This window comes from Mus musculus, chromosome 12 (assembly GCF_000001635.26).
Source record: "Mus musculus strain C57BL/6J chromosome 12, GRCm38.p6 C57BL/6J".
In the NCBI taxonomy this organism is placed as follows: Eukaryota; Metazoa; Chordata; class Mammalia; order Rodentia; family Muridae; genus Mus; species Mus musculus.
Genome location: NC_000078.6, coordinates 85,388,963 through 85,532,824, shown reverse-complemented (window position 1 = coordinate 85,532,824; position 143,862 = coordinate 85,388,963). Strand labels below are relative to the sequence as shown.

The window sequence follows — 143,862 nt, the reverse complement described above, 5'->3', positions numbered from 1 at the left end:
CCCTTGCCAACAACTTAAGAGGAAACAAGATCCCAAAAGGCCCCCAACTGTCTGGTCATGTGACCTTCTTGGCTCTGCTACAAGAACGTCCTGTTCTTCTTGAAGTGATGTTTCTATTGAGGAAGTCACCATGTCATATGTGGGACAGGAAAAACATCTATTTCAAGTCCCAACGTAATCGCTCTGAGTTAGCGCAGTCTTTTCAAGAACTGCCTGGACAGCAGAGAAAGACCAGTTCTGAGGGAAAGGATGGAAGCCTGGATTGTTAAGTGAGGGAAGGCCAACTGCAGGGAAGAGGAGCAAGGGTTGTCGTTCTGATTCTCCGGGTAAAACATTTCTGGCTAGCCATGAAGGGTTGAGAGCATCCATCATACAACCCCCAAACCATGGTGTGGAGACGTTGGCACACACCCAGCAGACAGGGAAGGGGAATATCCCTACACCCAGCACAGCTGGGTCCTGCTGGACCTGGAGCATCTCCCAGAGGCCAATGTGTTGAAGGTCTGGTCCCCAGCTCATGGCACTATTGGGAAGTTCTGGAAGCATTATGATATGGATCACCAGATCCATAAGTGGATGTCAGATGAATTGGGGTGTACCCTAGAGGGGGACTGTGAGAGCTATGAAGGTCTCACCACAGCTGACTGGCTTTCCCAGAGTTCAAAGACGTGTAATAAGCATCAGTTTCATATTTCCTTCTCGAATTCCAGAAAGCAGACACCAAGCTTACCATTCCCATATCACTTGGGTTGACCACTAGAAACAAGGGTTGATCTTGAAGGCTCATGGACTCTCACACTGACATAAGAGAACAGGAGTTGGGGGATGAGCTGGGGGAGGGTGTTGGAGATCATCTGTAGTCTGGAAAGATGGCTCAGCAGTTAAGAGCACTTGCTGCTCTTGCAGAGGCCTGGGCTTCAGTTCCCAACGCACCCATGGAGGGGGACAATTGTCTCTAACTCCAGTTTCAGGGAGGGAATCTGATGCCCTCTTCTGGCCTCCATGAGCACTGCATGTATGAATTAAAATGCTCATACACATAAAATAAATAGAAATAAATCTTTGGAAAACAATAGGTCACCTGTGTTCTCAGACCCATGCTGTTTGGTTGGGCTTCCTAGCATGTTGGAGGTGTTTGGCTTGTAAAATTCTTGGGTAAGTGGGTTTATTTTATTCAGAGACTGTTTACACATCTCTGTAGTTTCATTTTCCTCAAGAACTATTTGAGTCTTAAGGAACTAGAACGACCTGCGTCTAGTTTTCACTTCTCACTAATCAATCAACCAATCAATTAGTGTTCTGTATTAGCCTGGTAAAGGAACAGACAGGGGCTGGAGAGATAGCTCATAGATTAAGAGCACTGGCTGCTCTTCCTGAGGTCCTGAGTTCAATTCCCAGCAAACACATGGTGGCTCACAACCCTCCATAATGAGATCTGATGCCCTCTTCTGGCATGCAGGTGTACATACAGATAGAGCACTTGTAAACTTTTAAAACGGAAAAGAAAAAAAAAAGAAAAAGACAGGTAGATGATAAGAGTTACTATAAGCCTGTCTAACCTGGAGCCTACCACTAATTACCCTGGAGCTCTCCAAGCAGTTTCTCCATTACCATACAAAGTCAGTGGAAAGCAATACTCCTTCCAAAAGTCCCAGGGGAGACCTTGTCTTGAGCATCTAAATTAGCGATGGCAGATGTTGCCATGCCTGATACTATTTTGCACTCTTGACAAGCATCACTTTCACATACACCGCTGACCCTCAGAGGTGCCCCAGGACTGCACTCCAGTGTCTACCAGCAACCACCTGGGCCTGCCTCATAGGAAGAAGTCAGCTCATGGTCTAAGTCTAAGTGCATGGTGGCCTCTGATAGTTTTGTCACGTGAACCTCAATCTAGAAACCTTCATGGTACTTTCTATAACCTTCAGTGAGTAATGGAATCCCAGGATTACAGATTGCAGGCGTGCTTTAGGAACTATCCAGTTTAATTTAAAAGAAGCCAAGAGCATCTGATGCTGCGGGTGGGGCTTCTTAGTTACTTGACTCACGGCTTCAACAAAAGACTCAAAAGAAAGCAACCTTAAGGGTGCCAAAGGCTTATTTGGGCTCATGACTCCAGACAATGCAGTTCACTGAGGTAAGGAAGGAATGTTAGTGAGAGCAAGAGGTGGCTAGTCACCTTACATCTTCACCCAGAAAAGACAGCGACAAATTCTAACGCTAATCCATTTTCTCCCTAGAATTCAGTCCATGACCTGAGTCCAGGGAGTGGTGCTGTCCTCTTTAAAGTGAATCTAAATTCTATCAACTTCACAAGTCAACCATCCAGAGTAACTATTACTTGGAGAAACTAAGGCCCAGAGAAGTTAAGAAACTTGCCCAGGGCCGGAGCACCAGCTGATGCATGAGCGGTCTCTCACACCCGTGTGCTACTCCAAAGGCAGCAGAGAACTTTTACAGGAAGTCGCTCCCAAGAGCCTGCATCCACTCCTTCGGTAAGTAGTAATAGAATTCTGTTGTGTTCTATGAACTGTGCTGGAGACTATAAAAACAGTAACTAGGAAGAAAGCAAAGAAAGAAAAGTTTCGATCCCTTCTTTATATCAAACAGGAAAATGTAAGAGTGTCCATGTCCTGAGGAGGGCAGGTAGTATAGCCTCGGTGTTTTAGGTACTCTGTGGATGACCAGAGAAATCATCAGGATGCTACTAAAACTGTTGAATCAACTTCAACATGTTTTTCCTGGAGATCTGAGTCCCTCTGCTCGTCCCCATAATCCACATAGTACGGTGAGAAGGACACAGATGTGAGAACATGAACTTGCCCTGAGTCTGTCTCCTTGAACCAGCTAGTTCATCTGGGGCAACTTACATCTCTCTAGGTCTCGGTTTCCCCATCACTAAGGGAAATGGGTAGAGGCAGGAGATCGCTAATCTTCCTGCCTAGCAACACATAGCAATTCTGCTAGACCAAAGCAAAGACAGGCTACCCAACCGTGCTTCACCTTCCCTTCTAACCAGATATTCTATGAAGCATCTGCCTCTGCAACCAGAACAACCAAAAGAACAAAAAAAAAAAAAAAAAAAAAAATCTCAGGAAAGATACTATGGTCTAGTAAACCTAAAACCCTCTACTTACCTCTGATCATACCTGCAATTGATCATGTGACCAGAACCAACCAGTTCAATTTCCACGTGTCCTGCTGGCTTCTCCCATCACAGAGGAAGCTGGATACTGAAATGCTTCGAAAAGATGAAGATGTTCCAGTCATGAAGGGGAAAAGGAATTACTAAAATAAATTGTAGATAACAGGTAGGTTTCTTCTGTCCAAGGAGGGGGAAGCTCAAACAAGTCTTGTAGGGCTCTGACCAGAGTCAGAGTGGTCAGAATGAATTATATATACGTGTCTGTGTATGTGTGTATGTATGTATGTATGTATGTATGTATGTATGTATGTATGTATACATATATATGCAGATAGAAAGACACAAATACAGACGTGCTTATATATGGGGTGACATCTAGGCATATATTTCTTATCTCCTTCCTGTGGAAGGCTCTAGAAGCAATTTCACAAGCAGCAAGGAACACTCTCAGGACCCTGAAACTTGTTTCAAAATGCCATTCTTGGAGCCAAAGAAAAGGCTCAGGAGTTAAGAGCACTTACTGCCCTTGCAGAGGACCCAGGTTTGGCTCCCAGCACACAATAGCCTATAATGATCTGTAACTCCAGTTCCAGGGAAATCTGACTCCTTCTGGTCTCTAAGGGCAACTGCACACACATGGTGCACATACATATGTGCAGGCAAAACACTCAAACAAACAAGCAAATCTTAAAAACAAAATGAAAACATTTAAACTATTGTCCAGTCAAAGAAGCCAGGGCTCCTTTGAGAAAGGACCAGTTCTAAAGTCAAAGTGGGGAGATGGCATGATGAGCCTGGAGCTTCTCAGTGTGCTAGCGAGAGAGGAGATGGCAGGAGAAACGTGGGCCAATCCAAAACATAAGAACTGGGGAAGGCATCAAGGCTGGGACAGTTTGTTCAACAAAATAGCAGATGTGTTAGATGATAGTTCAAAGAATAAAATAAGTGTCTAACAACAAATAACGTGAATAAACTATCAATGGGAGAAAGGAATAGTGAGAATTGGTTAACCAAAAATAAGGATGTATGAAGAAAACTTATGGAAACCCACTTCTTTATAAGCTATTAAAATACATAACTTTATGAGGAGTTTGAGCAGATATCCAGCATGAGTGGATGGTCTTGCTCCCAGAAGACTTGGGTCATGAAATAAAGTTCTCAGTGCTGGGCACAGAAAACCTCTGTAAGCCTCTCGAGGCACATGAGTGGTCAGGTCCCACCCCTAGGCCCTCCAATCAATCATCAGGTTCCACCCAAAGAACATTCTAACTGTCCTAATGGCTGGACACAGCCCCTGCCCTACAGAGTAAAAAGCCCAGGCTCTGGACCTGAACTCCCATCAATCCCCACCCTGGAAATCTCCACCTTGTCCCCCAAGAAATCCTATAACAGTTCTCTGCTGTTTCTCACCCAACCAGAGGCAGCCGCCTTCCTAGGGTTTCCCCTCCCAATAAATCTCTTGTGTGAGGTTTGTTGTCTGCTGTGACTTTATGGTCTTCCTTGGCTCCTGACTGCCAGGATACCCTTTCATCCAAGCTGTAACCCTTACACTATTCCTATGATCTTGGTCAGGGAGGTTCCATAGGTCCCTAAGGCAACACAGATTATGTCCATTGCTCTGTCTCCCACAATATTTACATGGTAAATTACCCTACTGATAAGGACGTTACACACTTTGGTTTCAGGAAATGAAGGCATCAGTCTGCGAGTTTCCTATCTGCTGTTTCACTTTAATGGTGCCAGAGGGTGGTCTTCAGATCACTGAGGGAGAAAAGACTTCAGTGATCTTACCCAGGACTGTGCCCTGAATGCTCTAATACTGAACTGTTGGGTAAAACGTACCTACCAGTGCAATCGTGACACGGTTTTTGTAGGGGAGAGCAACCACTGATTGGGCTGAGGCCAGCTCCACAAGAGGAAATTCATGCCTGGTGCTGTTAATCAAGTCAAAAGCTCAGGTCTGGGGAGGCCATAGACCATAAGGGAGAGGGACCTACTAAGGTTTTGCTGGTTATACTGTCAAGTTGGCTTCTAACTGTTTATGTTTGGACACATAGAATTTATGCTGCATTCAACCTTGATCAGAGAAGGTTTCTTTTCATAATAAGCGGTGGTTAATGCAGAGACTCAAAGTGCTAAGGACAGGGGACTGTGAGTGTTCAGCCCTAAATGAGACACACACACACACACACACACGCACACACACACACGCACACGCGCACACACACACGCACACGCGCACACACACACGCACATGCACGCACGCACGCACGCGCACACACACACACACACACACACACACACACACACACACAGCTCCAGGAATAGCAGGATAGGATGGAAGAGCGGAGGTGGGGAGGAATACTGTGAGATTGTGTCTTCTGGACATAACCTGGCCTTTGCATTTATGGGCTCTCAGCAGCTGTGATTCTCACGCATGATCAAGTCAGTAAAAATTCCAGCGTGGATACGGGGTGAGTCACAGGCTCCAGCACAGCTAAAGAACTGCTATGCGTTCATGATTGGGGGGGGGGGACAGAAAGTCATTTTTCTTTCTGGGGATGTGGACGCTTGTGGGTCGCTCCTACTCAGTGGCTGATCTCACACCCATGCACTTGGGAACAGCATTAATTGAACTCAGTGTGTTATTTTTAAAAAGAAGGCAAGGAGGAGATATGGTTTGGAGGCGGGGGGTGGGGGGGTGGTATAGGGGAAGGCTGTTGGGGAGAGAAGGACCATGGGGGATGGATATAACCAAATTCATTATACATATGTATGGCATTCTTGAAGAGCAAATGAAAATTATTGTTTTGTTTTTAAAGAAAAGTCAAATAAAATTACAGACAAGAGATATATTTTCTTTATAGACAGCTTCAAATTCCATCTGTAAAATCTCTTCGGAGATAGGGCTTCCCTTTCTTCATGCTGAATGTGACCCAGGCTTAAGTGGATCTCTAAATTTGAGGCCAGTCCACTCTACAGGTGAGTTCCAGGACAGCCAAGGCTACATAGAGAAACTTTGTCTCATAAGCAACAACAAAATGAACAGAAAAAAACCCAAGTGTAGTCTAGGGTCTGGTTAAGGACACTTGCCACATTCACCAGCTTTCCTGGGGTGGTCTCATTACAAGGAGAAAACAGTTTATTTCAGTGCCTGGTTTCAGCCCAAGATAGGTGAGCCCTATTGCTTTGAGACTGTGTAGTCAAGGCAGCCTATTATGGCAGAATTGTGTGACAAGAGTCACTTCATGCTAGGAAGCAGAAAAAGAGAAAGAGGAGCAGGCTGTGGTTCCCCAACACCCTTCAAAAACATACCCAGGACCCTAAAAACTATTAGGTTCCACCTCCCAGTAGCACCCCATGATTGTAACAGTCCTCCTGCTTCTGCTTCCTAAGTGTTGAGACTGCGGGTGAGTCGCCATGTCTGGATTTGCTTATTTTCCCACGGAAAGGTGGAAGGAGAGAACCAGCCCCACAGAGCTGTCCACTGACTTCCTCATGCATGTACACACACACACACACACACACACACACACACATACACGTACACGTACACATACACGTACACACACACACATACACACACATGTGTACACACATACACACTTATATACACATACATACACAACATACATACACATGCACACACATATACACATACATACAAATACACACATACACACATATGCACATATATACACATACATATACATACATACACATATACATGCACATACATACATACACACACATACACACTCATATACATATATACATACACATACACACACATATACACATACACACATACATACACACATTCATACACACACATATATACACATACATACACAAACATACATGCACACATATATACACATACACACATTCACACACATACATACAAATACACACATATACACATACATGTATACACATACATATACATACATACATGCACACACACACACATATACATGCACATACACATACACACATACTTGGGGGTGAAGTGTCTCTTAGAAACAGTTACAGACAGGCTGGGAATCAAACCTGGGTCCCGACTGCCAGGATACCTTCCCATCCAAGCTGTAACTCTTACAGCCTCCCTGTGAGACTGTGTGCCAGTCCTAACTAAACACTTTCCTTTATAAGAGTTGCTGGGGCCATAATGTCTCTTTATGTTGTGTCTGGCCAGCAGATCACAGCCTGGGTTCTAGCCTGGAAAGGCATTTTGGAAACCTGGAAGAGAAAAGGGGCTAGGTGACGAGAGAAAATGATGGAGCTAAGACAGGCATTCTGATCAAAGCTCAATTTTACTGTTGCGACACTCAGTTATGAAGGAAGGTGGAGGGGCCCGATTCCCACCAAATAATCTCGGAGTCCAGTATCAGGGTGACCACGTGTATGGCTCCAAACAGCAAAGCAGCAGGTTCCAGCAGTGGGCGTGGCAGAACGATTGAGCGGGAAGCTCCACCCCTGAGCAAGCAGGTTTCAGGCTGGGGGAGGGGAGAATACATCTTTATAGCAATAGAGCATTGACTGAGACAACCACTAGCAATAAAAAAGTGAGACTAAGACTCTAGACCACTGACTTCAGAATGCTTGACACTGGACCAAGTGTGCCACTGTATAACACAAATCCAAGAGGCTTGGACAATAGCAGTGACAGTGGAAGCAAGAACATGAGCCATTTAACAAGGCCTGAACAGGGCATTTGCAATATCCTGTCGGCATTACCAGGTGATCCCAGGAAATCACCTCACCCGCCCCACCCTATCCTCACCTCTGAGCAAAGGCATTCTCCTGGGCGTCCTCTCTCCAAAGAGACTTACAATAAGATAGAATCTCTTCTCAGTGAGACGCTCCTTCTCCCACATGCATGCCGGGCAGGGGGTGATGCCAAGAGACCACAGGATGGTTGCTTCCTTCAACAATATCTGCTTTGTGTGAAGGGGGTAAGATGCCAAGTCAGTGCTGGAGAAACTGCCAGCTGCCTAGCACTGGGAGGCCCCGAGTCTGGGGGATTTCAGAATTGGGCCACAGGAAGAAAGAGAACACTATCACGTGATCTCTGCCATCTCCTGGGGTCATTGTCAGTCAAACAATGGTGGGACTCTGTCCTTTCTGCTTCACAGATGTCACAATAATTCTGGTGACATCACAGACAAGTCCTACAGAGAGGACAACTTTACAAACCGAGCACCCTCTGGTTTTCCAAGGCAACCACATTTTCTTCTTTTTAAAAATTCTCAAATATTTCTTTGCACGGTGAATGTGAGCACGTTACAGTACCTATATGAAGGTCAGAAGGTGACCCACAGAGCCAATTCTCTCTTCCAGTCACTTGGGTTCAAGGGATCAAATTCAGATCCTCAGGGCTTGGTGTCAAGTGTCATTACCCAGCAAAGCACATTCCAGGCTCCGAGAGAAACAAACCTTCAGAGAAGCAAACTCCTGGGTTTAGTAATTGGGTTTTGATCAAGACATTTTTAGAACTCTGTCCGCCACCTGCTAAACAGCTTGCCCACTGTAAATTGATCTTTCCTTGGAGGTTGAATGTCACCTTAGAGAGCACTGTCTGTGCACGTGCTGAAAAAAAAAAAAAAAAAAAACGAAGCCAGGACCACAGGAGTGAATTCAGCACTTGGGATGTTTTTGCTGAGTGGATAGTGATGTCAGCGACCGCCCTGAAATGTGCCTTCTTTAGAGAAACCCTGACATCAGCAAGACTTCCCTCTGGAAAGTGCAGTGTGTGTTCCCTTTTCTTCCCAACTCCAGCCCCAGAAGCTATGTGACCTCGGCCAAGTGTTGTCATCTCTGGGTTGCTGTGATTTCGTTCTTCATCTGAAACTGGGAATTACCCTGTGTGTTCTGAATTAGACGGTGTGTGTTTAGGAACCACCTTTCATGCTTAGGACACTACTTGGAACCGTGTTTGGTGTCTAAGTGTGTGGTGGCTGTGGACGAAGTCCCTGTAAGGAGTTAAGGCTACCTCCTTTGACTGCAAGCTCGCCAACTGGCTAAGGCTTGGTAACCTTGGTAACCACGCCAATGACCTCATCCCCAGGTCTCACTTGGCCACCAGTCATTATGTCCCTTCTAATCAACCAAGCAAGCCTCAGCCTCTGTCTTTTCTAGTAAGAAAAAAGGAAGAGCTCGTTCCCTGGGTCAGATCTCTCACTGGGCCCTCTCAGACCCCTTGCGATCCATGCTACCACATGTGGGAAGGAAGCACTCTGCAAGCTTGCATTCCCAGCTTTGTCAGACACTTTGGACTGAAGGTTAAGTGAAAAAAAAAAAAATAATAACTGTCACAGTTGAAGAGACAAATGTCAACTCTACCCACGGCAAGCCTGCTCCACCCAGATCAGAGAGCTTGTCTGAGAAGGAACAGTGAGATACTGGGAGGAAACTCCACACTTCCTCAACAACTTGGGGGGTCTGTGGCCCCTGGGGGAGGTCAGGGAGTCTGCTGCTACACCCCTGTCTCTATTTTCCTCTAAAGCCTGGAATAGATGCTTCCTGTCCTCAATGTTCTTCTCCCTGTGGGTGACATCGCCCCCAGCTTGCCAACTTGGAGGAAGTCAGAGGACACTAAAGTCACCATGGCCCAAGCCTTGGCCAATCTGCCCCACCTCTAGCTCCACAAACAATCCCTGTGTATTCATGAAAACCTGGTGACCCTTCTACCCCACTCCATCTCCTCAGAGACCCCTCCCACATCTGGTGCTGCTCTTCCATCCGCGGGAAACAGGAAGGCCAGTTTCGATCTGCTATGGGGTGTTGAGGTATCCTTGGTACCAGGCCTGGAAGGGAGGGACATCGCCAGTCACTTGGTGACCTCTCCAGCTGCTTCCTCTGCCCTTTCTTTGGCAGAGTACCAGTCTGGAGCTTTCTGGAATCTGAGTCTTTTCTGCCAAGGCCTGGGAAGAGGCTGTCCTAAGCACACTGGTAGAGCCTGCCCCTCTGCAGACAATTAGCCCAATGTCCTTAGGTCTGTGGTGCGCTCATTCCATACATTGTGCATACCTGCCCCTAGCTGCCCTCGTCAATGGAGTAACTGAGTGAACAGACTGAAGAAGATGTTAAGTGCCTGTGAGAAAGCCTCTCTCCAGGAGTCTGGTGAGTGGGACATGGCGCCTGGTAGCTACCTGTTCTGCTAGGATGTTCTGTGATCGTTTAGTTCAGCTTAGCCTTTTTCATCTTTCTTCCTTGATACCAGCCCCTCTCCCTGCCTCCATTCCTGCTTCATCCCTTCTCCCACTTTCTGTCCTTTGGATGAAACTTCCTATACATCAAGGGTACTCAGTAGAGCAGAGGGGAAACACACACACATACACACACACAAGCACACATGCATACATACACGCATACACACACATACATGTACACACATACACATTCACACACATACATACATACATGTACACACATACACATTCACACACACATACATACATATACACACATACATACACACACACACACACACACACACACACACACACACACACCTGTTTCTCCCAGTCCCACAAGTTGTTTCCTCCCACAACTCTGCATGACCCTAATGAGTGGTGTGTCAAAATGTTTTAGGGGTCAACGCTAAGTGGGAGCTTGGCAGGCAGGCTAGTGAAGAGCAGTCCATGTGGAAAGCACAGAACATCAGAAGGACACAGATGTGAGAGCCACTTTGGCCTGGCTCCTAATCCACTCTGGCTTGTGCAGTGTCCTTGGCTAAAAGACTCAGATCTGAACTAACCCAAATGTCCATGTTTCCTTCCTGAAATGCTTGCACGGTTAAGGGATTTTTCTGGATTTGCCAAACACATCCCTGGGGATTTCAAAATACTGCCCTTTGAGTTGGTGCTCATTTGGTGCACATCTATTAGGGAAAGGTGACACAACAATGTCAGGAATTTGCTTCAGAACAGGGTAGACAGCCAGTAGGCAGATGGGGCCCAGGCAGGAAATAATGGCCCTGAGTGACACTGCTTGTGACTAGGAAGGGACATCCAAGTTCTTTCCACTCCTCTATGTTTTTCCCCTCACAAAATGCAAACTTCAAAGTGATGCTCAGGCTATCAGCATGCGGGAAATAAAGTCACCAACAAAGACTGGCAGACTGAATAGCTGTTGAGTCTGGGTGATGGTCACACACGAGTTGGCTCTTTATTCGCCATCTTTTTACTATGTTTAAAAGCTATCATAATGTTTAAAATATGTAAAGTTTTAGGGCTGGCAAGATGGCTCAGCAGCCTGAGAGCCTGACTTCAATCTTGGAGCACACATGGTGGATGGAGAGAACCAGATCCTGCAAGACGTCCTCTGACCTCTACACATGCGCTGTACTCCCACGGGCCTGTGCGTGCATGCGTGAACAGACAAACCAGTGTATGTAAGAAGAACAATGGCCCAGTGCTGTGCACACGACACATGTGGCTCTGGGGCCAGCATGTGCTAAGGAGCTGCTTGTGGTCAGATCTTGCCTCTCACTGATGGGCACACAGAGATAGATGCTCTGGGAAGCAGGCTTCCCTGGCTAGGCAAGGCTGCTTCACACCTCTGTGCCTTCACATGCTCTGCCCTCCACATGGGCCGCCTTGCTCTGGCCCACCTGCAGGATTCTCTCTGCACTTTGATCCTTTCTGAGTGTGTGACCAATGGGGTCATGCTGCTCACCTTGAATTCCAGTTCATGCCTCACCCTACAGCACAGCAGACAGATACACACACACACTCGGGGAGCATGCCTCACCCTTCAGCACAGCAGACCCCCCTGGGGAGCATGCCTCATCCTACAACACAGCAGACCCCGCCCCTGAAGAGCATGCCTCACCCTACAACACAGGCTTTGCAACATTGTGACTTCAAATCCCACCAACTCGTGGTTTATGGTGCAAACAGTATCAGCCCCCCCCCCCCCCCCCCCGCTGTTCTTCTTTAAGGGCTTCAGTCCCTTACTCCCAATGTCCTCTGGACTTCTTTCTCTCTCTGTTGATGCCTGAAATTGAGTAAGTCCCCAACTGATCACATTGTCTTTTCCCTAAATTGATTTCTCCAATGCTTGAATAGATGAATAGATCCCTCCTCTAGTTGCTCAGCCCCCACAATATGTACCCTACCCCCCACTTCTCTCTCCCCTCCGAGTCCTTCACAGATCCTGGAGACAGCCAACCCTTTCATTTCACAGCCCAGACGTACTCAGGGTACCCTGACCTCCCAACTAATGAATTTATTTGTGTATGTATTTGTTTGTTTCTGCTTCTTCTTTTTCCATTTTCATGTATGTGGTGTGCACATATGTAGACGTATATGTGTGTGCCATGCACATGTATGTGTGTACAGGTGCATGTGGAGGCTCATTGTTGATGCTGAAAATAATCCTCAGTTACTCTTCTACCTCGTTCAATGCGGCAGGATTGATCAATCAAACCCAGAGTTCTCCGATATGGCTAGCCTAAAGAGCGAGTTTGCTTTGGAAATCACCTATCTCTGCCTTGGTCTGCTTTAGAACATTTAGCATTGACATGGGCTTCAAAGATCGGAACTCTGGTCCTCACACTAGCATAGCCTACCTGCTGGGCCATCGCCACAGTCCCTACTGGTCTGTCCCCTAATCTTGCTCACCTATCTCTACCCCCCAAAAAGAACCTCATCTTTCTAAGCTGGACCTTCTATCATGTCAAAGGAAGAACTTTCACTTCCTTCTCAAACTCCTTAGCATTTGAGGCGGCTTCCCAGGTTCAATGCAACTGGCCTCAGCCTGACTTGACCCCCTATAATTTCTCTGTTAAACCATCCCACATCCCAATATACACACAGTAAATTCTAGCCTCTTAAAGCTACTAGTAGTTTCCCCACATGCCTCAGTCTTTCTGTGTGGCACAGACAGTATGACTCACCGAATACCATGTGTGACCCAGGAATCATTGCTAGCGTGGATCACTGAGTCACCCAGGGAAGACAGTTGTGTGCTGAACTCACATCAGATTTCAGAGGGATAGGAAGCAAGCTTTTCTCAAATTGAACTACCGAGACACTGAGAGCCTGTGGTTCCCTCTTCGCTGGTGTCACTGGTGTTTGGTTTTGTGAGAAATGGTCTCACTCTGTAGCCCACGCTGGCCTCATACAGCAATCCTTCCCCAGTACCCTCAATTCTGGGACTGCAGCTGTGCACCAAGCATTCTGCCATTCCCTATGGCTGCATCAGGACCAAGCCTGGCCTTGCTAGATTTCACTCTACACCCTGCTCCTGTAAGACCCCCGAAGCTGGGCCTCCGCTCAAGTCCCGAGATTAGTTGGCCAACACCCCAACGTCCCGAGAGATAACCACACCTGATGCAAACTGCAAGAGGTTTTATTATCAGCTAGCTGAGGACGAACCCCTCGAGCCTTTCAGGGCAGGGGAGTTCGACCCTGAGGGAGCGGTGACAGTAGGGGGCTTTTAACAGGTAGCTGAGGAATGGGAGGAGTTGGGAGGAGAGTTGGGAGGAGTTGGGAGGAGTTGGAAGGAGTTGGGAGGAGTTGGAAGGAGTTGGGAGGAGTTGGGAGGAGTTGGGAAAAAAGTTGGCTACAGCTCCTTTCTGGCGAGGGGAGAGTGAGCTGCAGCCTCCTCTCCAGTGTCTATCTCCATGTCCTTGTAGGTCTTCCTACAATTATCTCATCTCTAGCTGTAAGGCACAGAAACAAAAAGGCTTTTTGCTGGCTATAGAGAACAAAGAGCTTCTTTCTGGCTGTATTTTTAGAGATCAGGGAAAACAAGTTTGGGGAATGTCCAGGGGCTTTACCTTCCAGGGAGAAATGCTCTAAGTCGGGGTCCCACACTCCCTACCTAGACACCATGTGTTTGTCTAGTGGGCTTCAGTGTGAGTTCTTCCTAAGAACATCCTTACCTATCGGCTTCAAGAGGCTAGAATTTACTGTGTGTTTTGGGATGTGGGATACCTCGACAGCCTGACACAGGATGGATGGGCTGGAGGCCAACCTGGGCCACATAACAAGTTCCAGGCCAGCCTGGGCTACATGATAAACTATCTCAAACAAACAAACACACAAACAAAACTAGTGAAAGAAGGAAAGAAAGAAAAGATATTCAATTTTAGGTCCACAGATTAGCATACTAACTCCTACACTCTCCTGGACACTGAAGGCTTGCTGTTTTTACTTGGATTCAATCTTTAATCCCTCTGAGGGTGCTATAAAAATAACGGAAGAGTTGGGAGAGTATTAAGTTCCTCTTTCAAATGACTTATCCTCAGCCAGGGAAGTTGAAAAATGTGCAGACATGTCCTTTCCTCTACCCCTTCCCTCCCTTTGAGGTTTCATCTCCACTACCTGTTGTCATCTCAACATCTCCTCTTAACTCGGCACTAAACCAGCAGTTAAGTCACCAAGGCCATAGCTGTCTCACAAAGCCACAGTGGAATCAGGTAGCTAGAAGGGCTCAGGGGTGGGAGCTGCAGGGCCCCACTCTGTCACTGTCAGAAGCCTGCGGCGGCAGGCAGGCCCCTCAGCTTCTCCATTTGTGATTTGCAGTGAAGCCAGGAGCTCCAGTCTCTGAAGATTCAGGCAGAACAATGCAATTTTCTGTAAGTGTTACAGCGCAGGCTGGGCAAAACCCTGGGAAATCAGAGGAGAGACAATAAAAAACAAAAAACAAAAAACCGACAACAAAAAAAATTAACACAATTCAAGGCAGCTATGATCTATCAAGCACAACTCAAATATAAATCTCTAATATATATATATATATATGTGTGTGTGTGTGTGTGTGTGTGTATGTATATATATGTGTATATATGTATATATATATATGTATGTATATATATATATATATATATATATCCTGTCCCAGGTGGAACCTTTAGGAATCTGGACTTTGTGGGAAAACTGAAAATAACAATTAAGATCTGAGCATGGTGGAACAGGCTTGTAATCGTGAGTCCCAGGCCAGCCTGAGCTACTTGAGGCGCTGGCTGTAAACTAATCAGTGAAGACAATGCAGAGCAGGTGCTGTGTTACCCAGGCTAAAGGGGAGCCTTAAGAATGTTGCAATCTCGAGACTTTCGAAGAGACCACATGTGATACCAGCCTTGGGAAGTTGGCTGGCTCTGTGGTACATTCTACAGCCATCGCTGCTCAGAGTCCTTACAAGCCACACCGCACGAGGTCAGTTGAGAGCCGCCAACTATCCTGCCGAAGATGGCAGAGCCGCCAAACGGCAGAGCCAGAACATAAACTCAACTTTCACGTCAGAGCCTTGTTCTAGATGACCTCATTCAGACTAGCCCGTGACCTGCATTGCTTACTGTATGACTGAGACCCCCAAACCAGCGTTCACGCATGTTGGTTTCAGTCTTGTACTCTCTCCCAAGGTGGAGACCCGGGAAGGTGCGTGCTCGGTGAGGTTAATAGACCTTGATACAAGTGAGGCAGGACACTGTGGGGAGGTTCCTAATTGCACCATAATTCAATTTCACCCAAGTCATTTGTGTGTTCTCATTTTCCTTCATTGTTGGCTTTTATGTCTCACCAAAACGACATGAGAGATGCACATGTGAGTGTTTTAGGACTAGGACACATTTTGAGGTTAATTATCTCTGGAAGCTGGATGGAGAAGCTGTCTTCCATAAAGCTCTGATGACCAAGATCATGAGCACTGTCAGTCCTAGGTTGGCTGTGTCCACCACATTGTTGATAGCTAAGTCTCTCTCTCTCTCTCTCTTTCTCTCTCTCTCTCTCTCTCTCTCCCTCTCTCCCTCCCTCCCTCCCTCTCCCTCTCTTTCTCCTCTCTCTTTTTTTCTTTTTGTTTTTTTTTGTTGTTGTTGTTGGTTTTTTTTGGTTTGTTGGTTGGTTGGTTTGGTTTAGTTTAATTTGGTTTGGTTTGGTTTTTCCAGACAGGGTTTCTCTCTGTAGCCCTGCCTGTCCTGGAACTCACTCTGTACACCAGGCTGGCCTCAAACTCAAAGAGATCCACCTGCCTCTACCTCCTGAGTGCTGGGATTAAAGTCATGTGCAGCCACTACCAATTGCTAAGTCTTTTTAGGCACGGTTTTTGTGGCTTTATTTTTTCCAATTGGCATTAACATTTTTCAGTGCATTTTAAACACTTTCGTGTCCCAGACAGTCTTAACCCTTCTCTACAAACCCCATTTTCTAGAGGTAAATGTCGAGGGTGACAGAGGCTAGGTTCCTTGCTCTGGAGTCAAGGTCCTACAGAACTATTCAATTGCACAGACAGGTTTCCTGTGTCCAAGACAAAAACATAGTGCACTGTGTTCTTGCGGAAGTACAAAATAGGTGTGTCTATCTCATGGAGTATCTTCGTGACACAGCCCTTCTGAGTCTCAACTGTCTTACCTGTACAGCATGGTAATGGGACAGTGCCTAGGGGTGACAGTGCCTAGGGGTGACATCAGACATGTAGCAGCATCCCTGGCATCTTCCAAGCACTTGACAAGACACTTACCAGCAATGACAATATGGATTCATTGTCTACCCCTTACCATGCTAAGTGCTGTACAAAGGGCAACTGGCTGCCACTCAAAGCCAAGCCCAGAGAGGACTTAGAGCCGTCCTGCATCCTGGCCACCGCTTGGCATGACATAGGCACTCTTACCCTGCTAAGTGCTGTGGGACCACATCTCTTCTCCAGTTTCTGTTCTCTTTCCCCTTTTACATAAGGTGACAGTTGCCTTTAATCACCAGTGTGACACACTGGGAAGAGAATCTTAAGGAGGAATTTTCTAGATCAGATTGGCTTGTGGCATGTCAAGGGGCCCGGTACTATCTTGATTATCTTAATTGGTGTGGAAAAAGACCCAGCTTAAAGGCGGGCAGGACTGTCCTCGGGTTTTGGTCCTGACTTGTATGTGATCTGAGTGGTAGGTATGTAAGCATTAGCGTTCTCTCTGCGCTTGACTGTGGATGTCAATTATTTTATGCACAGCACTTAGCATGGTCTTGGAGGCAGGAAGATGATGATGATGACGACGACGACGACGATGATGACAAAATAATTTTTTAAGAGTTCAGGACTAATCTGGACTACAGAGTAAGACCCTGGCATACACATCCCAAAGTCTCTGAGGGCTGGAGAGATGGCTCAGGATTTAACAACCATGCACTGCTCTTGCAGAGGACCTGAGTTCAGTTTCCAGCACCAACAAGGAGACCTGATATCCCTGGTTTCCTTGGGCATCAGCATACAGTGTATCTATGTGCACATGTGTGCACACATGCATTTACACACACACACACAACTAAGATAAATAAATAAAATATATATGTATTTCACTGGAGGTACAATTCATTTCTGAATGGGAGGACAGCTCTTTCTGGAGGAAACGATAAGTGTTCAAAACTCTTTAGAAGGTACATTGGCTTAATAGCCCCAAGGGAGAGAGAAAATAGCTATTTCCTGGCAGAGCCAAGTAAATGCAGCTGACTTCACCGACAGCTGCTGTGACCCCTGACTCTAGAATCAGGACATTACGGTTCAGAAGCAAAGACTTTGCAAGCAACTAACAGCTCTGCTGGTCACCTGCAAAGGACAACTGGCTGCCACTCAAAGCCAAGCCCAGAGAGGACTTAAAGCCGGCCTGCATCCTGGTCACCGCTTGGCCATGACATGGGCACCCTTCTTGGTGGAGGACCTCACACTATGAAGCAGCAGTGAGTGTCCAAATAAGTAAACAAACAAACAAACAAACAAACAAACAAACAAATAGGATGGAGAGCCACAGAGGAAGATCTTCTGCTCTGCTCTGCTCTGCTCTGGCCTCTGCTCAGGCACCACATACACCCTACCTACACCGCCACCACCCCCAATGACAGCAACAAGAAAGCAGCCAGCAGAGCAGCAGGAAGCGGGCAAAGCTGGACGGGGCAAACAAGGAGGGTGCTGAGTGCCCACTGTGCCCTCCCCAAGGACTTTCTCACCCAGGCCTCTGCCACAGACCGTCCTCTGATCTGCCTCAAAGGGTTTATAGTCTGACCCTGTACCGGGCTGCATCCCCGCTCCTGGGTTCCTGAGTGTTCAACACCCTGGGTTTTCCTTATAACCTGTTGTCTACAGAACCCTCTGGCTGTGGATAGCACAGAACACTTGGTGGTTCCGCTGGAGGCTTTCCAGGGAAGAAACCTTGAAGTGCATGGTCAGGGGAGAGGCCTGGGTGCTCCCCCGGAATCCAGGTGAGGAGCTGGAGAAAGGAAATGAATGAGAGACCGGAGAGGCAGGGCCTGTGCAATGAAGCCCGCCTCCCTCAAGCCAAAGTAAAAGCCACATCAGAAAGAGACCAGCCATGTGAAGAATTCGTTTTCTAGTGAAGAAGGCCAATAAGGAGGCCTAGGACTGTGCTGGTGCTAATGAACACACAGGCCCGGAGCTGAGAGCGCAGACTGGGGCTTTCCTGAGGCTGAAAAGGTTCATTCCCTAGAGCCTTTGGTAGGAGAAGGTTGAGGCAGGGAGGCCCTGCTGCAGCAGAGACACAAGGCAGGACCTGTTCTACACAGACTGTTGGGCCTCTCTGCTGCATTTCCCAAGGTGTGAGGACCCATCAAGGAAGCTGTGGCCTGACTGGGTGCTCTAGTGAGACTGTCTCTTGGGAGGCCTTCAGCACCTGTCTGTCCCTAACACTGACTCCAGCCTTTAGGGTCAACAGCCCAACCAGGCATTTCTTCCAGCTGCAGAATGTCCTCTCACAGGACCCTGGGAGTCCACCCTGCGGTGACACAGCTGGCTTCAGTCGTGACTAACCCAGGTTTGAGACCAGACTTTCCATAATGGGGCAAACCTCAGAAAAAGTCCATTGCTTCTGCAGGGGCTTTCTTTGCCCATCTGCAGTTGGCTCATCCTGAGGTCACAGAGGGCTCACCTTCCTCTTCCCCATTTTCTAAGGCCCTTTGTTCCTATGGGAAAGGCCCAGAGCCTGGCTCTTAGTCACCAAGCTGTTCTATCCTGGGCGCCTGCACATCTGCTTCCTAGGGGCTGGAGATGCAAGGCCTGTCTCTACACATCCCCATATCCAGAGCCATGGGCCACAGGGGACAGACAAGAAAACCAACTTTTCTAATTTGCAACACAGCCTGCCCCACAATACAGATAAGTACAGGATCCTCTGGGGGCCTGGAGATTGGGACTTCTATCAAGCCTGGGTGAATCGGGAAAAGTTATCCCAAGATAGTGGAAGGTGATCAAGAATTAGGCCCTGCAAGTAATAACATGCCAGTCTACTTGAAAATCTGGGACAAAATTTTCAGACAGGAGATGGCTCAGTCAATTTATCCTGAAGACATGAGGGCCTGAGTTCAATTCCCAAGACTCACATTTAAAAAAACAAAAACAAGCATGGAGATACAAGCGGGATTGCTGAGGCTTGGCTGGCTCTCAGACTAGCTAAAAATGGCCAGCTCTGGGTTCAGGAAGATGCTCTGTCTCAAGAGAATAAAGTAGAGAATGACAGATCAGAGTGACACCTGGCATTTCTGTACCCTGATGAAAGGCCAGGTCACAGAGCTTACTTGGTGATGATATTTCAACAGCTCTGACACCCGTGTCCTCTCCAGATAGAAAGCATAGTTCAAGACCCAGCAATCCCCTTTCCCCACCTCTGCAAAAGTGAAACCATCTAAACAGAGGGAGCTTCAGGCTGGACCACGGGCACACAGCGTGAGCAAATGATCTGGTCCATTTGTGACTACAGCATAACCTAACCTGTTCCTGACTGAGTTACCAGCATGGCTCAAACAGGGGCTGATTCAGGGAAGATCGAGGAGCTAGCCTGTGCCTCTACTTAAGCTCAGTTCCCTGCCATTCTTCCTTCGGATCTCAGAGTACCACAGAGGCTGTTGTCAAGTGTGTTTCTAGAAGCACGTCTCTACCTTTTAATAGTGCTGTGACCTTGGGAAGTTCAGTTGATCCATTTTAGGCTAATTTAACTAGTTTGAAATTGAAAATAATAAAGAGCAGTATTATTTCCTAACAGGGATGGATAAATAAATAAATACCATCTTTGGACCACCTGTTCCCACCCTTGGGCTAAAATGCAAGGTCTTCCCCACTTGAAACCCAGGCTTACTGAATCAGAGCTGTTATACAAGGGCCCAGAAATCCGCACTTCTAGAAAAATCTCCAGATACGTCCTTTCCATGGGACATTAAGCTACTCTCACAAGGTTTTAATTGACAGGCGAATTTCCATTTAAAAAAAAAAAAACCCCACCCTCAGTCTTTAGAGACTGGCCTTGTCTGAGGTCAAGGATCATTGTCCACCAGGTGACACTTAGCCATTACCCCTCAGATAAAAGCCTGAGGCTTATCAGCCCAGCAGACGTAGAGATTCAGTAACTGTGTAATATGCAGGACTCCAGCAGCTATCACCACAGCCAGCCCAGGTCAGGTACCGAACTGAGAGCCTTTGGCAGTATATCCATCCACACATGGTGCCTGCCGGGGGCTGGTGAGCTTTACCCAGGAGATGGCTGCAAAACCAGGCCTGGATGATGCCTCCTGAGTATATAGCTATCAAAAGCCTCACTGAAGCAAAGATGCTAAACCACATGTGTAGCTGCACCCTCTAGTCTCCTCTTAACTCATGCCTCTGTCTTCGGGCTCTTCAGGAACCTTCTCTGGGTTCACACAGAGGGTCCCAGTGACTTCCTACCCACGAGAGAAGATCTGTTCTTCTTGCTGTGGTTCTCAGACACTTATACTGTTCCTTTGCAAGTCAGTTTGCCTTTCTGGTCCTTTGCTGATGTGCCCCCAATCTGCTTAGTTCTCTCTTCTCTCCAGAAGTCACCTAGTGGGTTACAGCTAATTGAGCCTCATGGCAACCCTCTGTACAACACAGGCTATTGCCAAGGCTATTGGATGCTCTGCATGAACTGACAGCAAGGCCTTACTGCTGAAGACAACACCTACACACCTTGCTGAGAGTGGGAACTCTGAGCTGATGTCTGTCTAAAGCCTTAGCCTGCAGGCTAATGTCCATGGTCCTGGGAGATACTCACAGAGATTGAGGTGACATCCACAGGACTCGCATGGGTCTGGACCAGATGGGGTCCCAGCACGAAGAAGTGGACTTAGCCCCATCCCTAGCCCAGAAGCTCTTCTTACTCGATAACCATTCATAAATGAAAAACTAGCTCTCTCCAGTGACGTCTCCCCGGAAATGCAAACCACTCTAAGAGCAGGTCCATGCCCAGCAGTAGATGGTCAGCACAAAATGAGCTCCATGGCATCTTTGGAGATTCTTTGTCTCATAATGTTTGCCTGTGCATTTTGTTGTTGTTGTTGTTTTGTTGTTGTTGTTTTTCAAGATGGGGTTTCTCTGTGAAGCCCTGGCTATCCTAGTACACTCTCTGTAGACAAGGCTGGCCTCAAACTCAGAAATCCGCCTGCTTCTGGATTAAAGGTGTACACCACCACTGGCCAGCTTGGGTGTTTTTGGGTTTGTTTGTTTGTTTGTTTGTTTAATTATACTGTTCCTTTGCATATATGGCTTCTGGTTTTGTGTTTTTATAGAATTCCTGTGAGAAACAATGTGTGTTTGTACATCTATATGTGTTTCTCGTGCTTTCTCTTTGAATCTCTTCTGTTTATTTGTTATGACCTATTCCACTTGTTTGGTTTTGTTTTATCTTTTTATTTTTTTTAGATGCCTCTGATTTCTAATAAGAGACAGAAAATATGTGAATTCAGATAGGAGGGGAACTCATAATCAGAATATATTAGATGGAAAATCTATTTTCAATAAAATAAAAATAGAAAGAAAAAAAACTAAAGAACTCACTTGGGAGAGGACTTGAGGCCAAGGCCCAGTAGCAGGTGCTGAGCAGATCCCACCACATGGAATCTGAAACAAAGTTTGGAGCATACCCCTTCTTCCTCCAGGGAGTCCAACTCTGCGGTGAATCAGACTGAATGTGTCACGGCTGAGCCTCTTCCTGGTCAGGCTTTGTCACTTGTCACTTGGCCTGTCCTGGTTCTCTCACTTCCTCACAGCCTTCCTCCAGGGAGAAGTCCCCAGGAGTCACCTGTGGGAAAATCCCTGCCTTCTTGGGGTTTTGTTCAGGAAGCTGGAACCAAGACATTCTAGAAATTACCTGGAGGGAATTGACTCCAACTGTAATTCATGCTGGTGAGCTACACAAACTCATCCTTGCATTATGCCAGACATAGAACCGCACTCTCCAGGAAGCAGGACTCAGATCTGAGAGTCAGTCTGTCCAGTCCCATATGTCCATAATGCTATGGAAGGTGTTACTTGGTGCCTTATCCTGTCTTAGTTAGGGTTTCATTGCTGTGAGCAGACACCATGACCACGACAACTCTTATAAAGGAAACCATTTCATTGAGGCTCGCTTACAGTTTGGAGATTTAATCCATTATTGTCATGGCCTCTGAGACCTCAAAGCCCACCTCCAGTGACACAACTTCCTCCAACAAAGCCACACCCATTCTAACAAGGCCACACCTCCAAATAGTGCCACTCCCTGTGAGCCTATGGGGCCATTTTCATTCAAAGCACCACACTTGGGAATGTGGCTTATCTCCTATGCCAGTAGTAAGAGTTGGGACAGTGTCTTTTATTTTACTTAACAACCCCACACTCAGAGAGACAGAGGTAGGGAGGATAGAAGAGATGAGAGAGAGAGAAACAGAGAGAGAGAGAGAGAGAGAGAGAGAGAGAGAGAGAGAGAGAGCATGAGAACCCACTAGTAAAGTCTATAGGGCTCCTCACCTGCAGCAAAACAGGATTAAAAAGCAAGCAGCTGGGGGCTGGAGAGATGGCTCAGGGGTTAAGAGCGCTGACTCCTCTTCCGAAGGTCCTGAGTTCAAATCCCAGCAACCACATGGTGGCTGACAACCACCCATAATGAGATCTGATGCCCTCTTCTGATGTATCTGAAGACAGCTATAATAATAAATAAGTTTTTTAAAAATGCAATGTAAAGTCCTTTAAAAAATAAAATAAAATAAAGCAAGCTGCCAAGGGGGAAGTCCCGGAAGGTCATATTGCCCTCAAACGGCCAAAAGGAGATGCTAAGATGTGGACTGATCATAGTCCTGCTACTGCTGAGCTCAGAATGAGTAAGCTGGGGAATCGGTTTTTTGAATGGAAAAGAGTGTGGCTTTTGATAAATAAAGGTTGGCAGAACCTAGATGGAAGAGAGGAGGAGAGAACCAGGCAGGACAGATGCATGGACAGAGAAGGGAGGTAGAGCAAAGAGAGCCACATGGAGGGACACAGCAACAGAGAACAGATTAATTTAGGTGGGCTAGCTGAGAGACCACTCCAGCAAAAAAGCCAACAGCCTTAAACTACATAGAGATCTCCACATCTTTGTTGTTAAACCATAAGTGGGACTCCAAAATCCTCCAGAATATCTGGTGCACTAACGTGGGGCCTGACCCCAGCTAAGGCATGAGTTCCAGGTTAAAGACACAAGTTCCAGACATGAAAATCCAGGCACAAGAGCATGGAGCGGAGACCTCAGTTAGAGCTGGAGAAGCTGAAATCCCACATCTCAGAGTCAATAATGTATGCTCAGAGCAGACAATCCCCAGAGAACAGAGTTTAGGAAAGCTTAAGTGTAGCAAAAGATATTACGTTTGGAAACAGTAGAAGAAAAATAAGTAGAAGCGTTTTGTAAATATGCATAGATTCTGAAGAAAGGAAAGAAACTGAGTATAGAAGGTCATAGAAAGAAATATTAAGTTCCATATAATAAAGTGAACTCCCCAAAGGAGGAAGAGAGTTAGCAAAATTAAAAATATATATATATTTCCATGTTAAAAGATGGAAAACACTATAGCAGAAGGTACCTGAACCCCATATAGTTTTGTTTTAGTTATTATCATTGAGCTAGTTATAAAAGATGTGCCCTCCCTAAGAAAGATCAAAAGAAAACAGATGTAGATAAGGAGAGGAGTGAATGGCAGAATGCTAAGTTACCACAGGGGGCTGGAGAGATGGCTCAGCGGTTAAGAGCACTGGCTGCTCTTCCAGAGGTCCTGAGTTCAATTCCCAGCAACCACATGGTGGATCCCAAACATCTGTAATGAGATCTGACGCCCTCTTCTGGTATATCTGAAATAGCTATAGTGTTCTCATATATATATAAGATAATTCTGTAATCAACAACAACAAGTGGTAGAACAGGAATTAGAGGCTCTTTTAAATCAGAATAATTTTCTCAAGCCAGGAAAGAGGAATTCCATCTAAAGCCTGTGGCGCCACCTTATGACGAGGTTGCAGGATGGCAGCCCAAACCTGTTAGAAAACCTACCTACAATTCCTGCCAGGTCAGAGAAACTCATAAGGTTATGATGAGTTTGGATGGCAACCCACAGAGATGCTAGATTGGAGGAGATTTAAAGAGGTAATGATAACCTATGACATGCACTCATCCTATGTGAAATAAGTGCTAAATGACTGAACCAGGCAAAACTGTATAGTTCCAAAAGATTGGAAAGATTTAATGACAGCTCTATTGGAATCTGGCCCTCAGCTAGAGTGGTGGACCTGGTGGAGAAAGAAGGTTTCAGCTATGGAGCAATGTAATAGAACTAAAGGTATTAATATTGTCAGAGATCAGTTGCTAGGTCAAGGTGAATAGGCTGAGCTTTGAATGCAGATTCTGATTGGTGATGCCACCTTAGTCCAAGGTCATACAGTAGCTTTAAATGCTTGGGATAAACGTGAACAACAGGGAAATTGATCTGAATCATTTACCAAGATGGCCCAGGGCTCAGATGAATCTTTTGGTGATCTTAACAAAAATTAACTTCCATTGTAAATAGAGCAAAATCAGATCCAGATGCAAGAGAGGTACTAACTGAGTCTTTAGATTTGAAATGCTAATATTGGATATAGAAGGCCATTAAACCATTAAAGGCCAGATCTGCTCCGATTTATGAATGGATTGAAACTACTGTGGATATTGGATTCAATGCTTACAACACTGCTATGATTGGACGACAGGCAATTGCTAAAACATGAGAGCTCAAAATGTCCAGTGCTTTGGCTGTGGAAGACTAAAATGTTTCCTAAAGGATTGTAGACAAACAGCTCCTAAGAACGACAATTTCTGTAATGATAATCCAGAGAGAAAGCATCCTAGAAGATATAAGAGATATGGAAAGAGATTCATAGAGCTTATGTATGTATGTAGATTATCCAGAGATATATGAGGCAATTCCTTACAGCTGGAAGACTGCGTAAGGGTTGTTGTTCAGACCCCTATAGAAAACATAAGCCATTCATTGCCAGTCAGCCAAGAGCCTGTTCCAGAGAACAACTAAAATAATGTAATGCCTGATAAGACAGACAGCACTGCTCTTAGCTTAACCACTCTGATGGATAGAACAAGAGATTTTAAAGGTACCAGGAAACAAATATTTTGGGAAACTGCTATAAACAATCAGAGACCAAAGCTGAAATTACAGTTAGATAGAATTGAGATCGAAGGCCTAGTGGATCCTGGGGCAGACACAATAACAACTTCACAAGATTCTTGGAATCCAATTTGACCACTTTGGAAGGTATCTACCCAGTGCCTAGGAACTGGAACATTGTCTCAGGTAAAACAGAGTCTAAAATGGATTAAATATATAGGACCAGAATGTCAGATAGGAAGAGTAAGGCCAATATGGCATATATAGCCATACATTTATAGGGAAGAGATCTATTATAACAGTAAAAGTACAGATTAACATTCCTTCAACTTCAGGAACAAGCCATAAAATAGGAGATGCTCCTGATAAAGATACTGAAAATGTTATTTAAAAAAAAAAAAAAAAAAACAACAACAACAATTACAGATCATCCAGGCCACCACAGGCAGGACACAGCAAATGTTGGCTCTCTAAATTTATAAGGAGGCCACTGCCCATAGAATACCAACTGCCCTACCATTAAAGTAGCAGCATGATCACCCACAATCACAACAGTTAAATCCTGGGAGGGGAAGCAAGACGGGATGGCCAGGAGCTAAGTGACCTCAGGCTACAGTGAGCATGGTTAGAATTGACTCTCAGGAGGCAGCTTTGGTGAAACAGCTCCCTTTAATGGAGGTAACAAAGGTTATTTAATCTTTTTAAGGGTGAGTATGGGCTATCAGGGTGAATGTAACCTCACTGACCAGGGCCAGGGTGCTGGGAATGCCTCATTAGCATTCTACTGGACATGACCTTATAAGGGGAGAGGAAGTTTAACCTGGATACTGAGCTACTAGACCTCCTCTTGGGGGCAAAGATGGAAACTAAGGGCTATGTGCCCCTAGACATGCAGACCTGGTAGTGAAGGGGAGGGGTCCTACTCCTGCTGACCTCAGGATGAGGTTTCTGGATATTTCTCAACCCTACTCTTTCTCCAGGCCACCCCCCACCCCATCCCATGGCTTCCCAGCCCTACAAAGTAGCAAACCTGTTTGAGTAGAGCAGTGGTCCTTAACTAAGGAAAAGTTTCAGGCCCTAGACAGCTTGTCTAAGTGGTGGTCGCAAGTGAACCGTTCAACTAGGGCAGCTGGAGGCTCAACATATAGACCAACCCACCAGCCCTTGGAATACCTACTTTTATACTTTAAAAGATATCTTTAAAATAAAGAATGCTAACTGATCTAAGAACTACCAATAAGGCAATTCAGCCTATGGGCGGGCTCCTTACAACCTACAGTCCCTTCGACTTCATTGTTACCTAAGGCATGGCCTATTATAGTGATTCATTTAAGAGACTGATTTTTTTTTTCAATACCCTTGCAGAAACAAGGAGGAAAAAGTTTGCTTTCACAAACAAGAGAGGAAAGTTTGCTCTCACTATGCCCACATTTAACCATAGACAGCTGACAAAAGGCCTCAATGGAAAATCTTGCCACATTGCGTCAATATTTTGTACAGCAGCTATTGTAAATAAATCATAAACATTTTTCATAATCTATACTTTATCTTTTTTTTCTTTCTTTTATTGGTTTTTCAAGACAGGGTTTCTCTGTGTAGCCCTGGTTGTCCTGGAACTCACTCTGCAGACTAGGCTGACCTCAAACTCAGAAATCCTCCTGCCTCTGCCTCCCAAGTGCTGGGATTAAAGATATATGCCATCACTGCTCGGCTATACTTTATCATTATATGGATAATATATTGATGGATGATTCTGATACAGATACCTCAGAAAAAAAAGGTTGTTGAAATACAAAGAATTTTGCCTCAGTGGAGATTACAAATTGAGGGAATGCCATTAATTAAATACATCTACAAAAAATTCAACCACAAAAAATACAGATCAAAAGAGATCAGTCACAAACTCTTAATGATTTGCAAAAATTGCTGGGAGACACTAATTGGTTACAACCCATTATTGGATTAACTACTCAAAAGTTAAGTAATTTATTTCAAACTTTACAGGGTGATTCAGACTTAAATAGTCCAAGGAAATCATCAGCTGAGGCTGGGAGAGAACTGGCTCTGGTGGAAAAGAGGTTACAGGAGGCTCACACATGTGAGGTTACAGGAGGCTCACACATGTGAGGTTACAGGAAGCTCACACATGTGAGGTTACAGGAGATGCACACATGTGAGGTTGCAGGAGGCTCACACATGTGAGGTTACAGGAGAAGCACACATGTGAGGTCACAGGAGACTCACACATGTGAGGTTACAGGAGGCTCACATGTGAGGTTACAGGAGGCTCACACATGTGAGGTTACAGGAGGTTCACACATGTGAGGTTACAGGAGGTTCACACATGTGAGGTTACAGGAGGCTCACACATGTGAGGTTACAGGAGAAGCACACATGTGAGGTTGCAAGAGAAGCACACATGTGAGGTTACAGGAGACTCACACATGTGAGGTTACAGGAGGCTCACACATGTGAAGTTACAGGAGGCTCACACATGTGAGGTTACAGGAGGCTCACACATGTGAGGTTACAGGAGAAGCACACATGTGAGGTTACAGGAGAAGCACACATGTGAGGTTACAGGAGGCTCACACATGTGAGGTTACAGGAGGCTCACACATGTGAGTCATTTGTGTCCTAAGCTTGGCTGGATTTTAGTTATTTACCTTCTATTCAGGGGAATTCTTTTGCAGAGAGAAGATAATATATTCAAAGGGATAGTTTTAGCACACAGAGAAAAAAAAAAACCCTATATAGAAACGTTTCCAATTTGATTATGAAAGGAAGAATAAGACTTTGTCAACTAATAGGAACAGATCCAGCAGAGACTATAATGCCTTATACTAATGCTGAAATTACTTCATTGTGGGTAATCAATAAAGATTGGCAAAGAGCTTTCAATAATTTTTTGGAATACATAAACAATAAATACCCCCAAAGCAAAGGACTTCAGTTTATACAAAGAACTACTTGGATTCTTCCTTGTGCAGTAAGAGGAACATTAGTTTCTAAAGCTCCTACCTTTTATATAGATTCCAGTTAATCAGGAATGGCAGGTTATAAGTCTGAAAATACAAGTAAAGTAATTTAAAGTCCATATGCTTCCATTCAAATGTCAGAGCTATCTGCTATTCTCATGGTTTTATTAGATTTTCTAGAATCTCTTAATATAGTTACTGAGTCTCAATATTCAGAAAGAGTTGTGCTTGCATTAAAAAAATGGCTAAACTTATTCCAGATGATTCAGAATTAACTTTGTTATTTATAATCAAGCTTCATTGCATGCTGGAAATAATAGTATAGTTACCCAAACAAATGAAATTTGGCAGGTGGATGTGTTTTGTTTTACAGAGTTCAGAAAATTAATGTATGTACAGCATACAGTTGATCTCTTTCAGGATTCCAAAAGCTTTCTGCCTTGAGTTTTGAAAAGGCTGACTCTATAATAGCACATTTACTACAAATGATGGCTGTCGTGGGGATACCTTTACAAATTAAAACTGGTAATTCTCTGGCACATGTATCCAGTAAAATGAAATGATGTTTTATGTACTGTAACATAAAACTTGTTACAGGTATACCTTACAGTCCAAAAGGTCAAACAATTACAGAAAGATCTAACCACACTTTAAAAGAGATGTTTATAAAACAGAAAGGTGGTATGAGATCTCCCAAAGATTACACAGCTTTCAGAAAAACAACACGTGACACAACTGAGTTGTTAAAGAAACCAGAAATCTTCCCTTTGCTTGTGATCTTGTTACTTGGTACTGGTACAGTTACTTACAGGAATCAGCCTATTGGCCTTCTTTATATGTTTTCAAAGTTAAGCAGAAAGCAAGTAACTAGAAACAAGCAAAGTGTGTCTATTTCAATAGACCGTATATAGATACATGGTCCTCAAACACTGCAGACATCTTCAGACTATGACATCTAAAATGTTCAATAAAAGGCTTTTTGTGACAGAGAGACACGTCAGCTCCTGACAGCACCCCTAACCTCCTCTGAAGATGATGATGGGCACAGAAGAACCTCTACCTGGGGTTTGCTTCAAATGTGGCAAAGCTGGCCCCTGGGCCTTTTACCTTGTCTGCTGATAGCATGCGATCCAAACTGTGGACAAGCAGGAGACAGGGAAGTTGATTGTCCCACTTTGCCTAGACAAGGCATATCAATCCCCCCCCTCCAAGTTCCTGCTTCACAGGAAAGTTGGTCAAATCTTCTGGGCCCACTAATACAGAAGGACCTTGGGTGACTGTCCAGGTAGCTCTGTCATTTTTATAGACTTGGAAGCTGCTGGTCTTCACTTCCTGATTACGCAAGTAAAATTTATCCTCCTTGGGTCTCTGGCGGGGTTGAAGACTAGACTAGGTATAGTCTTACCAGTTTATCAGGAGCAACCAAGACTTAAGCTTCCTTCTCTGTTATCTTCACTTGTAAAATTCAGGCCACAGGCCTCACTCTCCTAGCGCTGTATCTAGTGCTGCATGTCTGCCTTACAGTTTCCCCTGTTACTAGATTCAGAAGAGAGAAACTCACAAAAGAGGCGTAAAGTTTATAAAGGTTGAATGACATAAAAGCTTAAGTTGTTAAAGATCTAAGAAAGTATTTTAGGGTCTAAAAAGATTGTCTTAGTTGGGGTTTTACTGCTGTGAACAGACACCATGACCAAGGCAACTCTCACAAAGAACAACATTTAATTGGGGCTGGCTTACAGGTCCAGAGGTTCAGTCCATTAGCATCAAAGTGGGAACATAGCAGCATCTAGGTGGGCATGGTGCAGAAGGATCTGAGAGTTCTACGTCTTCATCTGAAGGCTGCTAGCAGAATACTCCCTTCCAGGCAGCTAGGGCTGGGGTAGGTAAAGCCCACACCCACAGTGACACACCTACTTCAACAGAGCCACACCTCCTAATAGTGTGACTCCCTGGACCAAGCATATACAAACCATCACAAAGATGTTTCAGGGTTGGTAACTACAAGTTGTAAACGTTGGAGGATATGAAAGCTTAATGTTTGTGATGGTTTGTATATGCTTGGCCCAGGGAGTGGCACTATTAGGAGGTGTGGCCTTGTTGGAGTAGGTGTGTCATTGTGGGCATGTACCCTCACCATAGCTACCTGGGAAACCAGTATTCTGCTAATAGCCTTCAGATAAAGACATAGAACGTACAGCTACTCCTTTGGTGGTGTTTCTATGAAGTCATGACAAACAATGACCAGCAAAAATGGCAAGGCGAACCAATACCACACAGCATCATCAGCAAAGACCAGCAGCAGCAAAGCCCAACCATGACCAGCAAAGAATGGTAAGGCATATCAATACCACACTGCATCGTCCACTGTTGGTTGGACTATATACCCTTTCCAAACATCACATGTTCTCTCAAGCGTCCACTCTGGCAAAACATCACATGCCCTTTTTCCAGGCAGCTTCCAAAAAAACACTACATGTTTGTTCTCCACAAAACATCCTCTCGTAAGACAGTTTCCAGAAAAGCAGCACATGACACCATTGAGTCTCCAAAGTAACCAGAAATTTCCACTTCGGAGTCCCTTCAATAATTCATCAAAAGGAGAATCTGGCTATTCTCAGGGCATGAGGAGAGGAGGCAGGAGAACTGAGCAGCCACTACTTCACCCATGCCTCCCTTGGCACTTCACTCCCCTCCTAAGGGTCCCTCCATCTTGTCCTCACTCCCATTTACCTCCATCCTGCAGGAGTCTGGGGACATGTGTGGCACTGGATCCTTGAGAAACAAAGAGTACCATGAAGAATGTCATCTCACTGACAGGGATATAGGCCCAAGCTGGGGACTGATGTATATAAGATAATCAGATTTCTAATGCTAATTGGATTACCCTCTTTGCACAGTCTTGCCATGCCTTCTGGGAACCATACTAGCCTACTGTCTGCCTCTGTTCACACCCTCTCTTCCCACCCCACACTGCACCATTTTCTTCACAGACCATCTTTCTTTCTGGACTTGGATTGTTTATATTGATTTCCTTGTTTTCCACACTAGAACAAAAAACACTTTGTAAGAATGTCTACTTTATCTCATTCATCACTGAGATAAAACAGCCAGCCACTTAAAAGGTGCTCAGTAAACATAGATGGGATGAATGGCCAGCACCATGTGTTGCTATAGTAACTTACTCAGTCTCCTCCACCTTGCATGGCATGACTAAAGACTGCCTTCTGTCATGCTCACCTTTAATGTGGCAAGCCCTAGAAAGACAACCAGAGAAAGACAAGGAGAATATCCTCCTACCAGAGGAACTTAGACTGTCCTGGTGACAGAACTTCTGACCCGTTCATGCTACTGCTATCAGACTGTGTCTAACAGCACAATTCCACAGACTGGGGTGGTTGCTATTGGTTGGTTGGTTGGTTGGTTGGTTGGTTGGTTGGTTGGTTGGTTTTAAGGAAAAAGAGCTTTGTTTTCATAGTTCTGACCTAAGGCCTGGGGGTCTCATTGAGTGATGACATGTTGAGCTGTCAAAGTCCTGAGACAGCACAGGGCATCAAACGTTGAGAGCTGGAGAGCTGGGTGTATACATGAACACATCCTCTGCTCTCCCTCCCTATGACACTACTGGAATTCAACCATGGGGGGGGGGCGCTCTTTTCTAATCACCTTCAAAGGCCCTGCCTCTAATTAAACACTATCTTCAGACCAAGACCCCACTGTGAACTGCGTTCTGACACCTGAAATGTAGAGGGTTACACAAACACCTCCAAGTCACAGTGTTGGTGTCTCTTAAGCAGCCCTTCATTGTTTTGCTGTATTTTCTTATGTTCTAGAAATCAAAGCCTACGCATGTCACCTGAAGGCTAAACCACTGAGCTACACGCCCAGCCCTTGTGGCCCCCAGTTTTAATTGAGGCAAACCAATGAAGCTATTTTGTCTACACATACTTCACAAACATGAAACATACGATATTCACAAACCCTTTTAGTTCTTTTTTTCAAAGATGTAAGCATTTGAGTGCTTCGCCTGAATGTAGGTCTACAGATCACATGCTGGTGGTGCCTAGATAAGCCAGAAGAGGGTGTCAGGACCCCTGGGACTAGAGTTATACATGGCTGTGAAACATGTACAAGTGTTCAGTTCTGGGAATTGGATGCAGGTTTTTTGTGTGTGAGGCCAGTGCTTTTAACAGCTAAGCCGTCTCTCCAGCTCTGAGTTCTTTTTTAAAAATCATATTTTTGTTGTGTATGCATGGGCCACAGCATGGGTATGTGTGGAGGTCAGGGGTAAACTTTGGGTATTTGTTCTCCCCTTCCACGGTGGGTTCTGAGTTTCAAACTTGGGTTGCTAAGGTTGTACAATAATTGCTTTTACCATGGGACCAGCTCCCTGGTTCGGGGGCGGGGGGGGGGGGGGCGGGGCAGCTCCCTGGTTCTCTTGTCTGCTCTTAATAATCACCAAATGTATCAAGATTACATGGCTCACCCTGGCTTGTGCTGGCTGAAGGAGTGCAGATTGTCTTAGCCAGCACAGCATCACACTGTTACCAGGTTCTCAGACCACAAAATGAGATACAAACATGTATCATTTTTCCCAGCGTGATTGCTGAATCACAGTGGGATGCCTGCAACACAAAGGATGGAAAGAAATAGAAGGCCACAGGATTAGAAACCATTCTGGCCAGGGACAGTGGCACATCCCTGTCATCCCAGTAATTACAAAACTGAGACAGGAGGATGGTGAAGTCCAGACCAGCCTGGGCTATAGAATGAGACCCTATCTCTAAAACAAGCAGACAGAAATAGGTGGGGCAAGGATGCAATGGGCTTGTCCTAAACAATATAACAAATTTACAGAAGGAGGAGGGGGGAAGAAGAGGAGGAGGTGGGGGAGGAGGAGAGGAGGGAAGAGGGAGAGAAAGCGGGAGCTGGGGAGATGATGGAGTTAGTAAAGTGCTTGCCACAGGAGCGTGAGGACCTAAACTCGGATCCCAGGGATCCAAGTAAAAGTCCAGTGCTGTGTCTCATGTCTACAACCCTCATCTGGAGATGCAAAGGAAGGCAGGTCCCTGGAGCACACTGGCAGACAGTTTAGACAAAGAGTTAAAAGTTTGGTGAGGGCGGGGCAGTGGCACATGACTGCTCTTGATTGACAGTCTGCAGGGACCGGAAAGCAGGTGTCGTGTTTGTCCTAAAGTAACCTTTCCCCCACAGATATGAATACTCAAAAGATCATTCGACAAATTTGTGATCATCGTCATAATAAAAATATATATACCATAGCCTCATATATATATATATATATATATATATATACTGGTGGCTCATGACCTAGCACTTGGGGCTGAGGCAGGGGAGTGATAAGTCTAAGGTCAGCCTCTACTACATATAGTATCCCAGGTCAGCCCAGGCTAGATAGAGAAGCCTTGTCTCAAATAACTACAGACAGACAGACAGACTCCTGAAGGGCATAAGGTATCCTGCATTCTTTTTTTTTTTAAAGATTTATTTATTTATTATATGTAAGTACACTGTAGCTGTCTTCAGACACTCCAGAAGAGGGAGTCAGATCTCGTTACAGATGGTTGTGAACCACCATGTGGTTGCTGGGATTTGAACTCTGTTACAGATGGTTGTGAACCACCATGTGGTTGCTGGGATTTGAACTCTGGACCTTCGGAAGAGCAGTTGGGTGCTCTTACCCACTGAGCCATCTCTCCAGCCCGGTATCCTGCATTCTACCGCAGAGATTCTAAAGTCCACTCTTTCTCTCCCCTATTGGTGTGTGTGTACAGTTGTTTTAGTTGTCTTAAAAAATTATTGTGACCCCATATGCATGCACCTGTATATACACACCCCAAACACACACACACACACACACACACACACACACACACACACACACACACACACACACACACACACACACACTTCTGTGATTCTTTTGCCCAGAAAGCCAACACAGCCGTGAATCCTCTCTCCTCGGAAGGCCTTCCAGCTTCTCCACACCCCTCCTTGGTGCTGTAGCTGCTACGGGCTCTCCTGCCAGGGTCTCCCTCAACCTCCAACCCCTAGGCTTCCTGCCAGCTCCTGTGTGAAGAAGGTGCACTCTCTGAAAGTGGCAAAGCCCTCCCTGTGGTTTCTATTACTTAAAGAAACCCAGTCTCCCCTGGGCACCAGCGCTGCCTTCCTCCTGGGGTTCCCCCAACTGGCTCAGCTGTCCACTGGTAAATGAACAAACTATCTCCAGGCAACAGCCTGGCCTACAGCCGGTGACTGGTGACGCCACGCCTGATGTTCCCCTCAGCCTCACCCAAGTCTGTTTGGGCTCAGCTGTCTGCAAGGTTTTCTTTTGCTTGTCAGTTTGGGAGAGATCTTTTGCTGATTGGCTGTGGTGGGGATGGGGTGGGGCGCTGAGGTCAGAAGCCCTGAATTCAGGGAAGGCAGCTATCTCCCTGCCTGGAATTTTTTTGGCTCCCTGGAGATTTCCCCAGCATGGTAATAATATCTCCAAGAGCCAGTGTGATGACACATGGTAACCCCTCGGGCAAAGTGGAAGCCACAAAGCCAGTGGGGCATCAAATAATTCACTAATGCTCTGACCCTATGCTCAGCTCCAATCCAGAATCCTACTTACTATTAAGCTGAGTGAGCTTCAAGGATGCCACAGACATGACTAAAGGCCAGCCTGCTGTTTAATGAAACTAAAGAAGCATTTCAGAAGTTGGCGAAGGGAATGAGAGATACCAAAGGCTGCAAGAGAAGAATAAGGAAGGGGTGGTGAACTCTGGCCAACAGGAACTGCGTGAGAGCAAAGAGCAGGAAGTTCCGGTGTGTGTGGTTGCATAGGACAGAGACTGTAGGGAACGGTGGTATTGTGGGAATGGGGATGTAGCTCAGTGATAGAGCACTTGCTTCACATGTACAAAATCCTGGGTTCTCTCCTCGGTACCATAAATAAATAATAAATAAGTAAATGAAAATTATAGCAAAAATAAGAATGTATGATATATTTCAAAAGGCTAAAAGAACCTTGAAGATATGGGCGGGGGGGGGGGGGGACGGAGACGGAGTTCGAGACAGGGTTTCTCTGTGTAGCCCTGGCTGTCCTGGAACTCACTCTGTAGACCAGGCTGGCCTGGAACAAGTGCTGGGATTAAAGGCATGCGCCACCACTGCCTGGCAACCTTGAAGGTTTTTAACATAAAGAAACAATCAGTGGACCTGGCTGGACAGCTCAGCAGGTGAGGGTGCTTGCCACCAAGTCTGACAACCCAAGTTCGAGGCCCAGAACCCACACAGTGGAAGGATGGACGGTTCTCAATGCACAAGGCAGATAGCAGAGTTCGGGTCAATCCTTGTCTCGCTGAAGAGCGCCCTCTGCTGGTAGTATCTCCCCGGTTAGTTTGTAAAGGGATTTGTAGACTTATGGTTGGCTGCTCCCCATTACAGGCACTCTGAGGGACCTGGCCCTAGAATGACTACCTGAATAGACACATGTTCCCCCACTAATGCTAAGTTGACAGCCATTTGAGCATCAAATGCATCAAGGAGAGCTATAAACTATCTACTGAAGAATTAGGGCAAGATTGCCTAGCTCAAGGAAATGAAGACTCCCCCCCCCCAAAAAACACTGGCTTAAGCCAAAACCCCACACCCTGGCCCTGACCCTGGCCCTCTGCTTCCGGTCTTGAGTCCCTCCCCTTGGGGTATCTCCTGGTCTCCTAGACAAGCTGATGTCATCCACACATACAAACCTTATAATTCCCAAGGCCTTTCCCCAATGAGTCATCTCTGCCGTTACCCTCTCTTCAAAACCTTCTCCCTGTCTCCCCCTCCTCCCCAAGACAGGCCAGCCTCCCTGGCTACCCAGCAGTCAGTCCTCATTCGAAGACCACGGGTCCAAGTCTCTGATCGGCCACCTACCAGTTGTGTGGTGTAAGGAAAGAGACATTACCGTCATCTCACGGAGATCTGGGTGTTCTGCACTTCACAGAACACGTGGGGAGCATGGGACATATAGAATACCTCCAGCCCACTTAGGTCTTGGTTGCTTACCTGACAGAATGTGGGCAGGCCAACAAGGCAGACTGTACTCAATGCATTGAGAGCATCTTGGAAGTGTCACAGACGAGCATAGCCAGTGGAAAGAGTGAGGGATTTTTCAGGAAATGTTTACAATTGTTTTTATTTATTTTAAAAATCACAAGGATAAAAAAAAAAAAACTTTGGGGCTGGAGAGATGGCTCAGCAGTTAAGAGCACTGACTGCTCTTCCAAAGGTCCTGAGTTCAAATTCCAGCAACCACATGGAGATCCAAAATGAGATCTGACGTCCTCTTCTGGTGTGTCTGAAGACAGCTACAGTGTACTAATATAATAATAGATAAATAATAATAAATAAATCTTAAAAAAGCAAACAAACAAACTTTGCCAGGCGGTGGTGGTGGTGGCATACGCCTTTAATCCCAGCACTTGGGAGGCAGATGCAGGTGGATTTCTGAGTTTGAGGCCAGCCTGGTCTACAAAGTGAGTTCCAGAACAGCCAGGGCTATACTGGGAAACCCTGTCTCAAAAGAACAAAAAGAAAAATCTTTAGCATAGGGCTGGCAAGATGGCTCAGTAGGTACATTTGTTAAACAAGCCCTGTGGCCTGCTTTCCATGTCTGGATGCATGTATAGAGGGGAGAAGAGAACCTACTCCACAAATGTCCCCACAGGCATGCATACCCATACACTAATAACAACAGTAGTAATGATAATAATGAATTTTAAGAAAAAACCTATTTCATGTGTAGTATTAACATTTTCCTCTTTATAGCAATGCAGACATAGACTATAAATTCAACGGTCAAATGCTTTTTAACAAGAGTGAAAGAACAGTCTTACGTTGCCCTCACTGGGGAGAGAATCCTCTAGGTTCTGCTATGCCGAAAATATAGAAATTGGGTCAATAACTCAACCCTGTGCTCTCAGAATTCCGTAAGGAGTTAATATGCTTTTTTAAAAAAATTCTATCTTTTAAAAGTGAAAGTCTTTCTAACAATTGACTCTAGCAAGACGGGATATCCACAGGCAAAAAGACAAGGCTGGCCCTTTCTCTAACACTATTCTAGAGTTAGTTCAAAATGGAGTTCTGAATGCAACACAGTGGAAACGTGTTTATCATTGGGAGGCCCTGGATTCAAGTCCCAGTACCAAAAGTTTTTTTAAAAAAAAATCACAAAAGAACAAAGACTTAAGCTTGAGACCTAAAACTATATTAGAAGCAAACATAAGGCAAAAGTTGGCATTGGGCCCCGCACGGTGGTACACGCCTTTAGTCCCCAGCACCCAGGAAGCAGCTTTGTGAGTTCAAGGCCAGCCTGGTCTACATAGTGAGTTCCAGGCCAGTCAAGGCTACAAAGAGAGACCTACATAGAATTAACCTAGGATATAGTGTTAGAGGAAGGTCCAACTTTGTTTCTGTCTTAAAAACAAAAAGACAGGGTCTGGAGAGATGGCTCAGTGGTTAAGAGCACTGACTGCTCTTCCAGTGGTCCTGAGTTCAATTCCCAGCAACCACATGGTGGCTCACAACCATCTGTAATGGGATCCAATGCCCTCTTCTGGTGTGTCTGAAGACAGCGACAGTGTACTCACATACATTAAATGATTAAGTAAATATTTTTTAAAAAACAAAACAAAAAGCAAAAAGACATTCTTAGGATGCGTGTGTTGCTCACTGGTAGAATGTTTGCCAGGTACATGCAAGGTCCTGGGTTTGAGCCCCATCATTAAAGAAGGGGAAAATTGTCAACAAAATAAGATAATAACAAACAGAATGAGAGAAAATATTTGAAAATCACATATGTATCTGTCAAAGGATTAATATCCAAAATATATAAAGAACTAATTAAAAATAAAGAACCAGCCAGGTGGTGGTGGTGCATACCCGTGGAACAAGTGGACCATGTCACCAGACAGAAGAACCGGTAAGGTTAAGACAGCCTAAACCTGGGACATCTCAGAATTAAGAACAGTAGGCGTGAGGGCAGCTCCCTCCCTGCCAGATCTGGAACCTGCCAGATCTGGAACCTGATCTGGAACACATAACCACGACACCCTACTGAGAGGACCATAACACCCTAGCATGCAAACCTGGGGTTCTCCATGCTAGTGAGGTGTCTAGCTCAACCCTGAGTGTTTAGCCAATGAGCTTCCCTTCCTGGCCATCCCTTCCTGCAAACATCTTTCATCCCTGGTTCACCCCAAGTAAGATGCATGCATTCACACTCACCATCAAATAAGACAGTCTGGGCAAGCAAAGACTGTCTCCTTCACCAGGGACCGCCACTGGGGGCAGGGGAGGAAGGCCTTCATCACAAATAGCTACACCTAAATCTCCCAGAGAAGGCCTTCTCTCTCCTAGCCCTTCTGTACTCTCCGCAATCACTCAGAACCAACCAGAATTCAGCCCTAATCCCAGGCTCCAGGCTCAGCCATCCCCTTCCTGCCCATCGGGCAGGGAAAGCGCAAACCCTCAGACCCTCATTTCCAACTCTCCTCTGTCCCCAGAGGAGACACAGGACGCCAGGAACCACAACCCTGACCCAGCTGTCTCTTTCTCATCCGGTGAAGCCTCCCCTGAACAGAGCCCGCAGCGCTCCAGCACCCCAGAGACAAAGCAGATGCGCAGCCCGACACACACACTCGATTCCAGCACTTGGGAGGCAGAAGCAAGAGAATCTCTGAATCCAAGGGCAGCCTGCTCTACAGAGTGAGTTCCATGATAGCCTAGGCTACACAGAGAAACCTTGTCTCAAAACCCAGGGAAAGGAGGGGGCGGGGAGAGAGAGAGAGAGAGAGAGAGAGAGAGAGAGAGAGAGAGAGAGAGAGCCAAAACCCATAAATCCAGTTCAAAAATTAGGGGGTGGAGAGAAGCAAAGAAGGCTAGGGGTGTAATTCAACAATTACACTTGCCGAGCTTGTGCAAGACTCTGAGTTTTAATGTTCAGCCCCACAAAAGCAAAACAAAAGAAAGGAAAAACACCCCCAAAACACTAATAAACAATGAAAAAAAGTGCAAAGAACTGAATGGAGAAGTCTCCAATGAAAGCTCATGAAAAAGAGCTCAAGGTCACCACTAGGCACCAAGGCCACCTTAACCCATCAAAATGTTCTTGACAAGTTTACTGAGGCCCTAAAGAGGGGACCCTGCAGCAGCTCTGGAAAGCTGTGTGGCCATTCCTCAGAAAAACATAAAAACAATATGTGATGCAGAAATTCTACTTTTTACTTTTTTGTTTTGTTTTTCGAGACAGGGTTTCTCTGTGTAGCCCTGGCTGGCTGTCCTGGAATTTACTTTGTAGACCAGGCTGGCCTGGAACTCAGAAATCCGCCTGCCTCTGCCTCCCGAGTGCTGGGATTAAAGGCATGCACCACCACTGCCCAGCTTAGAGATTCTACTTCTGAACATATACTCAAACGATCTGAGGCAGATCACCTGGCAACGTATCTATCTGCACCCGGGTTAAATATCAACAACATTCACAAAGGGGGAAAAAAAAAAAAGAAGCAACCCGGAGTGTCCATCAACAATAGAAATAAGATGGTGAATACTATTTGTGTGGCTTACCATGACTTTTTAATTGGGGGGGGGGGGGTGTGAAGGGGACAACTACAGAAACGAGGAAGTCATAACGCATTCCTGACTTGAAAATTTTCCAACCTTAAAAGGGAGTACGCAGCGCAAAACAGCAGAGCCTGCTGGAAAAAAAAGGCTCCGTAGCTGAGGGTAGCGTCCAGCCCCAGGATCCTTCTGTTCCAGCAATTCCTCTCCTGAAGTCAGAGGTCCTCAACAGGGTGAGTGAGTTCCTCACAGTGAATGTGCTTGCTCCTCAGCCTTTAGCAAAAGAGCCCCCACACACACACACACTCCCACCCTCCCCCCAACCCCCAGCCCACAAGAATTTTGTCCTTGTCATATCCCAAAATTACCAGAAGGGGGCGCAGCGACTCAATATTAAGGTGGAAATCACAGCACCGCAGCGTAAGCAGCGGGAGAAAGACCTGGAACTGGTTAAGTAGAGCCCACAGCTCCCTGCTCCAATCAGCTCCTTAGTCAGTCAGTCATCCGTCAAGTTAGAATCGAAGCGTTTCCGCAGAAGGGTAGGGGGCATTTTACAGGTCTCAAATGAACTGGTTTGTTCTCCTTCCTTAAACGCCCACTGGGAGCCTGCAACACACCAACAGTGAACAAAAACAGATCCCACCCTCAGCCCCAAAACACACACACACACACACACACACACACACACCATGCTTAGCACCTGAAGACGATGTTAAACAACACTTCAGTGCGCCTCGGTTTTGCCTGTGTCCCATCTTGGGGTCAGATGCAGAATTCTGCATTGAGGCCTCGATGTTTTGGTGGTTTGGGGGGGGGGGGGTGATGGGTTTTTGTTTCTTTTGTTTTTTCTTACCTAACTCAGGCTAGTTTCAAACTTATCTTGTAGTTTGAAGGAGCCTTGAACTTGTGATCCTCTTCCTGCCTCCACCTCTCCAGTTCTGGGATTTCAGACATGTGTCTGTGCCAACAGACCTGCTTGTGTACAGAGTTCGGTTCAAGCCCCCCATCACTAGAAGAAAAAGCCAAGCTAAAGCCAAAAAGAAAGAAAGAAAGAAAAAAAGAAAGAAAGAAAGAAAGAAAGAAAGAAAGAAAGAAAGAAAGAAAGAAAGAGGGAGGGAGGGAGGGAGGGAGGGAGGGACAGAGGGAGAGAGAGAGAGAGAGAGAGAGAGAGAGAGAGAGAGAGAGAGAGAGAGAGAGAGAGAGAAAGGCAGGCAGACACATCACTCTGGGCTGAGGTGGTACACACCATTAATCCCAGCACTCAGGAGGCAGAGGCAGGGAGATATCTGAGTTCCAGACCAGCCTGGTCTACAGACTGAGCTCTAGGACAGCCAAGGCTACAACAGAGAAACCCAATTTCAAAAAACAAAACAAAACACTCAAGTAGTCATTGGAAAGTTAGAGTGAAAACTGTTGACAAAGAATTACAATCATTTTTAACTTTCTGTATATATTCACTATCTGAATTTTCAAAGGGTGTGGTTTTTTTTTTTTTTTTTTTTTTTTGGAAAGAAAGGGCAAGGCAAATTATGCTGTCCTCTATCTTAAAAAAAAAAATCTGCTCTGCTTGATAACATTTTAAAATATCTTCTAAGCATTGCGTGCTCACCAGAAACAACCAAAAAACCAGCCATGAAGAACAGACCAGTGAAGAGAAGAAAAAGACCAGCATTTCCCCTCCAGTGCACAACCAGTATCTGCACCCTCACGGCCTTGAAAGCTGGCTGTGTTGGTTTGTTCGTTTTGATTTTGTGGGGCTTGCTTGCTTGCTTGTCTCCTTCCCACAAAGCTGCTTTGGGGCTTGCTGAAGCCATCCAGCGTCCACCCTGTAGCTGTCACTAGAAATTGGAAGGAGATTTCCAGGTTCCTCTGTGCTCCCCAAACAGCAGCTCCAAAGACGAGTTTGCTTAGCCTCAAACTGTGTCTGGGATCCCCAAAGAATAGCTTGCTTAACGGGAGACCCCTGGCCTTTTTCGGGTTTACCAGACACCCCAGTGTGTTACAGGGGGCAAGAGCTGTCAAGAGTGGGGGGGGTCCATTTTATGATTCCCGATTCATTGTAATTGCAACACTCTAGCACTATATGGTTTTGCAACCGGCTTCCTTCTTCAGAAAGAACTGACAGAAAGACCCAGTCATTTGCATAGCCCAGTTAGTACTTTTCCGTGCATGTAGCTGAAGGGAATTGAGCTGAATGTGGCTCCCACAACTCTCCTTCCCCCACCTCTCTTATAATAGCTGGCAATCAATCCCTGGGTGCCCTCAGTGAAGGCTTGGAATGGCAGCTCTGGGGAGCTGTGCGGGCAGGTTCCTAGCTTACTAGGCCCAAGAGTCCCCCTCCTGGGCCAAGATGTCCCTGGGCCATTCCCACACACAGGCAACAACAATAAGGCTGCCAAGGCCCACCCAGCACACACCCTTAGATGCCGAAGCCCCCCTCCCTCCATGGAAGGAGGGTAGAAGAACCTATGGGTCTTGGCACCCAGCCTCACTAGGTCCACACCCTCAGTTTAGCCCTGCAGCTGAATAGTTCCTAGAGCGAAGAGGCTCACACCTCGTGAGGCCCCATCATTTCTGGTTACTTGAGAAATGACAAATGCTCATGGCCCAGCCCAGTCTTCCCTCACTTCTTCCCACCCCCCAAAAGCTGCTGAGCCTGTCTCATTCTGAGTCCATGAGTCCTGTCTTCCTTAAAACTTGTAGGATTTTTGGAACCCTGTTCATCTTTACAGGGCTTCCCCCTCATTCCTAATGATAATGCCTGACTTTATGCTCCTGAGTCTTTGGAGGCAGATATAATTAGGCCTACCTCACACAGGAGAAACCGATGAGTCTAGGACTTGGAGAGACCTGCTGAAGGTCAACAACTATGGACAGACCGGAGATAACCTAGACCTTGAGGGAACCCAGAAAGGGTGGTGCTGAAGGAAAGCCAGAAGCTGGGACCTTCATTCATATCACCTAGTGCCCTGTAGTGTCTAGTGCGTTTATAAACGACAGCTCAGCTTGCACCCTGGCACAGCCGTGAGTTGGGCAGGTATTTATGTAGAAGAAAACTGGGACAGCAGAGTAAGCCAGCCAAGGCCTCACAGCAAAGGAGTCTGGACTTGAAGCTAGCTCTAAAGCCTGTGCTGTCTCTCCAACCCCCAGCTGCAGAGGACCCCTGTTTTGTGCTTCCTCCTTTCCTGGTTGGCACCCTCCTCCTCGTTCTTCTGAGGCTACTGCAAGCTTCCAGCTTCCTCCTCTCACTCTGGGTGGTGTTTCTCTTGTGAAACTATGCATTGTGCAAAGCCACCTTTGATTAGATCACCCTCTACACCCCACCACCACCACCACCACCACCAAGAACTAAGAGTTCTAGAAGGCTTATCTATGCGAAGGTCCACAGTGTGTCTGTAGAAATGACCAGTCAGTAAGGAGTGACTTATTGGAGGACCTTTTTGGTCCCCAGTCCTATGGAGGGCCCTATGGGGGTGGAGGGAGTCTATAAACACAAAAGACAATATTTGACCACCACCCCCAAGGAAACAGTGAAGAAGCCAGCATATACACTCTGAGAAGTAGTTCATATCCCTATTCCCAGCCCCACGTGATGGTATGTACCCATGCTCTCAACACTCAAGAGACTGACACAGGAGGATCATGAATTGAAAGCCAGTGTGCACTACATACACAGACTCAGTCTCTAAAAATAAAGGTTCATTGAATTAATGAATGAACAAATGGATGAAAGAAAAGGAAGGGGGCTGGTCAAATAGCCCCATAGAGGACAGTGGCCTGAATTCCATCCCATTCATAAAGATGGACCAGGAAGGGCCTGGAGAGATGGCTCAGTGGTTAAGAGCACTGGCTGCTCTTCCAGAGGTCAAGGGTTTGATTCCCAACTCACAACTATCTATACCTGTATGGGATCCATTTTCCTCTTCTGGAGTGTAGACAAACATGCAGATAAAACCCATATACACAATATAAATAGATAAACCTTTTTTAAAAAAAATAGATGGGGGGAAGCAAGAGGGAGAAAGAGAAGAGGGGAAAAAGAAAAAAAAAGAAATAAAGTTAATAACTACTTCTTTTTTTAAAAAAAATAAATGGAAGAAGAGAACTATCCCCACACAGTTGTTGTTTGACCCCCTAGTGTGCACTGTGGCACACACAACCTCACAGGTACACACACCACACAGATGCATACCAAAACAACAAATTACATTTTTTAAAAGGGAGCCTATAATTACTATGTGTGTCTCTCTCAGTGCAGCTAAATTATACAAAAGGGGGGAGAGAGAGAGAGAGAGAGAGAGAGAGAGAGAGAGAGAGAGAGAGAGAGAGAGAGAGAGAGAAACTTATCTCAAAGATGGGACTTGAAATCTGGTTGGAAAGAGAAGAGGCAGTAGGTCTTGAAAAGCAGCCCTGGCAAGAAAAATGACAAAACTGTTTCCCTACATCCACATGAAACAAGTGCTCAGAAACAAGCCACAGAGAGAAAACAGCTAGAGTTATTTGGTGTTTTATTTTGGTTTTGGTTTCATCTGCCAGATTGGCTCTTCCCATCAAGAGTGGGCCTCAATATGGCTCAATAGGGAGAGGGGCTTGCCGCCAAGCATGACAAACTGGGTTTGCTCCCAGACGGGTTGGAGGAGGAGAAACCACGCTCACACTTTTGTCCTCCTCACAGCAAACTCTTGCGAGCCCCCTCATCACTATGATGATGTCTGTGGAACTGGGGGAGGAGGAGGGCACACTTGGCTCCCACAACCACCAGGTGGCAGAGATGCTGTTCTGAGGCTACCGCTCCAAGAACAGTCAGAGGAAAGAGGACGGTTCCCAGACCACTCCTCACATCAGCCAGAGGTGAGGAGGCGCCAGTCAACCAGGAGGCACCAATCATCTCTGCGGGAGCTGTCCTCGCAGCCAGCCTGGATGTTAGAGAAAAGCAGTTGTGAGAAGAATCTGGGTGAAGCTGTAAAGGAATATTGAAAGATGCGTCCCTGCAGCCAGGCTCCTAAGAAGGAAGAAACCTTCGAAGCATCAGGAAGGGTTGGTCCTGTAGGTTGCTCACCAGCTGCAGTCTGGGCAGTCTGCCTATGGCTTGGGGTTGAATGGTAACAAAAGCTAGTCTATCTAACTCGAGTTTCAGCACAGCCTGACTACAGTTCTGACCCTTCCCCGGGACCAAGCTCCAGCCGTCCTAAAGAGGAATGCTAGTGGCTTTAAGGAGTAAACACTCTCATCCCGTTCTGTTGTTGGGTTGTGACAGTGGGCATCGTTGGATACTTAAATGTAATATTAAGCCCAACTATGCATAGCTAAGCCGAGAAATTCGGTCACCAGAGCTCAGGTTTAGGCACACCTCGATACCCTCTAAGGGGAGAGGAGGACACAATTTGATGCCAGAAATCCGACTTTTATCTATTTCTACCTAACTGTTCAAGCTTGATTGGGAAAGCCAACTTCTACAAGCTTTAGTGTCCTTGTTTATGAAATAACAAGTTTAATTTCTGAAGTCCCTTTCAGTTTTGAAATTCTAGAAAAAAAAATCCCACACTTCTATAGCCAAAGGGACTGGGGAACGTGGGCGACCAACAGAAGAGGATAGTGGAGTGTATTGGCGTTAGGGGGGAGATCAGCCTCATAAAGAATTAGCCCCACACATCTCGTTAATTGCTACGGAGTACCCAGCGGTAGTCACTGCGGCACTGCCCTCCCCATCCCCGCCCCCACGGCTCTGCTGCACACACCCACGGCTCCTTAGAGACTTCTGGAATCTCGATAGATTCCTTTACATCCGCATGTTTATTGCCCTTTACATCCGCAAATCGCTTTACATCAGCAACCCTGCCGCGCGATTATTAATCATCGCAATATTCCCTCCGCCTGTAAAAGGAATTGCGGGATCGGACTTATGAAGGTGAAACCCGTCTCGGATCCATTCATTCAGCAGTTAACTAAAGTTAATTAAGCGTCTAAAATGAGCAAGCCCCAGGAGACGCACAGATACAAGTAGTGCAGGCATAAGAACTGCGGGGGTCTTCAAGAACTTCACCTACTTTGCAATTATGTCACCAAGAGGGGGGTCAGTTAGAGGGTGATGGAAGACCTCGCTAAATAGATGACAGGGTTGAAAAAAATTAAAAAGGCCCCAGCCAGAAAAAAAAAAAAGTGGCCTTCCCAAGGTCACTTATGTCCCAAGGGAAAACGCAGACCACCCACCCCCCGAACTTGTGTCCTTAAAGCTATTCACTGCGCCAAAGACGAGAATCTGAAATCAAGTGTATCAAAGAGAGGGAGGGTTAGACCGGGATTGTTTCCAGGATTTCCGGGCACAGAAAGCGAAAATCGTGATCCCGGATCGTCCACCGGGAACAGAGGAGCCAGGCCCTAAGCTTTGACTGCAGCCTCCACTAGCCCAGTGATGCTGGCGACCCGAGCCCCCGCCCGCCTCCGCAGGGTCGGGGTAGGAGGAGGGGTGCACAGCCCATGGCTCCTCGGGTCGGTGCGGGGGCGGAGCCGGGCAGGGGGCGGGGCGCCGCGGGAGTCCGGCTCCCAACCCCTCCCTGCCCGCGGCGCCTTTCCAAATATGGGCAGAACGGAAGCGGCGGGCAGACGTCACGGCGCCGGGTGGGGGCCGCTGACGGGAGGCGCTGACGGCGCCTACGTGTCACCGTGGAAACCAAACAGTAAATAGAGGACTGGCCGGCTCCTGGTGCTGTCTGCAGGAGCGAGCTGACCTGGAGCAAAGGGCCGGAAGCTGGGAAGGGTTAGGTGACACCTTGGCCTTGGCAGAGCAGGGTGAGGGCATCGGGAGAGTGCGGAGAGGGAGGGTGCAGGGACGCCGAGACCCCTGGGAGGAGCTTGGGAAGCCGGCAGAGAGGAGCTTTTCTACCCATCGAAGCTTTCTTCGGCTTGCAAGGTTGTAGAGGACTTGGTTTTCCTTACCAGCCGCTGAGCATGCAGTCGTTGGGGACACTTTACCCTGGGCTCAGATTCCAGGGCCGCCACTCCAGGTGGATAATGAAGTACAGGCCACAGTCTTCCTGTGCCCTAGACTATCATCTATAAAGTAAGCATAATAGCGAGGCCTACCTTAGAGGGTACCTGTGACTATTTTGTATATATATGACGTAGTCTCGCGTATCTCATGTGGATCAGGCCTTCACTATGTAGCTGAGAAAAGGGCCTTTCGCTTCTGATCCATTTGCTTCCTTTTCCCAAGTGGTGACATGACAGGTAACGAATCACCACCATACCCTGTACAAGCAAACCGCCCTGGCGCTCAGACCCAGCACTTCTTTAATGTTAGGCGAGCATTCTAGCCACAAAAGCACAGCCCCAGCCCTGCGACTATTTTTAATAAAAATCTATATTAATTTTTATGTATGTGTCTGTGCACGTTTGTACAGATGTGCCAGATGTAGGTAGATGCTGAGAACCAGGTTCAGGTCAGCTGCAACAACAGCGTACACATTCACTGCTGGGCCATCTCAACAGCCCCTACCCCCCAAAAAGACATTAAAAGTTGTATAGTTTAGAGCAGTGTTTAGCACGCTGTGAGCCCAAGTTAGTGCTGCTGACTGCCTATCCCTTGGAAGCAGGCAAGTAGCTTAATTGTACCATGACTATATCATACATCCAGTGTCATGTTTTCCTGATTGTCCTTCAGTTTCAAAGCAAACAATTTTAGAGAAATCTCCCATTTTAAAGAACACACTAGGAAGGTAACATATAATAAAAATACTAAACGTGTTCACCACAATGCATTTGCCAGGAAGCATGACAAAATGTTACATCGCTTCACAAGAATGTGTAAACACACACCAGCACACAGGTGCTCAGACACAGTGACAGAGCTAACTGAAGAGACTCAAGTTCAGTTTGCCTTTCACAGTCACTGTGTTATATCAGTTGGCTTTTGCCTGTTTTTTTTTTTTTCCAGAAAGGGTTTGAACCATTCATGCTGATCTCAAACTAGCTCTACAGCCAAAGGTAGCCTTGAACTACCTTTCAGAGGTGACCTTCCTATACCCACTCCTCAATTTGGGGGTTACGGGTATGGGACACCATAACTAGATACTTTCTGTCAAATCTGTTTGGGGGATAGGGCACATGGTAGCACTCAGGAGGTAGAGGCAGTAGGATCTCTATAGTTCAAGGCCAGTCTGGTCTGCTACCAATTTCCAGACCAGCCAAGATTAAATGATAAGACCCTTTGTCAACAAACAAACAAAATTGGTTTAAAGGGGCCAGCAAGATAGTTCAGCTGGGGGCTCAATGGTCAAGAACACACTGCTCTTCTGAAGGTCCTGAGTTCAAGTCCCAGCATCCACATGACAGCTCAGGCTTGTCTGATGCCACCTTCTGCTGGGCAGATGGACATGCAGACAAAGTACCTATATACGTAAATAATACATCTTTATTTTTTTTTAGGATGATGACTGCTCAGCCAGTAAAGCTCTTGTAGATCAATGCTGGTGACTTGAGTTTGGTCCCTTAGAAGCCATGTAGAAATGGAAAAAGAAGACTGACTCCCAAAAGTTGCCCTCCATATCACCATGACACAAGTGTGTGTGCGCACACACACACACACACACATACACACACACAAAATAAAAATAAATAAATAGATAAATAAATAAATAAATAAATGGGAAATACAGAGATCTGCCTGTTTCAGCCACAAGAATGCATGTATTTGCCTGCTTGTTTATTGACATTGTGTGTATGGAGCAGTCAGAGGACGAGCCGTACAGTTACTTTTTCCTCTCTATCCTGTGGGTCTTTGGGATGGATCTCAGGTTGTCAGGTTTGGCAGCAGCACTTTGCTTGCTGTGCTCTCTCTCCAGCTCCGGCTTAAGAGATACTTTAATCCCACCACCCCTGATGGGCATAAAGATCATCTCAGAGGAGCAGATCATATACCTAGAGTCAAATTCTAATGATCCGGTAATGTGGTTAAGCAATTGGGGCTCTTTAGATTCACAAAGTGTGTATTCAAATCTCAGGTCTGCTACTTATCAGCTGTGGGCCCTTGGCCAAGACACTTACTGTTTCCTGGGCCATGCTCCATTCCTATGAAATGAAGGCACTAACAGCTGTCTCGTTGAACTGTTGTGTTGACAAGACCAAATGAGGCAACCATTTGACAACATGATAATGATTGTGTGCCTATCAAGTGCCAGTTGTGAGAGGCACACTGATTAGTAGAGCAATCCCTGACCCTGAACTTCCTCTACAGTATAGAGCAGATCCTGGCACGAACAGGTTCATGTGAAACCTTACCCCAGGGCCACAGGTTCTGTGCCAACCTTGTGCTCTGAATAAACCCCATCAACTCTTTCCATTTTCTACTAGGTTACTGGGACTAACCTCCATCTCCCCCTAGATGGATCCTCTAGGCATTGCAAGCTAACATGTTCCACACGAAGCTAATCCACATCCCCGAAACCCATGCTTCTTTCTATGGACACCAAGTCCCTGGGGGAGCCATAAGCCTCACTGTGTGTCAAGCTCGGTAAACCTAGCAATGGGCATAGATTCCTCCCTCTCCATCAAAACCCACATCTACCCTGTCACCAAGCCTGGGACGTCTTCCTCCTAATTACCACTTGTTCCTCTCCATTCCTGCCACCACTGCTGTAACTAAGTCTTCAAACAGACTGATCTAAATTAAATACCAGGCTCGGAGCAATCTGGCCACAGTTATCTATTCTTGCCCTACCTTTAACTTCCTTCACTTTTGATGCTTCGATATTGATGTAAATGTTAGATTCCCCACCCTCCCCTCTGCTTACCTCCAACTGGTTATCCTATATAATGCAATCCCTATGTGCTTCTCTGACTGACCGTCATCTCCCAAAAGGCATAATAACAGCCAACTATTCTACCATATTTTTCACACTTAGGAGCTGTAATACTGATTTGCTTCTCTGAGTGCCCATAGCAGTCTCAATAGCCACCCACAATTACCATCTCCATTTTACCACTGAGGAAGCTGAGTACAGACTGCTTGATTTGCCTAAGGTCGAGGAGCCAGGATTCAGAACTAAGTCTATATTCTGGAACACTTTGCAATATTGGATCCAGACTACGTTATCACATTGTCTTGATAAATTTACCTGTCATATGATCGGTTAACCCAGTTAATTTCTCCCCTAAATAAACATGGCAAGTAGACCCTGGGCCACTAACAGTCAGGATAAAGTTGCTTTTTGTCCCAGGCCTTTTAAACTAGGTCCTTTCCACACAGGCCTCCTGCTAATATTTGTTCATTTCATAGTGTTATGGAGCCAACCCAGGGCCTCACACAGGCTAGCAAGCCCAATACCACTACATCCCTGTAGCCTCTGGGCCTGGTTCTAGAACAAAGAGTTTCTAACATAACCAACAATTAGACACCTGTGGGTCCCCAGACTTCTAATCATTTGCTTTAACCAAACCCAAACACCAGGGCTGAAAGTTAGGGATTGTGGGGGAAAGCTAATGACCAGACTAGGCAGCCTGCTTGGGACAGTAGCCAGAACACTTTCTACTTTCGTCCTCTTGAGTAACAGGACAATGTGTTTTGGACAAAGGAAATGCATTTCAGCTTAGTCCATGAGTGGGTCTGTGGAACCATTGAAATGGATTGTATTGCAACTAAACTGGTTTAGATTTCTGTTGCTTTTTCCTGCTTGCAAAGACAAGGGAAACCTACCCAACTGGCTCCTTCCAGAGACCAAAGTCATTCACCAGCATCTAGTACATCTTATCTACAGCAGGTGTGGACCTTCTCTTGGCTAACGATAGTGATATGGATAATGGGAACTAGGTAACCCTTACTCTTCCTTCCATTCTAATGCAGACTAAATTAAAGGTTGCACACTGAATGAACTCAAAACAGACTTGTATTAGACTCTGAGTGTTTTGTACCAAGGTGAATACATTTTGATTATTTGTTTGTCTTGTTTAAAAACAAAGCAAAAACAAACAAAACAGGGTCTTACTCTGTAGCCCAGGCTGGCTTAGAATTCACTCTGTAGACTATGCTATCCTCAAATTCATGGCAACGTTCTTGCTTTAGTCTCCCCAGTGTTGGAACTGTAGGTGTGAATAGCCATCCTTAGAGCAACATGAATTTCTTTAAAACGAGTGTGGGTGCACAAATGTCAGGGGTCAGAGGACAACTCTGTGGCATCGATTCTTTCCTTCCACCTTCACAGGATCTCCAGGGATGGACTCGGGTCATCAGGCTCCCTCGTCTACTGAGACGTCTGGAGAGCTTGCCGTTTGTTGTTGCTTACATTTTATTTATTTTACTTTTCACTTAGATGTATGTGTATGCATGAGTGAGTGATGGAGCCCACCAAAGCCAGGGATGTTGGCTCTCCCTCCCCCATAGCAGGAGTGGTAGGCAGTTATAAGCCACTCATCATGGATTCTAGGAACTGAATTTGGGTCCTCTGGAGGAATGGCAGGTGCTAACAGCTGAGCTACCTCTCCAGCCTGGAGTTTGTATTTAATAAAGGGCCATGGTCTTCTACCCTTGGAGACATCTTTGAGGTTAATATTCCCTTCTAAGGTCTGGCTCTCTTACGACACTTTCATAATTGTCATCTGTGTTCATTCATTCATCTATTTGCACTCAGTCAACAACCCTGAGAGACACGGTTGTGATCAAGATACAAAAGATCATTGTTCTCATGGGACGAGACATTTATTATTTTAAGTGAAAGAAAACCAAGATTGGATGTCGCAGCTAGCGAGAAATGAATGCTATGAGATCCAATCAGGAAAACGTCATTCAGGGAGTGTGCCCAGAAGACACCCTAGATAGAGTGGCCAGGGAAGGTGTCTAGAAGGAGACTTGCTTTGAGCTGGGACCTGGATGTCTTTGCCAGTTTGGGCAAAGAGGCCCAGGTAGAGGCTTATCAGCACAATACAAACAAACAAACAAACAAACACCCTCTTCAAGGAATGAGTACTAGATGTGTGCAGAATGCAAGGGAGTCCCATGCCCTGTGTGTTTATGGGGACTTGAGGGCACCAGAAGAATCAAGGGTCAACTTCTTAATGTTAACAGAAAGCCAGCACGATTTAAAGCATGAGCACTGTTCAGCATTCAGATGTCACTCTATCCAGATGCCACTCTATCCAGATGCCACTCTATCCAGATGCCACTCTATCCAGATGCCACTCTATCCAGATGCCACTCTATCCCTTGCCCTCCGAGGGACTGCTTCAGAGGAAACGTGTGCACAGTTTAAAGGTTGCTTTTGCTTTTGTTTCTTCTTTTACTTCAGACACATTGAAACTTGGGATCATTTGCTTAAGGTAACCATCTTAGCGTTTTTACTGTGCCTGAGACTAATTAAACAGAACATGATTGGTTTAAATAGAGCACAAAGTACTCCTCTCTAGTTTTGATAATCGCATGAGCTCTAGGGGTATGCAAAGGTGTTGGGAGCCTGTTATCCACTGTTCTGCAAAGATGAGTATTTTTTCTTCTAGTATCTGAAATTAATTTCAGTCATTGCACAGTCAGTCATTCGCTTTGCTGAAATGGCAGATGGAACCCAGGGGAGGCAATGAAGGAATTCCAGGAATGAAGGACAGAAGTGGCCTGTGTGTCTGCAGCCAGAGGTAAAAGATGTAACATTCCTATTGCCTAACATCGGAAAGGGGGACTGGAACAGAAACTACAGAACATACACAGACCAGTTTCTGATCGTAGAAAGAGTTTGGAACTTATTCATTCACCCACTGAGCAAAATGTTTGTTAATCCTGTACTATAGCTCTGAACTGGGTCTTAGAGTCCATTGGCGGGTCAGGCTTGACATGGTCCCTAAGGGAAATGGTCCCTGGTCTTTAGCCCTTTCTGTTGTATGGTCAGGACTTGTATCAATGTTAGTGACGCTGAAGCCAGGCAGGTAATTGTTCCCCTGAAACTAGTTTGAGGCTTTGTCTTCTGAGAAGGGATGGAAGTGTCCCCAAAAGAAAGGTGACATTCCTAGTGCCAGTCTTCCTCAGGAATTTTTAAATCCAGAGTCCCTGGTAAGGGGGGATTTGGAAGGAGTCCTTTGGCCAGACAGGGAAGATACTCTAGACCACGGAAGTAGCTGGCAGGGAGCTCAGAAGGTGTTAGTCCTTCGGGGGAATCCCAGGAACTTGGAGAAACCTTTCAGAGATTCTGTCTTCCTAGAGTTTCAGTGTTTGCCTGTGGATGGACCATGGCCTGGGCTGTGGTGACCTGGAGAAAGGCTTTGTGTCAGACCTGTCAAAGAAAAGGGGATGCTCTTCTTCCACAGCTAGTTTACAACTGCCAGGGCCATTAGGGAGGCCCCCGGGAGTGGGGGGAGGGGCAAGCTGCTTTCCTTGCTGTTCTTTCCAATCTGGAACATTCCTCTCAGCTCATTACCACCACACATTTAAAAGAGCTCACCGAGTCCTTGTAAATGTTACATTAATTCTAAAGGTTTTTGGGTTTTGGTTTTTTTTTGTTTTTTTTTTACATTTCATTTAATTTATATAGGATCTCACAGTGTAGCCCAGAACTCAAGCCTCTCTCCTCAGCTCTGGGATTATTGGTGTACCAACAAGGCCTCTCCATAACTCAGGACTGGCCAAAGCAGTGTGTGCAAGTGGAATGTGCTGTAAAGAACGTTCTAGAGAGACTTGGGTAAATTGCTTGGAAGTGTCAATCACTGTGGTAGGAGCAGGTAGATCATAGGTTAACAGCTCACGTGTAATGGAACTGTCGTTTGAAATTGAAACACAGCTCGACAGAGTACGAGGCCCACTGTGACCACAGCGTGATTGTCATTACCACTAATGACCTGAAGGCTCCCCTTCCACCCAGCATGCGTGGAAACAGTCTATGGTTTTTAGGTACCAGAGAGCAAGGGTAGGGAGTGGCTCATTTTTCTTTCCTTTTGGTTTGCATGTAAGCAAGAGAGAGAGCAGCAGTCATTACCTGAGGTGTCCCAGGCAAAGGTCATGTTCTTCTTTGAGATGATAAACTTTCTAAGCTAAGCTCACCCGAAGTCTTCTGACCCTTCCCTACTGAGCTATTATGTAACTTCTTATTTACAGACTGGTTGATCAGCCATTATTTATGCTGCTCAAGATAATTTAAATGTCCATTCCTTTTCCCCTACTGTACTGTGAATTACACCCAAGTGTTAAAGTAGCTTCGGAAGTTGGGATTTGTTTTTCATGGTGGCACAGGATAATAGATAGCCTGCTCTCTTTGGAGAATAAAAAGGGTTGACTAAATGAACATATGTTTGAGTAAGGAACCGAATGACGGTGCATACCTGTAAAGCCAGCACTTGGGAGATATAAACAGAAAGATCAGGAATACAGGGCCAGCCTCAGCTACATAGCAAGTTTGAGGTCAGACTAGGCTAAGTTAGACCCATCTTAAAAGTAAACAAACAATTGAAAATTTGTTTGCGTGCATGTGCGCGCACTCGTGTGTGTGTGTGTGTGTGTGTGTGTGTGTGTGTGTGTGTGTTTTAACCAAGGGAAACCTTTTAAGGCTAAGGTGTGGAAGGTAGTTCAGGAGGGCTAGGAAGACGGATGAGCAGTTAAAAGCAGTTGTTAGACTTGCAGAGAGCCCAGATTTAGATTCCTGGTGCTTGCTTGGGTAGCTGCCATTGTCTCAGAACTCCAGTCCCACAGGATCCCTTGCCCTCTTCTGGCCTCTATGGACACTGCATATGCACCTGGTGCATAGACACACATGCCAGCGAAACACCCTTACACAGAAAATAGAAATAAATACATCTTTAAAGGGGGAGGGGGACTGGCAAGATTGGCTGCTTGGTGGGTCTAGGTGCCTGCTAACCTGAGTTCAATTCCCAAAGGTCGTGTTCTTGAGAAAAAGTCTGGAAGTTGTCCCATGACCTCAAGTGCATGACCTCAAGTACATGAATGCCCTCCCCACATAAATAAATACATATTTTAGTTATATATATATATGTGTGTGTATATATATATATATATATATATATATATACTTTTTTTTTAAAGAGGCAGTTCAGCCTAATAATGGACAGGAGGGGGAAGTGGCGATCTGGTTTGCAGTGTGGAAGGTCGCTTATTTCAACTCTTCTTCAGTTCACAAAACAACAACAACAAAAAAGTTTGTGTAGAGCTAGGCTCTGTTCAAAGGATTCCTTTCCCATGAAAATCACTAAGGCGAAGATAAGCATGCAGAAAAGCACATCCTTGCACAAGCTGTTACAGGCAGCCTTCAGCCCCAAGGCAGGCAATGCAATATGAACACACATCTCTGTAAAATACCCTGAACTAGCGTGTCCTCTGAGTGATAAGGGGACAGAGGGCGTGTTCCCCTCCAGGACCCACCCATCTTGACAAACTGGTCTCCTCAGAGGCCTTCCTGAAACCATACAAAACTGAGAATAAAGAGAGCAAGAAGGTGGTCGCATTCAACTTAAATGCTTTTATTGACAATGTCTTGGAACAATAAGCAAACAATGCTTAAAATTTTTCATTCAAATTCACTTTCCACATGTCGAAAGACCTCAGGGTAGAAAAAAATAAAATAAAAATATAAATATCTGAGAATCCATCTTAATAAATAAATTGAAAACACAATAAAAACGTTTTCATGGAAAACTGTTAATGTCAGAACATTCAGACCACCTCGACAATGCATGATCAGTAACATGACAATGAACATTGACGCTGAAGGACTACAGTACATGGATATAGCTATTGATTTCTATCTACTGGAAAATAAAGTCCTATCTTTTCTTAGTTTAATATTGGTCGTTTCTAATTGGAACACGCTATTGCCAGGAACACAGTAGGTATTGTTAAAATCAGCTGCACTAGATACAATCCAGCACCAGGTTAATTCCAATAATGAACCCAACAGATTAGTTAGTGCTATGAGAAAACTAAGGAGAAAGAGAAAAGAGACACAGACCAGGCCTTGACTCACATGCTCTACTAACTACCAGCTCTCAGGTGTCACTAGGAACAACACACTCCATGCGGTTTTTTGTTTTGTTTTGTTTTGTTTTTGCTACATCTCTGGAAGAGGTGAGGACTGGAGGCCAGATGTGGATGCTTGCAAGTCCTTGAGGCCCACAGCCTGGTGTGTTTCACGAACAGGTAAGGTCCTCCCTAGGTCGACGGGAACCTTCGAGGGAAGACGTGTTTCTCCTCTCTGTAATGCACCAGCTCGGGCAGTGGCACGTCTGGATGCCGGCTGCCTTGCCTTCTCTGACTGCTCACAGGGCCAGCAGCGTGGGTGAGCTCAGGGAGTCGGAGGAGGGCTCGTTGCTGCTGCTGCCCTTTCGGTGGGCAGCGGCACAGCTTGGGAAGGAGTCAGCTTCAGGGTAGGTGAAGACAAAGGAAGACGTGTAAGTAGTGCAGCCCGGAGTACAGGTGACCACGGGAGTACACAGGGGCTCCAGCTCTGTGACCATGGGCCCCATCCCCAAGGAATTGCTGTGCAGAGGCTCCCAGTCTGCTGCATAGAAGGAACCGGACAGGTCCACATCTGGCACAGAGCGGGAGGTCTCTGAGCCACTGGGCCTAGATGATGCCGGAAACAAGAAGTCATCAAAGGGTTCTGCCTTCAGCTCCACGTTGCTGATGCTCTTGACTGGCTCCAAGGATGGCTTGGGCTCAGGGTCGTTGAGAAGGGGCAGGGTGAAGGCCTCCTCAGACTCTGGGGTGGAAGCCTCAGGCAGACCTCCAGTCAAATCCAGGGAGGCCACAGACATCTCCTCTGGGAAGCCAAGGTCATCGGGGATCTTGCAGGCAGGTCGGTGGGCTGCCAAAATAAACTCCAGTTTTTCCTTCTCTTTCAGCAGATTGGCAATCTCAGTCTGCAACGCAGACTTCTCATCTTCAAGTTGATCTGTCTCCTGCATAGGGAGAGATATAAGAAAGCATAAGACACGGGCATGCTCAAGGACCCTGCGCCCATAGTCCCAAGCTCCAACTTTAATAAAGTTTCAGGAGCAGCAGCTGGTTCAACCTACCGCTTGGAGTGTATCTGTCAGCTCCCTCCTCCGATTCCGGCACTTGGCTGCAGCCATCTTATTCCGTTCCCTTCGGATTCTCCGTTTCTCTTCCTCTTCAGGAGATAGCTATAGAAGAAAAGGACCAACATTCAGTTAAGGTTGTCTAGTGTCACCTCCATTCAGTCACCCCAGTGAAACTGGCTCCTACAGCACCCGCACCTCTCGGTGAAGCAGTTTTTCTAACCTGCAGTTGGCAGGCAGAGTGTGATTTGCATTTAAAGTGAGATCTTTAGCAGGGGAACAAAGAAGCTCCCCGGCTAGAGAATGAAGTAGGAAGCTGTCAGGGAAACTGTCTAGAGTTTGTCTTGGGTCCAACTGTCAAAATCTGACAAGGGAGGGAAAGGGCTAGCAGCCACAGCTCCTGGTCAGGAAGTGCAGTCAGTAGCGTCCCTTCTCTGTTGTGTGGTCTGTGCGTCAGTCTCCGCCCCCCCCCCCCCCCCCAGCCCACAAAGGTCCAGAATCGCTGCTCACCTGCTCTACTTTGCCCCTTCTGCCGATGCTCTGCGCTCTGCCTCCTGACACGGTCTTCACCATTCCCGCTCTGGCGTAAGCCCCAGCAGACTGGGTGGGGAGTCCGTAAGGATGGGGCGCTCTGGTCTGCGATGGGGCCACGGAGGAGACCAGAGTGGGCTGCACCAGCCACTGCAGGTCTGGGCTGGTGGAGATGGCTGTCACCGTGGGGATAAAGTTGGCACTAGAGACGGACAGATCTGCGCAAAAGTCCTGAAACAAAACAAAAAGAGGAAAGCGGAGGTGAGCGAGGAGGTTCCAGACACAGGTGGAGCAAGTGGCCCTAGTGTCGCATGAAGCAGGGAGAGAGAAGCATTCCGGTCAGAGACTGCTTATGTCTTCCTGTATGCACCTCATCGGAGATAAAAGCTCTCCCAATATCCTCCCTTGAATTCCGCAGCGCAGCCTTTCTCCTCCATCCTACTGCTGCGTTCCCGTTATCCCTTCGGCATCACTCGCTCGAAAGGGGGTTTGTTATAAATATCCCTGACGTCTGCGCTGACGCAGGCGCTGCTCCGGAGTCTCCAGAATGAACTCGCTTTTTATCAATGAAACTGCCTTACACACCCGCCCGCAGCACCCTCCTCCCTCCTCCCTCCTCCCTGCTCCAGGCTGCCCCGGGAGGGGGGATTGCCGCGGTTTGCCGCCTCCCAAACTCTAGTTAGCGACTCTTTGCTCGAGACTTGTTGGCCCCGGCTGATCTCAGAAACAAGTCGGCCGAGAGAAGAATGCAGGCAGGCCACTCAGAATAAACCTGCCGCGCGGGAAGGGGTCACTAAGTCTTACTATGACAAGTGTGCACGCGCTCAGACAAGTCCTGGGTTCCCAGGCTAAGGCTGCTCTGACCGCGCCAGTCTCCCTCCAGAGCGAAAAAGGAAGACCCCCCCGCCCCTGCGAGTCACACCCCAGTGTCTCCTCCACGGCGACCCTCAGCGCGGACCTGGCGGCTACACAAAGCCAAACTCACCTGTGTGTTGACAGGAGAGCCCATGCTGGAGAAGGAGTCGGCTGGGGAATGGTAGTAGGAAAGGCTGTCCCCGGCCGGGGAGGCGCTACTGCAGCGGGAGGATGACGCCTCGTAGTCGGCGTTGAAACCCGAGAACATCATGGTCGAAGTTTGGGGAAAGCCCGGCAAGGGGTCCAGGGGTAGACACTGGTGGGAGCTGCAGAGCAGAGCTGGGTGGGAGCGCGGTCACTGCTCGTTCGCGGAACCGCCGGCTCTATCCAGTCTTCTCAGTTGCTCGCTGCAGTCGCGGTTGGAGTAGTAGGCGCCTCAGCTGGCGCCTTTATAGAAGCGCTGTGAATGGATGGACTTCCTACGTCACTGGGCGGAACTGGAAGGGGGGGGAAGCGCGCCCCAAGGCCCTCTGCGGGCGCTCTGTCGTCAACTCTACGCCCCAGGCTTTCAACCCCCGTCTTGGCATACATCTTTCACCTATGAGTGTTCACATTTGGGATCTTAGGGGGTCTCCTAGACCTTCCGCGTGTAGGATTTCGGAGATGGTCCCCCCCCCAGAACAACAGGGACCGGCCGTGGAAACCTGCTGACGCAGATGTCCTAATATGGACATCCTGTGTAAAGGAGGGAGGGATTGACGGGAACAGCTCGCCGGCTGCAGCCAACTCTGAGGGTGCAGCGCAGGGGGGGAACCGGGGCCGCGGCCGGGGGAGGGGAGGCGGGAAAGGCAGAGAAGGCGAGCGAACATTCGCACCTGATTCAATGTGGACCCGGTTCCCAGGGTCAAGGGATGAGACCCGGGTCATTGTCCAGCAATCTGGAACTTTTTTTTTTTTTTTGAGTCTCTGGTATTAGGAGAAGCAAGTACGCAGCCTTAAAGGCTCGAAGCCTCTGTTCCTAAAGGAAAGCTTGCCCACATCAGCCCCCCATCCCAAATCAGTGCAGAGAAGAAAAAGGGGGGGTCAGCTTCTCAGCCCCTCTCTCCAGCTCCTTGCCTGGAGAAACTTTAGGACTGAGGTTGGAAGCAGCAAGTGAAGGATTGTAAATAAGTGTACAATAACCTGATTTAACTACAGTACTGGGTTCATTCATAAATTCGTGTTTTAAAGGACGGCAGCACCTACTCCCCGACCCTTAGCCACTTAGAGCTATCAAGGCGACAGTCCCCGTTGACACTGACGGATAAACATTGTGCAAAACCACCCTACAAGTATGCCTGAAGGGGTCGTATGTTTAGTTTTGAGCTGAGACCAGAGGGCGAGTCGGGGCAGGGGGGGAGCTCAGAATTACAAAGTGAGGTGAGCTCGGGGGGGGGGGGGGAGGAGAAAGCAAGTCGGTGCTGGGGAGATGGGGGTCTGAATACGTGCAGCCTGGAAACTGCGCTTACAAGGAACCCGCCTGCAGCGGGTGATTTTCCAGATCGGACTTGGGAAGGGGGGTGGGGGCGCAGAGGGGACGGGAAGAAAGGTTCCCAGCTGTGCCGAGATTTTGGCGTCTGGGACCTGAGAACAGCTTTGAGTCTTGGAAGATGGAACTTTGAAGAGGTCAGGTGCTTCAGTGTAGAACAAACACACCCCTACTTGCCCTCGGCCTCCTGTCCTTCCGCAGAGGACAAGCCGGGTTAGACTGACTGGGCCGGTCACCTCTGGGATAGGAAACCGCAGATCCTCGCAGAACTCATGTGTCCCCCTCGTCTCCATTCTGAGGGTCCCAAGGGTCAAGCCAAACGGTGGGCATTCCAAGACGGACTAGAGAGGATTAGGACAGCGGATGGATCTTTAGGGGCGCAAGGGGTGCAGAACCACAAACCTGCCTCGGGCCGCCGCACCCGGGAGCTAGGCGATCTTTCTATAGATAGTAACAGCGAAGCGGCTGTTTACAGCAACACAGCGCCGCCAGGGCCGTCTCCAGGCGACGGAGCGGCCGGGCGCACGGTCCGCCCATCCAGGCCACCCGCCCTCCCTGCTCCCTAGGAACCTCTGCCTCCCTGGCCAGGCTGCGTCCGCTCCCGCCGACTGACATCACCCTCGGGTTCGGGGGGCTGATCCCGGCTGGCTCCTGCCTCTGCGTTAGCCTCCATTCTTAGAGATCCAAACCCAGCGGGAGCGGGGAGGGCAGGGAGGCGGGGATTCGTGGAAATAGGCCACTTGCTATTTTTGCATTCCCTGTCACAGGCAGAGGTGAAAACAGAATTTCATCATTGTATGTCATTAGTTTATGTTGGTGGGAATTTAGGCCCCCCTTTTTTTTCTCACTCGGAAGAGGGGGGAGGGAAAGAGAACAACACGATATAGAAACACAGGCTTCGTGTAGCTGCTCAATCCTGAAGGGATTTCGTGGCCTGCAGCTCGTCTGTCATGTGCTCCCACCGTTCTTTACTGTGAAAGGGAGAGACAGAAAAATTATGCAGACGTCTTCCCTCTTGTTAATTTCGACAAAGTAGGTCAACCTTTGAGTTCCTGGGTCTGTCTGGCCTTGCCTTCCACTCATAACTGCGTCTCAGGGACTCTTAGAGAAAAACTGCAGAGATTTGATTTATTTCCTTTTCAGGTTTGAAGCAGCTCTGGCCAACACCTCAAAGATGTGTCAAGATTTTATATCCAGGATTTATCTCATACATCACTTACTTTGGCAGTAAAAAAAGAGAGGTCTTTGGATGATCCTTCCTCCTCCAAAGAGTTCCCCCCCCCCCTTCTTGGCAACATTATGGCCAGAGAGTTGAACATCTAATACATCTGTCCTCTGAAAAGGACAAGCCAGAGACTGGAGAGATGGTTCAGTGGTTAAGAACACTGGCTGCGCAGCCAGGCGTGGTGGCGAACACCTTTAATCCCAGCACTTGGGAGGCAGAGGCAAGTGGATTTCTGAGTTCGAGCCCAGCCTGGTCTACAGAATGAGTTCTAGGACAGCCAGGGCTATACAGAGAAACCCTGTCTCGAAAAAAAACAAAAACAAAAAAAGAGAGAGTATTACGGGGCTGCAGTAAGCGGCTTGACAGATCTAAGGATGGAGTAGCAAGGGGGCACAGTGAGGGTTCAAGACAGGACTCAGGAGAAGTGACTGCAATATAGAGTGGGGCCTAGATCATCTGTCCTCTGGATAAGACCAGGACTGAAAAGGGTCAGCGCATCATATAGGGTCCAAGCCCACTACTCAGACCCTCCTGTGTCCTCCTGCACGAGTGATCATCTGACAAGACACTCTTACATCTCAGTCTGTTCATAGCACCCATTCATTAGTATAAACATCACATCTTTTTTTTTTCTTTCAGAGACAGGGTTTCTCTGTGTAGCTCTGGCTGTCCTGGAACTCACTTTGTAGACCAGGCTGGCCTCGAACTCAGAAATCTGCCTGCCTCTGCCTCCCAAGTGCTGGGATTAAAGGCATGAGCCACCACCGCCTGGGTAAACAACACATCTTAAGAGACAGGGCAGACTTGGGGGTATGGCTCAGTGGTACAGTGACCCCTGATGTACACAAGGCCCTGAGTTAATCCCACCACTACAAAACCTGAGAGCAAGCAGAAAGAAGAAATGATGCCGGGTGTGTTGGCACAGGTATTTATAGCAGTGTTCATCACAGCAGCCAGAACATAGAAACAGTCACATCCATCAACAGAAACATTGATTTTTAAAATATGGTGTACACGTACAGTGAAATAGCGTTTCAGTCTTTTTTTTTTTTTTTTTTAATGCTGGGCACAAAAATGTTTCCTTTTCTTTCTCTTTTTTTTTAATTAGGTATTTTCCTCAATTACATTTCCAATGCTATCCCAAAAGTCCCCCGCATTTCAGTCTTTTTAAAAAATAGAGAAAAATCTGTCATTTGTGGTGTATGGAGGAACCTACAACATATCACGCTGGGTGTAATAAGCCAGACACCAAAAGACATGTAGCACGTGACCGCACTTACATTTGAATTCGCAGTGCGGAACTCTTGGGAGTAGAGAGAAGAAAACAGGTGACCAGTTGCCAGAAGGAGAGAAAGTTGGTAGACAAAGACACAGTTAGGCTGGAAGGGTAGGTTGTGGTCTTCTATTAAATAGCTCACACATACATGCACACACTGCACACACATGCACACATGCATACATGTACACACATGCACACATGTACACACATGCACACATGCACAAGCATACACATTTTCACGTTTGTAGACCGGCCCTCACATCAGGCCAACATTCACAATGTAGCTGAGTATGACCTTGATCTCCTGACCTCTGACCTCCACCTCCCAGGTGCTAGGATTTCAGGTACATTGCCACTAAACCTGGCTAGTAACAGATATCTCAAAATTTCGATAAACAGAAGAAAGGATTTCCGATACTTTTATCCACAAAGAAATTAGAAGCACTCGAGATGGTAAGGATGCTAATTACTCTGTTTTGATCATTACAAAATAGATAAATGTATTAAAAGACCCCCCTAAATCTGTACAATGATCTGCCAATTAAAAATAAAGTTTTTTTTTAAAATGGAGCTCACACAATGTAGCCTAATAATAAAGACAATTCATCGCCTGCATGTGAAATTATCTTTGCCATTTGCAAAGGTCAGAGCAACGTTGAGACAGGTGTGTGTCCTCCAAATTGCCTAGTGCTTGCCCCAGTAAGGCAGGGATTCTGTGACTTGGACAAGCCTGAGCATGAAGCAGCACAACTTTGGCAACAAATGCTTATCTGTGTGCTGAGTTCCTCTCCCTGGAAATCAAGAGCCAAAAGGCTACAGAATCTCCAGTCTGATTTTAGCCCCAATTAAAAACAGATTCAAAGTGGGTATAGTAGCTCCTGCCTGTAGCCCCAGTACTCAGCGAGCTGAGGAAGGAGGACTGCTTCGGATCTGGGCTACACAGGGAGTTCCAGGCCAGCCTTGGTTACAACGTGAGACTGGCCTTGACTTATAAAAGCAAAATGAAAAGAAACGGCCAAACCAAAAACAGAAGCTGGGGCGCTGGGCATGGCATCCCATCCCTGCAATGCGTGTGCTTAGTTGTGGATGTAGGAGAATCAAAAGTTTAAAGTCACTCTTGGCTATACAGGGAATGTGGGGTTATCTTGAGCTAAAGGAAGAAATGAAAGGAAGGAAGGAAGAGAGAGAGGCGAAAAGGAGGAAGATAGGAAACATTTTTTTCCCAGCAGTTTTTTCTTGGCCCATGCGTGCTCTACTGATTTCGCTCTGTTGCGTGGTGGGATGGTAGAGAAACCTGACCAGCGTCAAGGCGGTCGGTGACTTTTTGAAGTTGAGTGTGCATTGTTTAGCCTGTGTTATTGCAACATTAAGTGAAAGGCTGCCCGTCTGCACCGCCTACGTAAGTGCTGCCGCACATGCCTTGTCCCCAGCATGCAGAAGCAGTTATTTATTTAGGGAAGTGTGGTCTAGTGGTGAAGGGCTGTGGTCGGAGCACGAGACCAGTAGTCAGGAAGATGTGCACACCAGAATCAACTCTCTTAGTGACTTGGGAAAGCCTTTTTTTTTTCACTTCTTTGGTCATTTTTATGCTTCCCCACCTCCTTTTTGAGACAAGGCTAAGTTCAGACTCTATCTCAAAAAGCCAAAGGACAAGGGAGAAGGACAAGACTTAACGTTCTTGGGTATGAATAGTCAAAAACTGGGAAAGATAAAATACGTAACACGCTTGAGCTATCCTTCAGCTGTTGCAGTCTAGGTGGTGTAACATGCAGTAGTTCATGGTGGGTGGGAGATCAGAGGACCAGCCTCCGGCTGCTATGCTACCCCACGAGAAGGGCCACAGTGCCCACACACAGACAGCGCATAGTCTACAATGACAGTAACTGTTGAAAGTATTCTAAATGTGTCCGTTCTAAATGTCTGGATTTGACAAGAAGTATCTCACATGCTCTGCGAGACTCACACGATTGTGAGCCCAACACAGGGTCTTAGTGGGATCAAGGCTCATCATCGTATGCCTCTGCTTGTGAACAGAGCCCAAGTTGTCCTTATTTAGAAGAGCACAGGCACAGATTTACCACTAGCACCACCCCACGCACCCGCCACCACCGCGACTAATTAGTGCAAGTGATTTAGCCTCTTTGGGAAGAATTCTGTTTTCATTCAGAGCAACTCTTGGCTTTCTGACAAGAGATGATGCTTCAGTAGGAACCCCATCCTGCTGCTAATGCAAGCACTTAAACAAGGCTGTGTAATGCCAGAAGCAGATCCATCTGGAGCTGAGGAAACGGGACAGCTCGGGTGCTGAAGACCAACTCACTTCAGCCCAGGCTCGCCATGTTATCCACCACCAGCGGCAGAATCCCACGCCCGTCTGTCTGCCATGCCGAGCCACGCTTCGGAAACAAGAACACACCGTCAGACAACAAGGGAGGTCTTCTTTGGATTCTCAGCTGCTCAAGTGTCCTGAGCTGACCTTGTGTGGCTCTCTGGTCAGCTTAGCTGCTGGTATTCCAAAGGAGCCTCACATACGTCACCAAACCTATAGGACAGCAACACACCCTGAGAAACCTCAACTGCAGGGCTCCCATCCAACGAGAAAAATCTCACCATCAGCATGGGCAGGGCCAAGGGCGGCTAGAAAGGGCTGGCACATGACGTGCTTCAAAGCATTGAGACATCTTATCCATCGTCTTACTTAACAGAAGCTGAAAGAGGCATTGATCACTGTAGTGCCAAAGACATCCTCTCCCGCTGGGAAACTCCAACGCACTCTTTGGGGATGAGGGGTGACTCTGCTCCCTGACCTGTCCATCAGAGCTTCAGCTTACATGTGGCAATTTTTTTTTTCATCTTAGTCTTTGATTTATGTCTTGTAAGAAAACTTCCAGCGGTAGCTTACTGCCAGCTGGGGTCTCACGTTCTTTTGCTGCCCTGTTTACCTGCAGTGTTAAAGAGTTAGAGATCACTGGTGAGATTCTAAAAGGGACTGGCCTAAGAATTTCATCCTCGAGGCTGGAGATGGAGGTGGGGGGTGGGGTGGTTCCTCACTTGCCTAGAGTACAAAAGGCCATGGGTTCAAGACCTAACGTCAGAACCAATTTGTATCTTTGGATTTTGGGCTACTCTGGGTATGGAGTCATCAGTTAAGACAGGGCAAGTAGAGACAGATCTTCCACCAGCAGATTCCGCTTCCCCATTTAAGGGTGAATTAAATCAGGACTCTGAACAGACCTGCTGTCCAACCCAACGCACCCTGCTTAAAATTTGGTTTTTAAAAAGCAAACATACAAGCAAAATGCCACTCTTCCTGGAGTCTTTACATCCTCTCTGCCCAGCCCTTGGCCAGCCTTTGACCTTAGCTTGTAGCACTTGCCCTTCTGACACTCCAGCCATGCTGCTGTGGGTTTTTTTTTTTCCTTTCCTGAATGCCCCCAACTGGTTCTGTTGCTGGACCATCCATCTCCTTGCTTCCTTTTGCCTCCCAGACACTGAGCTGTTGACTCTTCCTCTAACAATGCTCAAATGTCACCTTCTCCAGGAAGCCCTCCTCCAGTGTTGCACTCCTCGACTTCTGTCACTTTCTCTCATGTCCCTTGGGTTTCCTTTTCCTGAGCGTTTAGCACTAAGATGCTGACACCGTCCGTTTGTCCATACACTTTTTCACTGTCTTCGCCAAGTAGACCCTAAGCTCCCCAAGACTGTGGGGGAGCTTACCTGGTTTTCTGAGTATCAGCCCTCACTAGGCATTTGGTGACGGCTTGTGAAATGGAAGGATGTTAGACAGAAGGCTAGTGGGCCTTTAACTAAGAAAACAGCATGGATTTCCTTATTTGAAACTGTTGTTTGGTTTTGGGGGACAAGGTTTTACTGGTTAGTTCAGGTTGGTCTCAAACTCATGGTGATCCTCCTGCCTCTGCCTCTTAAATGCTGGAATTAGTACAAAGAGTTGTAATGGGCATTACCTTTTACCACAACCCTCCTCAGCAAAACCAAGACCCTGGTTAGCATATTCATGATCAATGTAGTTCAAAGACTTATCCACTCAAGGCATACACACACCTGTTCTTAGAACTGTACATACCCAGCATCCCTGTGCTCTTGATGTTTCTAGCATCCCGTCCACAGAAAGGAAGATCTGGGGTACTTTCATTTTAAAGCCATAACCACGCCACCCATGAATAATCAGTGAAACCTAGCATACCTGGGAACCTTATAACACACACATGTGCGCACACACACACACACACACACACACACACACACACACGGGGCAGGGTTGTCTTGGGTTATAGCCCAGGTTCACAAATTTAATTGTAACTCTGTAAGTAACATTTAAGAAAATATTGGCGCATTAAAAAATGTAACAAACGTTTAAATTTGAAAGTATTCCTCAGGCATACCAGGCGACATTTGTAATCCCAGCACCAGGGAGGAGGAAACAAGAGGATTGGGAGTTTGAGGCCAGCCTGGGATAATAGCAAGACTCCGGCAACAGAGGCATGGTAAAACCAGGCACAGTGGTACATACCTTTTAATACTAGTGCTCTGGAGGCAAAGGCAGACAGATCTCTGTGAGTTCAAGGCCAGCCTGGTCTACATAGGGAGACCTTGTTTCAAGACAACAACAACAACAAAATTTACACAGGCTGGACCTGCTGGTGCTATAATCCCAGCTACCCAGAAGTCTGAGACAGAAGCAGCATAAGGTGAAGGCAGCAGAGTGAGGCCCCATCCCAACGTAAAAAATGAACAGGACTTGGAGTGCAGCTCAGTGGTCAAGCATTAGCTTAGCATGGGCAAAGCCCTGGGTTTAATCTCCAGTACAGCAGAAACATAAAAAAAAATAAACTTTGATTACCCTAATACTAAAATGACTAGTTATCTCTCCCCAGTAATTCAAAATAAAGACAATGTTGAACTGAGAAAGTATTTTTACTTTTTTAAAAAGTGAATTTACAAAACTGTAACCATAGCACATAAGATTTGGAGTCAAGAAGATTAGAAGTTTAAGGCTACCCTGGACTATATATATCCAGTTCAAAAACAGTCTGGGATATGTGAAACCCTATTCAAATACACACACACACACACACACACACACACACACACACACACACACTTTACAGTATGCTGAGATCGTGCCAGGACATTGAGTTCCCCAGAGGAGGAAGGAGAGTTGCTTCCCCAGTACCAGGAACAGCACCTAACACAAAAAGGACCCACGTGTCTCTTGTTTCTGGGTGAATAGCCCTATCCCCTGCTCCAGCTACTGACTTCTAGGAGCAATTTGGCTATGACTTAGCACACTCAAGGGGGACTGACTGTACATCGACTTGTTTGAACTACACAGAATAAAATCCACACATCAGAATCACTGAGGCCCCAGATGTATCAGGTACATCAGCTCCGTGGGGCTGGGCTGCTCTCTGCTGCTGCTGTAAACACCACCTTGTGCTCCTGCCTGGTTCACATATGTGTACCACAAAGGCATGGCCCTTCTAGCCCTCTTTCCAGACCCATCAGGTGGTTTGGAATAAGTCCTGGGATACATGCCCAGGGGCAGTCTGTGGGTTAACGGTCTTTGCTTTTGCTGCAGATAGGATATGTGTGTTTGTGTCTAGTGCCTGACATCCAAGTCAAGTTCATTTGAACGCTGGGCTTCATCTGGCAGATGGCTGTCTGAATTTAGAACTTGGACAGGAGATAAGCAGATAAGCAAGGGGTTGGGAAATCGTCTGGAGGACAGAAAAGAATAGAATAGGAAATGAATAATAAAAACCCTGATGTTCACCTCACTTTCTCCACATCGGTCCACCGAAACAGCTCACCAAAAGATCATTGTGAGCCATGCCGGCCAGTAATTCTCAGGGTCTAAGCCATTTTCCTGGGACAACTACCTCTCCTATTCCTCCTCCTCCCCCTCTTCCTGTTTTGCTCTGTTTTCAGTGTTTCTAAGTCAGGGTCTCTCTATGTAGCCATGGCTAACCTGTTACTCACTTACATAACCTCGGGTGGTTTTGAACTCCTGGAAATCCTCCTGTCTCAGCTCTCTGCATGCTGGAACTATAGGCATGCACCGCTATGCCTGGCTCTTTCTAACTCATTTATGGCTCACACAGTAAAGTGACTATATGAAGAAGTGAAGGGTTTCACATTAAATGTCTTAGTCTGTGTGTTTAGATAGAGGCAGCTCTGGGGCATTTATATCCCACATCTAGCTTGAGATAATTTAGTTGTATTTTTATCAGATGACCCTGTTTTGTTTTCTATTTCCCAGTGGTTTCAAAATTCCCTGCAGGGAAGAAAGGGGTTTTCACGTCCTTCAAAATATCATTTCCTTGTATATGAGCCAGAAGGTACTGAGACAGGGCGGGCCTCTGCAGTTAATCCTTCCTTAATTCAAATTGTGCAGACTCTAGTGTCCTCTTTGCCGTCATTTAACACCTTTGGTGAGCACCTACTATGTGTAGATTGCTGGAATCCATAGTCAGTAGGCAAGCTTCCTAAGATAAGGCTTATTGCCTGATAAAGAATAAACGAGAAACAAAAACACAAAACAAAACAAAAATCAGATAAAAGTAAATACGAGGGTGCTAATGACATCTCATCAGTGAGTAAAGGTGCTTGTCACTCAAACCTGACTACCCGAATTTGATCCCTGGAACCTAACGTGTGAAAGAAGAGAATTGATCCTACAAGGATAACTGTCTGGCTTTCCATTTGTCTCTGTCTCTCTGTCTGTCTCTCTCTGTGTCTATGTCTGTGTCTGTGTGTGTCTCTCTCTCTCTGACACATACCTGGGGAAAGACTTTTTTTTTAACGTAATGCTGAGATTAATTAAATATGGAAGACTATATTGTGTTGTAACTGTGTAGCTGTTCTGGGAAGGGTAGAGGGAGGTGACAGGCATGAAGTGAACGACTAGGAAGAACTAGCCCCAGCCCCAGGTATGGCGGTGCAGACTGCAATGTGTCTCAGGAAAGAGAGCAGGGCTGCTGTGAACTGGAGGTTAGACTTAAGAGATTCCATCAACAGGAAGAAAGAAAGAAGGAGAAGGAGAGGAAGAGAGAGAGAACAAGAGGGAAAGAGGAAGGAAGGGAGATAGATAGGATAACCCCTCACCTTTACCCTACCAAGCTACCCCTACCCTACCAAGCTGCCGCGGGACACCCCGCCTCTGCTGTCTGCTGACTCCCTTTCCTAGCCCTTAAATGCCAACTTTCTGGATCCAGGCTACCAAATTTGGAAAATTCCCAGCTCCTTCCTCGCTTCATTTCCTCCCTAGCTGCCCCTCCACTTCAAACAGGATACAGATAGTTTCATTTCCTTCTCCTGCTAACACGGGGGCCGTTTGGATCCTTCTCCTAGGTGGCATCACACTTGCTGTGGTGATGGTATGGTGGCTGGTGGGGTCTTTCTCTGTTGCTGAGAGGGTCGTCAAAACAATGAAGTCAGGCTGAGGTCTCCCAGGGCTGTTTTTACAGGAATGTGGAAACAGTCACATTCCGTTTCACCCTTTGTTGGAAAGCTATTGACAACAATCAATGTTCACTTAGAATTTGTGCTGTCAAACAGCAGAACCAAGCTTTCTCACCCAGGGCACAACGTCCCTGAATTCTTACTGAGGTTTGATGGAGTGTGTGTTGGGGGTGGGAGGGTGGGGTTTCTTAGGAAGTCATTGCAAATATCTGCTTCTCGAATTCTTTGTTATTTTGACTGCACTGAAGGCCTTTCCACAAGCCACTATCAAATCCACCCATCTTCAGTTCCTGTAAATATTATGTCTTCACTGTGCTATGCGAACTATTTCACGGCTGGAATATGAACCCGAGGAGGAAAGCTTGCTAATGGGAATGACATAAGCAAAGCATTAAAAGTGCAAAGAGAGAGAAGTCGGTAGCAAAGGGCTAGGAGGATGAGCGTTGGGCGAAGACGGGAGCCCCAGCCCCAGATGGATTAGCCAAACCACACTCTATTATTTAAATCCAGCTACAAATGTATGCTGACACATTCCTGGGGGCACACGGGTGACTTTCATTACAGCAAGGACAAGAAGTGGTGTTCAGTTCCCAGAGAGGTCGTTTCTATCACAGCGAGTACTGATGGTTCCAGGCAGTGGAGACCCTGGGAAGCCGAGGTCGAGGCAGCCGCGGCTGTCCTGTCTGCTGTCCTGTCCGTGAGTAAGTCCCCGGAAGAGGAAGATTCCAGGCAGCTGCTTCCGTGCAAGGAGCTGAGGCCTGAATTCAGCGCAAGCGCAAGGCTGGAATGTATAATGCAGTCCCTGTCTTTGGGCACACCAAATGTGAGGACAGTTGGGCTAAGGCCTAGAGAGTTAATATTCGCTGCTAGTGCTGTGTTACTCCCGCCCCCTCCTCCATCCCCTTGTCTAGATGTCAGACTTCAAGCATCATCTCCACGCATACTCCATGAGTACCCAGGCTGAGTTCCAGAGCTTTTTAGAATTCCTCATTTTGTCCGAGGTTTTCCACTGGTTGTACTCATATACCACTTATCTTCATACATACATACATACATGCATGCATGCATGCATACATACATACATACATGCATGCATACATGCATACATGTGAAGGGATCAGCCTAAAACCTACAGCATAAGCTCTATGAAGAGAACTTTGTAGAGTGGAGGTAGTTTGTACAAGGGACTGAACTCAGGGTCTTTGGACGGCTGGGCAAATGCTCTGAACCATGGAGATACACTCACTCCCAGTCCTGTCTTCCCTTTTTATTTTGAGAGATGGTGTCACCAAGTTGCCCCTTGAAATTAGCCTTGAAATCACTCTGAAGTCCGGGATGAATTTGGAGTCCTCCTCCTGCCTCAGTCTTCCAAGTAGATGAGATTATATATAGGTCTGAGTCTCCAGGCCTGGCTGATCACTGTTTTTGTGTACAGGTGTACCCTGAAACACTTCGAGAGGCCAGGCTCTAGGAACTAGTCATTGTTTTGTGTGTGTGTGTGTGTGTGTGTGTGTGTGTGTGTGTGTGTGTGTGTTGTCTACTGCCCAACTCCAGAAAGGCAGGCACACTCCATTGGGGTTTCACTCATCACGAACTCTCTCCAGCCTGATACAGCAGCTGCCACATAATGGCTACTCAGAAATACTTTTTCGGGGCCTGAAGAGATGGCTCAGCAGTTAAGAGCACTTGCTGCTTTTTCCAGAGTATATGAGGTCCCCAACACCCACATTAGGAGGATCACAACAGCCTGTAACCCCAGCTTCAGGGGATCCAACACCCTCTTCTGGTCTCCTTGGGCACCTGTATATACATGGCACACACACACACAGGTACAAAAATAAACATTTTGGAAACTCTTTGAGTCGGTGGAAATGCTATTCATGAGCTTGTGATCACTGAACGCTTGCTCTGAGCACATGGTACGACAGTTCTCCGGATTATTTTACTCAGTTCAGTGATGGGCTTCGTTAGCCGTGTTGTTTGGGCTGCTCAACGTGTTCAATCATTTTGTTGGCTAAGACAAAAATCAATGTGAAACCCACCGTGGCTCAAACTCAGTCATCCTACCTGAGCCTCTGGAGCCCTGGCATTGCAGGCTCGTATCACCACCCTTCGCTCAGGTCCATCCCTGGCTTGTTTTTTTTTTTAGTACTGATGTTATAATTGCCAAACCCACAGCAGATAATTGGTCTAAACAGTCTCCTCTTCTCCCGGTTGTAGTGGAAGAAGTGCCCTTGTGACCTAAGAGAATTTGTTTCCCTTAGGTGCCTACCAGGGAGAGTCTGATAAGAGAAAGTCAGGCTCATGGGCCTTAATTATATTTACATTACAGAGAGCTAAATTATAGCCTCGTCTTCTAGATACACTTAGCAACACCTATAATAACACATATTTATAATTATGCATGTTTATTTACAAAGAAATTGGTCTAATATCAAAAAGATAAGCTCCACACAGAGATTTTTGTAGGGTTTAGTTTGCGTGTTTGTTTTAGGGCACCTGGGATTGACTCCAGGGCCTCTTACACGCCAGACAAGCACTCCATAGAGTTATATCTATCTTCGTGTGTGTGTGTGTGTGTGTGTGTGTGTGTGTGTGTGTGTGTGTTGGGGGGCATGGTGTTTTGTTTTGTTTTGTTTTTCTGGTTTCAGTGAGTTCATATGCAATCACAGACCCTGTAAAATGCTTCCACTTCTAAGAAAGAAAACTAGAAGCAGGGAAACTGGGCTGAGCTTTCTCAAGGTGCTGGTTAAACTGGCTCTGCCGGTATCTGTGCTCTGTCCTGGGACACTAGGTAGAAGACAGGCTTGTTCCCTATTCTGGGAGCTCTGCCCGTTCCTGTTGTTTAGCTTCATCAGATCTGGCTAAGCCACACATAGTACAATCAGTTATCCCACCTCCCAGAGGTTAGACCCTCAGATCCGTCTGCCCCCACAGTGGAAATAACTCCAAGAGAATCAGTCACAATATTGCGTTCTTGTGCTGTGAGACATGGAGAGATCAACACTCCTCTTCTCACCCTAACTACGGAGCCCACCACAGACCAGAGTATGGGGACCACCCAAGTCCAGCTTGGTGAGCCAGTGAGTTGTGTTGGGGTTATTTACAGGAATATAGGTGAGAGGTTACTCGCAGGAGCAGCAATGACTCAAAGACAGCTGCATCACCAAAGCCCACCCCAGCACAGGTGACAGGTCACAGAAGCTGGGAACCTGCACTGCGTAGCCTGCAGGCAGCTCAGCAGGTTTGAGAGTGTCCTTTTCAAGTGGAGATGACTGGTTTCGGTTTCTTCCCAGCAACTGGTCAGGGAGACCAGTTTGCTTGCTTGCTTGTTTGTTTGTTTGTTTTTCAAGACAGGGTTTCTCTGTGTAGCCCTGACTGTCCCCGAAATTTGCTCCATAGACCAGGGTGGCCTTGAACTTTGCCTGCCTCTGGGGTGCTGGGATTAATGCATATGCCACCAACACCTGGCTTCTCAGAGTGTTGTTTGTTGTTGTTGTTTGTTTGTTTATTTGTTTGCAGCTTTTCTCCTTTCAGCCTCTTCTTTGCAGCTCAGTTTGTCTTTTTGGAAGTTCTCTTCCACTAGTCTCAGAGGGACTTGCACTTTTATCACTTCCTCTGGCAGGGAGGGGCCTGGTGACTCTGGTGAGTTTCAGGGACTTCCTGAAGCTATTTCTAGTTGTTCAGTTTTCTGCTTAAGGAGCCTCTGTGCAGGAAGCAATGTTTCGCTTTTGGAGGAAACTGCATCCTGATGACAGGAAACTGTCCTAGTAGGGCTATTGGTGATCCAAAGATTCTAGTACATGAAAGGGATTGGGTTTGTTTAGGGGATAGAGTCTCACTGTGCAGCCCAGGCTGGCCACAAACTCACAGAGGTCCTACTGCCTCACCCTGCCCGAGCTGGGATTGAAGGTACACTCCAAGAAGTAGTTTGGCCCTCTTCATTTGTTTGTTTGTTTGTTTGTTTATTACTTTTGAAACAGGGTCTCACACTGTTGCCTGGAGTCAGCCATCCTAGGCCTCTTGGCCTCCCCAGGGCTGGGACTCCAGGTATGAACCACCATGGGAGGCCATACAGTTCTCGAGTTGAACTTTTCACTTCTCTTTGCTTCTCATCTTTGTGAGCCCCATGGACACCAGAGTCAAACAGTCAGGAGAAAGATGGGAAAGTAAGGTTGGAGCGGGAGTGTTCACGGAGCAGCGTACGTTCTACTTTGAAGAGTTGTTCTTTAATATTATTTAACTGTTTTCGTCCTTATATACAGGGTCTCATATATCCCAGAATGGCCTCAAACTCACCACGTAACGTAGGATGACCTGACATTTCTGATCTTACTTCTCATCTCTTGAATGCTAGGATTATCGGTGTGCACCACCCCGTCCAGTTTATGCAGTACTGCTAGGGCTCCGTGCATGCTATGCAGTCCACACCTTCTACCAAATGAGTTACATGCCTAGACCCTAGCCTTGAACATTTACAAAATATTTTAAACTTGAAAATTATCCTGCTTCATGGTTTCAACCACCCCCATAAGAATTACTAGGGGGACTCATCAGGTCCGAGGGACATGTGGGGCTGACAGTGACGAATCTACTTTTATATCTGAGAAAAGTCATCACTGAAAAGCACCAGCAGTGGGGTCTCTTTCCATCCTGGCTGCAATGCGGAAGAGGTTCAAGGTACACGCATGTTTCAGGTCAGGCAGGTCATGCTTCCCAGGGTCTCACGCTGACCTTGGACAAAACCTTTACTCTGGAAACCTGGCGGGGAGAGGCTCCATTCAGCACTGGGACAGAGAGGTGTTGTGGGAGAGCGAGCCCAATCATAACAGCCAGCACTTGGTACTTCCACAGTGCTAACAAAGAATCACTCCATCTATACAGCCCTCCTCAGTCAAAGCAAACACAGGGGGTGCCCACATCCCATGGTACAGAGCAGGAAATACACCGGGGAAATTAATTGTCCTGTGGTTTAAGAAAGTCAGCAGCATGGAAGGTCACCACAGTCCTTTTGTTGAATTGAAAAAGGAAAGAAAACTCAGCAATTGGGGGTTGGAGAGATGGCTCAGTAGTTAAGAGTGAGTGCTGCCCTTGCAGAGGACCCTCCACGCACATCTGCATAGACTCACACACACACACACACACACACACACACACACACACACACACACACAGACACACAATACCAAAACCCAAAGCTTACAATGAAAAGGTAGCACAACCAAAATGCAGAGTAGGAAGAGAAAGAGTTTATGTTAGTGTGTGTCTGTGCGTGTGTGTGTGTCTGTGTGTGTGCTCGCGCATGAGCACATACTCTTACAATACCATTAAGCTGTAATCAACGGAGGACGTGCTGAAATGGAGACTCTTTGGGCCACATATGCCCATGTCATGTTTGGATCTAACAAAAAGAGGACTCAGGCGTAGAAGCTTGACTATAATGAATGACCTTGGAAAGGGTCGTAAATCTGCTTCCTGCGCTCGAGTTAAATCTAGGCACTCAGAGACCACGTGCCACCACCCTCCTCCCCCAGGTTCTCATCTAACATGGAGAACACCCTCACCACTTCCACCTCTTCAGGTCATCTTTAGTATGCAGTGTAAATTCCACCCCATGACTCCCCCCCTTGGCATAACCCAGATATTTTGTCTCTTAGAAACCACAGCATTCTGTATTCCTGGAAATGTAGAAAGGAGCAATAGCATTAGAAAGCAATGGATGATGGTCGAGAAACGATCTTATCTCAGACTTTCAAATACCCGCTGGCAGAGTCAAGACAGGAGGGAGACTTGCCGGGCTCTCTAATACATTTACTGGGTAAATAGTAAACGCTTGCAGTTCCTGACTTAATCAGAATGAAGTTCATTAGGATAAAGAGCTGTGCCCTTTAGTCCTCTTTGCATTAAGCAAGTTCCTAATTTCATTTCATTTCACTCACATCTCTGAAGGGAATTACAGGCTGTAAGGCAGGCCAAGAAGGGGGCAAAGGGAAATTAGCAAAGATATTCACCAGGGCAGATGAAAGGGAGAGGAGGTGGTGGGTTCCCATTAGAGCCAAGGGACTGATGCTCCCTGACCATCCCAAGACTAGGCCAGCCATTTAACTTCTTGTTTTTAACTTTGTACTGTGTCAGTCTCTCTCCCTGGGTTTTGAAAACATGTTATCAGGTCATCGAAACCTTTTATGAAACATCTCAGACTTGTATGTGCACGAGCTGGTGAGTGCAGTCTATCTGACTCTGGAACTGAAGATTTTAAGGCTTTTTTTTTTTTTTAATAGCAGGATTTGCCTGAAAGCCCCGAGGAGAGATTGTTATCTCTAGACAGATGCTAACTTGGTTTCACTGATGGAAGTCCAGGGTAAAGTTAAAACTGCTTCCAGTTTTAACGAAGCTGGGAATGTGTGGCTCTGGTAGCATGCTCACCTAATATGCCCAAGGCCCTGGACCTTGGCTTCAATGCTCAACTGAGGGAGGCAGGTAGAAAAGTTTCTGTGGATTATGTCTTGGAATGTTAACTCCATCGGTATGGTAGTATTATTTATCAAATATCTGGCATTTTAATATGTAAAAAGTGACTGTGTAGCTCTTTCTTCAGTTTGGTTTTAGTTCATTTGGAGAAATCAAGGGTACATCACTACATCCCACCCCATTTGCCACTGCAGGCTGCTACCAGACAGAGAGAAAAATAATAAAAGTCCTTAACCCGAAGTATCCACCCAAGGTCATTTGGAATTTTTTTTGATGTACGCCGGCTAGAAGAAATCTGGGCATCTCGGTGGGAAATGTGGGTAAATGATGTCATTGCACAGAATTAGGACCAGACGGAGGAAATGGAGCCAGATCCTGCAGGGGGTAGCACTGAATCCAGGAATTGGGTATGAACGGCTCCGACTGCTTTTGAGAGCATGAAAAGCATTAACTGGGAAGCCAACCCATTTCTAGGACTTGGCTGAGAAGATAATGGCATTGCTGAGCGGAGATGCGGGCTGGGAGCCGACGTCCTGACACTAAAATACCGAGCTGTAACAGACACTGAGAACGAGGAGCAAGACTCCCACAGGAGACTTGGTGTGACTATGGAGCGATGTCATCTGTGGGGCTATAATCAGTAGGAGCAGAGCTGCACGTTGAGCACGTTTTCTCCTGGATCTGGTTCTTGGCGAGGGATCCAGACCGCAGCCTCCAAGATCTGTTACAGAAATAAACAGCTGGGAGACAACAACCAAAACAGCAACACGGGCAGAGCGGGCGGGAGCCGAAGCTCCGCCCCTGCTAGCCTCCGACCAATCAGAAGCCTGTTGCCGGGGTCCTGTGTTGGGCAGCCTGACGTTCCCATAGAGACCAAAGAACATTACACACTAAACACTGGGGGCGTTGACGTCTATGCGTTTTAGCCATGGAGACGACAGAGCAAACGTCATCCCTCCCTCCTCCTCCTCCTCCTCGCCTCCCCGCCCTCCCTCTGCGCCAGGGGCGGAGGAGCGTCGCCATCACGTGTTGTCAGCTGGGCTGGAGGTCTGGTGGGCGGGGCCTGTTGTCATGACTGCCGAGGCTGCTGTTGTTGTTTGGAGCTGTAATTAGAAAGTGCTGAGGCGGCAGTGGAGCCAGAACAGATTCTGGAACAGTGTCTACCGCCCCCGGGCCAGCGAGGGTTCCCCAGCCCTGGGAAATCCAGGACACCCCCTAGGCTGTCCCAGCACGCCTCAGCCTCATGTCCTGAGCCAAGATCTGTCTGTGAGCCTGGGACTCCAGACTGAGGCCAAACCTAGACCACTCCCTCCACCCTCAGTGGACCATAACTGTCTGGGTGACCTCCCTAACCACTTCTCCTCAGACAGTAGACCACAGAACAGCCACTAACCAAACTACCTTGCCCAGGAGGCTAAAATCAAACCCAGCTTAGAGAACTCCCACTGTTGGAATTAACCCCAGAGTCAAGGAAAATCAGGAGAGGAAAAGTTTAAATTTTGCCTTTCGTATAGCAGAACTCGAGGCATTCATTCCGTGGAACTCTGGTTGAAGGCCTGGGGGAAGGGATGCCTAAATGACCCCCCTTGAAGGGAGAGGACACTCAGAAGTCCCCGAGAACTGTGATTTGCAAAGTCGAGAGAGTCCTGAAATGTTTAGTTCAACAACTGAAGCTGAATTCTGTCTTAAGGAGACAAGCCAGCTAAACATGAGGAGTGTTTGTACTCTTGCTCTCTTCTTTTCCCTTGACCCAGCTCTGGAAACAGTTGCAGAAAGATTGAAGCAACAAAGAACAGAAAGAAACAGAGTCGACCCTCTTAAGGCAACCCCCAAACAGAACGCAAGTTCTGGGTGATAAGACATGGCTGAAGTGCTCAGGACTATACATAATCACCATCTTGATTTAAATTTGGGTGCCTTATGGGGCCGGGGAGTCAGAAGATTACTCACTTGCATTCAAAGCAATCGTTGTAGGGCATTGGGTGCGCGCGCCTGGAATCCCAGCGTGTAAACGGAGCAGGCACATTTCCCAGTCCAAAGATCCCTGGCCATACAGCAAGACTCAAACTCAAAACAGCACCCAAAATGTAAGCAGATGGGTGAGTATAAGAGAGTGTGCTTTAGAGACTGAAGGCATAAAGAAGGAATTCGAGGAAAATGAGTGGCTTCGGAAATGGCCTGGTATTCTTCGGTTCCTCTGCCAACACATATCCCTACGCCTTCTCCATCTTTGACCTATCAGCACCTCAGGGTTTCCTGTTACCCCGCAATAGCCCTTCACTGAGCGTCCGATAGACGTTTAAGCACCTAGCCACAAAGGGAGCTCACCCCCCATCCTCACCATGCAGTGGACAGTGCTGCTTCCCATCCTCTTGCTCCATCCTCTGACCCACCTCTTTCTCACTTCCTTGGCACCCTTCTCTAGACAGCTCTCTTTCCCTTCCCTTCCCTCCCTACTCTATTGCTCTCTCCAGGTCTCTATTCATCAACCAGCACTCTCTAAACCTTTGTCCTATCTTCCCATCTCCAAGAACATTTTTTTAAAAAAGGTCTCTGCTTTTAATTCAACACGGCAGCATTTTGGAACTCTTGTCCCGCTCCAAACAGAGGGAACGTATAGTGAATGGAACAAACGTCCTCTTACACATAAACCCCCAGACAATACCAAGATACAGCCAGGTGAGGGCTGTTTCTTACAGGAGTCTAGGTCAGGCAGCAACTGCCCATTCTGTCATTCTCAGGGACGCGATGGTCATTTCTACTTTATCCAGCCAGGGATCAGGCTAGACCGACCTCCCTGAGCATCATTTGCCGCCTTGCCTTCCTAGAACATAAGGCAGAAGCAAGACAGAATGGCAAGTTCAGGTCTGTGGAAAGGCCTGGCTTGGAGGTAGATTTGATTGAGTTTCTTGTTCCGTGTGAGAAAGAACACATGAGAATCCCCTGTAGGCAACAACAACAACAAAAACATCTTGCAATCCTTATTATTATCATCGCAAGAAAATCGTGGCTAGGTTAGAATAACAGTTTCCAGCTGGGCAGTAGTTGCGCACGCCTTTAATCCCAGCACTTGGGAGGCAGAGGCAGACAGATTTCTGAGTTCCAGGTCAGCCTGGTCTAGAGAGCAAGTTCCAGGATAGCCAGAGGTACACAGAGAAACTCTGTCTCGAAAAACAAAACCAAAACCAAAACCAACCAAACAAAAAAGAATAATAGTTTCCCGAAAGATTATCTCTCAAAAGCTCTCCTCTAATTCTTCATGCTAAGCAAAACACCAACAAGAAGAGAGAAGATATAGCTATAGGATAGTGTATTCTGTTGTCACATTGTATCCCTCTGACTTTGCTGAGGAGACCCTTTGTTGTCTGCTTTGACAGTGGAAGAAACTGAGGTTCAGGTAGTTAAGCAGCATGCCAAGGATGCAGTATTTGCAAAGAATCAGGCTGCTGGCCTGATGTTCTTTTTCAGACCCTTTGCCCATCCCCCACCCTGACCACGTAGTGGCCAGTGCTCCCTCCCAGATCATTCCTTCTCTACCTGCGTTCCTCCCCACCGGGAAGTTCTAATCACCTGCCCAAACTTACTAAAATGAACCGGGGTGGAGGGGTGGAGGGGTGGAGGGGTGGAGGGGTGGAGGGGTGGAGGGGTGGAGGGGTGGAGGGGTGGAGGGGTGGAGGGGTGGAGGGGTGGGGTGGGCGTTTGAAGATCGTTTGTGAGATTTGCTAGGCTGTCTGGAAAAGGTGCTGACATCAGGAAGTAAGAAGGAGGATCCATCCCTGCCTCTTGGGACTAACCTACATTTCCTCCTTGGCTCAGGATCCAAGAAAGCAAAGAGAGACATGCCCCAGAGCACACAGCAGAAAGGCTCGGGCAGGCGGTTTGAGGAGTCTGACCTGCTCTGGGCTAGGGAGGGCACTACCCGAGTTCAGAGCTACCCGGAGTACACTACTCTCATTTATCTGAAGCTGTCATTTAGGACCGGCCCCTCCTCCTTCTCCTCATGCCTGACCCTGCAAATACGCACGTCCAGCACAGCTGCCTCCCAACCTTGGATGCCTTTAGGATTTGAATGTGTTTGAAGAGCTCTCTCCTTGACAAACTGTATTTGTCACGTGGGTCTGGCGGGAAGGGCATTTCCTAGTGATCTGGGACTTGGAGGAAGAGGAGACCCTTCGCCCTCCCCGCCTTGGCAAGCAGCCCCTTGAGCAAGGCATGTAGGTGGCAATAAGTACAGACAAACTGCGGGGTTTCTTGCTGGGCAGGAATGCCCAAGGGCCACACCTTCTTCAGCCCTCAGAGCCCTTCTCATGTCTGGACCTGTGATGGGGGTGGCGGTGCCAGGGAGTGGGTTGTCCGGTGTCTGGCTCCAACAACCGGTTTACTGTGATGATTCTATTTGTGTTCCCAGTGTTCTGTTTGACTTGGTAGCGGGGCGGAGTGGGGAGGGGAGGGGGGGCAGCAGGTTCACTCCAGTTTGTACTGGGTGGTTCCTGCAGCCACACCCAGGCATTAAAGCAGGTCCAGGCCCCGGCGCTGGGGATGCCTTTCCTGAGGGCCCTCGTGTGCAAACGCAAGGTGTGGGAAGTATTTCCTTTTGCTGGCTTAGCTAGGCGTGGCTGGCACTTCACCTATTCCTGTATTACTAACATCACTCAGATTCAGGCCAAAGGGCAGACCTACCAGAGTCATGACACCCTGAGATCCGGTCGGGATTGGGGATGGGTGGTCAAACTCATCTGGGCTAGATTATCGTATATTATTACCCAGAGGCACCTTAATCCTTGCTTCTAAAATAACAAAAAAATGCAAAAGCAAACAAACAAAAAAAAACCCAAAGCCAAAAACAAACAACGACTACAAAAAACTCCATATAGTGACACATTTGTTTTTTTTTTTGTTTTTTTGTTTTTGTTTTTTGTTTTTGTTTGTTTGTTTGTGGCTTTTTCGAGACAGGGTTTCTCTGTATAGCCCTGGCTGTCCTGGAACTCACACTGTAGACCAGGCTGGCCTCGAACTCAGAAATCCATCTGCTTCTGCCTCCTGAGTGCTGGGATTAAAGGCATGTGCCTCCACCGCCCAGCAATAGTGACACATTTGTAATCAAATAGTGGGAAGGGAGGAAGCTGAGGCAGGAGGATTATCACAAGTTCAAGACCAGACTGGGCTACATGAGATGATGTCTCAAAAATCAAAGTAGAAAAATTAATTAATTAATTAATTAATTAAAGTCAAGTCAAATAAAACAAAAAATTTAATATCTGACATTTGTGCTCTGTTTGGGGGGACGGTTGTCCCCTGAGAAGTGTGGGGTTTGCATATATTCCTTTCAGACAAGGTAAAGGCATTCAAAGAAAGCAGCCTTCGGGGTCAATCAGACTAAGGATTTCCCTCCTTCTTTGTGAGTGGCTCTGTCTAGAAGGGAAATCTCCGGCCTATGGGGAAACAACAGCTAGACCTTACACTACCATAGTCCAGGCAACTGTTCCTTTGTTTGCTGCTGTTGCTATGTGTCTGGGTTTTGGATTTTAAAGACAGGGTTTCTAGCCTAGGCTGGCTCCAAACTCATTATGTAGCCAAAAATGTTGAAGTTTTGTTCTGTCTCCCAAGTGTATCTATCTTTCAGACGTGGACCACTATTCCCATCTAATCAGGCAGGATTGTAGACATTTTTATAAAAATTCACCGATAGCCCAAGACTAAAGAGGTGAGTAGGTGAATACTGTTATTATCATCATCACATTATATAGATGAGAGATGGAGGCAGAGAAGTCAAGAAAATTGCCAAATATGACACACTTCTATGCGGCCATAGCAGTCTTGGACAGACGCTGTCTGGTCCAGGATCCATGGTTTACCTGTAGTGTTCCTGCAGGGCCATATTGTGCTAGGGTAGCTACATTGATCCATATATTATTTCCCACCCCATTATACCCACAAGTCATTTCTCTGGCTCCTACGTCAATTTTGGAAAGAACCTTTTTACTGTGAGCCCTGGAGTAGCCTTTCTAAAATGCAAGAATTTCCTGGCTGAAGGTGACAGTCCCCGACCCCAGGTAAACAAAAGGACCTTCGGAAGGGCATCAGCTCAAATGAGCTTCTCACCCGTGTCACCGACAGGAACAAAGCCCACACAATGACACCTAGGCCTGTCATGAATGAGCATTTTGCCCAAGAGGTGGGTGTGTAATTCCCAGGGGCTCCTTGACACGCTAGGGACTGGCAGAGCCAGGGTGATGTTACCTGGTGTAACCCAGCATGTTGAGCTGGCAAGACTGCAGAGAGCCCTTCCCTGAAGAAAGTAGCCCCGACTCAGACGCCTGAGTGATGAAACCACTTCCTTTCCAAGAGTGTCTGGCAGGGCTACAGGCTTTGTTCCTGAGGTCACTCCCTACCTGGATGTGATAATATGTGTTGTGGGCTTGAGACAGTTAGAATCTTCTCAAAGAGAGACCAAGGTAGGTAATTACATCACTTACATTAACCAAACCTGTGGAGTCCTTCAGGTGGCTGATGTAGATTCAAAGACTTAATTCTTAAGTAATCTATGAGGCATGTTTGCTTAAAATCCCATTTGACTGGGGAAGAAGTAAGAGACTGAGAATCTAACCTTCCCAAGTCAATACAAGCAAGGGCAAAGTCCAAACTCACTTTGACTTCCTGGAGTATACTCAATTTCCCTCAGAGTCAAGGAAGATGATGTGGAACCAAGGGAGCGTCTGCCAACATTTCTATACCACATGAGGATTCAAGGCCTCAAAGGCCAGTTAACTGGGGATCCTTGGGACCCATGCCTGCAGAGTGCCATCTCATAGGCCACTTTAGAAGTTCATGGGTTAGAGGTGACTCCAGTAACCCCACAGTCTGCTATGAGTCTCAGAATGGCTTGGAGCTTCACTGACTCAACAGAATGAAAGAAGGTTGGAAACAGAGAGCTGGTATATTAAGTAGGCAATCTTATCTCTGGGCATTTGTCTGGACATCGTGTCCATCTGGACTTCAATTCTGTTCTATAGCTGGGCAAGTTCCTTTCAATACTAAAGACTATGACCTTACCTTTCTTCTTTATCACCCATTCCTTCCCTGTCCCCCATCATGACCAAGTCTTACTGTATATATCTGGCTATACTGGAACTTCTTGTGTGGACCAGGCTGGCTTTTAACTCACTGAAATCCTCCTGCCTCGTTCTCCTTTCTATTTTTTATCCTAGACTTCTCCTCTCACCCCCTGGGTTTAAATCCTGCTCAAAGAACTAGAGACGTAACAACCCACCACCACAGTACTGGAGCCTGATCTCTGTGGAGTACCCACCTCTATACCCATTAACACCGAAAAGAAGGCACTATGGTATAATGGTCAGTGCTGTCAAGTTGACAGAATCTAGAACCACTATGAAACAAGAATTTGTGGGAGATTATCTTAATTGTGTTAATTAATGTAGGAAGACTCAGTTCAATTGTGGGTGAGACCGTCCCTTAAACTCTAAAGAAGCAAAGGGCAATGAATACATTATTTATAAACAGTTAATTTTCTAAATTTTCGTTACTTTGTGCCTAGTTACCTCATTTATAAGATTAGAAGATCTATGTATCTTGATCTCTTTCTTGTTACTATGATTAAAAAAAAAAAAAAACTACTCTTCCCAAAGCAAATTAAGGGAGGAATAGTTTATTTTGGCTCATAGTACAAGGCTGTAGTCCTTCATGGTAGGGGAAGTTAGGAAGACTGGAACTTAAGACAGGTGATGAATTACACTTCATCTGCAATCAGATCTGGAGAAATGGGTCAGTGGTTAAGAGTACTGGCTGCCCTTCCAGTGGACCCGGGTTCAATGCCCAGCTCATGGCTGTCCAATTGCAGGGAATCTGACATTTCATCTATAATCAAGAAGCAGTGGACAATGAATGTAGGTATTCAGCTGGTTCTCTCTCTCTCTCTCTCTCTCTCTCTCTCTCTCTCTCTCTCTCTCTCTCTCTCTCTCTCTCTCTCTCTGTGTTTCTTTTTCTCTCTTTTGTTCAGTCCAGGACCCCAGACATAAGGAATGGCCTCACCCACTACTAAATGTGTCTTCCTACATTAATTAACACAATCAAGAATATCTCCCACAGATGCCTGCTTCAAAGTAGTTCTAGATTCTGTCAAGTTGACAAACTAACCAGTACACCATAGTGTCTCCTTTTGGGGGCTAATAGGTATAGAGGTGGGGGTGCAAGTACTCCACAAAGATCAGGTACCAGTACTGTGGTGGTGGGTGTCACATCTATGGTTCTGTCTTGATTATGCTAAGATGAGCTATCACCTACTGGACTAGTGTTCCTAGTCACTGTGCCATGTCCTGTCTTCATCTCTTTAGTCCTTTCCGCAGAGACCTAGCAACAAACACCCTTAGAACTGCACAGTGGACTCATTCGACTAGATGAGGGGGTCTTGAGAAATTCCTCAAGGCCAGTTTTCCTGATAATTTTAATATGTCAATTTGGGGAGGCAGCCAAAGTTGTTCATTTGTAACAGCTGCTGAGAAATCATGTCAACACCTTGGGATAGATTCTCTCTGTTGGGCACAGAGGTTAGGCTGAAAGTCATGAAACCTAAAATAATTATTGGGCAACAGCACGGTAGGGATTACAGGCACAAAATAAACAACCTTTTAAAAATCCACATGCCTTGGCTGCCTTCCCTCCCTCTAGCCATCCTCACCTCCTTTTCTTAGATTGTCCTCTCAGCCTGACGGTTGAGCACATCTTCGTAGATTTAACTGCCCTCACTTGTAACCTAGGGTAATTCAAACCCACGTGTGTACTAAATATAAGTTGATGATGATCCAGGCTGGGACAGAAAGGGAGCGACATCACAGGGTGAGTCCCTACCACAAAGGAGGGTCAAGGTGAAAGGCTGTTTTATCTCAAATCTGAACAGAGGAGTAGATTTCCTGTGAAGTCAGATGAGAAAAAGAGGAAAGAAGAAAACACACATACATACACACACACACACACACACACACACAAAACCACCTTTTGACTCCATTGCATGAAGTAATTTACAGCGGGTCCTGCCCCGTGGGAGAACTTCAAACACCTAAGCAGTGTATTTGTGGTTTGCTTGTGCTATCCGATTCTGGGGTTGACACATGTTGCTTTTAGTTCATGGCTACAGTTTCCAATCCTCTGGGCTCTTACGTTATGGTTTCTGGTTTCGCTGTGGTCACACACATCTCTCCGCTGTTCTAGTGGAACAGTGAGCTGCAGGGATACCCCCACAGACAGACCAAGGAGGATGGGCACAACTCTATGTCATTTTGTTGATTCTGCCCACCTCATGGGTTGAGAAACCAAGGCTTACTACAAGTAAAATATATGAATTAGGGTCACATGGGTAGGAAGGTGCAGAGCCTGGCTTCTCATGTGACTGCTACAACAGGGGCTCCTTTGCCAAATTATGCAGTACCATATATACCACACACTTTCTTCTTTCTACACCCTCTTTGAGCTCTGATTTGCCCCCTTCCTGCTACATCCCTACCTCCGATATTATTTGTGCTCTTCCCATCTGTTGCACACATGTGGGTATGGGCATGACAATACACACACACACACACACACACACACACACACACACACACAATTTCACTGTTTTGGTGCTCCAATCTAGAATAGTCAGTCCAACATCCTTATGAAAAAAGAGATTATTTTTTTGAAGCATGGTCTCAAGTGCCCCCAGGCTGATCTCAAACTTACCAAGTAGCTAACAGTGTCCTTGAATTCCTGACTCTCTTGCTCCACCTCCTAAGTTCTGGAACTAAAGTCTTGTGGCACTATGTCTGGAAAAACCACTCTGGATTTTGTCTGGACCACTGACCTTGGTTCTTATTGGTCAGCATCTTGTACTGTGGGCTTTACTGACTGTATAGACTGCCTTCTAACTAAGCAACAAGCCTTAGGAGTCAAGGCTACTCTGCATTCCTCTTTGTGTCCCTCTAGCCTCAGCCTAGAATCAGGCACACAGTAGGTGCTAATTAAAAGTCTGATTAGGGCAGGAGAGAAGGCTCAGCAGTCAAGAGCACTTGCTTTAGGGTTAGGGCTAGGATTAGGGCAAGAGTTAGGGTTAGGATTAGGGTAAGGGTTAGGCATAGGTGTAAGGTTAGGGTTAGAGTTAAAGTCAGGGTTAGGGTTTGCTGTTCTTGCGGAGGACTCAAGTTCAATTCCCAGAACTTATATAGAGCAGCTCACACCTTGCTGTAATTCCAGCTCCAGTGGATCTTATGCCCTCCTTCAGCCTCTAAGATCACTCCATGATTGTAGTGCTCATACGCATATATGAATATATATGCATATATGAATAGTCAGATGCATATACATGCACATGACAGATGCACATAAGAATTTATATAAACAACTTCAAGAGATATATGCCAAACATGTACTCTACACAGGCTGTTTTCGGCAAGCAGGACTCATTCTTAGCCCAGGTACCCTGTCTTGGAACCCTTTTGGAAATGCCTTCTCGATAAATAGGTGATCCATGAGAATTTAATGAATGGAAGAATGAGCCACCACCTCGGTCATTTGAGAGTTTGGTGCTCTAGTCTCTTTCATTGCTGTGACAGCGCACTCTGACAGCAAGCATCTTGTTGAAGAAAAGGTTTCTTTCATTGAACACTTCCAGGCCATCACTGAGGCAACTCCAGTCGGGAACCTGGAGGCAAGATCCAAAGAGAAATGTGGCTTGCCTGTTGAATCATACCTGACAGCTTCATTTTACAGCCCAGGAACACATACATGGACAGGAAGTGGCATTGTTCACAGTGAGCTGGATCCTCTGGAAATCAATCAACAATCAAGAGAGGTCTCCTTTCCCCCCCCCCCCCCTCCACCGCCCAGACAGCCCCAGATTTAGCCAATCTGATTTAGCCAATTCTTCGATGATTGAGGTTCTCCTGTCTGATGACTCTAGCTGGGTCAAGCTGACAGTTAAAGCTAAGTAGGACAGTTGGGCAAATTATAACAGCACCTCCAAGATGCCTCTGTTCCCTCATGCATACAGCAGAAGTGCTTCTTAGAGAGGTTGTGCTAGAACTCACAACAGTCCCTGAAATGGGATAGGTACCGCAACTACCACTGTCCCCATCAGTACATTGTAAACCTTCGTGGGAAATGATCCCAGCATCTCAGAAACGGAGAGGAGATGGCCACAAGTCTGATGGGCGTAGTGAGGTGGAAAATTGCTGCCTGAGCGGATGAAAACATCGACGGCCCCCCTCCCCCGCCCCGCCTCCACCCTTCCTCCTACTGCTATTTGCTGGGGTTTAGGTTTTGTTTTGTACTTGCTTGTGGCCAACTTGGAACCCCCATGGTGTCTCCCTTTGGAACCCTAAGAACAGTTGCTGCAGGGGCCCCGCTTTTCCTTTCTTTATTAAGAAAAGGAAACAGGAAATTGAATGTAAAAACCCTCCAACTGTTAGAGTCACACAGAAGTTGTGAATGTAACCACACCCCCGCCAGGAAATGAAAGTACAGTTGTCACCGTGATGTTCCTTGCCTTTCGTCGCCCACTTGGTGTTTTTCAGATTTGAGTTAGATAGTGGAGATGAAAGGGCTGAACTTTGGGCAGGAGGGCTATCACTGGGCCATTGCGGACTGGAGCACTGATTTGATATGCTATAAAAAGAGAAGTATCAACACAGTTCTTTCAGATGTCACCTACTGGAGGGAAGAGGGGACATGGCAGATTCTGACCTGTTAATATGTGTGTTTGTTTTGGCCCATGTAGCATGTTTTTAAATCCCTCGGCGTTTAAAAACAGAGGCTGTAAGCACGTTCATGCAAAGACTTGGAGTCCGGATTCACGCATGGGCCTTGTGGGGGGAAAAGCAGCTGCCCAGCAGCGATGTGGGGGCGGGGCGGGGCTAATGCAGGGATCTATTCCTTTGTGCTATCTGCCTGAAGTCAAGGGGTGTTTGCAATTTCAGGCTTTTATCACGTGTGAGGGAAAGGCAGACACAAAGCTGCTATTCCCCAGGACAGAGATGGAAGCCTTTGACACCCCAAGTCTGTATACTCCATCCTTGGTTTTGGCTTATCCAATGTGGTTCCTCTGATTCTAAGTGATTGGTCTGCTACCCTAAAGACAACTATGTATTTTCCTAGCCTGAGCATAATGAAAACTATGGCATTTTCTTTGTTGTTGTTGTTTAAATTTGATCTATCTATCTATCTATCTATCTATCTATCTATCTATCTATCTATTGTGTGTGTGTATGTGTGTGTATGCATGTGAAGGTCAGAGGACAACAATAATTGGTTCTTTCCTTACACTATGTAAGTCCTAGGAATAAACTCTGGATGTCAGGCTTGGTGACAGTGAGCCATGTTGCTGGCCCTTGTTCGGTTCCTTACATTTTTCTAGATTCTTTTATTTTATGTGTATGAGCGTTTAGCCTGCATGTACATACACACCCACACACATGTACACACATACACCCCACATGTGTGCTTCATGCCTACAGTTGTCAGAAAAAGACTTTGAATCTCCTGGAGGTAGAGCTACAGATCAGTGTGAATCTCCATGTGATGTGGGTGATGGATATTGAAACTGGGTCTTCTGCAAGAAGGACAAACGCTCTTAACCACCAAGCCATCTCTCCAGGGACTCATTTGGTTATGTTGATATAACAGTCATGCTATGTAGCCCAGGTTGACCTTGAATTCTTCACCCTCTTGGGTGCTGGGATTATGGGTATTTGTCACCATGTTTGGCTGTATTAGACCTCTTGCTTTGTCATCTAACACTCATTCCTGCTTCTTCTGCAACTGGACTCCAGTTATCTTTCAGGCAATCACCCACTTTTGTCTTAGTCTCTGCAGTACATCAAGGTGACTATATGGCCTGCCTCCCCAGTAGATATACAACAAAGGTATGACCAATCAGATCCTTGCTCAATTTTCCAACCATAGTGATTGGTTCAGATATGGGCACATGACCGTGGTGAGTCCTACTGATACCTTGCGTGGAGAGAAGAGGTTCTTACCCTAGCCTAGAATAGAGGAGGCAGTGATGTTCTTACACTAGCCTAGAACCTGGAGCATGGAGCCTTAGAGTTGCCATGGGTCACCTAACAGGAGGAGGCTGAGAGTTACTCCAGCTTGCCAAGGAGATTTGCTGAGAGAGAAGGACAGGCCCTGGATCTCCTTGAAGCAGCCAGGCCTGGACAATTCAGTTCTATGAGGGGCTTCTTAGAGAAACTAGGCTGACCCTTTCTTTGTAAGTCTCCTACCTGAAGTCACCCTGGGAAGCAAACGTGGCGGAAGCAGGAGACAGGACACTTGGGTACTCCCCGACGACCCATTTAATTTCAACCAAGGCCTCCGGAGAGCAAAAAGACCTCTATGTTCTTTTTCCTTTCTTTTTTAATTATATAATTCATTCCTATTTTAATTGCAATAATAAAAAAAAAATAAAATCACACAAACAAAAAAGGTAGTGTTCCCCTCTTTCCCCTCCAAGCCACTCTCTAGAGATTTGCTATGTAAACGATGGTTACTATTGTAACTATGGTTACTAATAATGTTGTTTTAAAAATTACCACTTCTGCAAAAATAAAAACTTGGCACTTACATTTACCTACTGGGTCCTAACTCCATCCTAAGGACCTGTCATTTCTCATTTGGGCTTTGTTGTGGCTCACACTGACTATTTGAGGTCCACACAGAAAGAACGCATGGCATAGAAAGGGTTAAGTTGCAACTCTAACAGAAATGAAATCATCTGACTTCAGAGCCCAGGTTCCTTCCCTGTCACTTAGCTCCAGTGGATGGTGAGACACTTAGCCGAAGATGCCCGTTTGTGCATATTTAACTAAACCACCGTGGGCCGATGTTACACATTCTGTTCACAGTTATCTCTCATCTGACCATCATCTTTGTCATCACCTCATATCACTTTCTAGATGAGACAGTCAAGCTCTTGGATGGCAAAGTGGTACACGCCTCAAGGAGGCAGAGGTGGGGGGAAGACCAAGAGTTCAATGCTAGCTTTAGCTACATATCAAGTTGGAAGTAGGTCTGGGTTACATGAGACCCTGTTGCGGTCTCCTACCTCCACTTCACTCCCCGGTCACTGAGGAAAAAGCAAAAACAAAAACAGAAACTAACCTCAAGTTGTTGTCTGCAAAACATCTGTAGGCAAGGTGGTTTGCAGGGATGACACCCCAGTAAGTTAGTGACCAATCGATCCCAAGACATGTAGAAAACAATAGCATCCTCAGAGGATGAAGGGACAGTGGGTGGCATTAGCCTCAGAGTATCGCTAAGCTTCAAGCCCGTTTGGTCGTTGGTTGAGGGTACCTGCCCTCACCGCTCCAGACATGTTGGGGAGGGACTATGTATCAGGCCCATTTTTATTTCCGGAGCCTAGTATGGCTTGCCAGGCTCGGGCTAAGTGCTCAAGGCACATTAACTGAGTGAACACATTAAGGGAGCACTTGTTGACTACTCAAGGGCAGGGCATCCAGTAGTGAGACTCATCCCAGTGCTGTGTGGAGAGGCTGTGAAGCTTTGCGGGTGACACGGCTGACCTGGATTCATAAGCGTTCATCCCCAGTGATGTCATGCTGACGTTCATACACAGGATTTCCACACATCTGCTCTCATCTGCCACACTGGGGTGGAACCCACACCCTGCGCAGCACCAATAGTCAGGGTTTTTTTTGTCATCGTTGTGGTTGTTGTTTTGTTGTTTATATGTTTATTGGTTACATCCAGGGCAGTACAGAGTGATGGTTGCTGATTTGGGATCCGATTTTGGGATCTGGAGCCAGTCTGTCTTTGTTCAGATCCTAGCTTTGTCATTCACAAAATCTGTGGCCTTAGGCATGTTATTTAACTTCGCAGTGGGTTCAGGGCGTGTTTGCCCAGCAGTTAAAGGGGGATGCTTACCTACTTGGGGGGGGTATGCGGTAAAGGTGTGAGGCTTGCATGAGGTGACCGGTATAAGACATTCAGCAGAACAGGTAGAAAGCCAACGGGTACCCTGACTGTAAAGAGCCCAGTTGTTTGACCCTTTAAAGATGGATCAGATAACAAGGTCACTCACACCTTTAATCCCAGCACTTCCAAAGCAGAGGCATGCAGATTCTGTGAGTTTGAGCTAGCCTGGTCTACATTCTAGGCTAGCTGATGCTACACAGTAAGACACTGTCCTAAAAAAAAAAATCTCTTTCTTTTGGGCCTGGCGCCAGCATGATGGGCAAGTGTCGTGGTCTCTGAACTGCCCGGAAGCTCTGCAGTCACCGACAGGACCAGAAGTAGCATGATAAGCAGTACAAGAAAGCCCACTTGGGCACAGCCCTGAAGGCCAATCCGTTTGGGGGTGCCTCTCATGCAAAGGGAATTGTGCTGGAAAAAGTAGGGGTTGAGGCCAAACAGCCAAATTCTGCCATCAGGAAGTGTGTCAGGGTGCAGCTCATTAAGAACGGCAAGAAGATCACAACGTTCATACCCAATGATGGAACTTCATTGAGGAAAATGACGAAGTTCTGGTTGCTAGATTTGGTCGAAAAGGTCATGCTGTAGGTGATATTCCTGGAGTCCTCTTTAAGGTGGTTAAAGTAGCCAATATTTCCCAATGTTTTGGCTCTATACAAAGGCAAGAAAGAAAGGCCAAGATCATAAAGTTTAACAATGGAAACACGGTAATAAATTTTCATATTCTGAAAAAAAAATCAAGATCAGATTGCTCAGTGTGGGGGCACAGACCTTTAAAATCCCAGAGTCTGAGGTAGGAGGATCAGTAATTCAAGGCCATTGTTGGATACATAGCAAATTTGAAGACAACTACCTGAGATTCTCTCCCCCCAACCCCACAAACCAAAATAAACACACAAATTAAAAAGAAAGTCTTTAAATGACAACACAGGATCCTATCCTGGTTTTTGCCCATTGTGCCCCGAAAAGCCAGTTAACTGCTGATCTTGAAATAGCACACAGGTTGAGCACAGGAGCTATTGTTTTAACTTGCTCTCATCCCTGGATGGTGTTCCAATTCATTATTAGTTTCTTGGCAGTTGAAGTACATGCCTTTCTGGGTGATGGTAACACGGCCTAAAACACATAATCCTTTAATACCCACCCTCTCTGTGTCCCTTCTCTTTAATACCCACCCTCTCTGTCTTCCGATCTTCTCTCTTTCCCCTAAGTGGCCCAGCGTCATCTCATTTAAAGTGAACTATTCCAGCCCCTGCAGCTGTTGTAAAGCCATGGACTAGGGTATCAGCCCTCTTCCAACCTCTTTCCTGCAGGCTCCCGATCACATGGCTGCTCTTTTCTCCTCTCTGTCAAAGCAGGAGAGCTGTCGAGATGCATAAGCCTCAAAAGGAACTGTTTAAAATTTTGAAAATTTCTCCCAGATGCCAATTCTATGCCCACGTTCCCACAGCCAGTTTACTCCTGGGATACTACCACCCTGGTTCTACCTTCAGGAGGCATCTCTGAGTGTGAGAGCAAAGGGTTTAGGGTAATATTTATGTGTATGTGCATGCACACATTGATGATATGCCATCACAAAATTATTCCCATCACGTGTATCAGAGGTTAAATTAAGTAACCTAAATTAAATAATGCATTTACAAACCCAATTTGTAGTTGGGGGTTTCCTCTGGTCTTCCCTTGGCTTTTTTAGATGTATACATCTCAGATGTCCCTAGAATTGATGAATTCCTTGACCCTGGTTTGGTGTAATTGGGTCAAGCACTGGGTGCTCCACACTTTCTCCTGTGCCTCAGTCCCTGAGGCCAGCATCGTTAGGGTGTGACCTGGGCAGAGATGGCAGCCAGCCCAGTGATGGAGCTATGACGTCCTCACCACCATCATCTACCCACGTCCTGGGACTTAAACCCAACCTCACTCGTGCTAGGCAAGTTCTACTGCTGAGTTTCAGCCCTGGCACTCCCTCGTTTATTTTTTATTTTGGGAGAGTCCTGCTAAGCCACTCAGGTAGGCCTTCAGCTTGCAATGGTCCTGTTTCGGCTTCCCGAATCCCTGGGATCACTGATATGCAGCACCGGGTCGCACTGGCTGGAAGTTCTGATGCTCATGGTAGAGTCATGACTGGTTGGGTAGATCCGTGGTGGAACTGAAGTATGGCATGGTGGGAGCATGGCGCTCTCTGGAAAGGACTGTGAGATCCATATGCACGTTGTACACTCTACTCCATGAATTAGTTGGGACGGGGCACAGAAAAGGCAGATGCTGATTGGTCACATGGGCCATCTCGCGCAGCATAGCACCCGTGTAACACAGTGATTGACTATCTCTGTTGTTGTCCCTCCCCTTAGGGTTTGGAGGCAGATAACTCAGGACGTCCTATATTCTTTGTCAGATTTCTCAAGACAAAGCACACTGACACTGCCCGCAAGCTCAGTCTCTAGCTCCTGTGACACAGAGGAAACTTTACTGCGGAAATGTGGCTTCTGCTCAATGCAGTCATTCATTCAACAGATACTTGCTGGGCAGCCTGAGTGGTAGACTAAGTGAGAACTAATCTAGATGCCCATGGTCCCGGTGGGCTGCAGAGTACTCAACTAAGTACTCAGGCAAAAGGCAAACAAACATGCCAGCGGAGAGCTCCTGACCCAGGGCAGGAAGAGTTAAAACAACTTATTTGAGTCAGCATCAGAAGGAAAAAAAATGGGAATTTTCCAGGAAAAAAAAAAAAACATGATAGCACACCTTAACTCTAATATCTGGGAGGCTGAGTCAGAGGATAACAAGTTTGAAGCTAGCCTTGGCTACATTGCACGGGCGCACTCACACAGATACTACTAACAACAACAATAGGAAGGGCATTCCAGACAGATGGAACAGTCTATACTCACACACACAGAAGACAAGAGAGTTGAGAACGATCAGTGTAAGGTGGTAAGGAGCGACCTGGAGACTTTCACAGGGATGAGTTACTCGGGAAGGTGACTATAAAAGTTAAGCCAGAGCCAAGAATGATGGAATGCACGCTTTAATCTTAGCATGCAGGAGGCAGAGGCAGGCAGAACTCTGTGAGTTTGGAGCTAATTTAGTTCGACATTGCAAGCTCCAGGCTAGCCAAGGATACAAAGAGCAAGACATTGTCTCAAAACAAACAAACAAACAAACAACTCAGAGACTTAGGCTGCAGGCCTCAGAACTCCATGTCTGATGGCAGTGTATTCAGGCCTGCTCCTGAGGGGAATGGAGTAATGAGGAACGGAGGCAGGAGTATAAGTTCGAGGCTAGTTTGGGTTGTATAATAAGGGGCTCAGGGGAGATAGGCACGGAGACACAGACAGAGAGACAGAGGCACAGGACACAGAGAGACAGACATAGAGACAGAGACAAAGACACAGAAAAAGAGACACACAGAGACAAACAGACACAGAGAGATACTGATACTGACTCATTAATGGGCAGGGGTAGATGAAAGGCATTAAGTAGTTCACCAAGGTGAGGGGCCACCTCCCAGCCTGGAAGAAGGGGAAAGGAGGGCACACGTGTCCAAATTCCACCCAAGTCCATTATTAATAAGCCACAGAGTGATTCATCTGTACCTTCCCCATTCCTGGCTTCATTTCCCCATCCGGCCCCTGCGAACCCTGTCTTTGATTCTGGTCCACTTCCCTTTCCTCCTTCTCTTAGCTGCTCCCGGCACTAGAACTCTCTGGGGCCCCGCTCCTTTCTGCCTTTTGGCGCTAATTGCCAGACTCCCCTGGCTTTCTTTGTGGAAAGCTTTAGGTTATTCTTTCCAGAAATCCTCAGAAGCGCTTCGGCCAGTGGGAAAGGAGGATCAACTCCTTTCAAAGGGCAGCTGAGAAATAAGGCAGCCGTCAAGTTACGACTTATGGGAACTCCATGGCCACAGCTGCTGCCAATGACGGGAACCAAACCAACAGCAGGAGCCCTGGCCCTGGGCCTCCCATTCTGGCAGCTCCCAAAGCCAAGATTTGAACCTGCCAAGTCTGTGTGCCCCTGGGCAATACCTTATGGGTCCCGTCATGTCACTCAGAGCATGCCCATGGAGATTAAGAACGGGAAACGTGTGGCTCACTGAGAACGGTCGTCGTCTGCTCACCCTGCTGGTTATGGGAAGCAGGACAGACTGGGAGAAGCTCTCTGAGCCCTGTCACTCTAGCTTTGTGTGAATGACACACAGTTTGAGAACACCCTAGTACTTTCAAGGGTGTCCTAGTGAGATTCTGTTATATGTTCATCTATCAAAATGTATATATCTAAAAAGAAAAGATTTAATCTCAGAGGAAGTCCAAAGACAGTTTGTCTATAGAGCTGATTGAATCAAGCGAGCGGGAATCTTTAAGAAGGTGGACAAATTCCCAGCAATGTGAGGGATGTTTTGACCTATAAGGAAAAACTTTCCAAGCGAGATTATCCCCATTGGTGTGGGCAAGGCAATCTTCTGTCACGGCCCATCTCCAAAAGAGACCATCTCGTTTGTTCATGCAGCAGCAGCTGCTAATGTCAGATAAAAAAAAAAAATCCTACCATTCCAAAGCAAAACCGTTTGTGTATAATTCACGAGCCCCTTAGGTTCCTTTAAAATGAAAAGAGTTACCAAAATAGAAATTGTTATCACCATGCCAACAGCAGACCTACAACATCAGCTCACAAAACATTCTGTCCTAAAGCTCAAAGCCAGACCCTCATGTTTCTCCATCAGAAAGAGCTTTCTATTTCCTTCCAGAACAAGCCTCTTTCCCTTACAATGCCCTTACCGGATAGTATAGTCAAGCTGGCAGGAACACACACACACACACACACACACACACACACACACACACACTCCTCCTCAGCACACACCTCTCCTCATTCCCCAAGAGCTCTGTGTGTGTGTGTGTGTGTGTCTGAGCTGATGACATATTATGACAGCATGCTCAAGAGTGAGACTCAGCCTCAAAGCAATGCAGGTCACGGCAATAGGCTTTATATAACCCAGAGCTGCAGAGAGACCCAAAATAGCATCTTCCCTGCTGCTCAGTTAGTCTCCTCCATCAGCCAGGGATAAAATTAGAGCAGGCGCTGACGTGCACCTGCGTGTGCAGAGGGACTCCAGGGAGACAGAACAGACTCAACACTCTGCCATCAGCTGAGAAGGCTGCCAGATTTTTCAGACCCCAATCTGTCACCAGACGGAGCCGTGTGTGTATGTGTGTGCGTGTGGGTGTTCGTTGGTGTAAATGTATGCCATGTAGAGACCTGCTCTGAGGACAGCGTGTGAAAAGACTGGCCTGGGAGCTGATAGCAAGGAGCTTGGCTGTGTGGGACTATGCAGGAGATGTTTCAGGCTATTTGGAAGGAAGTTGGTTCCCGTACCGGTCTCAAGTTTACCTTGCAGTTTCTTTTCTCGGACCCACACACTTCTCTCTGACCCAAGGAGTGGGAAGGCTGGCCCCTTTGAAACCTCTTTCTGCAAACAGATAAGCCTGACTGTGTTTTGTTTTGCTTTCAGCTGAACCAAACACATGGAATCTGGAGGTTAAAAGACTGCCAAGAAGTCAAGGGGAGAGAGAAATGAGGATGGAAAAGGAAACTCTGCTGTTCTGTGGCCTTTGGGGCTTTGACCTCGTCTGGAAGCCATAAACACTGCTCTCAGGTGTGGTGGGCAGAGATATCCAGCTTTTTGCTCTGTCTGAGAGGAGGCTGGGTAGAACCTTTTGACATATATATATGGTTTGTTACTGCATCAGTGAATACCAACCAGGTACTACCTCCAGGCTGACCCCAGAGACCAGAAAAATAGTACAGGCTATACGGGATGAGTCGATGGTTGTTTATTTGTGGTTGTTTTGCTCTGTCTTGACTGCTAGGGATTGAAACCCAGGCTTTGTTCAAGCCAAGCATGCTCCCGGTCTATAGACACTCAAAGTCTGCTATTACACGTTCATTTGGGGGGACTTTCTGTCTTTGGGCCTCCTTTAAACATATTTAACCATTGGACATGGTTTACTGATCCCTGACTAAAGCCAAAATAAATTCTAGGTAAATGTTTGTGGGGCCCAAGAACAGATTAATATCAGCTTTCAGAATCAAAGCAATACACATATGATTAATAATATATACTATATTTTTAGGCATGGTCTCATTATGTATCTCTTGCTGGTTTAAACTTACTATGTAGACCAGAATGGCCTAGAACTCAGAGCTATGCCTGCCCCTGCTTCCTGAGTGCTGGGATTAAGGGCGTGTCACCACCACATCTGGTTGTCATTTTTGATTTTCCAAGGTGGCAAACTTACTATATAACATCAACCAATATCCACGATCCCCCTGCCTCTGACTGCACTGCTGGGATTACAGGTGTGCACCACTCCATCTAGCTTAAACAGCTTTTTATAAGAACCCCCTCCAAGTTTTTCCTTACAGTTAGTGTGTGTGTGTGTGTGTGTGTGTGTGTGTGTGTGTGTGTGTGCGTGTGTGTGTGTGTAGGTCAGAGGACAACTGTGGGAGTTGGCTCTGTTCTTTCACCGTATGGGATCTGAGAATCAAATGCAGATCATCAGGCTTGGTGGCGAGTGCCTATGCACTGAGTCATGAGCCAACCCAGATCTCCCATTTTTAATTAGTAATTTAGCAATAAAAATGACCTGATTAAGCTACATAATGACTTCCAGGCCATTCTGGCCTGGGATGTAGAATTAGAGTCTGTATCCAAAGAGAGATCACGGGTGAGGAGGGAAACCGGGGAGGAAAAGTGAAAGGAAGAGAGTGGAAGAGGGGATAGAAAAGGGGGCTGGGAGGAGAGAGATCTGACCACCCCCCCAATTCCTCACTTTTGGCACCCCAAATCTTATAGCTACCAAGACCCCTCTCAGATACACTGTCCACCCGTTCCCTCTAGCTCTTTATTGTTACATAGATTGAGAGGCATCTCTGGTTTCTTCTGCTCCTCTCTGATCTGCTGTGCTCTGGCTTCTCCACGCTTCCCCGAAACTGACTCAGTAGGCAAAGCTCTGCTCGCCTTTGTAAGGCAGGGTGTGATGTGAGTGAGCATGGATACTTAGTAGACCAACAGAGCTGTGATGAGCCGGCCTGATGCCTGAGCTCAGCAGACCCCCACTTGGGAGGAAGGAACGTCTCTCAGGAGCTGGGCTGTAGACAGGATAGAGCAATGGAGTGTGGGAAGCTTCAAAGTGGAGCTCCTGCTGTTGGGCAGCTTCAGTCTTTCAGCCTACCTTGTGTGGTCATCGTGAATAGAGACAAAGAACTAATTGAGAGTGCAGGGGATTTGCCTACCCTTTCTGTGGCCCCTTGCTTCCCAGCTGGGCACCAGCCCCTCTCATAGCCCCTTTGCTGCTGAATATATCATGTATCCTGCATCCTGTTCCTTTATCCCCCTTTGCTCAAGAACAACTCTGGCTAATCAGCCCTACCTCCCCACCCCCACAGCCCTGACTCCCCTTCTTTGCTAACCCAGGGAACTTAAACTCATTCTTCCGTGTTGGACAGATGGCTCAGTGGTTAAGAGCCCTGGCAACTCTAGCAAGGCAGCCTGGTTAGCTCCCCGGCATCCTTAGGATGGTCCACAATCATCTGTAACTCTAGTTCCAGTTCCAAGGCCCTCGGACTTCACAGGGCATCAGGCACACCTGTGGCACATATAGATACATGCAGGCTAATACTCTTACACATGAAATAAACATAAGCTTCAAATTTATTTTAAAAAATGTATTCTAAGCCGGGCGTGGTGGCACATGCCTTTAATCCCAGCACTCAGGAGGCAGAGGCAGGCAGATTTCTGAGTTCGAGGCCAGCCTGGTCTACAGAGTGAGTTCCAGGACAGCCAGGGCTATACAGAGAAAACCTGTCTCGAAGAACCAAAAAACCAAAAAAAAAAAAAAAAATGTATTCTATGATGCACAGTGAAATGTGACTTTCCCTGACGCCTGTCCTTCCCTCCCTGGTCCTAGGGGACAGGACACTCAGGTGGCCCTTTAGATTTCTGCCTCTGGTATGCATCATGTTTAATCTCTTTCCCTTGAGTATGGTTTGAAAGCACATCTCACTCTGGATTGTGGCAAGGGAGCTTTGCTGGTGTAGTGAAGGCCCTTGCTCATGTGATTTGGAGTTCATTGAAAGATTATCTGGGTCTCAGCTAATCAGGTGAGGTAATGGGCCTCTTCCTGGAGTCAGAAAGAATTTCCTGGTGGCCTTGAGGAAGTCAACTACCAGGCTGTGAGGGGACATGTAGAGGAGCCACAGGACAAGGACAAGGCACGTGTAGGTGCTAAGAGTCGTCCCCACTGACATCGAGTAAAGCAAGGATCTAACCGTGGAAGGCAGCGCCAGAGAGACTGAATCAGGAGGATCATGAAATGGAAGGCAGCCGGCGTCTCAGGGTGAGATCCTGTCTCAGTAACCAAAACAAGAGGAAAAAGCAAACAAAACATCACAGAAGCTAGGAGTGTTGGCGCATGCCTGTTCTCCTAGGATTGGGAGCGAGAGGCAGAGAATCAGACATGATTGCTGTTCATCAATATCTTTGGTTATATAGTTTGAGACCCGCCTAGGCTATATTACACTCTGTCTTAGAAGGAAAAAAAAAAAAAAAGCTAACTGAACAAATGAATGAATGAATGAATGAATGAAATCAGGGATTTAATGATTTATATGAAAGAAACTGAATTCTCCCAACTATCACAGGAGTCTGGAAGAGAGCTCTGACTCCAGAGATGAATTCAGTCCACAGGCACTTAGTGAGACCCTGAGCAGAGATAGATGCCAATTAGACTCAGGCTAGACACCTGGCCTGTGGAAACCAAGAATGTTATTGTTCTCTTAAGGGGCTAAACTAGGCTACGTTGTTCTATAGTCATAGAAAAGTAAAGCCAGGCCCCACAATTAATCATCCTCTGGACCCCACATCTTGAGTAACCCTCCTTACTTTGTGTCGACTGCACACTTGGGGCCGGTCCTTGGCACTGCCTCCTCCTGCCCGGTCCAGCCTCCTCTCCTCCACCTCAGTCCTGACGAGAGAATCTGGGATCTGGTGAAGTGGAAGAAATGGTGCTGAATTAATGTCACTTAAACCCAAAGTCTCTTTGATTCCCACCCAGCGAGCATTAAGAAGAAGTAGTCTTTTTTTACTTGGCTGGGAGCAGGAGGCAGTCAGTACCTGGAATCAAACCCAGCTTCTTAGACGACTGAACTGCATCCCTAACTGGTTCAACTATTACGTAATACACTTCACACAGTAGCCCCTGAAACAAGATATTATTTCAGGGCTCTCCCCACCCCTCTAAGAGTGTTATGTGTAGCACAGACTGGCCCTTGAGTCTCATTTTTCCTGCCTCAACCTCCTGAGTTTGGGGGACAATATGCCTGCATCGGCATGACTGACGTAGGCTCCACCTTACTTCTGTCTGATACGGCAGGGATACCAGATCACCCATGAGAACAGATTTAAGATTTAGTGTGATGGCGTTCATCCTTAGTCAGTTGCTCTGGAGTCTGGGCTTACATATCCAAGCCTGAACGCTTGACAAAATATTGGCTTGAGCATGTCCCCATTGGTGAGGGAGCAGCCTCTGTGTCTCATGCGAGTGGCGTAGATTTCACTGTTGCTATGTATTCCTGACAAAGGCCATTGCACTGGGTATTATGCGTGTCCTTGCTTTTCATTGATTAATGTGGTCACTGCCGCTATGTGGAATGCTAGACACAGGGAACAAGCCTCTGAGGTCTACTGGCCAGCCACCCAGGCCATTTCTGTGTATGTGTAAGTGTTCATTCATGCACATAGATGCACTTTTTTATTGGGTCTATTGGAACAGGAACTGAGATTTTTTATTCCTCTCTGTATACAAAGGTTTGTGGAGTACAAGGTTTGAAACGGGCTCTAGGAGGGCTCAAGGCCCACGTGGCCTTTGTTACCATTTTACACCTCTGGCCAGTCTTTTCTTTAGCGTAGAAAGAGGAGGAGGGACTAAGGCAGTGTAGCACAGTTAGTAGAGTATTGTCTAGCATGCACACGGTCCTGGGTTCAAACCCTAGCATTGTAAACATCTCGGCATGGTGACACGTGTCTGTAAGTTCAACATGAGAGGCAGGAGGTCAAGGACATTCTCAGCTATGGAGTTCAAAGCTAGCCTGGGCTACATGAGCCCAGACACAGAGAGAGTGGGGACTTGGGATCAGGGAATCTATGCCAAGGGCCCCAAGGCAGAGACAGAGAGGAAGTGAGAGACCTGGCAGACATCTGTCTGGTATCTAATGTGGACCCACCTGGGATATTCTGGCTGTCCATATTTTACTCTGAGCTCATTGATTGTGGAGTGAACATACTTATCTTGCCTAGCTCCTGGGTTGTTTTAGGGATTATGGGAAATAATGCAAATAAGGCACACGATGTTAAGCTAGTGTAACAGAGAGCCCTTGGTATCCTTCAGATGTCACCAATGTTTGTCCTGCACACAGGCTCAGATGGGGTCCTTTAGGGTCTCAGAAGCTGGCTGCCAAGGATTCATCTCCAGAGGTCCTGGCAGCCCGTCAAGTCTTAGGTCAATAGGTCTGACAGGCTCCTCACTGTAAGCTGCCAGGTCACCTCACCCCATGCTGGGAGTGGCAAAAAAAAAAAAAAAAGACTGGCAAAAACCCCAGGAGAGAGTGAGATGGCAGGTGTGAATAAAACCGGAAGTCTGGCTTAGAAGCCAGCACCCACCCACAATAACCACTTCTGAGGAATGCCTCGCTGGGCCACTGACTTAACAGTGAGCCACCATTCACATCCAGCTCCCACCTCAGTGGGAGGTCTGTGACAGTGTCCTCCTGAAGGTCAGACGTGGAACTTCAGGTCACTAGCATGGACAGATTTACGCGGTAGCCACAGGCTCCCTGAGGCAGCAGCCACAACCTTCCCCAGTCAAGTCCTAAGTCACTCAGTTATTGTAACCTTGGGCAATATTATTTGACCCCCGCCCCTTCCCACCCCCCAAGTCTCAGCTTTCCTCCCTTTTAAAGGAAAAGTTGAAAACACACCAAGAGTCTTAACACAGTGCCTGGTTCACTCCATAAACTCAAGCTCCTCCCCCCACCCCCACTTCCCTCCCAGGTGTCTGGGCCACTCCTACACTCCTTCCTTGTCTCCACACTGAAGACAGTTGACCAGGTTCCCTGGGGATGACGCCAATTCTTAATTATTTGATATTGCTACACATCTGGTCTTATCGCCAGTTATTGACTATAAGACTGGCTGCTTTCTGCTCCACCTGGCTCCTTCCTGCCAGGTGGCTTCCCCTGACGCACTTGGACAATGGTGAAGGGTTGGGCCAGGTCACCCAATGGCAGATTGATGTGAAAGGTTTTTAGTTTGTCTGTTTGTTTTTTTTTTTCTTCTTCTTTTCTTTCTTAGTATTCCAAGCTAAGGGGAAAGAACTACTGAAAATACACAAATGTGCTCGCTCCCGCCCCTGTTACATGCCCCTGCAAGTTTGACTTCTCAGGATCTAGCTCCTCACTTCCTATGAATGCCCTGTCAGGTGTCCCCCACCCCATCACTCTGTGGTTCCCAGCACCCTTTTAAGGTTTGGTTCTGTGTTCTCTTTCTTCAGCCCATCGCCTGAATTCTGAGGTTCAGCCGTCTGCCACACACTCTCTGGGTGACCTTGACCACAATCATCTCCTGTGGATTCCCAGTGGCACCTGTCTGGCTCAAGCCCCTGCTCTGCCTACAGAGCTGCATATACAGCTGCCTCTAGAACATTTCTATCTGGTGGCTCCCTTTCCACTCAAGCACGTAATATGCATTGAGTTAATTGTTGGGCATTAAAGTCGGGTCCACACTGACTCTTACATTAAGATTGCCTTGGCTTCTTCCCTACCAAGCCTTCTGACCTTCCTGGGGAGATAGCTATGATCATGTCACTCCAGTGAACAGAAAAATCTTCAGTGGCTCCCTTCTGTCTGTGGACTAAAGTCCAGACTCTTTAGGCTATCGTGACATACCAAGGCTTGTCTTCTGTATCCCTCGAATCTACAACCACGAGTGCCTCTATAGTTTGAGACCCAGTAAATTTACCTATTATGCAAACCTGGAAATCTATCCTGGGATTGCCCCTTCTGATAATTCTAATTCCTTAGTGTCCCTTGACTGTATCCCCCTTATCTATCTGCGTCCCACAACAATGCAGGCTGTCATTTGTCTCCATAGGAAGACTGCACCTGCCTGAATGGACCTATCACTCACTCTCTTTGATACCCAGAAAGATGTAGATCTGACTAAGCTCATCCTCTTAAAACTGATCAACTGGTCACTCTATCTATCTATCTATCTATCTATCTATCTATCTATCTATCTATCTATCTATCTATCTATCATCTATCTAGCCTAGAACTCACTATGCGATCCAAGTTGGCCTCAAGTTTATGATCCCCCTGCCCCATCCTCCCAAGTGATAGGGTTTGTGCCACTGCACCTCGCCTTCAAATAGTTTGTTTTAATAGACACAACCAAAGATATCGAATTGTTTACTAGGTCTAAAGTTATCGTCTAGGACAGTGAAAGAGACAAAGAGAACATATTTTATTGAGGTAGGAACTGAAAGAAAGACGCCCCACCCTCAGGGAATAAAGGCCTTGGGGTTATTCATCCAGCCACCGGGAGGGTCCCTTGCCATAGTGACAAAACAAAGCCGGATGAGCAAGCCCCCCACGGTCTGTCTGTAGCACTTCTCTTCATCCCTTAGGCCTTCCTTCTCTGCGTCTCCAGTTGCCTGGAGAAAGGCCAGAGTGCAGCGCAGTGGCCTACTGCTTGCCTGGTTTGTAGGATGTGTTAGGTTCAATTCCCGGTAGCACAGGAAGACATGCAGGCAAGAAGGAAGAAAGGAAAGAGGAAAGGTGGGAAGAAGGAAGAGCTCAATAAAGCTTCATATCACGTGGAAACCTTTTCTGATCCTTCCTGTATGCATGTGGGTGCACATGGGAACCCCTTCTTTAAGGGCTTGATTCACTCACTGCCTTAGTCCTCAGCAAGGTCTGAAGGGGCAATTTCCACCGCATACCTAGTGTTGAATGTAAGACCTGCTACACGGTGCCTGATAGATGTTGAGTGTTAGAGGACCCTCGTTGCCTCTCTAGTAGATATCTTTTGTCTGTGTTCCGAGCTGAACTAGGCTGTACAGCTCTGATCATATCTCTTTGATGATCAGAATATCTCCAGTGGCTCCCCACTGTCTGTGGAGTAAAGTCCAGACTCCTAGAATATGGTAGCTGGCATTTGTCTCTGACCTTCCTACTTGGGCTTATTGCCCTCGGAGCGCCAGGGTTCCTCCCACGCAGGTGCTGGCTACTTCCTCAATACCCCGGACTTTCTCCTGCCTGATTATAGTCCTCTCTGTTACCCTTACCATGAATGCCTAGCCCAACTGACATTGCCTCTTGATGTTTTCCTGACCTCCAAGGCATCCTGGGCCACTTCCCTGTACCACCACCCCCACTTCCCGGAAATTTAAACCTCCAAATCGTTTCCTGTTTGTTTTGTTTCAAAACACAGTTTCTTGGTATAGCTCTGGCTGTCTTAGAATTCACTCTAGACCAGAGTGGCCTCGAAATCAGAGGCCTGCCTGTCTCTGCTGGGCTTAAAGGTGTGCACTATCACTACCCTACTTAAACTTTCAAATCTTTAAAAGGATTTTGATATCCCTGTGGGTCTGGGCTGCTCACAGGTTCAGCCTGTTTTTCGTTCTCTTTCCTCCTTTTCTTTTATGTTCTTTTTGTCTGAGAGCACTGGTCTCCTCTGGGACCCTCAGACTGGCAAGGGTGTTTTGCTTTGCTTTGCTTTGCTTTGCTTTGCTTTGCTTTGCTTTGCTTTGCTTTGCTTTGCTTTGCTTTGCTTTGCTTTGCTTTGTTTTGTTTTGTTTTTAATGATGCTGAGCCTGTTGTGCATGCTCTTCTCCCTGCCTGTACCTGTCTACCCTTCATACCATTTTCTTGAAGCACTCGCCCTGGGAGATCTCTTCTAGACACCTTCTTGCAACCTTCTGTTTATCCTTTCATTTAGCTACGCCCCACGTCCCTCAGCTGGGCTGCATTCTGCCTGAAAGCAAGACTGGTGTTTCTTCTTACATCCCTGGTACTTAGCACATGTATTTGGATGCTCAGTAAACATTTATACACCAATGGACTATTCACAGCAGTCTACAACAGCATAGGCACTTGGCCATTTTTTTAAAAATAAAATAAAAAAATTTTTATTATGGATATTTTAAAGACACAAAAAAAGTCATGAAAATAGCACAATAACATTCACATTGTCCCATCTGTCATCAACATTTGGTTGGCCAGTCTTATTTCATTTGTCCTTCCTTCCTTCCTTCCTTCCTTCCTTCCTTCCTTCCTTCCTTCCTTCTTTTCTTTCTTTTTCCTCTTTTTTTTTTTTTCCAGACAGGGCTGCACTTAGCTAAAGCAGGCTTCAAATCCAATAAATAACTAAAGATAACCTTGAACTTTTGATTACCATGCCCCTCCCAACCCCAGTGAATGCTGGGATTACAAACTTGGGAGTGTGCACCACCATGCCTGGCTTGTTTGGTGCTGGGATCAAACCCAGGGCTTTACACTTATTGCTGGTTGGCCCTCATCCCCAGCGCACACCCTGCACTCTCTTTTTAAAGTAATGTTAGGGCAGGTGTCAGCAGGGCTGATGTGTCTTTCTCATCCACACAGCTTAGCATCTGGCTCTTGACAGATAATAAATGTTAATAGAATCAGTTAATTAGACGAAAATGTCATTCCTCACTCCAAAGTTTATTCAGCCAATACAGACCCAGCAGCACTGTTCTAGGCGCGGGGTGGGGGTGGGGGAGCAAACAGTGGTGGAGACACAGGAGGTAAGTGAAGGAACAGTGGAATGTGAGAAGCGCCCATCTTAGCGCATGGTTCATTATAAACAGACGCGACAGTCAGCAAGTGGATAAGCGGCCACTTGGCACAGGTCGTTTGGGAAAGCCCCTTTGAGAAACGACCTTGAAGCCAAACTTGGAATGCTGAGGAGCCAGCTATTCAAGACCAAGTGAGAAAACGGGCCAGATGTAAGGAATAATAGTCACCTCTGACCCCACAGCCAGCCTGCTCAACAGAGAAGCAGAGAGAAGCCCATGCAGCATGACTGGAATTGAAGCAACAGGGTAGGGTGTGTGTGTGTGTGTGTGTGTGTGTGTGTGTGTGTGTGTGTGTGCACGCGCACACATGTGTGTGTGCATGTGTGTGTGTGCGTGAGTGTTCATGAGTAAGCGAGGGCTAAGAAGGAGGCAGACCCATTTTCTGTAGGGCTTCCTCAGCCAAGGCAGGCACTTAGGGGTTGGTTGAAGGTTTCTTGAGGCTTTGAAATAAGAACATGATATAATCTGTTAAGAAGACCATTCCGGTTGTGGTGTGGGGAAGAAACCAGAAGGCCGTGGGAAGGCCAACTAAGAGGCAACTGCGGTCATCCAGAGGACGGTGATAGACGTGCTGGAGGAAACGTGCAGGTCCTGCTGATGACGAGTGAGCATTGTGACAGCGAGGAAAAGGGTTGAAGAGGGGTACTGAGGAGGAAGCCTCCTCTTGTAGAGTCAAAGAGGCTCTGGGATGGAAGGAGGCCCTTGGGAAGTGTCTGCTACTGCCCAGCAGTGCCAAGAGACCCACACCCGGTGGAATCAGCTGGGCCAACATGCTTTTATTTCACAGACTTTGGCCCTGATCTACAAAATGTGAAGCTCAGATGTGGTGTATAAGGGACAGACAGCTTCTGACACAGTTAAAGCGCAATGAACGTGAGTCCTTATTCACCGATCCACCCTGAAACACAGCCCTTTGTCATCAGCCACTGCCTGAGGTCTATGTATTCCAGGCACCGAGTGGACTTTCCAACTCTGACAGTGTCACAGGCCCCAATTAGAACCTGCTTCTCACCACAACAAGGTGACTTCTGTAATCCCAGCCCTGAGAAGCTGGAGGAGTCCTGCAAAGCTCAAGGGTAGCCTGAGCCACAGAATAAGCCCCGAGTTAGCCCAGGCTAGAGTAAGACCCTGTCTCAGAAAGAAGAGAGGGTATGACAGACCCCCTAACAGTACCTGATCCACCGGCACTTGGAGGAGTCTTGTGCTTTTGGCATGTGAATCCCACCTACTTAGGTATCGATTCGCACTCAAAATAATGTGGTAGGGGATTGAGGGGATGTCTCAGTAGGCAAGGTGACTGTCACACAATCTTGAAGACCTAAGTTCAAATTCTCTGAATCTATTTAAAATCTGGGAAAATGTCTGTATTCCCAGAATTTCTATGGGGAGGTAGAGGCAGGAGAGCTCCCAGCTGATGGAAGCCTAGCCAGCCTGGCACATGCCGTGGAAAACAACAGAGACCCTCTCTCAAACAAAAATGGAGTGTGAGGGCTGATGGCCACAGTTGTCCCTTCACCTGGACAACCAACTGCAGCACACACACATTCATAACAACAACAACAGCAACAGCAGCAGCAGCAATAACAGCAACAATGTGGCATATCATATCAAAAAGCTTTTTGTTTTTTTTAAATAGTGAAGAGATAAATAAATATAAAAATAATATGCCATTATTAAAATGGTGCCAAAGAAAACATTTTTTTAAGTAAAAGGTAAGCCAGCTAGGCCCCATGACAGCATGCAGAAAATTAGTCCAGAGCCCAACTCTCTCTTTGTGTTGATTTGTCACGGAAGTTACTTTAATGACTCCTGGCTTTTTTTTTTCCCATTGTTGTTTGTTTGTTGTTTTGTTTTGTTTTTGAGACAAGAGTCTTGTAAATAGTCCAGGTTAGCCTCAAACCTAGCAATACTCCTGCCTCAGCTTCCAGCTGGGTGTCACCACACCTGGCTCTAATTTACATATCTATTGTATGTCTGTATATCTGTCCATCCGTCTGTCTGTCTGTCTCTATCCTGGGTTGCTCCCTTACTTCAGGTGCTGCTTCAGCTTCCAGGCTCGTGCCACCACCTCAGTTTCTAGCCTGCTCTTAAGCTGTTACGGTGTTCCTGTTCACTGGACCGTGCTCTCAGGCACTGTCTCCCTCCAGTCTACCATTTGTTGTAACAGCTTACCTGCATCACCGGGGCACCAAGCCACATGTTTCCCAACATGCCCCTTGCAGGAAGACATGCCCTGGTGCCCATCCTAGGCACACGCACCACACATCCTCAATCCCAAAATAAACGGGCAGAGCATTTCCTCTTCCTAATGGGGAAGCAGAAGCTCGAGCTGAGCAGAGGGAAGGGTGAGCTCTGTCTAGACCATCATCCCAGGGGGAATTCTGTGCACACAGTTCCCCATGGAAATCCCCAGGGCCTGCAGCGCCTCTGCTGACTCAGGCTGCCGTCTCTAACATCTCCAAGCCCAGCCGACCTGGTCTCTCTGTGCACCCAGTCCCCATCCATCTGGGAACAGGGTGCTTTCTAAAAAGAGTTTTGGATAAGATAGTGGATGCTCTGTCTCTTTAGACTGTCAGGGCCAGCTTTGGATCCTACACTGAGCTTGTCCTTTTATCCTGTCTCTGGGGACAGCTGCAGGCTGGGGCATGACTTGTGAGGACTATAGGATTGAGATAATGATGATGGTGGTGGTGGTGATGATGATGACGATGATTAGAATGGGCTTCTGGCCAGTTTCTGTGTAAAAGAACCAACTAGAGTCAATTTGCCTCCCACCACATATTTGGCAATCGCAGGTAACATTTGGGGGTGGTCATGATGGGAGGTGGACGTGTGCATGCTGTCATTATCAGATATGAAGAGTGTTGGAATACCCCTCAATGAATACGCCACAGAAAGCACCCCACCTCTGCTGTCACTTGTTGAGTTAATTGGGCCAAACGCCAGTGCTGCTGAGCCTGGGTGAGCCCAGCCCAAGGTGTGCCCTGCTGTGTGCTTGCTAAGGAAAGTCGCTCCAGAGAGTGCAGACTTGGACACAGCTGAACGAGAGGATCCACGGGAAGATGAGCTCGCTAAGAAACAAGAGCTGTGTTTCCGAGCTACTGGCTCTCACGAAACACCTACTATAGCCAAGCAGGGAGAGCACACCTGCAATGCCAGCACTGGGGAGGACGAGGCAGAGAGAGCAAGAGTTGGAGGTTAGGCGGCTGGAGCAATGGCTCAGCAGTAAAAGCTCTGATCTTGTAGAAGACTCAAGTCTAATACACAGCACCCACATGGCAGCTCACAACTGTCTGTCACTCCAGTTCCAGGGAAGCCAGTTCCCTTTTCTGGCCTCCAAGGGCACCAAGCAGGCATGTGGTACGCTTACATACATGCAAAGAAAACACTCATGCACATAAAACAAGAGAAATACAACTGAAAAATTTTAAAAGAGTTAAGAGGTCAGCCTGCCCCACATAACCATGATCTCTCAAAAATAAAAATAAAACCAAATAAATTAGGGGGTGGGCGTAGGGCCCAGCAAGATGGATCAGCAGGTAAACGGGCTTGCCACCAAGCCTGACAACCCGAGTTTGATCCCCAGATTCCACATCAGTAGAAGGGAAGAGCTGACTCCTGAAAACTGTTCTCTGACCTTCGCACCCACTTGGCACAAGTCTACCGTCTCACAGGCATGTACACAAACATCAGTCTAAAAGCTTTTAAAAGAAGAATTCAAGAAAAGTTAAATGAGAGGGCAAACTGTCTGGATTCTGTCTGCTCGTTCTGGCCTGATCCTGAGTGGTCAGTGAGTAGAAACACTGTCCTGTCAGGATTCCGGCAAATGAGGCAAAGCAGTGGAGTCTGGACTTTGCGTGTTGGTCCTGTGATGGTCAGGGACCTGGTGCACCTGGCAGTGGATCAGTCAATGCAGTCATCCCTGCTTGTGGGGGACCTGGCTCCAAACCTGCCACAGAGAGTAAAATCCAAGGACATTCAAGTTCCTTATAGAAAAGGGGTAGTACTTTTCAGATAACTCACACACATTCTTTATTAGTTGAAATTGTATTTATTATTATCAATGTGTGTGTTATGGGGCGTGTGCGCGCATGTGTGTATTGCGCGTGTGTGTATTTTGAGACAGGGTCTTACTCTGTAGTTCAGGCTGACCTGGAACCCACTATGTAGTCCCTGCTGGCTTTAAGTTCATGGAGATTCTCCTGCTCCAGCCTCCTAAGAGTTGGGATTATAAGTATAAACTGCCACTCACCGGGAGCAGGAGAGATGGCTTAGCAGTTAAGAGCACTGACTGATCTTCCAGAGGTCCTGAGTTCAACTTCCAGCCCTCTTCTGGTGTGGGTCTGAAGATGGTTACAGTGTATTCATATACACAACATAAATGAAAATCTTAAAAACCTAAAACATACCACGCTCAGTTCAGGCCCTCAAAGTCTTAGCTCTAAAGTCCCTCAAAAGACTTGGCTTCTTTGAGCAACCAAAGGTGGCTTAGGGGGTGAAGGCAGCTTCCACCATGCCTGACTCTGGTCTCCACACACGGCATGCACACACACAATAAATAAATGAATAAACCTTTGCCTTTTGCTCTAGGCAGGAATGTTCTCTTGTACACGGCATAGGTAGGCTATGCAGGACCATGGCCTTGGTTATTATCTTTATTTGGGAAGTAAGTATGGTTTAAAGAGATTAGGTGTCAGGTTGGCAAGGAGTGGACTTGTGATGGTAAATCTTGGTTGCCAACTTGACTGGATTGGGAGACACTTCCCTGGAGATGGTCAGATGGATGCCTGTGGTTGAAACCTCATCAGTGAAAATTTGCGTTTACTGTATCAGCAGTGATAACATGGCCCAGATTTCCCCCAACACTTTTTCTTAAAATCCTGGTAAGTTATTGGATTTTTAAAAATAATACAGGAACATTAATAATAATCATTAACAACAATGATAATAATGCCTCTACCCCCTGAGTGCTGGAATTACAACGATGTGATGCCAGGTTCTTGTAGTACTGGCGATAGCATCCCTAGGGCTTTGTGTTTCTAGAGCGTACTGTACCACCTGAGCTACAGTTCAAACCCCTTACGGGGCTTTCATAAGCCTACAGTAGGGTTCAGAGATCCGTCCCTTTTCTTTTGACTCTTTTGCCAAGATCTGATTTGATTCAGTAAGCACTCACTGAATCACTTCCACGTGCCTGGCTGACAGGTGGCTGCTGCAGACACAGTGTGTGATGCTAATTTGGGACGACTCCAGGGTTCTGTGGCCGAGGGCTCAAAAAGATGAAGTTGCTGCTAGTAGAAGAAGGCGGTGAATGAGTGAGCAGGAGCTGGACTGCAAGACAGTGACTCAAGAGTGAGACCGTCGCCAACCTTCAGGGCGTCCTTGGGGAAATGCTCCTGAGCTTGTTGGAGCTTGAGGGTTGGAGCTCAGGCAAGAACTCAAGAACTGACTGAAGACATCATCTATGTAAAGGGGAATCCACCGAGACAGGCAGAAAAGAGAACAGAAGTCCCAGGGCTGGACTGTGAAGAGTAATTCAGAACAGAGAGGAGGAGGGAGAGGAGGAAGAGGGGGAAGAAGAGGAGCGGGAAGAAGGGGAAGAAGAGGAGGGTAAGGAGGGGGAAGAAGAGGGGGGAGAGGAAGAGGAGGAGAAGGGGAGGAGGAGGGGGAAGAAGAAGAGGAGGGGGAGGAGGGAAGGAGGAGGGAGAGGAGGCAGTAAAAGACAAGAAAGAATGATTAAAAGGTTAGAAGTGAAGCTTATTGGTAGAGCATGTGCCTAGCATGGGATAAATGGGTAGATAGGTAAGGCAAGGCCCTGAGTTCAATCCCCAGCACCATCAAGAAAGAAAGAGAGAGAGAGAGAGAGAGAGAGAGAGAAAGAGAGAGAGAGAGAGAGAGAGAGAACAATTTTAGAAACAGTAAGAAAGCTAAGAGAGTTCCAATATAGTTCATGGAGGAGAGGGTTTTTTTGTTCTGTTTTGTCTTGATACTGACTGGTTGAGTTGATTGGTTTAATTTTTTATTATATTTATTTGCTTATGTGGTGAGAGGAATGTTAAGAGGTTAGAGAGCAACTTTCCAAAGTCAATTCTCTCCTTCCACATGTAGGTCCCGGGAATTAAATTCAAGATCAGGCTTGGTGGCAAGCACCCTTACCAGCTGAGCCATCTCACTGGCATGTGAGTCACTAATTTTTCTGACAGGGGTCTCACTATGTAGCACAGACTGGCCTTAAACCTTGATTTGTTTTTTGGATTTGTTGTTGTTGCTTTGTTTTGGTTTGTTTGTTTGTTTGTTTGTTTGTTTGTTTTAGCAGTCTCGTATAGCCAAAGTGGGACTTGACCTCCTGATACTGCTGCCTCCACCTCCCAAGTATGAGATTACAGGCATGCTCCGATGTACCAGATAATGTTGCTGTTCTTGTTGTCATTGATGATGATGATGACGACGACAATGATTTGGTACGAGAACCAAACCCAGGGCCTTTAACATGATAGGCAGGAGCTCTAAGAGAGCTGTGTCCCTAGTCATTTTTTTCCCCAGGAACAGTCAAAAGATGTCAAAGCGTCATAGTGTGAACACTAAGAAAAGGACCTCTTGATATAGGGTGACCAGTCATGATAAGTTGCCCAAGGATGTCCAACTTGTAGTTCTTGTGATGCTTATTCTTGGTTGTCAACCTGACTATATTTGGAATTAGCTAAAACCCAAGCAGCTAAGTACACCTGTGAAGGGGTTTTCTTAATTAAACCATTTGAAGTGGGGAGACCAATCAACCCTAAATCTGATCTTTTGAGGTGGGAAGATACACCTGAAATCTGTGGCAGCCTACAGAAAGGCACGGGCAAAGGAAGCTGTTGTTTTTTTCCTGCTTGGACTTGCTCTCTCTGGTAAGCATTCCTTCACTGGCATTAGAGCCCACTTCTTTGGGATTCTGGTATATACTGAGGACCAGCTGAGACATCCAGTTCATGGACTGAACAACTACTGTAATACTGTGATTCTTGGACTTTCTGTTGGTGGACAGCTATTGTTGGACTAACTGGACCACAGCCTATAAGCCAGTCTAATAATTCCCATATCTACCTGTCTCTATCTATCTATCTATCTATCTATCTATCTATCTATCTATCTACCTACCTACCTATCTATCTATCTATTTATCTAAATCTAGACAGACAGACAGACAGACAAAAAGATTCATTCTATCTGTTCTGTTCCTCTAGAGAACCCTGACTAATACAGCCCTGAAAACTCCACATCCCAGGAATAGCTCATTCCTGGGCAAACAGGATGATCGGGACACACAAGCCTTAAAGCTAGATAATAGGCAACCTCAAAACACTACCTTTAAGTGAATCAGACTAGGCCTCTGCCACATCCTCTGGGCATGACTGTGACCCAGACATAGGCCAAGGTCAATAAACTTAGCTGGTTGGATCCAGTCTTTGAAAAGCTTTGATTATTTTTTTTTTTGAGGTTTTTTGAGGTTTTTGGCCTGGAAGCATTTCCTATCATAAAATTCAGTTAGTCGAGGTCATGTTTGGTTCAGGCACTGTTTCTCTAAATTGCTTTTATTGGAGACCCAGCTGTGAAGGGAGAATTTCTAAATGGATGAACCGGATAGCAATATTAAGGAAAATCAGCTTGCTCCATCAAAGCTGAAAAGCCAGTTTGGAAGATGCTGCAACGGTGTAGGGACCACACGGATGATCTATGGCAACTTCTGGGACCTCTTCTGAAGACCGAGGTCCTTGTGTTGTTAGTCAGCATCACAAAGTCCCTTCTGTTCTGTCTTGCAGTTTACAAATAGGAGGGAAAATCAAACAATTTTCATAGATTTTTTTTCTTTTTTAATCATGCTTCAGTCTTTGCCCACTTCTTCTAAGTTGAGGCCCAAAGCTGGCAGTTTGTGGGTCAGTTCAGCCTACAGATGTGTTTTAGTTGGCTAACCAGGTGTTTCGGGGAATGTTTAATTTGTTGCCAGCCCTTAATATGCAGGGGATTTCACATAAAAATCTGAATTTCCTGCTTTTCTTGAAAAAGGAGGTGGGGAGGATCTGAGGCCTTCGAGAGGTGTGATCACTTGGTAGTAGTCAGTGAGCGCTAGGATGGGGCTGCTCTGTGATGCTTCATCCCTACCTGGCTGTTTTCCTTCCCTTTACCTAAGAGACCCAGCCCAAGACTCCATAGAAAATGAGCTTCCACAATACCTCAACTATTAGTTCTGAGCCACTTGTCTTGACCTGTTTCCAGCTCTGTATCCCGACACGTTCCCAAACCTTGCAGGTTCTGACGTCATGACTGATTTCCTGTCTGAGGATCAGACTCATCCCCTCCCCTGGCCGGATGCCTGGCATGGTTCCTCCAGAAACCTGTGTTTCCTGCCAACCCCACCCCTGCCCCTCTAGACCAGAAGACTCACCCAGTTCCCTGCTGCTGGCGGCCGTGCAAACCAAACCACAAGCGTCTCGCTTCCTTTGCCTTCTACATCTGTCCTTGGTCTTCCCGTTCCCTGCTTCTTCTGGACTTTACCTGGTTGCTGACTTTCCAACTCTCTCTGTGTTTCCATCTTTGAAATCATCGCTTGGATTTGACCACAAAGTTCAGTTCTTCTTGTCTTAAACCATGGCCTCTCCTAAAATGCACCTTAAGCTTGGCTTGTGCCTCTTACTTAGAAAACATCAGACTATTAAGGTGGCTCTAGGCCATTGAAATGTATCAAATAGAGCAATGCTGGTTTCCGTAACAAAGGGATCCTACACATTTCAACATCTTAAGCAAATAAGAGTCAAATTATTAAGCTGTCTTAGCCTGAAAATATTCATGTTCCTATTGTTATAACAGAATGAGGGGGACTGAGTCAAGAAAGGGGGTTTATGTGGTCAAGCCTAGAGGCAAGACCAGGGGCACAATGGCACCTTCTGGAAAGGGACAATAGCTACTTCAGTTTATGGCAGACAAGCAAGAGGGCATACAGACACTCGAGTGGAAAAAAAAAAGAGGAGCTGGCTTGGCTTCCAACAACCTGATTTTATAAAAAATAAATTCGTGAGTGTTTGTGTATGTGTGTGGGGTTATATGTACACACCTTTAATCCCAGAACTCAGGAGACAGAGGCAGGCAGATCTCTATGAGTTCGAGGACAACCTGATCTATAAAGCCAGTTCTTGGACAGCCAGGACTACACAGAGAAATCCTGTCTCAACAAGAACAAAACAAGACAAACCATTAATTACTCTAACAGTCTAATCACTTCTTAGAAACCCCACCTGCAACTCCAGCATGGAAGCCATCAAAAATGTCAAAATGAGTAAGTGATTTTTGTTTTGTTTTGTTTTGTTTTGTTTTGTTTTGTTTTGTTTTGTTTTGAGGCAAGTTCTCATGTTGCCCAAGCAGACCTTGAACTCACTGTGCATCTGAGAATGGCTTCAAACACCTTATCCTCCTGCCTCTATATAGGTAAGATTACAGGAGAAGACCACTGCCTCTCCCAGCTCTCTCCATATCAAAAGCATAACAGGAGGCTGCACCCAGGCTCTGGTCAGCTGAGGCTCTACTACCACTGAGGGCCCGAGAAGTCTGTATATTCACTTGGTAGGAAGCAAATCTGAGAGTATGGGCCGTGTCTGTAGCTCAGTGGTGGAGTATTTGCGTAGGCAAGGCCCTCAGAACCACCCCAACACCACACCAGGCAAACACAATCTCATCACCCAGAGAGTATGGTTTGTATTCATCCCGTTATGGTGGTACAAGCCTAAAATGCCAGTACTCAAGAGCCTGAGACAGAAAGATCACTAAGTCTCAAGCTCAGGGCTAGCCTGGGCTTAGTGGAGAGACCCTGTCCAAACAAACCAAAAGGGAGATCATGATGAGTACCTCCCAGCCAGGCAGCGACACATACCACTTTCACTGACACCTCCTTAGTAAAAGCTACTCACATATCCTCACCAGAATGTAAGAGACAGGAAGTATAGTCTACGGTGAGGCTTCCAGTGACATGTCATAGAAGGAAGCTCTGGGTCTGGGTCTTGAGGGGCAGCGCTCCGTTTGAGCAGAGACACCTAGCAGGCTCCCTGGCTGGTGCTACTTCCCATTAGGAGTGGAGAAGAAAGGGTATATTTTCTCCCAGCAATAGAAGTAGTCAAAACTCCATAGCAACTGGCAGAAATTTAGATCAGCCACAGGGGAAAAAGCAAGGTGGGGGACTTTGTAGGCTGTCACAACTGGAAGCTCAGATAGCTGAGGTGGCCTTAAGTATAATTGGATCCAGCACCCAGCATGAGTGTCAGATCTCTCTCCTCTATTCCTGTATCTTCATGTCCATGCTCTCTCCTGCTGCCGAGTCTCCCTGCATGACAGAGACGAGAGCTGACAGCTGCCCTGGGCTGAGTGTTCTGGGCTCTAGCAAGTAAAAGTTCTCCTGCAGCTCCAAGTTTAAATTCTTTTTAATACATTTTTTATTATTAGTGCGTGTGTGTGTGTGTGTGTGTGTGTGTGTGTGTGTGTGTGTTACACATACTGAATGCAGAGGCCAGAGGACAACTTTTTCTCCTACTGCTTTTACATGTGTTCCAGGGTGCCGGGCTTACACAATGACCTGCTGAGCCCTCTCACTGAGGGTTGCTCTGAGTTCTCAAAACCACGGAAAAGACTGATTGGCCTGACAGGGATCAAACATCTCCCAAGAAGGCAGGTAGACTGTGAGTTGCTTTCCTTTACTATCACACTGAAGGACAGGCAAGGACAAGCCCGATAAAGCATTAAACATCTGGCACATGATGCAGACATTTCTGACCCAGACTTTGGCCAGCCCAGAGACCGGTTCTCACTGCCCATCCTGAGAACAGCCCTCTGAAACCAGTGTACAGTCACTCCCCACGATCTTAGTTACAGTTGCAGTTTCTAGAAGAGTGTGACAGCCAGCTTTCCATCATTGTGATAAGTGAGATAGACACCTTAAAGAAGGAAAGGTCTGTTTCTGCTCACTGTCTCAGAGGGCTCAGTCCATCCACAGTCACTTGGCTCCATGTAGCACAGGCTGGCCTGTACTGAGGTGGGATATCACAGATGAATGATATCTGAACAAAGCTGACAGTTGAACAAAGCTGCTCACCTCTTCTCTGCCAGAAGCTCAGAGAGCCAAGCATCCGGGGTCTGGGACAGGAGAAGGCCTTCAAAGTTACTCTCTCCACCTCTTGGTATTTCCACCGCTTTTCAATAACAGTATCTAGGGAGCACGCTTCCAACACACAACTCTCTGAGAAACCATTCCAGATTCAAACTATAACAAAGACTTAGTAAGACCTTTATGATTTTCTAAGGCTTCACCAGAATTGAGCAAGGCCTACTGATTTAAAAAAGCTCCACCAAATGGATATCATTTCATAATAAAATATTATCAGGAAATCCATGGTTTCCAGGCAGGAGTTCAAATACTGAAGTAACTCGTTCATTTCTCCAGCTAAGAAATAATTACTAAGCACCTGTAATGTGCCCAGTTGGTCGTCAGCTGTTACACTTAGTGACACACTTGCTAAGTTCAAGTTCACTGTAAATTCAGACTTACAGACTTTCCTACATAAAGAAACATAGTTGCAGCAAGATGTGGTACCATGAGTAGGAATTCAAAGCACTGTGCTGACAGGCTTGGTGGCCCACAACTATACTCCCAGAGCTCAGGAGACAGAGGTGAGAGACTGCAGAAAGTTCCAAGCCAGCCTGAACTATCTGTCTTCAAAAGCCAATACATAAATAAGTGAACAGACAAATAAATTTGTCCCATAAACAGCAATCCTGCGCCCTGAGCACAGTTCCCAGGAATCCTATGTGCTGTGGGGTTAATCTCCCTGCTGAAACTCATTTGGATTTTATTTTTGATTTTTTGTTTGTTTGTTTGTTTGGTTTTGTTTTAGAGACAAAATTCCCCTGTGTGGTCCTGGCTGTTCTGGAACTCACTCTGTAGACCAGGCTGGCCTCCAACTTAGAGAAGGAGGACTTCTGTCACCCCAGTGCTGGGATTAAAGGCATATGATACCACACTCAGCTTGGTTTCAGGTTTGTTTGTTTGTTTTTTTAAATCAGTTTTGGAGGTTTACATACAAAGTAATGGTTTTCATTGTGACAGTGTCATGCCCTACTTTTTTCTCACTTCCATCCCTGATTGTCCCCTGTGTGCACTTTTCTTTCTAGATTGTTCCCTTCCTTCCTCCCAATTAGTTACCCCTTTTGCTTTCTTACAGCACATACTCCATTATTGTTTTCATTGAACATTGCCCTTAAGATTTCTTCCTGCCCTTTTTTTAGATTTATGATTTCTCACACATATACATGTGTGTATACATACATATACATATATGTATAAAGTATATACACATACATGTATAATTTTAAGTTGAGGTTCTACATATAGGAGTATTTGTCTTATTTTGGCTTAACATAATGTTCTCCTGGAAATGTCCTGATTTCATTTTTCATTGTTCTCTCTCTCTCTCTCTCTCTCTCTCTCTCTCTCTCTCTCTCTCTCTCTCTCTTTCTCTCTCTCTCTCTCTCTCTGTGTGTGTGTGTGTGTGTGTACATGCACCTGCTTGTGGACACAGAGGTCAACCATCATTCCTTAGGTGCAACACACCTTGGTTGATTTTCAGTCAGTGTCTCTGATTGGCTTGAAACCTGTGATTTAATTGGCTAGCTGTCCAGAACCCCCCAGTATCCTCCTGTCTCAGCCTCCCCCAAACTGAGAATATATGTGTTTCACCATGCCTGAATTTTCAATTTTTTTATACTTACAAGAATGAGTCTTTTACCTGTATGTTAATATCCATGAGGCCAGAAGCCCCTGGAAGTAGAATTATGAATGATTATGAATGATCATGTGTGCTGGGAAGCAAACCTGGATCCTCTGCAAGAGCAGTGAGTGCTCTTAACCTCTAAGCCATATCTTTAGACAACAAGACAACAACAACAACAATCTCCCGCGGCTTCTGGAGATTAAACTCAGATTTTGCCAATTGCAAGGCAAGCATTTCACAGACAGAGCCATCTCCTTAATCCTCATTTTTCTTTATGGTTGCAAAAAATTCAGTTAAATATATTTATTACCTTCTGTGTTTCCACTCGTCTGTTGATGGATAACTAGACTGGTCCTATCTCCTGGTTTCTGTGAATAGAGCAGCAATGGCCATAGATGCACGTTCGACTCCATGGTGTATTAGCTTAGAGTCCCTTATATATAGTCTCTTGGGCATATGATCGTTTGAGGGTTTTTGTTTATTATTATTGTTGTTGTTGTTGTTGTTGTTTATGTTTTGAGGAGCTGATTTCCATAGTGGCTGTACAAACTTACATTCCCACCAGCAGTGAATACTAGTTCCTTTTTTCCTCCATCTTCTCCAACATTTGTTGTCTTGGTAATAGCCATTTTTGTCTGGAGTAAAATGCAATCTCAGAGTAATTACAATTTGCATTTCCCTGATGGATTAGGATGTTGAACACTTTTTGAAGAAGTTATTAGCAGTTTGAATTTCTCTTCATAAGAATTATCTGTTCAGAACATTAGCTCATATTTGGACTGGATGATTTGATTTTTCGGTGTTTGATTGTGGAGTTCTTTCTATATCCTCAATACTAATCTCCTATCTGTTATATAGTTGGCAAAGATGTTTGTCCTCATTCTGTAGGCTGCATCTGCGCCTATTGATGACAAAGAAGTCTTTTAAGTTCATGGAACCCTGTTTGTTAATTCTTTTTTTAAACAATTTCTGTGTGTGTGTGTGTGTGTGTGTGTGTGTGTGTGTGTGTGTGTGTGTGTGTGCTACAGCTTGTGTGTGGAGGCCCATGGACAACTTTTTGGCAAGAGGTTCTCTCATTCCATCTTGTTCTTAAAGCAGAGTCCCTCTTGTCTTTGCCACTGCCCTATGCATATTAGAGCTTCTGTCTGAGTGTCCTGTCTCCATCTCCCATCTGGACTCCCAAAAGATAGGATTACTGACACACACCGTGCGTCCAGCTCCATCAGTAGATTCCAAGCTCAGGGTATCAGGATGTGAGAGTTATCTCTCAGCACCTTCATTTCAGGATTATTTCTTTCTTCCTTTTTTTTTCTTTTTCTTTTCTTTTCTGTTTCTTTTTTTTTGTTTTTTTTTTGTTTTGTTTTTTTGTTTTTTTCAAGACAGGGTTTCTCTGTGTAGTCTTAGCTTCTCTGTGTAGCCTTGGTTGTCCTGGAACTCACTCTGTAGACCAGGCTGGCCTCGAACTCAGAGATCCGCCTGCCTCTGCCTCCCAAGTGCTGGGATTAAAGGCATGTGCCACCACTGCCTGGCAATAGTTGAGGATTATTTCTTATGTTAATCCCACTAACATCCTCACTTCTAGTGGGATTTTAGTGGGACCATATTTTTATAAGAGGAGGGAGACCTGAGTTAGCACATACCATCATACCATCTCCGGAGTGATACCCAGCACCATCTTTTAGGACTGCAAACTCCCCCTGCAACAAGAAGGCTGCCTTCCTCACTGTTCTATTGCTGTAAAGAGACACTAGAAGCACAGCAGTTCATGTAAGAGAAAGCATTTAAGTGAGGTTTTGCATAGAGAGTCAGATGCCTAGTCCCTTATTATCACGGTAGGGAGCATGGTGGGACACACACAGGCTATGGGGAAGAATCTGAGACCTTTAAGTACTGAACCACAGGCAGAGTGGGAGAAAACTGGGCCTGGCATGGGCTTTTGAAGCCTCAAAGCCCATTCTGAGTTATACACACTTCCTCCAACAAGTCTACCCTTCCTAATCCTTCTAATCCTTTCAAATAGTGCCACTCCCTAATGACTAAGTATAGCTGTCCAGCAGCCAAGGAGAACTGGGTACACCTGAAAGGGAGGCTGGAAGTGAAAAAGGACGGTCAGTCAAGAGAAGAATGAAGCCAAGACAAAGATTTCTGATCAAGGCTCAAAGTTTAATTTTTAGCTCTGTGTTTATGTAGGCAAAACCCACAGACTCACCTCTTTGTTTCAGCTGGATTGAGTTACAAAGCAAGCTCAGCAGGTGGTCAACTCCTCAAGGCAATGTAGGAAATTACAAATACAGCAAGGCAGACTTCATCCTTGTTGTAAAACCATAGGAGGTTTGTTTAGCCTATTCAAGGCTGGGGGGAGGGCACAACTAAGCATTCAAGTATATAAGCCTGCGGGTCTGGGGTATTCTTATTCAAACCACCACAAAGGCTGCTCCATCTTGCATCCCCAGAACTGTGATCTGAATAACCCTTTATTCTTTGTTAACTCATCTGTGGTATTTAGTTATAGCAACAGAAAACAGAATGAAACTGGAAGAATGGGAAGAATTTATGGTGTGCTTAAGAAAGGAAGATAAGCTCATAGCAGCCAGGACATCATAGAAGTCACAATGTGTGACCAAGCACTTCTGGAGCATAGGTATCAATGGCATGTGGCCTTATTGGGTGTACTATGGGGGACTAGCAACCCTCTAACATCTTAAATTGGCTACTTGGGCTTGATTAGACAATTTTTCTCATGAATACTTAACTCTAATTTTTTTCTTAAGTAGTAGCAATTGTTTTATAATTACAGAAATTTGCTTTATAGTTACAAATGACACTGAAAAGCAAGGAAATTCATACAGTCTAGCTCTTAGGATTTTAAATAAGCTGTATTGTTTCTTTCTTTCTTCCTTCCTTCCTTCCTTCCTTCCTTCCTTCCTCCCTTCCATCCTTCCTTCCTTTTTTCTTTCTTTCTTTCTTTCTTTCTTTCTTTCTTTCTTTCTTTCTTTCTTTCTTTTTCACATCCCTGTGCTGCTGAATATTTCTAAACCAAGAAACCAACACATTATCATGAACTCATTAACTTTCATCAGTTCATCTGGTAATGCCGTGTGTGTGTGTGTGTGTGTGTGTGTGTGTGTGTTGTGTATCCCTTGTGATAGTGGCTGTTGACTTTTGAAGATGGGTAGCCATTGTGCTTGGGTCAGCTCTGCTTTTCTCCTCTCTGTCAGTGTCTTAGACATTTCACAGTTCATTAGCACCCCTACCAGAGTGTGAGCAAAGGAAGAGAACAGTTTGAAAATGCAAATGAGCCAAGTGTTGTCGTGTGTTCATTGGCTGCAGGTAGCTCAGTTGCTTAGAAGGCCAAGGGTATTGGTTTTGAACAAGTCAGCTGGCTTAGCAATGTCAAGAGAAAAGTTTGTCCATTATTTGCACCTCCAGTTCTGTTCAGATGCTGTGTGCATCTTTTGGCTCAGTGAGATGAGAATGTGAGCATTGCCTTCCCTGTTCTCTGGCTACTCAGAGTGTGTGTTGTAGACAGGAACGAACAACATGCACCTTAGAATGCAGAATCTTAGGCCTGCCCTGCACCAACAGTCAGAAGGTCGGCATTAGCATGAGGCTCAGGTGATTAGGAAGTACAGCTAAGCTGTCTGTGATCTTGACCAAGAACCAGCCCTCAATGGAGATGGATGAGGTTTCCAAGTAGAGGCTTGCCTAGCATGAGCAAGGTCCCAGAGTCTAACCCCAACACCTCCTTTCCCCATCTGAAACCAGACCAAAAAAAAAAAACAAAAAACTATCTAGAACCATCATAGAACCTGCAATCTAGGAGAAGATAACATTGATAATAATCAACTTAGCTAAATATTGATGAGATGACGAATACCCAAGAGCACAGCCTCAGGGAGAAAGGGTTCATCTTCACTCACAGTTGGGAGGTCTTGTTCCACCATAATAAAGGGAGCACAGTGGAGTCCAGTATCGCACATCGTGACAGCTAGGGAGAGAGAGAGAGAGAGAAAGAGAGAGAGAGAGAGAGAGAGAGAGAGAGAGAGAGAGAGAGAGAGAGATCATCCAGGACAGAATATAGCCTCCAAGACACACCCCCAACCCTATTTCTTCCAGGGAGGCTCTGCCTAAAATGTGTCCAAATCTTCCTAAGGGAGTTCTACCAGCTAGAGACCAATGCTTCAGTTTGTAAGCCTTTGGGGGGCAGATTTCATGTCCAAACCAAAATAATAATAATAATAACAACAACAACAAGAAAATTCGTGATGAAGCAATATTACTAGGAAACAAAATGGAACTAATCTTTATTTATTTTATTTGGCAGGGGGGGGGGGTTGAGACAGGGTTTCTCTGTGTAGCCCTGGCTGTCCTGGAACTCACTTTGTAGACCAGGCTGGCCTCGAACTCAGAAATCTGCCTGCCTCTGCCTCCTGAGTGCTGGGATTACTGAGATTAAAAGCATGTGCCACCATGCCCGGCAATCTTTATTTTTTTAAGATTTATTTTAATGTGTGTGTTTGTGTGTGTGTGTGTGTGTACCCAGGCATGTGTGTCCACGTGTTTGTGGAGATCAGAGATCAACCCTGAGTATTGTTCCGAGAAACTCTCCATTTAGCTTTTGTTGCTAGCATTCTTTGGCCTATTAGTATTGTATATGTGTGCATGATGCATGTGTGTGCGTAAGCAGACATCGAAGGACAGCTTTGTGGAGTTAGTCCTCTCCTTCCACCTTTATATGGGATTGGGGTTTGAACTCATGTTGCTCTCCCATCTTGTTTTTTGAGATATGTTCTCTTAGTTGCCTGAAGTTTACTGATTGGGCTAGGCTGGCTGGCCAACAATCTATCTAGTTCTGCATTCGCTGCACCAGCATTACAGACCACTGCTGTGTGCTCCTACTGTGATATACTGATCCTTGCATAGCCCAAAGCCATACAGCCAAACAACCATGGACTGAACCATGAGTCTTAATAAGCTCTTCCTTCTAACAAATACCTCTGGTGTCTTGTCACTGTATTGGAAAGGTAACTCAAGAGGCCAGGCATGTATTCAGATAGGGTGAGTCTAATGTGTCAAAGGTTGAGGGACTATGAAAGAGATGCCACAGCATCCCATAATAAAAGGATATATAAGACCCATAGAAGCAGAAAGTGTTGCTGAGGTCAACACTGGACAGGTCATAGGAGCATGACCAGCCAGGCATGGGAGTGTACCCCTGTAATCCCTGAACTTAGAAGTTGAGGCAGGAGGATTGCCTTGAGCTAGAGGCCAAGGGGTTAGTTATATAACAAGACCCTGTTAAACAAACAAAACCAAAACCAAGGCTTCCACGGACCTCCCCCCAATAGGCATTCTTCCATGTGTTTGGGAATAGCAGGTCAATTTGTACCATCAAGGTCATTTTTATTGACTTTACCTGTATGTTTGTAACTTCAAATTATGTAAATCTCTTGTTGGGAGCCGCGCCCACATTCGCCGTTACAAGATGGCGCTGACAGCTGTGTTCTAAGTGGTAAACAAATAATCTGCGCATGTGCCGAGGGTGGTTCTCCACTCCATGTGCTCTGCCTTCCCCGTGACGTCAACTCGGCCGATGGGCTGCAGCCAATCAGGGAGTGACACGTCCTAGGCGAAGGATAATTCTCCTTAATAGGGACGGGGTTTCGTTTTCTCGCTCTCTTGCTTCTTACACTCTTGCTCCTGAAGATGTAAGCAATAAAGTTTTGCCGCAGAAGATTCTGGTCTGTGGTGTTCTTCCTGGCCGGGCGTGAGAACGCGTTTAATAACAATTGGTGCCAAATTCCGGGACGAGAAAAAACTCGGGACGAGAGTTTACCATCACCGGTACAAGGAAGATCCCTCATTCCAGAACCAGAACTGCGGGTCGCGGTAATAAAGTTTCCCGTAAAGCAGACTGTTAAGAAGGATTCAACTGCATGAATTCAGAACTTTTCAGCTGGGGAACGAGAGTACCAGTGAGTATAGCTTTACGAGGTAAGCCTGGCCTTGAACTTTCTAAGGAAATTCAAGACAGTCTATCAGAAGTAAAGTGGAAAATGTTTGGCCTTGAATTTTTTCTAGTGTTAGAAGCCCTTTTGTTCCTTTTCACATGTTATCAAGTGGTTAAGGCAGGGAGGATTCTGGATGAAATTCAGGGCAATCTATCAGAAGTAAAGCGGGGAGAGAGAGTAGGAGCAAAGAGAAAATATGGTACACAAAATAAGTATACAGGCCTTTCCAAGGGTCTTGAACCCGAGGAAAAGTTTAGGTCAGGTAAGAATACCTGGGGAGAGATTAGAAGGAAGGAAAAGAAAAAAGAAAAGAAAAAAGATCGATTAGCGGAGGTCTCTAGGAGATACTCGTCACTAGATGAGCTCAGGAAGCCAGCTCTTAGTAGCTCTGAAGCAGATGAAGAATTCTCCTCTGAGGAAACAGACTGGGAGGAAGAAGCAGCTCATTATGAGAAAAAAGGGTACCAGCCAGGTAAAGTGCTAGCTAATCAGTTAAGGAAGCCAAAAGCGGCTGGCGAAGGCCAGTTTGCTGATTGGCCTCAGGGCAGTCGGTTTCAAGGTCCGCCCTATGCGGAGCCCCCGCCCTGCGTAGTGCGTCAGCAATGCGCAGAGAGGCAATGCGCAGAGAGATGCGCAGAGAGGCAATGCGCAGAGAGATGCGCAGAGAGGCAGTGCGCAGAGAGGCAGTGCGCAGACTCATTCATTCCCAGAGAGGAACAAAGGAAAATACAACAGGCATTTCCAGTCTTTGAAGGAGCCGAGGGTGGGCGTGTCCACGCTCCGGTGGAATACTTACAGATTAAAGAGCTTGCCGAGTCGGTCCGTAAATATGGAACCAATGCTAATTTTACCTTGGTGCAGTTAGACAGGCTCGCCGGCATGGCACTAACTCCTGCTGACTGGCAAACGATTGTAAAAGCCGCTCTCCCTAGTATGGGCAAATATATGGAATGGAGAGCTCTTTGGCATGAAACTGCACAAGCGCAGGCCCGAGCAAACGCAGCTGCTTTGACTCCAGAGCAGAGAGATTGGACTTTTGACTTGTTAACGGGTCAGGGAGCTTATTCTGCTGATCAAACAAACTACCATTGGGGAGCTTATGCCCAAGTTTCCTCCACGGCTATTAGGGCCTGGAAGGCGCTCTCCCGAGCAGGTGAAACCACTGGTCAATTAACAAAAGTTGTCCAGGGACCTCAGGAATCCTTCTCAGATTTTGTGGCCAGAATGACAGAGGCAGCAGAGCGTATTTTTGGAGAGTCAGAGCAAGCTGCGCCTCTGGTAGAACAGCTAATCTATGAGCAAGCCACAAAGGAGTGCCGAGCGGCCATAGCCCCAAGAAAGAACAAAGGCTTACAAGACTGGCTCAGGGTCTGTCGAGAGCTTGGGGGACCTCTCAGCAATGCAGGTTTAGCGGCTGCCATCCTTCAATCCCAAAACCGCTCCATGGGCAGAAATGATCAGAGGACATGTTTTAATTGCGGAAAGCCTGGGCATTTTAAGAAAGATTGCAGAGCTCCAGATAAACAGGGAGGGACTCTCACTCTTTGCTCTAAGTGTGGCAAGGGTTATCATAGAGCTGACCAGTGTCGCTCTGTGAGGGATATAAAGGGCAGAATCCTTCCCCCACCTGATAGTCAATCAACTGATGTGCCAAAAAACGGGTCATCGGGCCCTCGGTCCCAGGGCCCTCAAAGATATGGGAACCGGTTTGTCAGGACCCAGGAAGCAGTCAGAGAGGCGACCCAGGAAGACCCACAAGGGTGGACCTGCGTGCCGCCTCCGACTTCCTATTAATGCCTCAAATGAGTATTCAGCCGGTGCCAGTGGAGCCTATACCATCCTTGCCCCTGGGAACCATGGGCCTTATTCTCGGCCGGGGTTCACTCACCTTGCAGGGCTTAGTAGTCCACCCTGGAGTTATGGATTGTCAACATTCCCCTGAAATACAGGTCCTGTGCTCAAGCCCTAAAGGCGTTTTTTCTATTAGTAAAGGAGATAGGATAGCTCAGCTGCTGCTCCTCCCTGATAATACCAGGGAGAAATCTGCAGGACCTGAGATAAAGAAAATGGGCTCCTCAGGAAATGATTCTGCCTATTTGGTTGTATCTTTAAATGATAGACCTAAGCTCCGCCTTAAGATCAACGGAAAAGAGTTTGAAGGCATCCTTGATACCGGAGCAGATAAAAGTATAATCTCTACATATTGGTGGCCCAAAGCATGGCCCACCACAGAGTCATCTCATTCATTACAGGGCCTAGGATATCAATCATGTCCCACTATAAGCTCCGTTGCCTTGACGTGGGAATCCTCTGAAGGACAGCAAGGGAAATTCATACCTTATGTGCTCCCACTCCCGGTTAACCTCTGGGGAAGGGATATTATGCAGCATTTGGGCCTTATTTTGTCCAATGAAAACGCCCCATCGGGAGGGTATTCAACTAAAGCAAAAAATATCATGGCAAAGATGGGTTATAAAGAAGGAAAAGGGTTAGGACATCAAGAACAGGGAAGGATAGAGCCTATCTTACCTAATGGAAACCAAGACAGACAGGGTCTGGGTTTTCCATAGCGGCCATTGGGGCAGCACGACCCATACCATGGAAAACAGGGGACCCAGTGTGGGTTCCTCAATGGCACCTATCCTCTGAAAAACTGGAAGCTGTGATTCAACTGGTAGAGGAACAATTAAAACTAGGCCATATTGAGCCATCTACCTCACCTTGGAATACTCCAATTTTTGTAATTAAGAAAAAGTCAGGAAAGTGGAGACTGCTCCATGACCTCAGAGCCATTAATGAGCAAATGAACTTATTTGGCCCAGTACAGAGGGGTCTCCCTGTACTTTCCGCCTTACCACGTGGCTGGAATTTAATTATTATAGATATTAAAGATTGTTTCTTTTCTATACCTTTGTGTCCAAGAGATAGGCCCAGATTTGCCTTTACCATCCCCTCTATTAATCACATGGAACCTGATAAGAGGTATCAATGGAAGGTCTTACCACAGGGAATGTCCAATAGTCCTACTATGTGCCAACTTTATGTGCAAGAAGCTCTTTTGCCAGTGAGGGAACAATTCCCCTCTTTAATTTTGCTCCTTTACATGGATGACATCCTCCTATGCCATAAAGACCTTACCATGCTACAAAAGGCATATCCTTTTCTACTTAAAACTTTAAGTCAGTGGGGTTTACAGATAGCCACAGAAAAGGTCCAAATTTCTGATACAGGACAATTTTTGGGCTCTGTGGTGTCCCCAGATAAGATTGTGCCCCAAAAGGTAGAGATAAGAAGAGATCACCTCCATACCTTAAATGATTTTCAAAAGCTGTTGGGAGATATTAATTGGCTCAGACCTTTTTTAAAGATTCCTTCCGCTGAGTTAAGGCCTTTGTTTGGTATTTTAGAAGGAGATCCTCATATCTCCTCCCCTAGGACTCTTACTCTAGCTGCTAACCAGGCCTTACAAAAAGTGGAAAATGCCTTACAAAATGCACAATTACAACGTATTGAGGATTCGCAGCCTTTCAGTTTGTGTGTCTTTAAGACAGCACAATTGCCAACTGCAGTTTTGTGGCAGAATGGGCCATTGTTGTGGATCCATCCAAACGTATCCCCAGCTAAAATAATAGATTGGTATCCTGATGCAATTGCACAGCTTGCCCTTAAAGGTCTAAAAGCAGCAATCACCCACTTTGGGCGAAGTCCATATCTTTTAATTGTACCTTATACCGCTGCACAGGTTCAAACCTTGGCAGCCACATCTAATGATTGGGCAGTTTTAGTTACCTCCTTTTCAGGACAAATAGATAACCATTATCCAAAACATCCACTTTTACAGTTTGTCCAAAATCAATCTGTTGTGTTTCCACAAATAACAGTAAGAAACCCACTTAAAAATGGGATTGTGGTATATACTGATGGATCAAAAACTGGCATAGGTGCCTATGTGGCTAATGGTAAAGTGGTATCCAAACAGTATAATGAAATTTCACCTCAAGTGGTAGAATGTTTAGTGGTTTTAGAAGTTTTAAAAACCTTTTTAGAACCCCTTAATATTGTGTCAGATTCCTGTTATGTGGTTAATGCAGTAAATCTTTTAGAAGTGGCTGGAGTGATTAAGCCTTCCAGTAGAGTTGCCAATATTTTTCAGCAGATACAATTAGTTTTGTTATCTAGAGGATCTCCTGTTTATATTACTCATGTTAGAGCCCATTCAGGCCTACCTGGCCCCATGGCTCTGGGAAACGATTTGGCAGATAAGGCCACTAAAGTGGTGGCTGCTGCCCTATCATCCCCGGTAGAGGCTGCAAGAAATTTTCATAACAATTTTCATGTGACGGCTGAAACATTACGCAGTCGTTTCTCCTTGACAAGAAAAGAAGCCCGTGACATTGTTACTCAATGTCAAAGCTGCTGTGAGTTCTTGCCAGTTCCTCATGTGGGAATTAACCCACGCGGTATTCGACCTCTACAGGTCTGGCAAATGGATGTTACACATGTTTCTTCCTTTGGAAAACTTCAATATCTCCATGTGTCCATTGACACATGTTCTGGCATCATGTTTGCTTCTCCGTTAACCGGAGAAAAAGCCTCACATGTGATTCAACATTGTCTTGAGGCATAGAGTGCTTGGGGGAAACCCAGACTCCTTAAGACTGATAATGGACCAGCTTATACGTCTCAAAAATTCCAACAGTTCTGCCGTCAGATGGACGTGACCCACCTGACTGGACTTCCATACAACCCTCAAGGACAGGGTATTGTTGAGCGTGCGCATCGCACCCTCAAAGCCTATCTTATAAAACAGAAGAGGGGAATTGAAGAGATTTTACCCCGAGCACCAAGAGTGTCTGTGTCTTTGGCACTCTTTACACTCAATTTTTTAAATATTGATGCTCATGGCCATACTGCGGCTGAACGTCATTGTTCAGAGCCAGATAGGCCCAATGAGATGGTTAAATGGAAAAATGTCCTTGATAATAAATGGTATGGCCCGGATCCTATCTTGATAAGATCCAGGGGAGCTGTCTGTGTTTTCCCACAGAATGAAGACAACCCATTTTGGATACCAGAAAGACTCACCCGAAAAATCCAGACTGACCAAGGGAATACTGATGTCCCTCGTCTTGGTGATGTCCAGGGCGTCAATAATAAAGAGAGAGCAGCGTTGGGGGATAATGTCGACATTTCCACTCCCAATGACGGTGATGTATAATGCTCAAGTATTCTCCTGCTTTTTTACCACTAACTAGAAACTGGGTTTGGCCTTAATTCAGACAGCCTTGGCTCTGTCTGGACAGGTCCAGACGACTGACACCATTAACACTTTGTCAGCCTCAGTGACTACAGTCATAGATAAACAGGCCTCAGCTAATGTCAAGATACAGAGAGGTCTCATGCTGGTTAATCAACTCATAGATCTTGTCCAGATACAACTAGATGTATTATGACAAATAACTCAGCTGGGATGTAAACAAAAGTTTCCGGGATTGTGTGTTACTTCCATTCAGTATGTTAAATTTACTAGGGCAGCTAATTTGTCAAAAAGTCTTTTTCAGTATATGTTACAGAATTGGATGGCTGAATTTGAACAGATCCTTCGGGAATTGAGACTTCAGGTCAACTCCACGCGCTTGGACCTGTCCCTGACCAAAGGATTACCCAATTGGATCTCCTCAGCATTTTCTTTCTTTAAAAAATGGGTGGGATTAATATTATTTGGAGATACACTTTGCTGTGGATTAGTGTTGCTTCTTTGATTGGTCTGTAAGCTTAAGGCCCAAACTAGGAGAGACAAGGTGGTTATTGCCCAGGCGCTTGCAGGACTAGAACATGGAGCTTCCCCTGATATATCTATGCTTAGGCAATAGGTCGCTGGCCACTCAGCTCTTATATCCCATGAGGCTAGTCTCATTGCACGGGATAGAGTGAGTGTGCTTCAGCAGCCCGAGAGAGTTGCACGGCTAAGCACTGCAGTAGAAAGGCTCTGCGGCATATATGAGCCTATTCTAGGGAGACATGTCATCTTTCAAGAAGGTTGAGTGTCCAAGTGTCCTTCTCTCCAGGCAAAACGACACGGGAGCAGGTCAGGGTTGCTCTGGGTAAAAGCCTGTGAGCCTAAGAGCTAATCCTGTACATGGCTCCTTTACCTACACACTGGGGATTTGACCTCTATCTCCACTCTCATTAATATGGGTGGCCTATTTGCTCTTATTAAAAGGAAAGGGGGAGATGTTGGGAGCCGCGCCCACATTCGCCGTTACAAGATGGCGCTGACAGCTGTGTTCTAAGTGGTAAACAAATAATCTGCGCATGTGCCGAGGGTGGTTCTCCACTCCATGTGCTCTGCCTTCCCCGTGACGTCAACTCGGCCGATGGGCTGCAGCCAATCAGGGAGTGACACGTCCTAGGCGAAGGATAATTCTCCTTAATAGGGACGGGGTTTCGTTTTCTCGCTCTCTTGCTTCTTACACTCTTGCTCCTGAAGATGTAAGCAATAAAGTTTTGCCGCAGAAGATTCTGGTCTGTGGTGTTCTTCCTGGCCGGGCGTGAGAACGCGTTTAATAACAATCTCTGTCTCTCTCTCTGTCTATCTGTCTCTCTCTCTCTCTCTCTCTCTCTCTCTCTCTCTCTCTCTCTCTCACACACACACACACACACATGCTCACAAAAGAACAACTGTTTGGTGGCATAATAGAACATCATTGGACTGGCAGGATAGCTCGGCAAGAAAAGGACCTGCCCACAAGGCGGTAGACAGACTTTTGATCCTTGGGACCCACATAATGAAGGAGAGAGCAGATTCCTGTAAATAGCCCTTTGATCTCCACACATGCACAATGGCACATCTGTGCAAGCAAGCACGCGAGCACACACACACACACACACACACACACACACACACACACACACAGTGTAATTAAAAAGCCATGTTGATCATGTTCCCTTTTCCTGCTCTCTGATTTCTTCCCTCATGAAAGCTGTTCTGCCAGTGGCAGGAGATGTGTCCTGGGTCTGCCTGACTGGCTCCTCAAATCTATTCTCTCTTTCCTGAGCCTTCTTTGGTTCCCATAAACTATGCTTCTTAGATTCCCCTTATAGTTAGGGTCTGGGTTAAAAAAAAAAGTTCTAGCAAATGAGATGCACATGAGAGATTTAAAAGGCAGAAAGTCAGGAGCTCCCTTCATAGCTGCTTTGGCTATGGAACACGAACAACATCACAGGACGTGGGGGCCACAGCAACAGTGGCCCAGCAAGCTGTTCCCAGATACACGTGTGTAAGGTAGAAACATGACAGAAGAGATGGGGGGTGGCACCTGCTTCTGGGATTAGGGTCTACTGGTGGATTCTATAGTGTGTGTGTGTGTGTGTGTGTGTGTGTGTGTGTGTGTATGTGTGTGTGTGTGTACGTACATATATGTATGCACAGGTGCCCATGCACATGCCTGGTGTAGAAATGTATGTGGAAGCCCAAAGTTGACATTGATGTCTTCCTTGATTGCTCTCCATTTTATTTATTCAGGCAGGGTCTCTTGTTGAGCTCAGAGGGCATCAATTTCAGCTCCCCTAGCTAGCCAGCTTGCTCCGGGGATCACCTATCTCTGCCTCCTGAGTGCTAGGATGACGGGAGCCATCATGCCTGACTACCCAGATTTTCACATAGACTTTCAGAATTAGAACTAGGTCTTGACACTCACTCAATAAGCACTTTACCCACTGAGCCATCTGCCCACACCCTGCAGGTCAGTTCTTACACTCAGCAATCTCATCTGTAGGCCCCTGGCTATGGAGGAGTTACCGTTGCCCCAGAGAGTCAGTTCTGGGGTACTTTGGTACTCGGTCTAAGAAAGGACTCAGTTTCTAATCAGTCTCATAATTAGAAGATTATGGGCTTCACTCCTTTTTAGATTTAGGAGTATGGGTGCCCTTGGAGTTCAAAAGAGGCCATCCAGTCCCCCGAAACTGGAGCTAGGGATGATTGTGAGCCATCATGTGGGTGAACTGAAAGAAAAAAATGTTAGGCACAGCTTTACTAAAGGTGGTGCTCACCTTAGTCCCAGCACTTGGAAGACAAAGGCAAGGTGGAGGCCAGTTTGGTTTATACAGTGAGTTCTAGGCCAGCTAGGACTACAAAGTGAGACTGAAAAAAAAAGTAACATATGAAGTAATCCATTATGATATTTTCATATATGCATGCCATTTGACTTTGTTCTACTCCATCCTGTCTTCTCCATCACTGCCCTTCAATGTCAGCTTTGCTGAACACACACCAGGTAGCCTGGCTCTTGCCTTGAACCATGACGTCTGCAGCAAAAGGACAGAAGAGTAGTTTTTATTCTTACAGTTGGCACGCATACTCTGGTGAATTGATGGGTCTGGAGTCATCTGCCTCGTGGGCATGGGGTGTGTGTGTGTGTGTGTGTGTGTGTGTGTGTGAAAGAGAGGGAGAGGTGGGGCAGAGAGAGAAAGGGAGAGAGAGAGACAGAGAGACAGAGACAGAGAATCAGAGAGAGACAGAGAGATGGAGAACCAGAGAGATAGAGACACACACACACAGAGACAGACAGACAGATAGAGAGTGAGAGCGACAGAGAGGAGAGAGAGAGAGCGCGAGAGTGCGCATGTGTCACGGTGTAAGTGTAGAGTTAAAAACCAACTTTCAGGTGTTGGATTTTACCCCCACCTTGCTGAGGCAGGATCACTCTTGTTTGTGTTCTTGCCCCAAGCATTCCAGCCCCGGGCAGGCACAGGAGTTCCCGTATGTCTCCATCTCCCGTCTCACAGGAGGAACGCTGGGCTTACAGGAACCTCTGGCTCTTTGGGAGGATTCCGGAGAGCACAAGGGTTATCACTAGTGTGACTAGCTTCTTCCCACTGAGCCATCTCCCTGGCCCCTCACCTTCCTGTTAACCTCTAGGTTTGCTTGGGTTACCGGTCTCAAGGTGTGATGCTCATCTCTATATTGGCAGGAGAGCATTTTAGGCTAGGGAGTGCCGGGTGCCAACAAATGTGCATTTACTTATGTGTACTGGAAGGTAGCCTATCAGATCTGATTTCATGGATTGGTGACTTCATGAATATCTTGTTTATAGAGAGGTTTGAAGTGATTGCTATGGCAAAGCACAGTCATTAATTTAATGAAAATATGAAATAAATAACAGATGGCACACGAATTTGGCAAAAAATCATGAGGATGGTGGTATTCAAATGACTGAAAATTAGAAATCCTTTCCTAGTTATGGATTCTAAGCTCCCTTGCTATAAACATGGGAAGGAACAAGTTGAGATCAAATGACCTGCCTATACCTAACACCAGACTTCCATGCCTAGAGAGCACCATCCTTTTGAACTCCTGCTATTCCTGAGAAGTCAACAGTGCTGTGACATCCTAGAAAGAACACTCAGAACCTATGGCTTGTCACGAGTCGAGACTCAGAGACATTCATCAGCGGGACCAAGGGGCGGTGGAGGAGGAGAAATTGCAAAATGAGCCTGGCTCCTAGAACAGTATGTCTTCAGCACATAGCTATCAGTTCAGAAATACCAGACATAGGTGTGTTTGCTATGGAGGCTTAGCTACAGTAAGAGGAAGGGTGTGACCTGGGATTGTTGTCCTCAAAGGAAAAACTGACAAGCCATCACCCTGGAGCTCCAAGTTAAGAGCCATAAGCCCCAGACACACTAACAAAATAAATCAAGTGCTTAGAGCCACTAAAGCTCTCTGTCCTTGTCCTTGTCCTAAAGACCTCAGAAGAGATCCTGCAGATTAGTGACTCTAATACAATGAGCACAGATTGCAAGTACTCCAAAGCTATGTCATGATAATACTTAATTGCAACAGCAAGAGATAAGATGGAAAAAAAAAAAAACTGGACTAAAGGACATTTAGGGAAAAAAAAATGTCTAATAGGCCAGTGACTCCCAAGACCGATGTCCAGCTAGCTACAGAACAATCTCCACTACGCCGCCTGTCTCAGGAGGACAACAGGCAAGTACATTAAAATTGATAACACCAGGTCAGGCTTGATAGCGTGAGTCCGGAGTCTCTCCTGCTCAGGAGGCGGAGACAGCCGGATTGCTTAAGCCCCAGAACTGTGGGGCAACACCATGAGGTTTGTTCTCAGAACAACAGAACATTTCTAACATAACTAGCATAACATTTTCAGGCAACACCCAGAAATTGTTCTAATGGCTGAAGACAAGTTTCTGGGGTTCACCTTTTTAACAGCTGTTCAAATGTCCAGTCAAGTTTGCAAACTACGCGTGGAGCCCTTGAGCCTTGTTCGGAAGTTGCTTCCACCACACACAGCCTTGTTCGTTTCTCAGCGGCTGTCAGCTCTGACGGCTTTCCAACTTCTCTCCCGTCCTTTCGCTAGCTCGTGTTTTTGAGTCAGAATCTCACATGTCTGTTGCTCAGGCTGCCCTGGAACTCCCTATAACTGTAGGGTCCAAACGGGACTCAAACTTCTGGCAATCCTCCTGCCTCGATCTCCTGAGTGCTGGGATTACAGGTGCTCTCACTGCCTCCTCCAGCTTTATTTTCTCTCTGAACACTGCAGCCAAATCAATCCCTCTAAAGGACAGTAAAGTGAAAAAATGGATCAGAGAGCTGGCTCAGCAGGAAAGGTGCCTGCCGATGTTCAGCCCCCAGGACCCACATGATGGAAGGGAACGCCTTTAATCCCTGCACTGGGCAAGCAGAGGCAAGCAGATCTCTGAGGCCAGCCTGGGCTACAGATTGAGCTCCAGGACAGCCAGGGATACAGAGAAACCCTGTCTTGAAACAAACAATGACAAAGAAATATCCATTTCTTTGTTTCTAACTGTTTTGAAACATAGTTATTAGTACCTAAATTTCTTTCAGCATCTGACCTTTTAGAAAGCATTCTTCTGGGGAGCTAGAGGGATGGATTTAAAAAGCTGTCTGTCTTTTCCTAATTTGCAGAATCCTAGAGGCCAGTCCATCCCAGATCCTATGAGAGAGGCACACGGCCCAACATGAGCACATGGACTTTCTCTTGGGAATATGTATTTTAGGAAGGATTTAGAAATGGAGATGGCTATTAAAGGTGGCTCTCTACAATGTAGACTCTCCAGGTTGTCCTTACATGGTATTTAATGGCTCTGTGTTAAGCCTTAATTTAAGCCTGTGTATACCAGTGTCCTTTAGCAGACTAGGAAAAGGCTTGCGTTTTATAGGTAAAGATCTCTAACCCATCTCTGTAAGGGTCCACACTTTGTGGCTTGATGTAAGTGAAGGTTTAAGATAGAGGCCAGAACTGATGAGTCTATTGCCTGATTGTCTTTAGAGAGATCTCAGATCTTGTGTAGCCAAGGCTGACCTCGAACTCTTGGTTCTCTTGTCTCCACCTTCCTAGTGCTGGGACTGTAAGTGTATACCAGCCAGGCAACTGCGCCTCCTGAAAGTTAAGGGCTCTCAATAGTACAGTTCCCCTACTGAAGCCAGACTCCTCTGGGCTATGCAATTTGGTTTAGAAAAGGTTCCTAAGTGTCTTCAGGAGATCTTGACGTTTCAGGAGGCCTTCCTTACCCGTAGTTAATGCATTTTGAAATTTTAAGTTAGCATACTATCTTCACTTATATATTTTATTAAAAAAAAAAAGCAATGCAAGTTCCACAAGCTTATAAATAACATGAAGAGACAGTCTTGATTCCAGATTGATCTGATGGTAGAGACGTTTCTTTAGCTTCCCCTTTCCCTTTGACAGTGTTACTAGCTCCAGTTGCCAGCTGGCCATAGCTTCTGAGGCAGCATTCACCAGCGCTTGCTCTCTGTCTCTGTCTCTGTCTCTCCCTCCCTCCCTTCCTCTCTCTCTCTGTCTTTCTCTCCCTTCTCCTTCTCTCCCTCTCTCTTCCTCCTTCCCCTTTCTCTCTTTCTTTTTTCTTCCTTCCTTTCTTTCATTCTTTCTTTCTTTCTTTCTTCCTTTCTCTCTCTCTCTCTCTCTCTCTCTCTCTCTCTCTCTCTCTCTCTCTCTCTCTCTCTTCCTCTCTTTCTGTTTGTTTGAAACAGAGTTTCTCTGTGTAGATTGTCCTGGAACTTGCTCTGTAGACCAGGTTGGCCTCAAACTCAGAGATCTGCCTGCCTCTGCCTCCCAAGTGCCAGGATTAAAGTTGTGCACCACCATCAGGGGCTGGAGAGATGGCTCAGCAGTTAAGAGCACTGACTGCTCTTACAGAGGTTCTGAGTTCAATTCCCAGCAACCACATGGTGGCTCACAACCATTTGTAATGGGATCTGAGGGATCTGATGCCTTCTTCTGGTGTCTGAAGACTGCTACAGTGTACTTATACATAAAATAAATAAATAAGTCTTTAAAAAAAAAGTTGTGCACCACCACTATCTGGCTTGCTTTCTCTTTTATTCCCCAGCAATAAAGAGAAGTAATGAGTAAAGTAATTTCTCCTTTAATTTGAGACAAAGAACAAGACTGCCCTATAATCTGAAAACCTCTGCTTTATATCCTGCTCTGGTCTTAGTAATAGCTTATCTTCAGGCAAGCCATTTCTTATAAGACTCGGTTTCATTATCTATATAATGGGGACAATAAAGCCAGGTCCCATCCTCAAAGATTCTGATTCTATAATGGCTTAGATACTTGGAATTTTCTTCAGTGTCCCGTGGGTTATTTTAAGGATCAAATGTACCAAAAGCCGTGGAATAGCGCCAAGATACAATTCAGTAACAGTTCTTTTCCTTCTCCTTTGGTGCCTTCTTCCCTGACTGGAAACCGAGGTCTGTTTCCACTCCAGACCTCTGTTTGCACCATGTACAAGTGTATGCATGTGTCTGAGGACATCAAAATCCACACACTTCTACAGAAACTTACGCTGTGGGCTTTACTTGTTTGTCTAACCAGAGAATCCTCTGGTGCCAGGCACTGAGACAAAGTTCCCTGTCCTCTTGGACTTACTCTCTTGGCTGAAAGGCTCTTCAGTAAGGACTCAAAGTAAGCCAAGAAGACATAGGAAATGAGTGTTACAAGTAAGTCAGCAAGCTGGTGAGAGAAAGTTTCTCTGAAAAGGCTGCCTCTCTGGTCTAGAGGAAGAGGAGGCGCCATACAACCCAAGCCGGAAGGAATACCCAGGGAGAAGAGGTGGCGGCTACCAAAACCCAAGGCAGGGTTCAGGCAAGGGCTTCACTACTTATCCCCAGCCATAGGGCAGAGTCTGGGGAAAGAGAATCGAGCTCCATGTTGGACCAGGAAGGTAACAAGACTCCCCCTGAAGCAGCCCAAGAAGCAGGTCAGAGGGTCAGATGAGGAAGATAAAACTTTCAAACAGGAAGTAAACTGGCGCAGAAAAGACTCAAGAAACTAAAAAGCAAACACGCCCCACCCCCCCACCCCAACCCCGGGAAGGTCCTTCAGGATTAAGAAACTTGGCTAAAAGCAATGGGCCTGTGGCCTCTACCACTCAGGAGGCGGAGACAGCAGGATTGCTTAAGCTCAGGAAACAGAGAACAGAGGGGCAACACCACGAGGTTCCGTCTCAGAACAACGAAACATTTCTAACAGAACTAACAGAATATTTGCAGGCAACACCCAGAAAGTATTCTGGGGTTCACCTTTTTAGCAGCTGTTCAAATCTGCAATCAACTGCATTTGGAAACCAGGTGTAAGTATGTCCCTTATGCCTGATATGATATTGGTCCCTGATTCCATTGCAACTTAAACACCTGGGTTTTCTGCTGTGGCCTCGTCACCACCTATGTAATGAAGTATTATTTTGAAGCCTGTTGTACATTTTCCTAAACTTATATTTGAAAAAGAACCAAGTCCCTTAGGCAAGTGTCATCTGTGTGAAGGAAGGAAAGGGCCTTGCGTTAAGCGTGCAAAGGAGGAGAGCAGTGGAGGAAAGGTCAGACCTGCAGCTGTCCCTCAGCTGAAGAGTTGAGATTGGAATGTGACACATTGGAAGTGCTGAAAGACATGAGATGCAGTTCCCGTATAAAACCATCGCTCAGGGTGTGGTGGTGTGGATCAGGTCAAGATGGAAGCAAGACTGTGCTCTCTCTCTCTCTCTCTCTCTCTCTCTCTCTCTCTCTCTCTCTCTCTCACACACACACACACACACACACACACACACACACACAAATATAAAAGGTTTCAAGTTTCAGCTTCTTGGGGCTGGAGAGATGGCTCAGTGGTTAAGAGCACTAACTGCTCTTCCAGAGGACCAGGGTTCAATTCCCAGCATCCATGTGGCTGCTCACGACTGTCTGTAACTCCAAGATTCAACACTCTCACACAGACATACACACAGGCAAAATACCAGTGTGCATTTTACTGACTGGTTTTGTGTCAACTTGACACAAGTTAGAGTCAAAGAGAGAAAGACCCTCAGTTGAGAAAATGCCTCCATGAGATCCAGCTGTAAAGAATTTTCTAAATTAGTGACCAATAGAGTGGGAGGTGAGGGTCCAGCCTGTTGTGGATCATGCCATCCCTGGGCTGGTGGTCTTGGGTTCTATAAGAAAGCAGGCTGAGCAAGCCAGGGGAAGCAGGCCAGTAAACAGCGCTCCTTTGTGACCTCCAGGTTCTTGCTTTGTTTGAGTTCCTATCCTGACTTCCTTTGGTGATGAACACCAGTGTGGAAAGTGTAAACTGAATAAACCCTTTCCTCCCCAACTTGATTTTTTGGTCCTGGTGTTTTCTTCACAGCAATAGAAACCCTAACTAAGACATACATAAAATAAAATTTTAAAAAAGGCTCAGCTTCTCCACTGTCACCTTAGGGGATTAAGTTTCTAGCACATGCTCTTGCAGGGACACGTTCAAATCTCCCAGATTCAGGAGGGAGCACGGAGGAGCTCCGTTCAGAGGGACAGGAAGACCCACGTCACTGAAGGCCCAGGATCACTGGTCTTCACCCTCAGCTACACAGTGCAGCTCCCTCACACACGGTTGATAAAAGGCCAGGGATCCAAGGCCTCCACACAGCAGCACAGCCTCCTCATGGAAGCCACGTTGGTGATGGACATTCATAGTGCACAGTGAGGGAGGAAAGAGAGTAAGGGAACCCGGATGTCAGCGTCTGGCCAGGGAAAGGAGGATTCTGGACTTCCTCTTACATCTTTTCCCATTGGTCTAACCCAATAGGGTTTTTGTACCCAGGATCACTGAGTACAGCCTTCCGAAAGCCTCCACCCACCAAGTCCACTTGCGTTACCAGAGACACTTAGAATTTTAAGGCCTGTAGCATAGACAGTTTCATCGCAATTTAGCCTTGGGTTGGCAGGGAAGGAGTCAGACACTAAATACTGTCCATTCTATATTCCTGGGGCATTCCTAGACATTCAAAAGGGAAGAAGGAAACACAATCACTATGTTGTGTTGTGTAATGACTAGTCCATACAAATTCTAAGCAATTTATCCTCATTTGGACAGTAGGAAACTGAAGATCAAAAAGATAAAAGTCCTAGTGTGATGGGAACAGCCGGGCACTTTCTTGTTGGATTTAAGGTCTACTCCATGAGATGGAGCCCCTACTTGACACTGCGAAAGTGGCCAAAACCCAGGGCAAAAGCTGACTCCATCATTCTGCTGAAGGAACATTGCAATAAAAGACTCCTAATGACATGCTGTTATACCCACAAAGCCGGGCACTGCTCAACCCTCCTCAGAGAAGCTTCTCTCGCAGTAGATGGAAATTAATATAGAGACCCTCAATTGGACAACGTGTGGAGAGTGAGAGACTTTGAAGTAGTCACTGTCCTAAATGGGGTGTCTTCATCAAATCCCTCTTCCCAAGGCTCAGGGGTCTATTAGAAGAGGCAGCAAGGGGCTGGTGAGATGGCTCAGTGGGTAAGAGCACCCGACTGCTCTTCCAAAGGTCTGGAGTTCAAATCCCAGCAACCACATGGTGGCTCACAACCATCTGTAATGAGATCTGACGCCCTCTTCTGGAGTGTCTGAAGACAGCTACAGTGTACTTACATATAATAAATAAATAATAATTATTATAAAAAATTTAAAAAAAATAGAAGAGACAGCAAGATTCTATGAGCCAGAGGTGGTGGATGTCTCCAAGGAAAGATACGTGTATGATTTCAGAGGCTGGCAGCATGCACAAGACCTGCACAGGTTAAAGCAGCCTGAGAAGGGGAAGGAGACACACAGTCCCTAACCAAGAAGCCATTTGCAATTGGTAACCTGCGGAGCTGGGGGAGGAGGGAAACATGATGAAAATGCATTGTATGAGAAGTTTTAATAACTGTGTTTTTAAAAGAGAAAGTAACTTCACTAAGGTCACGTGGCCAGCCTGGACTGAAGGCCTGATGTGAATCAAGATCTGCCCCGCACCAAGCAAAGCTCACACTCACGGTCATGCCGCGTGCCTTTCTGGTATCCTTCTCTAGCAGAGGGACAGTTAGCATCACTTCCTTCCCCATGTGAGATCGAGAGAGAACCATAGCTCTCCAATGCCTGTCTCCATCACTTAGTGTCTCCTCACACTTCACCTACAAACTCCCTCTTCTCTCCCCCATGGTACCAAGGATTGAACCCTGGCATTTTACATACCAAGCCATTTAAATGCTCTATCACTAAATAATATCTGCAGCCATCTTTTTTACTTTAAAAAAGTTCTTAGTTATTAATTATACATAACAATGGGTTTACTTATGACATATTTATACATGTATATATTTTGATCATATTCACACACACACACACACACACACACACACACATACAAGCGCGCCCCCACGCGCCCACTCTTATCCCTAATATTACTATTCCCCTTTCCATTTAATCTCTCTTTTATTTTCATATCTCCTTTGTGTTGAGTGCTACTTTGTGTGTGTTGGTTTTGGTAGTCCGGTGAGTTTCATTAGGGCTGTTTATAGAATCACAGGCAGAACCCTTCTTAGGCTTGTTTACAGCCTAGCCAGAACCCTACGTACATTGAAGAGAATGCTCCCCCAACTGCCCTCACCTCTGCAACCATAAACTTTTAATAAGTTCCCAAGGAGGGATGGGCACTTCTGAGCCTCACGTCCCCTTACTTTTCATTTCGGGACAAGCTTTTTTTTTTTTTTCCTGAGACAGGGTTTCTCTGTATAGCCCTGGCTGTCCTGGAGCTCACTCTGTAGACCAGGCTGGCCTCGAACTCAGAAATCTGCCTGCCTCTACCTCCCAAGTGCTGGGATTAAAGGCGAGTGCCACCACCGACAAGCTCTTACTGATACGGATAAGTTCAAGCTGGACTTGGGCTCTCTCTGTAGCCCATGCGGGCCTTGGATTGATTGTGTCTCTCCTGCTTCAGCCTCAGAGAAATGGGGATTCCAGGCCTGTGGCAGCAGGCTCAGTCTTCCAGGCTTTTCTAGCCCCTTCTTTCCTCTTCCTTATCATATTTCCTGAAAACCCAGGCCAGAGAACTAAGAACCAAACCAGGCCACTTGCTCGGAAGTTGGCTGTGTTGGCTGCTTATTATGCCGGGGAGGTGCGTCGGAGGAGAAACTGTTTTCACTGTGTGTCCTCAAGTGTTGATTGCTTTGCCTGGGGTGCTGAGATTTTGCCTGCTGACTCTTCAACAGCAAGACACTTCCCAGCTACCCCAGGCCTGCAGTGATCTCTCCTTGATAGACTGCCCACAGAATTAGCATTTACCCAGGAAACAGTCTTATCCTGAAATGTTTTCTTGTCACCTACAGATACATTACAGCTAATCACTCCCCACCCACTCACACCAGTTAACTGAAGGGTTGTGTTTCAGTGCCTCGCTGCCGTTTCCACCTTACCCCAAACACAGACGAACACATTGCTCTTTAACACGTTCTTGTCCTCCCTCCACCTGCTTGGCTGACCCGCCAGCAGGTGGAAACCTCTTGGTTTCTATCTAAAAGGTGGCACCAGCTCTTGGCTCCTGGAGCTAGCTGGGCGCCCTATCTTAGGTGCCCTGCCACACCCTTCACTCTCCTTATCTTCCTTAATTTTCAACAACAAACCCACCCAGCATTGCTCCCATGCACGGCTAAGAAAATTCAGGTCCTGAAAGGGTAAACAACCTGCACTAAGCAAGGTAAGGTGGTGAGCACAGAGCAGAAATGGGGTTAGGAGGAAGGCAGGCGGACCACCCCACACCATCATATACAGCACACATACCCATGCCTGAGCTTCCTCTCTGCCAGAACCTCCTGGGGCATAGACTGGGTTTGGTCTCCCTTATAGGCCTAGCCAGAACCCTACCTAGAGCAGTTATACAGTAAATGTTTGCTCAGTACATTGTCGAAGGAAGTTTACCCTGATTACTGATTGGGTGAGAACCAGTATTGGAGAAACGGGAAGTATTTGCACAGAGATAAGCCCTGTGTGCCTGGTGGTGAGCCCTATGCCCTGAGCCAGTGAGGGGAAAAAAGCGAGCAGTGAGCGACAGAGAGGACCTGTGTGAGAAATTTTATCCTGACTGGGAGAAAGGAAGGAAGGATCAGAGGTGATCAAGAGACCTTGGATGTGGTAGAAGATGGGAACTTTGGCTACTCTTGGCCAACATCTAGGCCTGTGGGTTTTTCCCACCAGGAGCTATAGAGAGGGAAACTGAAGAGGTGACCTCTCAGTTGACACTGAGTGTCTCTAGGGGTATGGGACAGACCAGCTGGGATACTGGTGTGAAGGGTCTCGAGGCAGAGAGG

At 46.4% G+C, this 143,862-nt stretch overlaps 1 protein-coding gene, 4 long non-coding RNA genes and 2 pseudogenes across 9 annotated transcripts in view, besides 1 other annotated feature; 3 read left to right on the top strand and 4 right to left on the bottom strand.

Annotated features, from left to right (window-relative positions):
• Positions 1-3,274, bottom strand: part of Gm32296 — a 12,730-nt gene extending 9,456 nt beyond the window's left edge. The window contains exon 1 of the long non-coding RNA XR_381783.4: positions 3,138-3,274. This is a non-coding gene — a long non-coding RNA (predicted gene, 32296). The remainder of the gene's footprint in view (positions 1-3,137) is intronic.
• A 52,276-nt stretch (positions 3,275-55,550) lies between these two features.
• Positions 55,551-58,935, bottom strand: Fos (FBJ osteosarcoma oncogene). Its single transcript, NM_010234.3, has 4 exons — positions 58,645-58,935; positions 57,639-57,890; positions 57,126-57,233; positions 55,551-57,008 (listed from the first exon to the last, which is right to left on the bottom strand). The coding sequence occupies exons 1-4, from the start codon at positions 58,783-58,785 to the stop codon at positions 56,367-56,369; spliced, it is 1,143 nt and encodes a 380-aa protein (NP_034364.1). The 5' UTR covers positions 58,786-58,935; the 3' UTR covers positions 55,551-56,366.
• A 16,741-nt stretch (positions 58,936-75,676) lies between these two features.
• On the bottom strand, positions 75,677-80,774 carry Gm38543. Of its 2 annotated transcripts, none has more exons than XR_001780659.2 (3): positions 80,294-80,774; positions 78,450-78,566; positions 75,677-77,602 (listed from the first exon to the last, which is right to left on the bottom strand). It is a non-coding gene; the product is annotated as a predicted gene, 38543 (long non-coding RNA). The 2 variants fall into 2 exon arrangements; XR_003950099.1 differs by having other exon boundaries at positions 75,678-77,220.
• Positions 76,536-78,425: an enhancer, noted in NCBI's record as "VISTA enhancer mm260". NCBI's record gives its function as "enhancer in: heart[5/6]" and the evidence as "EXISTENCE:transgenic organism evidence [ECO:0001131][PMID:17130149]".
• A 10,959-nt stretch (positions 80,775-91,733) lies between the features above and the next one.
• Gm46370 lies at positions 91,734-92,212 on the top strand (annotated as a pseudogene).
• A 4,155-nt stretch (positions 92,213-96,367) lies between these two features.
• Positions 96,368-103,313, top strand: Gm40477. Of its 3 annotated transcripts, none has more exons than XR_872874.2 (3): positions 96,368-96,675; positions 96,982-97,125; positions 103,079-103,313. It is a non-coding gene; the product is annotated as a predicted gene, 40477 (long non-coding RNA). The 3 variants fall into 3 exon arrangements; XR_872875.2 differs by having other exon boundaries at positions 96,368-96,683; XR_001780657.2 differs by having other exon boundaries at positions 96,368-97,125.
• Gm29709 lies at positions 100,366-124,721 on the bottom strand. Of its 2 annotated transcripts, none has more exons than XR_001780658.2 (3): positions 124,613-124,721; positions 123,117-123,184; positions 100,366-100,515 (listed from the first exon to the last, which is right to left on the bottom strand). It is a non-coding gene; the product is annotated as a predicted gene, 29709 (long non-coding RNA). The 2 variants fall into 2 exon arrangements; XR_003950098.1 differs by lacking the exon at positions 100,366-100,515 and adding an exon at positions 121,307-121,506.
• A 1,185-nt stretch (positions 124,722-125,906) lies between these two features.
• Gm51954 lies at positions 125,907-130,219 on the top strand (annotated as a pseudogene).
• Positions 130,220-143,862: the final 13,643 nt, after the last annotated feature.

Coding starts and splice junctions, on each gene's coding strand:
- Fos (NM_010234.3), bottom strand. CDS start 58,785: ATGATGTTCTCGGGTTTCAACGCCGACTACGAGGCGTCATCCTCCCGC. Junction 57,891..58,644: donor GCTCTCCTGTCAACACACAG/GTGAGTTTGGCT, acceptor GTTTTGTTTCAG/GACTTTTGCGCAGATCTGTC. Junction 57,009..57,125: donor TGACAGATACACTCCAAGCG/GTAGGTTGAACC, acceptor CTCCCTATGCAG/GAGACAGATCAACTTGAAGA.